Source organism: Hyla sarda, chromosome 7 (assembly GCF_029499605.1).
Source record: "Hyla sarda isolate aHylSar1 chromosome 7, aHylSar1.hap1, whole genome shotgun sequence".
In the NCBI taxonomy this organism is placed as follows: Eukaryota; Metazoa; Chordata; class Amphibia; order Anura; family Hylidae; genus Hyla; species Hyla sarda.
Window position 1 is genome coordinate 32,579,563 of NC_079195.1, and position 115,172 is coordinate 32,694,734.

The 115,172-nt window shown below is 43.7% G+C and overlaps 1 protein-coding gene across 1 annotated transcript; it reads left to right on the forward strand.

The window, feature by feature from the left end:
• Positions 1-4,179: 4,179 nt before the first annotated feature.
• Positions 4,180-101,613, forward strand: LOC130283112 (ovostatin-like). The gene is made up of 38 exons (XM_056532298.1): positions 4,180-4,262; positions 4,398-4,436; positions 10,008-10,209; positions 13,498-13,654; positions 14,320-14,372; positions 15,377-15,397; positions 16,974-17,139; positions 19,108-19,192; positions 23,989-24,118; positions 25,475-25,589; positions 29,447-29,562; positions 30,043-30,201; positions 31,730-31,996; positions 33,672-33,729; positions 33,958-34,100; positions 35,438-35,585; positions 37,717-37,886; positions 47,266-47,362; positions 54,608-54,637; positions 60,031-60,115; positions 66,024-66,255; positions 72,268-72,391; positions 72,499-72,617; positions 75,194-75,245; positions 78,168-78,251; positions 80,655-80,831; positions 85,914-85,992; positions 86,263-86,416; positions 87,718-87,795; positions 90,067-90,226; positions 92,022-92,242; positions 92,595-92,810; positions 94,726-94,850; positions 96,713-96,803; positions 98,442-98,510; positions 98,605-98,710; positions 100,152-100,201; positions 101,277-101,613. The coding sequence occupies exons 1-38, from the start codon at positions 4,180-4,182 to the stop codon at positions 101,280-101,282; spliced, it is 4,467 nt and encodes a 1,488-aa protein (XP_056388273.1). The 3' UTR covers positions 101,283-101,613.
• Positions 101,614-115,172: the final 13,559 nt, after the last annotated feature.

Here is a 115,172-nt window from a genome sequence, read left to right on the forward strand (position 1 = left end):
ATTTTCACAAGTGGGCTGTGCAAATGAAAAATTAAATTTTTCATTTTCACGGACCACTGTTCCAAAAATCTGTCAGACACCTGTGGCGTGTAAATACTCACTGCACCCCATGTTAAATTCCGTGAGGGGTGTAGTTTCCAAAATGGGGTCACATGTGGGGGGGGGGTGTCCACTGTTCTGGCACTATGGGGGCTTTGTAAACACACATGGCCTTCAATTTTGGACACATTCTCTTTCGAAAATCCCAATGGCGCTCCTTCTCTTCTGAGCATTGTAGTTTGCTCGCAGAGCACTTTACATCCACATATGGGGTATGTTCTTACTCAGAAGAAATAGGGTTACAAATTTTGGGGAGCTTTTTTCCTATTCTCTCTTGTGAAAATGAAAAAATATAGGGTAACACCAGCATTTTAGTGAAAAAAAAATATTTTCATTTTCACATCCAACTTTAACGAAAATTTGTCAAACACCTGTGGGGTGTTAAGGCTCACTATACCCCTTGTTACATTTCTTGAGGGGTGTAGTTTCCAAAATGGGGTCACGTGGGTATTTATTGTTTTGCATTTATGTCAGAACTGCTGTAAAATCAGCCACCCCTGTGCAAATCACCAATTTTGACCTCAAATGTACATGGTGCGTCCACAGATCACTTTACACCCACATATGGGGTTGTTCCGAACTCAGGAGAAATTGCATTACAAATTTTGGGGGTCTTTTTTTCCTTTTACCGCTTGTGAAAATTAAAAGTATGGGGCAACACCAGCATGTTAGTGTAAAAAATAAACAAAATTTACACTAACATTCTGGTGTAGACCCCAACTTTACCTTTTCATAGGGGGTAAAAGGAGAAAAAGCCCCCAGAAATTTGTAAAGCAATTTCTCCCGAATACGGAGATACCCCATATGTGGCACTTAACTGTTGCCTTGAAATCCGACAGGGGGACGGGGGACTGTGTAGGGGTATATGTATATCTAGTGTTTTACTTTTTATTTTGTGTAGTGTAGTGTTTTTAGGGTACATTCACACGGGCGGGGATTTACAGTGAGTTTCTTGCTGGGAGTAAGAGCTGCTGGGAAAATTTGCCTCTCAAACTTGCTGCAGAAAACTCGCTGTAAACCAGCCCGTGTGAATGTACCCTGTACATTTACATGGAGGGGGGGGGGGGGGGTGGCAAACCTCCAGCTGTTGCAAAACTACAACTCCCAGCATGCACTGACAGACCATACATGCTTTGAGTTGTAGTTATGCAATAGCTGGAGGCACATTGGTTGCGCAACACAGAGTTTGTTACTTAACTCAGTGTTTCACAACCAGTGTGCCTCCAGCTGCTGCAAAACTATAACTCCCAGCATGTACAGTATCTCGGTGCATGCTGGGAGTTGTAGTTTTGCAACAGCTGGAGGCACACTGGTTGTGAAACACTGAGTTAGGGAACAAATTCTGTTTCACAACCAATGTGTCTCTCCAGCTCTTGCAAAACTGCAACACTCAGCATGATTGACAGTCAAAGGGCATGTTGAGAGTTGTAGTTTTACAACAGCTAGAGGCACACTTCTACAACTCCCAGCATGCCATTTGGTAGTCTGTGCATGCTTGGAGTTGTATTTATGCAACAGCTGGATGCACACTTTTTCATAAAAAAAATGGGCCTCCAGCTGGTGCATAACTACAACCCTCAGCATGCACAGACTACCAAAGGGCATGCTGGGAGTTGTAGTTGGAACTCCAGCTGTTGCTAAACTACAACTCCCAGCATGCCCTTTGGCTTTGCATGCTGAGAGTTGTTGCTAAGCAACAGCAGGAGGTGAACAGGCTACACCTCCTGCTGTATCCTGCCACCCGGACTGCTGTCGCCGATTCTGAGGGGACCACCACAGGCCCTGATTGACACCCCAATCACCACCCAGCAGGGCAGTGATTGGTCGGTTGTTCTGACCCATGCCCCCTCACTCCTGCTGGTAAGGGTGAATGGGTTTGTCTCGGACATCCTCTTTCACCCTTTTTTTTTTTTTCCAGGTCTGAATTGATCAGTGATTTGCTGCGATCGCCGACATGCGGTGGGGGGGTCTCAGGCCCCCCTAAGGGTTTGCATGGGGTGCCTGCTGATAGATATCAGCAGTCATCCTGGTCTGGTCCCTGCCCGACATGCGGTGGGGACTGAAATTCCCACGGGCATACAGGAACACCCTAGGTCCTTAAGTACCAAGGAGCCAGGGTGTACGCATACGCCCTGGGTCCTTTAGGGGTTAAATATACACTGAGAGCTGGGAGATAGTGATGAGCGGCAGGGTCCATATTCGAATTTGCGTTATTTCGCGAATATATTGACAAATATTCGTCCTATGTTCGCAAAATTCGCATATTCGCTAGGTTCGTTCTCTTTTTTTTTCAATGCGAAAATTCGTAATGAAATTTGCATAGTGCGCATGGGCAATTATATCTTTAACTTAAAAGAAGGAAGGGATCAGTGTCCAGTATAGAAGTGCCGATATTTGCATAAATTTGCATGTAATTTGCAAAAAGAATCTGCATTAAAAACTAGTATTCGTCATTACGAATATATATCACTATATTCTACATATTCACGAAATACCGATATTCACGGGAAAAATTTGCATTTAGAATATTTGCGCTCAACACTAACGGGAGATGACACAAAGCATAAACTTCTCCCGGCTCATTCTCATGGTCGGTTAGGGTCTGACTACTCAGACCCCAACCAATCAAAACTTTAAATCTGTTATTTGACAATGCACACACATCCAGCTGGCACCAAATTACCCTGCCCTATAATGACTGGGCCCTCTTAGGCTGGGTTCACATCTGGTTTTTGCCATACTGTTTTCAATCCGTTTTTCTAAAGAAAACCGTATGGCAAAAAAAACGGATGGAACAGTATGGAAAAAAGTAAACCATGTGCTTTTTTCTTTCAATTGGAAACCGTATACGGTTTTTACTTTGCACATGTGCATTTGCATCCTAAAGTCCCCACCCAACACCCCTCCCATTAAAAATGGACAAAATTTTCTAAAACTTATGTTTTTTTTTTAATTTTTTTTATAAAAAAACGGACGGAACTGTATGCACTTTTAAAAACAGTGTACGGTTTAAAAACGCATAAGGTTTACTTTTTCCCATACTGTTCCATCTGTTTTTTTGCCATACGGTTTTCTTTAGAAAAACTGATTGAAAACAGTGACAAAAACGTGATGTGAACCCAGCATTCCTATCCACAATGCACAGCACTATGTAGGTGTTGGAGTAAACCTAGGACTGCACTGACAATTCTTCTTGAAAGCAGCACGAGAAACCACATTAGGCTGGGTTCACACTACGTTTTGTACTTACGGTTCCCGTATACGGCTGGGAGGAGGGGGTGGGCGGGGCTTAATCCCGGGCCCGCACTCAGCCTTATACGGGAACCGTATTTAATGCATGTCTATGAGCCAACCGGAGAGAACCGGCCGTATGCGGTTTCCCGACCGCAGGCAAAAACGTGGTCGACCGCGTTTTTCCCTATGGTCCGGAAACCGCATACGGCCAAAAATGCAGCCGACCAGAGGCACGTGCGGGCGCAGTGATTAAGCCCCGCCCCCCTCCTCCCAGCCGTATATGGGTAAGTACAAAACGTAGTGTGAACCTAGCCTTACCTGGTCCTCAGTTAAAGCAGCCAACCAATCATCCACACACAAGTGCCAATGAGTGCACAACCCTACACAGTACATCCCATACAACAGCAGTGATAATACATTATATATATGACTACCATTGACCTGTTACCCACACAGTGTTAAACCAGTTTTGATCTGACCAGCTTAGTCTGGTTGCTAAGGATACAAAGCATAGCAACTAGTCTGTCAGACATTAGAGTCTAAGGCTATGTTCACATTGAGAATCTCCGTATGGACATTCCCCAAACTGCGATCGCCAGCATAAATCTGCCGGCGCTAGGACCGCACAGAAATGCGCCATCTCATTGACTGCTATGCATTCCGTGGGGACTTCGCACAAAGAATGAACTGGTTTATTCCTTGTGGAGACACCAAAAATAGAATTTCTGAGCCGGAAAAACCTGGCACGGTTCCACCTTGTGCACAGAGCAGCAGAATCCCATTGAATCCAACGGGACTCTGCTGCAGAAGAATCTCCGCGCCAGAGATTGTGAACAAGACGTGAACATGGCCTTAGTAACCCGATTCAGATTCCAAAAAGTTTTCAAAATCCTTTTGATCCATTATTGTCTCATAAAAAAAGCAAATATGTAAGGCAAGTCCTTACATTCGCTTGTTATTTCTTTATTATTTATTATTGTTAATTTTTATTTACAAATAATATTTGCTACATCTGTGATTTATTTTTTGCCCTTATTTTAATATATTATTTTCTTTTTCTCTAGGCTTGTAAAACCTGGGCCCTTTATACCACCAGATATAAGGTACTGGGATAACTGGTTTGGGAAGAGGTGGGGGGGGGGGGGAGGGGTAGGCGGGTACTCTTTCGATAATTTATTTTACGTTTAAATTTTAAGAAAGCAAGCATATTTTTCTATTCTAGTTTTTCTTAGTTCCACTTCTGGTTTTGGCTAAAAAATACTGACCAAGTACTGACTAAAATACAATGGCCCTGATTTACTAAGAGTGGAGGTTTCTTTGTGGATTTTTTGGCCAACAGATATTTTCCCCCGGTATTTACTCAGGTTTCCCTACATTTTGCACTTTTGCCTACATTTTGCTTTTTTAACACCTGCTCTGATCTGTAGGGTATTCCTCAGCTCAAATCCACTACTTTTAATGTGGAAATCTTTGTAAATATGTTGGGATTTTTCAAAAATGTCTGGGACACCCCCCCCTTTTTTGTGGATACACCCCTTTCCCCAATGACCACGCCCCTTATCCTGGTTTTCTCGGTAAAATTGAGAGTTCGGCGGGTTTTTCTTCAATTCTGGTGTAAATTCTCACACAGAATCTGGTGCACAACCCAACAAACCATGTTGGGTTTACAATAGTACATCAGGGCCAATGGGAGCACCAGGCCTTACAAACAGACGACTAGCTTTGTTAGGCTGGGTTCACACCACGTTTTTCAAATACGGTAACCGTATATGGTTTTCCGCAAAAAAACGTATACGACCGTATCCGAAACCGTATGCATAGAGAATGCATTGTAAACCGTATTCCAAATGTTGTGTACGGTTGCATCCGTTTTGCCTCGGATACGGTTTTGCCGATTTTTCAACCGTAGGCAAAAACGCTGTCAACCACGTTTTTGCCTCTGGTTGGAAAACCGTATGCGGTTCTTTTAACATTGTTGTCTATGAGAACCGTACACAGAATTTCAGAATACGGTTGCACACGGTTTTTCTAATCCGTTTTTGGGCAGATTGGAATTTCAATAGAACAATAGTAACTTTATTCAATTGCTGGAAAACTAACTCCAACAAAATAGCAAAACCGTTGGCAAAAAATGATGCAAATGGATAGAACCGTACGGGGAAAAACCGTATACGTTTTAATTTGGAGTCAAACGGTTGTATAAGGTTGCATACGGTTTTTGCCATACGTTTGTTAGCGGAAAACCATATACGGTAACCGTATTTGAAAAACGTGGTGTGAACCCAGCCTTACGCTGGAGCTACATGGCCAATGTCTCATACGGTCCTACAGTCATTATCAGAAGATGTTGTCATACTGCCAGATAATGACCCACCTGTGCCTCAAAAATAGTGTTGAGCACAAATATAAAAAATGCTAATTTTTATCGCAAATATCGACATTTTGCGAATATTTAGAATATAGTGCTATTTATTCCTAATAACGAATGTTTTTTTTTTCTTTTTTTTTCACATGCAAATTTTTAAACGATAATTTCCATGTGAATTTTCCATGTGAATTTTCGCATGGAAAAAAGTGAACAGACATGGCGAATGTGCGAATTTCTCAAATGTAGGACGAATAATCGTCAATAAATTCGCTAAATATCGGAAATCCAAATATGACCCCTGCCGCTCATCACTACTCACAAACATCCAGGGGGCACCTCAGAGTTTAAGAAGCACTGGGTTGTAGCACTGGTCTTTTTACCTTAGGACCCCCTTAGATTCCAGAGCTCAATGGTGACCATAGATTCTGCACCCCCTATAAGAGTGGTCTCAAACTGTGGCATTTTGGATGTTGCAAAACTTCAACTCCCAGCATGCCCGGAGTTGAAGTTTTGCAACATCCAAAGGGCCAGTTTGACACCACTGTCCTATAATAACGTCCTTGTTAAAGGGGTACTCCCGTGGAAAACTTTTTTTTTTTTTTTAAATCAACTGGTGTCAGAAAGTTAAACAGATTTGTAAATTACTTCTATTAAAAAAAAACTTAAACCTTCCAGTACTTTTTAGGGGCTGTATACTACAGAGGAAATGCTTTTCTTTTTGGATTTCTCTTCTGTCACGACCACAGTGGTCTCTGCTGACCTCTGCTGTCCATTTAAGGAACTGTCCAGAGCAGGAAAAAATCCCCATAGCAAACATATGCTGTTCTGCACAGTTCCTAAAATGGACAGCAGAGGTCAGCAGAGAGAACTGTGGTCGTGACAGAAGAGAAATCCAAAAAGAAAAGCATTTCCTCTGTAGTATACAGCCCCTAGTAATTTACAAATCTGTTTAACTTTCTGGCCCCAGTTGATTTAAAAAAAAAAAAAAAGTTTTCCACGGGAGTACCCCTTTAACCCCTTAAGGACATAGGGCGTATCCATACGCCCCCGTTTCCAAGTCCTTAAGGACCGAGGGCGTATGGATACGCCCTGAACATTTCCGGCCCCCACCGCTAGCCGGAGGGGAGCCGGGGCCGGATGCCTGCTGAAATCGTTCAGCAGGCATCCCGGCATATCGCCCAGGGGGGTCATTATGTCCCCCCATGTCGGCGATTGCCGCAGATCGCTGGACAATTCAGTCCAGCGATCTGCGGCGGATTCCGGGTCAATCGGGTCTCCAGTGACCCGATGACCCGGAATTACTGGCTGATCGGGGCCGTCAGAGACACTGGTGCCACCTCACAATCGCCCTGATTCGTCGGCCGGATTACCGGCCGACCAATCAGGGCGCCTGCTGCGGGTGTCACTCCCGCAACCCGCTCCGCCCCTCTTCCGGAGGACGTGAGCGGGTGCGGGAAGACGACCCCGGGTGCTGGGGACCCCGATCCCCGGCGTCCCTGTTGGGATCGGGGCCCCAGGAGCGACGGCGGCGGCGGCGAGAGACAGTCCTGTGTGGATCGTTGGAGGTGAGTGACAGCCTCCTGCTGTTGCTTAGCAACAGCTCCCAGCATGCAACAAGGGCATGCTGGGAGCTGTAGTTATGCAACAGCAGGAGGCAGACCACCACAACTCCCAGCATGCCCTTATGGGCATGCTGGGACTTGTAGTTTTGCAACAGCTGGAGGCACATTCTTTCTATGGAAAAGTGTACCTTCAGCTGTTATGTAACTACAACTCCCAGCTTGCACAAACAGCTCAAGTGCATGCTGGGAGTTGTAGTGGTGCATCTGGTGGTTGCATAACTACAACTCCCAGCATGCCCGTTGGCTGTCGGTGACTGCTGAGAGTTGTGGTTTTGCAACAGCTGAAGGCACACTGAGTTAAGTAGTAAACCAGTGTGTCTCCAGCTGTTGCATAACTACAATCCCCAGAATCCCCAGCCAATGTAGTATGCCTCCGGCTGTTGCATAACTACAAGACCCAGCATGCCCTTCCGCTGTTCGTACATGCTGGGGGTTGTAGCTTTTGCAACAGCTGAAGGCACACTGGTTGCAAAACACTGAGTTTGTTACCAAACTCGGTGTTTCACAACCTGTGTGTCTCCAGCTGTTGCAAAACTACAACTCCCAGCATGCACTGATAGACCGTCCATGCTGGGAGTTGTAGTTTTGCAACAGCTGGATGTTCCCCCCCCCCAATGTGAATGTACAGGGTACACTCACATGGGCGGAGGATTACAGTAAGTATCCGGCTGCAAGTTTGAGCTGCAGCAAATTTTCTGCCGCTGCTCAAACTGCCAGCGAGAAACTACTGTGAACCCCCGCCTGTGTGACTGTACCCTAAAAACACTACACTACCAAAAAATAACATAAAAAGTAAAAAACACTACATATACACATACCCCTACACAGCCCCCCTCCCCTCCCCAATAAAAATGAAAAACGTCTAGTACGCCACTGTTTCCAGAACGGAGCCTCCAGCTGTTGCAAAACAACTACTCCCAGTATTGCCAGATAGCCACTGACTGTCCAGGCATGCTGGGAGTTTTACAACAGCTGGAGGCACCCTGTTTGGGAATCACTGGCGTAGAATACCCCTATGTTCACCCCTATGCAAGTCCCTAATTCAGGCCTCAAATGCGCATGGCGCTCTCACTTTGGAGCCCTGTCGTATTTCAAGGCAACAGTTTAGGGACACATATGGGGTATCGCCGTACTCAGGAGAAATTGGGCTTCAAATTTTGGAAGATATTTTCTGCTATTACCCTTTTTAAAAATGTAAAATTTTTGGGAAAACAGGCATTTTAGGTAAAAAAAATTTTTTTTTTTACATATACAAAAGTCATGAAACACCTGTGGGGTGTAAAGGTTCACTTTACCCCTTGTTACGTTCCCCGAGGGGTCTAGTTTCCAAAATGGTATGCCATGTGTGTATTTTTGCTGTCCTGGCACCATAGGGGCTTCCTAAATGCGGCATGCCCCCAGAGCAAAATTTGCTTTCAAAAAGCCAAATGTGACTCCTTCTCTTCTGAGATCTGTAGTGCGCCAGCAGAGCAATTTTCACCCCCATATGGGGTGTTTTCTGAATCGGAAGAAATTGGGCTTCAAATTTTGGGGGGTATTTTCTGCTATTACACTTTTTAAAAATGTAAAATTTTGGGGAAATCAAGCATTTTAGGTAAAAAAATAAATATTTTTTTTACATATGCAAAAGTCGTGAAACACCTGTGGGGTATTAAGGTTCACTTTACCCCTTGTTACGTTCCCTGAGGGGTCTAGTTTCCAAAATGGTATGCCATGTGTGTTTTTTTTGCTGTCCTGGAACCATAGGGGCTTCCTAAAGGTGACATGCCCCCCAAAAACCATTTGTCGCTCCTTCCCTTCTGAGCCCTCTACTGCGCCCGCCGAACAATTAACATAGACATATGAGGTATGTGCTTACTGGAGAGAAATTGGGTTTCAAATACAAGTAAAAATTTTCTCCTTTTTACCCCTTGCAAAATTTCAAAAATTGGGTCTACAAGAACATGTGAGTGTAAAAAATGAAGATTTTGAATTTTCTCCTTCACTTTGCTGCTATTCCTGTGAAACACCTAAAGGGTTAATACACTTACTGAATGTCATTTTGAATACTTTGGGGGTGCAGTTTTTATAATGGGGTCTTTTATGGGGTATTTCTAATATGAAGACCCTTCAAATCCCCTTCAAACCTGAACTGGTCCATGAAAAATAGCGAGTTTGAAAATTTTGTGAAAAATTTCAAAATTGCTGCTGAACTTTGAAGCCCTCTGGTGTCTTCCAAAAGTAAAAACTCATAAATTTTATGATGCAAACATAAAGTAGACATATTGTATATGTGAACCCAAAAAAAAATTATTTTGAATATCTATTTTCCTTACAAGCAGAGAGCTTCAAAGTTAGAAAAATGCAAAATTTTCATTTTTTTCATCAAATTTTGGGATTTTTCACCAAGAAAGGATGCAAGTTACCATAAAATTTTACCACTAAGTTAAAGTAGAATATGTCACGAAAAAACAATCTCGGAATCAGAATGATAACTAAAAGCATTCCAGAGTTATTAATGTTTAAAGTGACAGTGGTCAGAATTGCAAAAAACGCTCTGGTCCTTAAGGTGAAAAAGGGCTCGGTCCTTAAGGGGTTAACAACCCAATACATGGAGTATGAGCTGATCCTAATTTTAACTTACAGAAGTCAATACATGTATCTGATACTGATGACAAAATATTCTATATATTCCCCATTTGCAGTCCCCCCATCGAACAGGCGAACTGCAAGTACATCCTGGCCACCCCGACCGTGTTGCCAAGTGGGAAGACGGGACAAGTCTGCGTCTTTATTGACTGTGAGGAGACTGTACAGGTGGACGTTAGGTTGGAATACCAATTCACCAGCATATCCCTATTCAACAATCAGATCACGTCTCAGTTTTTTGAATGCAAAGATGTTCCAGTAAGTAATAATAAATTAAGGGGTAATAGTGGAAAAATTAGATTATATTAGAAAAAAAAAAAAAAGATTCACGTTTACAAGTGAATCTCACCCTTTAGGCTAGGTTTCCACTTGGTTTTTTTTCTGGCAGTTTTTGAGCCAAAGTCAGAAGTGGATCCATAACGGAGGAGAAGTGTAAGTCCTTCCTTTATATGTCATATTTCTTTTGAATACACTTCTGGCTTTGGCTCAAAAACTGCAGTGGCAGAAATCCAAAAACTGCCAGAAGAATAACCAAGTGGAAACCTAGCCTCAGGCTAAGTTTCCACTTTGTTTTTTTTTCTGGCAGTTTTTGGAAACTGAGTTTCTGGCAGTTTTTGAGCCAAAGTCAGAAGTGGATCCATAAGGGAGGAGAATTCCTTCCTTTATATGTCCTATTCTTTTTGAATACACTTCTGGCTTTGGCTCAAAAACTGAACTGGCAGTTTTCCAAAACCAAGTGGAAACTTAGCCTTAAAGTATTTCTAAAAAGTGTATTTTTTTGTTTTCCAAAAACAGCCTTCTACTTCTCTTAGGGATGTGGTTGATATTACAGTTCAATTTCTTTAAAGTTGAGAGGAGCAAACTTTCAAAAGTTTGTTTTGGCTGTTTCGTCAAACTTTGGGAAACTTTCATTGGGAAAGGACTAGATTGATTCGAACTCGAACGTTATTAATAGCCCTAAAACTCTAAAAGTACCCTTAAAGGGTACTCTAGTGGAAAACTTTTTTTATCAACTAATGCCAAAAAGTTAAAGGGGTACTCCAGCAGAAAACTTTTTTTTTAAATCAACTGGTGGAAGAAGGCTAAACAGATTTGTAAATTACTTCTATTAAAAAATCCTAATCCTTCCAGTACTTATTAGCCGCTGAATATTACAGAGGAAATTATTTTCTCTGCTGAATTACGAGCACAGTGCTCTCTGCTGACATCTCTGTCCATTTTAAGAACTGTCCAGAGTTGGAGAAAATCCCCATAGCAAACATATGCTGCTCTGGACAGTTCCTAAAATGGACTGAGATGTCAGCAGAGAGCACTGTGCTTGTGATGTCAGCAGAGAGCACTGTGTCCCAAAAAGAAAATAATTTCCTCTGTAGTATTCAGCAGCTAATAAGTACTGGAAGGATTAAGATTTTTTCATAGAAGTAATTTATAAATCTGAAACGCGTCGGCGTTTAGACGTGCTCCAACCTTGCACACATGCACTGTTGTCCTAGTGCTCATTTTTTCTTCTTCTTGTCTATGGACTTTTAACCTGGATTTCAATAAAGGAATGATTTTACACAGTGCTGGCTCCACCTTCTCCTATGCTTTCTTCTAATTTACATATCTGTTTAACTTTCTGCCACCAGTTGATTTAAAAACTGGAGTACCCCTTTAAACAGATTTGTAAATTACTTCTATTTAAAAAAATATGAATCCTTCCAGTACTTATCAGCTGCTGTATGCTCCAGAGGAAGTTGTGTATTTATTTTCTGTCTGACCACAGTGCTTTCTGCTGACACCTCTGTCCATGTCAGGAACCACCCAAAGTAGGAGCAAATCACCATAGCAAACCTATCCTGCTCTGAACAGTTCCTGACATGGACAGAGGTGTCAGCAGAGAGCACTGTGGTCAGACAGAAAAGAACTACACAACTTCCACTGGAGCATACAGCAGCTGTTAAGTTCTGGAAGGATTAATATTTTTAAATAGAAGTAATTTAAAAAAAAAATTTTTTTTGCTTTTTGGCACTAGTTGATTTAAAATAGCTTTCCATTGGCATACCCCTTTAAAGCCCTGTATTACACTGTTAGATCATCTAGGAGAACATATACAGCAAGTACCATTGAGCTGTTTTTAAAGCAAAGTTAATGACATATTTACAGCAACAAGTATGGCTATGAGTAAGAATGAGCGAATCGAATCTAACAAATCCGAATTCGTTACGAATTTCAGGAAAAATTTGATTCACAACGAATGCGAATATCGCCGCAATTCTATTCGATTCACAACGAATGTGAATATCACCGCAATTCTATCATGCAAATCACTTCATTAAACTCCATTTAGTGCGGTCCAGGCTCCACGGCATCTAAAATGGTGGATCCACATGTGAGGACATGGGGCAAGGAATCCTGGGAAGGCGGGAACAAAAGTCAGTGTAATGACCCTGAATCACATGCAGCATAAAGCCTATCAGCAGCCAGTTACCCTTGTTCTAATACAGAGAGAGAGTGACAGACAGCAGTGTGTGTTGCACAGAAAAGCTTTTTTACAGCAGCATTTCACCTCAAGTCCAAATCCAGCCTAGAAGCACTGATAGGGAAGGGAGAGAGATTGAGAGAGAAAGTGCAATTACAGGTGTATTAAAGCAGTGATTCACCTCAAGCCGCGATTTCACCATGGCGGTCCCGAACAGCCCGACTGAGCAGCCGGGTTACTGTCACTTTCGCTGCAGACGCGGCGGTCAGCTTTGATCGCCGTGTCTGAAGGGTTAATACAGGGCATCACCGCGATCGGTATTAGCCGCGGGTCCCGGCCGTTGATGGCCGCAGGGACCAACCCGATAGGTGTGTATTCGCCGTATAAGACGCACCAACTTTACCCCCCCCCCCCCCCCAGTTTTGGGGAAGAAAAAGTGCGTCTTATACGGCAAAAAATACGGTAGTGTATTCAAAAAAATTGCCACATTGAGATAAATAAAAATGCTCAAGAATGACACAATACTCTTTGGGGGAGATTTATCAAAACCTGTCCAGGGGAAAAGTTGCCTAGTTGCCCATAGCAACCAATCAGATTGCTTCTTTCATTTTTAACAAGTGGCTCTTCAATTACCCCTTATACTGCCTCTTGGTTGCCATGGAGAGCTATTTGCAAGGCATTATGGGCTTCCCTGGTGTCATGTGATTTTTCCCTCTTCTCCTTTCTACCATGATGCTGATGCTATTTTATCAGGTTTGGATGGGATGAACCACCTGAGGTTTGAAGCGGCACCAAACCAAACATCCCCTCCCAACAAGACTGTATGTACCTAGGCTTTTATAGTGTCTCTGACATCACCCTATACTGCCTTCTGATTGTCTGGAAGAGCCGTTGGCTGTCTAGGCATGCTGGGATTCAAGTTGTGCAACAGCTGGTGGGCCAACAGCTTGGAGACCACTGGTCTAGGGCAATGAATACAGTGGGGACTGTGCTACAAATGTCTTATAGATAGGTTGTTGGGCACTACATATATTTTGCATTAATATGAGGTAAAATAATATAATTTGACTGTTCTGTCTTCTCAGGTCCCTACGGTCACCACAGTGACACTGGCTTATGTAACCTTTTCAGCTATTGGAAATACAGTAGAAAAAAGGGAACGCAAAGGCGTTGCTATTGACAATATGCCTGCATCTTGCTTTGTTCAAACAGAAAAGAAATTGTACAGACCTGGAGACACAGGTGAGCCAAGTGCCCAGTTAGGGTTGGACGTACTCTACTGGCCAAGTATGTGAGGAAAACATTAATGGGGACACTCCAAACAATGTTTTGGATGAAAAAGTTAAAATCACATTTTAATTTAAAGCTTACCTGGCCTTCCAGGTGACTTAGCTGTCCAGTGTGTGTATATGAGGAGCAGCACTATTTCTGCCCATTATTTAACTTCTATATTGTATTTTTCAGCAGATTTCTGCTCCTCTGGCTTCATCTCTAATTTGTAGTTCTCCCAGAGCTGGTGGACGGTGCTCCCTCCTCCCCCTTTCATAGATTTGTATTGCTTGTCTTGAAAGACACAGGACATTTGCTTGCACTATGGAAAGTTTGTTCAGATGACAGTGTCTATTTAATCAATTCCTGTTATAAGACGTTTGCATACTGGGAGTTGTAGTTTTTCAACAGCTGAAGGCACCGTGGTTGGGAAACATTTAAAAAAACAAACTCAAAACATTTAAGCCCCACCTCAAGATTGCTCAGGCCAACCTCAGAGCATCCCAGAATCCCTCCTTTAGGTGGGATTTATGACCCCCCCCTCCATTTGTGGCCTGGTTGATACGTTTTTCCCAGGACTGTTGGCAAGTATGAGCCTGTCCCCATTAAACTTCTATTTTCCTATGTTTTCATTTCAGTGAGAAGCAGAGCATTTTGTCTGAACTATGACCTGAAGCCAACAGAACAAAAGGTAACTGGAAATTCATCTATAAGGACTTATTCACACTATTGGCTGCGATTCTGTCTGGGGCGGGTGCAGACAAAACTTGCCAGCACTAGGACCGCTCAGAAATGCACCGTCCCCATAGACCGCAATGCCTTTCCAAAGCGCAAAGAGCATTTCATAAGATGATCAGTCTTTCCGGGGGAGTCTGGGGTCCAGGATTTCTGCAACGGAACATCCACTGCGGAAATTCCGTAGTGTGAATGGTGCAGCAGAATCCCACTGAGAACCATTGGAGGCTGCTGCACTGTACATTTCATACACAATTCCATTCAGAAAATCTGTAGTGTAAATTAGCCTTTAGGAATGGGGTAAAAAATTGGGAGTATTTGTGGAGCTCACAGATGTACTCGGCTGATACAGGAATAATTAATATAATTATAATAATTTTTAGGATATGAATGGTTGCAATGATTTTTAGCAACATTCTGGTATTAAAGGGGTATTCCGGGCAAAAATATTTTATGTGGGTGCTGAATCTCCAGTTTAGGAAACCTCCAGCTTTCCGGGACTGGGGACGTGATGTCACGCCACGCCCCCTCCATTCATGTCTATAGGAGGGGGCGTGACGGCCGCCACGCCCCCTCCCATAGACATAAATGGAGGGGGCGTGGCGTGTCTTCACTTCCCCAGTCCCGTAAACCCGGAGGTTTCCAAAACTGGAGATTCAGCACCTACATAGAATGCAGGTGCTGCAGGGAGATCGCGGGGGGTCTCAGCAGCGGGCCCCCCGCGATCAGACATGTTATCCCCATCCTTTGTATAGGGGATAAAATGTTTTTGCCCGGAATACCCCTTTAACCATTAGTCTGAAGGTTTGGATATGATGCTTAGCCGTAAAGCAGATCAAGTAAATCAACTATGAGTGAATTGGGGCTACACCTTGGCCCCTTACAGTTCCTAAAATCAGTTCTTTTTACGTTTCATACCTTGTGTAGGTAACTAATGATGCTTTCTTTTCTATTTTGCAGTTCACCAGAGTTCGCCTTTTGGTAAGAAATGAATCACTGTCTATGATTTTTCAGGGTACATACATATTTTCTTATAGGATAGTCCTAATGTCATTCTGGGGGTTCTTGGGTCCACCAGAAGAGTTAAATCTGTGTCTTTTTACCACCTCCCACCCCCACCCTTTACATCTACACAGAACTTGGACATGTCCACTTTATGGCTATGTCCACACTGTGGATTTTCAGGGATATTTTATTAGAAACAAATATCTGTATAAATAGCTGGTAGTTTGTATCAATATTTTGTTATTACCTAAAAGGGAAGTCCAACCAACTAATTTTTGAAAATATCCCCTATGCACAAGGAAGTCACACAGCTGACCAGATCCAACTGTTCCTATTTGGTCCTACAGACCTTAACAGATCTTTCAGCAAACCTGGCCCTCTAGTGCCACCTATTGGAGATTTTTTTTCAAAAGGAAGACGACTGGCTGATTTGTGGGCAGCTGTTTTAGGGATGGGTCCTCTTTCTTTTTAAAGAGATTCTGGTTTGGCTGTTCGACATTGACCCGGAGACATTGACATGGAAAGCAGTTAATTTACATACCTATCTTTATTCCTGTTGGACCTGCGCCACACCCTATTCGCCAGTTAGTCAGCTGGTGACTCCACTTCGATCACTTTTGGACTATATCCGGTTTTGTTTTTGGATCGAAAACAATGGTCTGCCACAGTTTTAAGTCCGGCAATAAAAGTGATATGGTTCAAAAATGAGCAGGCCAGAATCACAAGCTGACTCCATCCAGCTGCCATATTACTAAAACATGGTGTGAATGCACTTTTACAGGGTTAAGGTTTTTGAAACCTTACAGGAAGAAACATTCATTGATATAAGGCCACTTCCAAACTCTTTAAAGGGGTACTCTGGCACTAAGACATCTTATCCCCATTACCATCAGCCCCCGGAGCATGTTCGCTCCGGGTCTGATGACTGCGATCACCGGGGCCGGAGTATTGTGACGTCACGGCTCCGCCACCGCGTGACGCCCCCTCCCATAGGCTTGCATTGAGGGGGCGGAGCGTGATGTCACACGGAGGCAGAGCTGTGACGTCAGAATACTCCAGCTCCGGTGATTGGCAGTCATCAGACCCGAAGCGAACATGCTCCGGGGGCTGATGGTTACGGGGTGCTGCGTGAAAGATCACGGGGGTCCCCAGCTGTAGGACCCCCGCGATCGGGGATAAGATGTCTTAGCACCAGAGTACCCCTTTAAAAGATTATAACATTATCTAGTTAGTTCCTTTTTGTCACTGGCAACCAATATGGCAATCAAAATTGATCCCACATGGGTTATTACCCAATTTTTTTAAAGGGATTGCCCAGTTTTTACAATAGCCTTTTGCATTCTGTAGGGTAACTCAACAATAAGCATTATATTCCCCTCCAGCACCACCACAGAAGGGACAAAGCATTACATGGCGCCCATTGGAATTGATGAGCTGCCCTTATTACTTATGGGTTTACTTGGTCCTCCAGAGAGACATTCTGTTATTTTACACTGCTATATACATATATTTTTGCTAAGACCATCTCATTGTTGACCTAAATCTTCTCCAGGAACCAACCGGGGCATGTGTGCAAATAATAGACCTGCTGTCAGAGTCTTATGTAGCATCTGCGGAAGTAACCCTAAGTGAAGACGCTTCTCCGGGAGGATACAATCTCATATTCGAGAGGGAATCTGGCAATCCAGTGTCCAAATATGTGACAGTGCAAAGATACAGTAAGTATTATTGATGCTTAGTACCTAGTGCTGAGGTTAGTTATTCTACTACTATCGACTATTTCTCTTACCTCCGAATTAACCCTTCACCATCTCTGTTTTTATCTTTCCTACTGAAATTTGGTTGATAATTTTATAGCCATGAAGTAGAAAAGCGAATGTGTTAAAACAGATAATACGTTTTACCCATTTCAAAGATTATTTGTTTTAAAGCTATACTACGGAGCTGGTGGTATGACTTATCGCTTTGGTTGACATTCAAATTTTATTTTTGCATTTTCATCAATGACCCATAAGGCTAATGCATATGACTAAGCCATGGCCAGAACTAAAAGCACAATGGAGAGTATCTACTAAAAATTGATATACTCCACACAAGTCTTATGATTAAAAATGTTGCAAGAAAATGTATTAGTATTCCGGGCAAAAATATTTTATCCCTTATCCAAAGGATAGGGGATAAGATGTCTGATCGCGGGGGGCCTGCTGCTGAGACCCCCCACGATCTCCCTGTAGCAGCCACATTCTATGCGGGTGCTGAATATCCAGTTTCAGAAACCTCCAGGTTTCCGGAACTGGGGACGTGACATCACGCCACGCCCCCTCCATTCATGTCCATGGGAGGGGGCGTGACGGCCGCCACGCCCGCTCCCATAGACATGAATGGAGGGGGCGAATGTGACGTCACGTCCCCAGTCCCAGAAACCCGGAGGTTTCCGAAACTAGAGACGCAGTCCCCGCATAGAATGCCGGTGCTACAGGGATATCGCGGGGGGTCTCAGCAGCAGGACCCCCGCGATCAGGCATCTTATCCCCTATACTTTGGATAGGGGATAAAATGTTTTTGCCCGGAATACCTCTTTAAGGGGTTAAAGGTGAAATACAGCAAAACTGTATTTATCTCCTTGATGGTCACCATGGGTCCAGCCGCTGGGATACCCCACCCGCATTTCTATAGAAGTGTTGAAAGACCTGATTACAGCACTCGGGCATCATCCAAGCTCCCACAGAAATGAATAAAGCGCATGACGTCTACCAGTAGACTACACATGCTCCTCACTAAGAGAGCTGGGGTCCCACAGATAGGGGAAAGGTTAATTTTTGCTGGAGTTCTCCTTTAAAGGAGGAGTCTCATCCACCAAAATTCTGAAAAACATATCCCCTATCCGAAGCGCGGGGCCGCCATGCCCCCTCCATATATCATTATGGGAGAGACATCTTTGGTTCTCCCATAGTGATATATGTAGAGGACGTGGTGGCTCGGGATAGTGGAGGGCCCATACAGGAGATCGCAGGGGGCCCCAGCGGTCAGACCCTCTGCGATCTAAAACTTGCAGATATGTTTTCAGAATTTTGGAGGATGAGACTTCTCCTTTAACAGCGTTTACATCCAAGAGCCACAAATTGTACAGTAACATGTTCTTTCAGCATCTCGGGCTGTCTTGCCACTATAACAAGAGACTTTCTCCAAAACTGATGGGAGCAGAGGACAAATTTCCAGAAGTCCCCGAGCTTTGAACACGATCCTTTCACCAGAGGTTATTTGTGCCGGGTACAATTTAAGCCATTTTCTGGCATAAAGTTCAGTACTTCCACCAACCCCCCAATCTAGCTTGCTCAAATTATTACAACTTTTGCACAATGCCCTGATAAAATTCCCTTCTTTGTGGGCCATCATATAGTGCCTCTGGAAGGAAGCATGTTTTCCCCTATAGATAATACTTCTAGGAGTAGGAGAGGACATAACACAAATGCACCCAATTCAGCCAGAAGTTCTCGCCATCACTTTGATCAGATTTGGACGCCATTATGTTTTTTTATCTAAAAGTTAAGAATTTGGGTTGTCATTGCCGATTGCTAGTTGCCAACATTACAGATTATTTTCTATCATGTGATCATGTCCTGTCTCTATGAGCATGTCTCTGAACACTGTGTTTTATCTGAACAATATGTCCCATTGTATTGCAGGGTTACCAAGATTTGACTCCACCGTCACCTGTCCAAATACACTTTCAATCCTGGATAAATCAGCCAAAATTGACATATCTGCAAAGTATGTAACATTTATGAAATATTGGCCCTAATTTACTAAGAGTATTGGGTTTTTATTAGTGGCGAAGGATATTTTAGAGTTCCACTATTCCCCTCTATTTATGGGTACACACAGGCTGGGAAAGTTCTGATCAGCTTTTTCCTGGTAAGGATTTCCAGCCATTTATTCACAGGATCTTGTGTGAATTCAATAGTATATAGGTTGGGTTGTGAGAACACGCCTCTTTTCTGGATAAACACTCCCCGCTTCTGATAAACCACACCTCTTTTCTGGATTTGTATGTTTGTGTTGAAGCATTGCACCACAAATTCTGGTGCCTACAGAATTTGTGGCGCACACTGCACCGCATTTTGGCACACGGCCTAACAAAAGCAGGTTGGGTTTACAGTAGTAAACAAGGGCCATTGTGGTTTTTGGGGGTAATTTGGTTGGGAGTAAAGAATCGATAGCTTTAAGGTTTTTTTTTTTTTTTTTTTTTTAAATCCACTGGTGCCAGAAAGTTAAATAGATTTGTAAATGACTTCTATTTAAAACGCTTAACCCTTCCAGCACTTACAGCTGCTATATGCTCCAGAGGAGGTTCTTTTCTTTTTGCATTTCTTTTGTGTCTGACCACAGTGCTCTCTGCTGACACCTCTGTCTGTATCAGGAACTGTCCCGAGCAGGAGAAAATCCCTATAGCAAACATATGCTGCTCTGGACAGTTCCTGACATGGACAGAGGTGTCAGCAGAGAGCACTTTGGTCAGACAGAAAGGAAATTCAAAAAGGAAAGAATTCCTGTGGAGCATATAGCAGCTGATGAATACTGGAAGGATTAAGATTTTTAAATAGAAGTAATTTACAAATCTGTTTAACTTTCTGGCACCAGTTGATTTAAAAAATAAATAAATAAATAAATAAAATTCCACCGGAGTACCCCTTTAACCTCTTCAGGACCCAGGGCATATGGATACGCCCTCACACACTGGGCCTTAAGGACCCAGGGCGTATCCATACGCCCTGGCGTTTTCCGGTCTCCGACGCTCGCCAGGCGGAGATCGGAATGGCATGCCTACTGATATCGTTCAGTAGGCATGCCGTGCAAATGCCGAGGGGGGTCCTGGGACCCCCGCATGCCGGCGATCTGCGATGATTCCGGGTATTCGGGTCACTTGTGACCCGATGACCCGGAAAAGGAAGGTGATCAGCGGTGTACGATACACCGCCAATCACCTCCAGTTGCTGTCACCGCCCCAGCAACGCTGCTATTGGCCAGCGATCGTCGGCCAATAGCACTGCAGCAGAGGAGGGGTTAATGGTCCCCTCACGCAGCTCTGCGCGCTCGCTGAGTTCAATCAGCAGGCAGAGCTGTGTGAAGAGGACCGGGATCCCCCCCTCGGAGTGCCGGAGCCCCCTCAGAAAGAAGAGCCCCTAGATCAGGGTCAGCTTGTTGCAGGGAAAGGTAGGGTAAAACAGTAAAACAAAAGTGAAAGTATAAGTAAAAATAAAAATAAATAAATAACCCCCCCCCCCCCTGACCCCCTAATAGGTCCCCAAGGGTCCGCCGTCACCTGATCCGTGTGACCCCAGGCCCTATTAGGGGTTCAGGGTGCTGCGTGTGCCACCACTTTTTTGGGCGTATCCATACGCCCTGGCGTTTTCCGGTCTCCGCCCCTCGCCGGGCGGAAATCAGAATGGCATGCCTACTGATATCGTTCAGTAGGCATGCCGTGCAAATGCCGAGGGGGGTCCCTGCGTGTGCCACCACTTTTTTTTTTTTGGCTGCAGCTTTTTTTGTTACAGTTACACCAAGCACCACACACTACATACTTCCCTGCCCCCCCCTCCCCCGCACACACACCCTCCCCCCCCCACCGTCCCACCCCCGCCACCGTAGAAAAAAGGCGATGGCCCGCCGGGCTTACGCTTTTTTAGCCTCCGACTCTGAATCTGCCAGTGAGGATGAGGAAGATCCGACTTTTTTGTGTTCTTCCTCGCCCTCCTCATCATCTAGCAGTGATGATGAGTCCGCTGTACGGTGGCGGAGACACCGCCAGGCGAGGCCATGCACCCCCCATGAGAGTGACCCACACTAGTACGGGTGGCAATGCCGCTTGTAATAGGAGTCCGGTCCTCCAGACAAGTGCACCGGAGCCCCCTTCCGATGACCCTGTCTGGAGCCCCCCAGAGAATTATCAGCCATGGATTCCTGAGTATGTTGGCGACTCTGGATTGACCATGCTGGCTTCACTGATCTGGACTTTTTAAAGTTTTTTTTCAGTGACTGCCTGGTCAATCTAATGGAGGAGCAAACGCTCCTTACTCAGAAGAGACGTGGTTACAAATTTTGGGGGCTCTTTTCTGCTATTAACCCTTGCAAAAGTGTGAAATTTGGGGGGGAAACACACATTTTAGTGAAAAAAAATATTTTTTTTACATATGCAAAAGTCGTGAAACCCCTGTGGGGTATTAAGGCTCACTTAATTCCTTGTTACGTTCCAAAAGGGGTCTAGTTTCCAAAATGGTATGCCATGTGTTTTTTTTTTTTTTGCTGTCCTGGCACCATAGGGGCTTCCTAAATGTGACAAAATTTGCTCTCAAAAAGCCAAATATTACTCCTTCTCTTCTGAGCATTGTAGCTCGCCCGTAGTGCACTTCAGGTCAACTTATGGGGTACCGCCATACTCAGAAGAGATGGGGTTACAAATTGTGGGGGTCTTTTCTGCTATTAACCCTTGCAAAAATGTGAAATTTGAGGGGAAACACATTTTAGTGGAAAAAAAATTTGTTTTACATATGCAAAAGTTGTGAAACACCTGTGGAGTATTAAGGCTCACTTTATTCCTTGTTACATTCCTTAAGGGGTCTAGTTTCCAAAATGGTATGCCATATGTTTTTTTTTTGCTGTTCTGGCACCATTGGGGCTTCCTAAATGCACCATGCCCCCGAAAAACCATTTCAGAAAAACGTACTCTCCAAAATCCCCTTGTCGCTCATTCGCTTCTGAGCCCTCTACTGCGCCCGCCGAACACTTTACATAGACATATGAGGTATGTGCTTACTCCAGAGAAATTGGGCTACAAATATAAATATACATTTTCTTCTTTTACCCCTTGTAAAAATGCAAAAATTGGGTCTACAAGAACATGCGAGTGTAAAAAATGAAGATTGTGAATTTTCTCCTTCACTTTGCTGCTATTCCTGTGAAACACCTAAAGGGTTATAAAGGGTTAAAATGCTGACTGAATGTCATTTTGAATACTTTGGGGGGTGCAGTTTTTATAATGAGGTCATTTGTGGGGTACTTCTAATATGAAGACCCTTCAAATCCACTTCAAACCGGAACTGGTCCCTGAAAAATAGTGAGTTTGAAAATTTTGTGAAAAATTGGAAAATTGCTGCTGAACTTTGAAGCCCTCTGGTGTCTTCCAAGTAAAAGCATGTAAATTTTATGATGCAAACATAAAGTAGACATATTGTATATGTGATTAAAAAACTAAATTATTTGGAATATCCATTTTCCTTACAAGCAGAGAGCTTCAAAGTTAGAAAAATGCAAAATTTTAAAATTTTTCATCAAATTTTGGGATTTTTCACCAAGAAAGGATGCAAGTTACCACAAAATTTTACCACTATGTTAAAGTAGAATATGTCACGAAAAAACATTCTCGGAATCAGAATGATAACTAAAAGATGTTCAAAAAATGGCCGGGTCCTAAGGTGTAAAATGGCCGGGTCCTAAGGGCTTAAGGGTATGTTCACACTGAGGAATTCAAGAGGAATTTATTTGAGTAATTCCACTTCCTTTTTCCGCTCCATTTTATTCATCAAGGCCTTTCCAGTTGACTTTAACAGACTTTCTGTTGTCCTGTTCACACTAAGGAATTTCTGCTATTGGAATTCCGACGCTGAATTCTGTTCCGCCTGAATATAGAACAGGTGGAATCCTTGAGTAAAAGCCCATTAAAGTTAATGAGATATTTTTTCTTGACCAAATTCGTTTTGTGCGGAATTCACGCCGAATCCAAAAATGTAGAATTGAATAGCTTCCTTCTTCATTCCTCCTTAAAGGGGTTATCCAGGAAAATATATATATATCAACTGGGTCCAGAAAGTTAAACAGATTTGTAAATTACTTCTCTTAAAAAAATCTTAATCCTTTCAGTACTTATGAGCCACTGAAGTTGAGTTGTTCTTTTCTGTCTAAGTGCTCTCTTATGACACCTGTCTCGGGAACTGTCCAGAGTAAAGGCAAATCTCCATAGCAAACCTCTTCTACTCTGTGCAGTTCCCGAGACAAGCAGAGATGTCAGCAGAGAGCACTGTTGCCAGACAGAAAATAACTCAACTTCAGCAGCTGATAATTATTGGAAGGATTAAGATTTTTTAATAGAAGTAATTTACAAATCTGTTTAACTTTCTGGAGCTAGTTGATTTAAAAAAAAAAAAAAAAGGTTTTTCCCTGGAAAAAAAAAAAAAAAGTTTTTTCTGTGTGGAAATTCCACATGAACAATTTCCTAACCTAAATTATTTCTTGTCAATTCCTGTGAACGTATCCTAACTGCATAAAATAAAATCCCTCACGTCTGTTAAAGTCTATAGGGACTCCACTGGCCCCCATGTAAATCCGGTACACGTAGCTTCACTATATGCAGAGTCCCACTAGAAGACGTAGAGATGGTATCTAAAAATATGTTTTACAGCTGTATGTCAGCCGTCCTTGTCAAACTATTTGGCTCCAGAATTTGAAGTTTACCCCCATTGTTTGATTATTGGATAACATGGCTGTTTTTTTTTTTTTTTTAACTCTTTCAGGTATGTATATGGTAAGCCATTACCGGCCACCGTCATCATAAAGTGCTGCAGAAATAAAGCCTACAATTACGGCAGAGCAGGGAATTGTTACAAAGGCTTGGAAGATATTTGTGAGGAATTTACTGGAGAGGTGATTGTTTTACTTATTCCATCTTTGTTTCCTTACAGTCAAAAGATCCATTAGGAATCCTGAAATTATCAGATTAACTGTGAAGTCTTTATGGCTCTGTGTTGCTGAGCAACAAGCGCAACATGAGCCGCCATATGGCGCCTTGTCACAAATCTATAGAACAGTGTTATTCTACCTTTAAAAAAGGATTCTAGTGAAAAATAACAGGATATGGTCTTAAAGGGGTACTCCACTGGAAAAAAAAATGTTTTAATCAACTGAAGCGACAAAGTTAAACAGATTTGTAAATGACTTCTATTGAGAAATCTTAATCATTCCAATACTTATCAGCTGCTATATGCTCCACAGGAAGTTCTTTTCTTTTTGAATGTCCTTTCTGTCTGACCACAGTGCTCTCTCCATTTTAGGAAGGGTCCAGAGCGGGATAGGTTTGCTATGGGGATTTGTTCCTACTCTGGACAGTTCCTAAAATGGACAGAGGTGTCAGCAGAGAGCACTGTGGTTAGAGATGAAGGAAATTCAAAAAGAAAAGACCTTCCTCTGCAGTATACACCAGCTGATAAGTACCGGAAGGATTAAGACTTTTAAATCCAAGTAATTTACAAAAATGTTTAAAGGAGAACTCCGGAATAGGAAAATTATCGTCCATACTGCCGGCAGTAAAAAAAATAAAGATGTACATACCTTCCTTTGCTCCCCCCCGGTGCCTCCGGTAACCGACTCCGGTCTCTGCCGTGATCCTCTTCCTGGTTGCCGGTGGTCGGCGAGTCATACTGCACTCAGCCAATCATTGGCTGCAGTGATGTCCTGACTCGGCCAGCGATAGGCTGAGCGGTAGTGGGATGTTTTCGGCCTCGGCAGCAGGTGCCGGTGTAGTGAAGAATTGTGTGTCTTGAAGCGTTCTCACTCTGCCGCTCAGCCAATCGCCGGCTGAGTCGGGACTTCACTGCGGCCGGTGATTGGCTGAGTGCAGTATGACTCACCGACCACCAACAACCAGGAAGAGGATCGTGGCAGAGATCGGAGCCGGTTACCGGAGGCACCGGGGGAGCGAAGGCAGGTATGTACCTGTTTATTTTTTTCACTGCTGACAGTATGGACGATGCCTTTAACTTTCTGGCATCAGTTGATTTTTTTTTTTTTTTCCCCCAGTGGAGTATCCCTTTAAAAGAACAAAGAAATGAGTATTGACATAAAAATAGCATGGGTCTGTAAATTCCTATGGATGCCGCATTGCCAAAACTTGCCTATGATGGTCTAATATGATCATGTGCATAAGGCCCTATGTAAAGTTATCTATAGGTACTGAAAATGTTTTTATATTTTATAGACACTTTCCTATTTCTTCCACTACAGCTGGATGACACTGGAGCCTACACTAATGATCTGAGCCTGGATATCTATAAGCTCCAGTTTTCAGAATACAGCAGTAGCCTTCAATGTACAGTCACCATAAAAGAAGCTGGAACAGGTAAGAATGACAAGTGCAAAAACTAAAGGCAAATGATGTGACGCTATTGAAAGCAATAGAGATGCAAAATGCAAAAGGAACACCAGCAGAGTTGTGAACATAGACTACACATAGACTATAGACTAAAATCCCTTCAATATGTGTTGGCAACATGATGGGTTGGATGACAGCTATACATCCTGAATATGGAGCTCATAAAACAATGCATTCTTATGTGCTCTGTTACAAAAAAAAAAAAAAGGGTTAAAATGAATAAAGTCGATCACATAGTGAGAGCAGTGCCATCACCAACATGAGTATCAGAGGGAAAATTACATCCCCTACATCAGTGGTCTTCAACCTGTGGACCTCCAGAGGTTTCAAAACTACAACTCCCAGCGTGCCCGGACAGCCGATGGCTGTCCGGGCATGCTGGGAGTTGTAGTTTTGCAACCTCTGGAGGTCCGCAGGTTGAAGACCACTGCCCTATATTATCTACCATGGACAGTGCAAATGCATGGGATTGGTCTGCAGTGGCAGACACAGCCCTGAATAACTATATGGCGCTGTGCCCCTCTCTGATTGCCAGAGGTGCCAGACATTGTACCCCACTGATCTGATATTGATGCCTTCAGCTGAGGCTAGGCAGTCAATATTGTAGTCCCCCTTAAAACGGAAATTAATTAAAGGTAAAATCAAGGGGGTGTCTGGTTGTATGTTTTTCTTTTTCGTAATAGGGGTTGATTGGTTGAAAACAACAGAGAACCTAAGCCTTACTTACATCCAACCCTCCTGCTGGTGCTGCTCTGACACTGCCTGGTCCCTGCTGATCTCCACTGTCTTGTACCTGGTCTGAACACGCAGGAAATGACTGGGAATACCTGCTCAGCTAATATTTGTTGAAGACTGCAGCCAATGATTGATTAGTACCTATGTGCCAAGTCTAGGTACCAGGTATGATCAGTGAGGACCGGGGCAGTTTCAGAACAGCATCAGCGGGAGAGTAGAGAAGTAAAAATGGCTTTATTTTTTTTCCAACCAGTCTATTATTTAAAAAAAAAAAAAAATATCCATATATATATATATATATATATATATATATATATATATATAGTCAAATCCCTTAAATTAACCCCTTAAGGACCGGAGGTTTTTCCGTTTTTGCATTTTCGTTTTTTGCTCCTTGCCTTTAAAAAATCATAACTCTTTCAAATTTACACCTAAAAATCCATATGATGGCTTATTTTTTGCGCCACCAATTCTACTTTGTAATGACGTCAGTCATTTTGCCCAAAAATCTATGGTGAAGCGGGAAAAAAAATCATTGTGCGACAAAATTGAAAAAAAAATGCTGTTTTGTAACTTTTGGGGGCTTCCGTTTCTACGTAGTACATTTTTCGGTAAAAATGACACCTGATATGTATTCTGTAGGTCCATACGATTAAAATGATACCCTACTTATATAGGTTTGATTTTGTCGGACTTCTGGAAAAAATCATAACTACATGCAGGAAAATTAATACGTTTAAAATTGTAATCTTCTGACCCCTATAACTTTTTTATTTTTCCGTGTATGGGGCGGTATGAGGGCTCATTTTTTGCGCCGTGATCTGAAGTTTTTAACGGTACCATTTTTGCATTGATAGGACTTATTGATCACTTTTTATTCATTTTTAAATGATATAAAAAGTGACCAAAAATGCACTATTTTGGACTTTGGAATTTTTTTGCGCGCACGCCATTGACCGAGCGGTTTAATTAATGATATATTTTTATAATTCGGACATTTCCGCACGCGGTGATACCACATATGTTTATTTTTATTTTTATTTACACTGTGTTTTTTTTTTTATTGGAAAAGGGGGGTGATTCAAACTTTTAATAGGGGAGGAGTTAAATGATGTTTATTCACTTTTTTTTTTCACTTTTTTTTTGCAGTGTTATAGGTCCCATAGGGACCTATAACACTGCACACACTGATCTTCTATGTTGATCACTGGTTTCTCATAAGAAACCAGTGATCAACGATTCTGCCGGATGACTGCTCATGCCTGGATCTCAGGCACTGAGCAGTCATTCGGCGATCGGACAGCGAGGAGGCAGGTAGGGGCCCTCCCGCTGTCCTGTCAGCTGTTCGGGATGCCGCGATTTCACCGCGGCTATCCCGAACAGCCCACTGAGCTAGCCGGGATGCTTTCGGTTTCACTTTAGACGCGGCGTTCAACTTTGAACGCCGCGTCTAAAGGGTTAATAGCGCGCGGCACAGCGATCAATGCCGCGCGCTATTAGCCACGGGTCCCGGCCGTTGTTAGAGGCCGGGCCCGACCCGCTATGACGCGGGGCCACGCCGTGGCCCCGCGTTATAGATCGGGAGTGGACACATGACGTTCCAGTACGTCATGTGTCCTTAAGGGGTTAAAGCCTAAAAAGCTGACCTCTAAAGAAATAATGCATATATATATATATATATACATATATATATATATACAGTACAGACCAAAAGTTTGGACACACCTTCTCATTCAAAGAGTTTTCTTTATTTTCATGACTTTGAAAATTGTAGATTCGCACTGAAGGCATCAAAACTATGAAGTAACACACGTGGAATTATAGACATAAAAAAGCGTGAAACAACTGAAAATATGTCATATTCTAGGTTCTAGCCACCTTTTGCTTTGATTAATGCTTTGCACACTCTTGGCATTCTCTTGATGAGCTTCAAGAGGTAGTCACCTGAAATGGTCTTCCAACAGTCTTGAAGGAGTTCCCAGAGATGCTTAGCACTTGTTGGCCCTTTTTGCCTTCACTCTGCGGTCCAGCTCACCCCAAACCATCTCGATTGTGTTCAGGTCCGGTGACTTTGGAGGCCAGGTCATCTGGCGCAGCACCCCATCACTCTCCTTCTTGGTCAAATAGCCCTTACACAGCCTGGAGGTGGGTTTGGGGTCATTGTCCTGTTGAAAAATAAATGATGGTCCAACTAAACGCAAACCGGATGGAATAGCAGCCGCTGCAAGATGCTGTGGTAGCCATGCTGGGTCAGTATGCCTTCAATTTTGAATAAATCCCAAACAGTGTCATCACTGCAAAGCACCCCCACACCATAACACCTCCTCCTCCACACCATCACACCTCCTCCCCCACACCATCACACCTCCTCCTCCATGCTTCACGGTGGGAACCAGGCATGTAGAGTCCATCCGTTCACCTTTTCTGCGTCACACAAAGACATGGTGGTTGGAACCAAAGATCTCAAATTTGGACTCATCAGACCAAAGCACAGATTTCCACTGGTCTAATGTCCATTCCTTGTGTTCTTTAGCCCAAACAAGTCTCTTCTGCTTGTTGCCTGTCCTTAGCAGTGGTTTCCTAGCAGATATTCTACCATGAAGGCCTCACACAGTCTCCTCTTAACAGTTGTTCTAGAGATGTGTCTGCTGCTAGAACTGGTCTCTAATCTGAGCTGCTGTTAACCTGCGATTTCTGAGGCTGAGAACTTATCCTCCGCAGCAGAGGTGACTCTTGGTCTTCCTTTCCTGGGGCGGTCCGCATGTGAGCCAGTTTCTTTGTAGCTCTTGCTGGTTTTTGTGACTGCACTTGGGGACACTTTCCACCTAGAATATGACATATTTTCAGTTGTTTCACACTTTTTTGTTATGTCTATAATTCCACATGTGTTAATTCATAGTTTTGATGCCTTCAGTGTGAATCTACAATTTTCATAGTCATGAAAATAAAGAAAACTCTGAATGAGAAGGTGTGTCCAAACTTTTGGTCTGTACTATATATATATATATATATATATATATATATATATATATATATATTCAATTCCCTTTAATAAATGCCTAAAAAGCTGACTTATGTTCATTTCACAGGGGTCCTGGACACCAAATACTGTTATATGTACATCTCCAGCCAACCCATTAATCTGCAGATTGACTATTCCTATACTCCTCAGTTTTACAAACGTGGACTGGAGTTTCCATTTGCAGTAAGTATTCATATTTTTGTTCCTTATGTGTCTTGTCCAGAATGTGGTATTCAGATTGGTTTGCATTTAAAGGGTTACTCCGGTGCTCCATCGGTCTGAACATTTAGTTCAGAACGCTTGGAGCCAGAGGCCATGATCATGACATCATGCCACGCCCCTCCATTCATGTCTATGGGAGGGGGCGTGTCAGTCAACACGCCCCCTCCCATAGACATGAATGGAGGGGGTGTGGTCTGACATCACGAGGGGCATGGCCATGACGCCAGAACAACTGCCGTAGGAACCCAGCATTTGTTTAGAACGCCAGGTGCTGCGGGAGATCGTGGGGGGCCCCAGCAGTTGGACCCCCATGATCACACATCTTATTCCCTATGCTTTGGATAGGGAATGAGATGTCTTGCAGCAGAGTACCCCTTTAATACTTCATATTAGTTTATGACATGTTGTTCTTCTCACCTATGGCCCATTTCTGTCTTATAGGTCACACTAACAGATGAAAAAAGCCAACCCTTGGCCTATAAAAGCGTTTCCATAGACGTAGATGGATTAGAAATCAAGACAGTAACAACAGATGCTCAAGGGCGGGCGGAATGTGCAATTGATACATCGCAATACTTTAAAGCAAACTTTACTATCCGCGTACGTATATCAATATAGCAACATCGGTCTGCTTTATGGTAATATCACCAAAAAAACAAGAATGGGTGAAAAGAAATAAAAAACTATGATTTTGTTACGGATACGGATGTTCGGATACCAATGATAGATGTTATATAGATTTTTAAATTAACCTTGGTGGTTTTCTACCACAGGCAAAAAAAAATAAAAGTAGTGCATAAAATACACCGGGATTAACTGAAAAGATACAGAGAAATAAAAAAATAAAGTCAAAACTAGAAAAACAGTCCTCAAAGGATATCTAAGAAAGAAATGAGTTGGTAAGGATAGTAAAAAAGTACAGTAAGTGGGTTTTATTAATAATACAGAGTCTCTGCCACAGGGCTTGTGGTTAGGAGTCACTATAAAAATATAAATCACAAAATAAAAATGCTAAAATAAAGTAATAAAGTGAGTTTATGTCCCATGGATGGAGGATTAGCATAAACAAAAAGTATAAATTAGCACCAAAAATATTTATATGCAAATTAAATGAGTTTAGATATGCATGCCCAGTCTGACTGAGCGCGCATACTGTGTATTATTAATTACAGTTTTCAGTTACTGTAAATTAAACAACTTTTTTTGTAGGTTTTCTACCATACAGTCTATGTGAAGCCATAAAAAAATACCATATGGGTCTAGCTTTGGTGTTTTTATGGCGTTCCCCGCTCTCCCATTGTCCCAATCCCCGCCCCCACTCCAATTGTTCCAATCCTTCAGTCACATGATGAAAGAATCACATGACTTGTCATTTAAAAAAACATACGGACAAATATGCCAAAGAAAAAGATTAAAACACTCTATTTTTTGGAGAAAAAAAAATGCCTCTTAGGAGTGCAAAATGACAGGGCATTTTTTTTTTTGGTGCCATTTTTCTTCCAGGTCAAAAAAATGGCAAAAAATAAATAAAAATAGATATTCAAGATACTTTTGCAATACTGTTTTGTATATGGTTTTGTATTTGAATACCGTATACAACCGTATTGCTTACCATACCCATTGACTTTCCATATAAAAGCTTAAACAAAAAGTATCTGTGTAAGTTTTTGTACTTTTGCGTTTTTTCCATGTTTTTTTCCGTGTACAAACCCGTGGTCAACAAGGTTCCCGGTTCTGTCCCGTTTTAGCGTCTACTGTGGTTAATAAAAACCGTATATAACCGGTACATGGTTTTTATAACATCATAGTCAATGCAAACTGCATTGAGTATACAATTCACACGGTGTTGTCATTAATTTTTTTAGGATTTAGGGGGGAAAAAACTATTACAGAACTGTATTGCAAAATTGTGATGTGAATGTTGCCTTACGCAGCCTCCTACAGGTCATGTGTCATTTGTTGTATTGGTTTCCTCCTATGGGGCATAAGGGTATTGTTAGAGACATTGTTATGCCCCTGCCAGTGCTATATATATACTGGTGATATCTTAATACACTGAGATACACACAAACTGGTGTGGAAGTTAGGGCAGTGTATTTCACATATGCATTTTTCTTCTAATTCTCAGGCCAGCTATTTAGATGAAGACCAATGTTATGTCCCAAGTCAGAGTCCCCGATGGTCCCCAGTGTTTTCTAATAGCTATGATCCTGGGTATCCTCATGCTGAAAGAATTGTCTATCGGTTTTTCGCGGAGACAGACAGCTTCTTACAAATCAAAAAGGAGACACAAGGAGAACTCACCTGTTCCTCGACTTTGCCCATAGAGGTGAAATACAAAGTGACCAAAGACGGAGTCGGGAAAGGTGCAACTAGTACCACTTTCTATTACTTGGTAGGTGCGAAGCATGGAAAGTCTGTCAGGACATAAAATGATAAAATGTTCCACTAGGATATTCCTAAAGGCCATTCAACTCTTAGAATTTCTAAAGCCCTTGGACGTAGATGGTTCAGTGACTGGGCATGGTGGGTCAGTGGTTAGCACTGGGGTCTTAGGTCAAATCCCACCAAGGACAACATTGGCAATGAGTTTGTATGTTCTCCCCATGTTTGTGTGGGTTTCCCCCGTACACTCCCGTTTTCATTCCACGCTCTGAAAACATACTGAATTTAGATTGTGAGCCCCAATTTATCACAAACTTTGTTGGGTGCTATAAAATGTATATGGGTGCTATAAAAATAAAATAATTACTGTCACAAACAGAGAGACCTCTTCAGAAGAGATGACTTTAAGGGCCACTTTCCACCGAGGCACACTTAAGGTACATTTACACATACAAAAAATTGTTCTATTTTGGAAGTGCAAAGCTCACCAATTCCAACGTCTACAATAGCGCATTTTTACGGCCTAATGGGAGCCGGAAAAAACACTAATGACATATCACTTCTTTCCAGCTTGGTTCATCCCTGAAGATCCCAGTGAAGCCCACATGCACAGGCGTGTAAACCACCCGCAAAAGTGTTTTTCGAAAAACATAGCCATGCTGCCTGCTTTAACAAAAAAAAACTGTACTTACCTCCCTAGGCCCCCCGTAGTCCCCAGTGTTGCTCCTCCTGGTCTCTGCCGGGATTCATTTCCTGGTGCTGGGGGTTTATGTGTCACATTGCCAATTACTGGGAGGGCTGCCATGGGACAATCTGATGTATTAACCTCAGCAACAGTAAGTGAATCATTTTGGAGACCGGGAGCAGTGCTATCGGAGGCTACAGGGAACCTAGGGAGGTAAGTACAGGAATTTTTTTGTATGTTTAGGCATGCAGCATGACCATGATTTAAGAAAAAACCTTTCTATGGACAATCCCTTTAAATGGGCACTGTCAGAATCAAAAACTGTTCATATGTTGTACATTTTGGCAAAACATTAATCTTTGTATTTAGAAATCATGGCTTACAAAAAAAACACCACTAGGAGCCCCTATACCATCCAGAACATAAACGTGTCCAGCTGCAGCATCATCTTTGTCCCAGCATCATCTTGTGCCATTTAATCAGTCCCCTGTGGTTTTTCAGAGGTTTGCGGGTATGTGCAGAATTTTTTGGGACCTGCTGTATGTTCTGTGACAGCCAGCTCCCGCCCGCAACATCCTCATTACCGCCCGCACCAGCAAGTTTTTCATTGGGTCCCACTGACCCACAGGATCCCAAACCCAATGCAGGGCTCTACTAACCAAGTGTGTATTTAGTTTCTATAGGGAGAGGAGGTGTCTGGCAGAGGCTTAGCTTCCCTGAGAACAAAAAGTTTGGACATGTTGCATACCAGCTGCCCAGTCTTTCTCTCCCCTGACATTATCGGTCAGCAAAAAGGCAAGATGCCCCATATACCGGCTTGGTTACATGTGAATCCAGACCCTTGTGCTACAAGACAATAAAGCTGACCACTGAACCACCATGACTATATCTAAAAGGGTTACGATATTTTCAGATATCTATTTTCTCTACAATTTAGAAGCCACCGAGGTAACATCTTTTTAATTAATTTCTTATCTTTTTTTTTTTTTGTATCTTTTAGGTCAAAGCAAGGGGACAAATTGTATTACATGGCAAACAAGATGTTGATTTGTCCACCAGTGAGTATTCCATCTACCCTCGGTGTACTTTGCAGTATTTCGTAGTAGTTGTAAACATAACAAATACATTGATGATGTCCCAGTTGTATTATCTACTACATTGTCTGTTTTATACCATGAGACCACTGAATAAGAAGGTGCTATAGAGAATATTACAAACAATGGGTAGACCAATATTTTGTATTGGATTGTATATGGGAAGACAAAATCTGTATTCTACCGTTTTAGGCCTGAAAGGATCTTTCAGTATAAACCTGCTTATAACGCCTAAATATGCAAAAAGTGCTAAAGTCCTGGTTTTTGGAGCAATGAAAACTGAAATCATCTCAGACTATTTAGAATTTTCTGTGGAGAGCTGCTTCGACAATCAGGTGGGTACAATACTATACTATAGGTAGGAATATAGTTATATAAAACATGTAATAGAAACATTTCTATATAATACATTTAGTAGGAACATTTCTATATAATACATATAAGAGAATATTTTTATATAATACATATGATAGAAACATTTGATATAATACATACAATAGAAGCACTGTTATAGAATACATATTAAAGAAACATTGCTATAAAATACATATAATAGAAACATTGTTATAAAATGTATTTAATAGAACATTTTATATCATAGATGTTATAAGAAACATTGTTATATAATACATATACGAGAAACATTTTATATAATACATATACGAGAAACATTTTATATAATACATATAATAGAATCATTGTTACATAATACCTATAATAAAATAATTTTTATGTAATCCATATATAAGAACCATTTTATATCATACTTATAATAAAAAATATTGTTATATAATCCATATACAAGAACCATTTTATATAATACATATAGTAAAAAATTGTTATATGATACCTATAATAGAAACATTTTATGTAATACATATAATAGAAACATTTTATATAATACATATAATAGAATCATTGTTATATAATACATATTATAGAAGCATTGTTATGTGATACATTCAAGTCAACTGATGACAGAAAGTTAAACAGATTTGTAAATTACATCTATTAAAAACTCTTAATCCTTCTAGTACTTATAAGCTTCTGTATGCTCCACAGGGAGTTCTTTTCTTTTAGAATTTCCTTTTTGTCTGACCACAAGTGCTCACTGCTGCCACATCTGTCCATGTCAGGAACTGTACAGAGCAGGAGAGGTTTGCCATGGGGATTTGCTCCTACTGTGGACAGTTCCTAAAATGGACAGAAGTGTCAGCAGAGAGCACTGTGGTCAGACAGAATGTAAATTCAAAAAGAAAAGAACTTCCTGTGGAGCACACAGAAGCTTATAAATACTAGAAGGATTAAGATTTTTTTTATAGAAGTAATTTACAAATCTGTTCATCTTTCTGGAGCCAATTGATTTAAAAACAAATTATGTTTTCCAGTGGAGTACCCCTTTAAGTTTATTGATGACCAATACATACACAGATCCACATATATGTTATACAATAAAGAGGTTGGAGAATGGTGATACCTGTTTAATACATTTTATAACTTTCCTGAAAAATAACCTACCCCTGGAGTGACGTTGTCTCCCACAATTAATCTAATTTAGGATCCATTCTTGGCCCGGAGAGTTACTATTTAGTCTATGATAACACATTCTTACTTCTATAATTGTTTAACAACTTGATTCTGCAGTTGATAATTCTGTTTTTAATCTTTTCAGGTTTCCTTGACCTTCACAGAATCAATCGTAGCACCAGGGTCCGAGGTTGAGCAAGAAATAACAGCAGCTCCGGGTTCACTCTGCGGATTAAGAGCATCCGATGCCAGTTTGGATTTACTTCAGTCATACGATGATTTCAACCGTGATAGTGTAAGTGTCTTTACTTCATCTCTTCTGAAAATATCAGTTATATGCAACTTCACATTAAAGGGATATTACAGCATAATGTTTTACTGGGGGTAGTATACAAAAACAAAACAAAACAAAACACAAGTGATACTTACCTACTCCAGTCGCCCACAGCTCCCGTTCCAGCTCTTTTCAGTCCTCTATTGCTGGTTTCTTCTACCGGCTTCCAAGACAAGATGTCTCAGCAGGAGCTGCTCGATCAGCCAACTACTGGCCAAGATGGGACACTACTGCAGACATTGGCTGAGACGACAGCTCCTGCTCCAACATGTTGTCTCAGAATGAGGGAGAAGCAGTAAACAGAGGTGAATCAGAAGTTACTGGTGGAAGAGGTGCAAGGGACCAGGGTAGGTAAGTATGACTTTTTTTTTCTTGAAGGGCTACTCCACTGTAAACATCTTATCTCTTATTCCCTACCCAAAGGATAGGGGAAAGATGTTAGATCGCGTGGGTCCCGCCGCTTGGTTGGGCAAGAAATAATCTCCAGGCCGGAAGTAGCGGCGTTCAGAACACGGAAGCTTGCAGCTAGTACATAGCCATCATGCCTCCTCCCATAGAGGTGAATAGAGGGGGCATGGCCACCAGCATCCCAGTCATGGGGCGGAGCGGAGTTTACTCCATGCACAGATTGACTGGGGTACTGCAGCAGAGATAGAACATTTTTTCTCCTATACTTTGGATAGGGGATAATATGTTTACAGTGGAGTACCCCTTTAACACCACCTGAAGCAATATATTTAGTCAAGGTTGTCTTATAGTTACCCTTTTCTATACTTTATATCATGTCCTCTATAGGGACCCTGATCCAAGGGCAGTTTTATTATGTTAGATGAAGCCCTGTGCGGGACTTTCTGCGGGTCCCCCATTTCTCCATATGGTATACTCTCATAAAGTGTAAAAATAGCTCAGCCATATAGACTAAATATATGAACACATTTCAGAATGGTGCTAACATAACAGTGCCATACATTTGCCAAATATTCTGCAGGTGGATGTGGAGAGTGACTGAGCATATGTGTCCTCCAGTTTTCAGCTAAGGAGGTGGTTGTGAAGAGTGACTGAGCATGTGTGTCCACTAAGACTCAACTTAGTAGGTAGACATGGAGAGTGACATGTGTGTCCTCCAGCACTCAGCTAGGTTGGTGGATGTGGAGAGTCACTGAGCTTGTGTGTCCACTAGGACTAAGCTCAGTAGGTGGATATGGAGAGTGACTGAGCATGTGTGTCCTCCAGCACTCAGCTCAATTGGTGGACATGGAGAGAAGCTGAGCATATGTGTCCATCTGCGCTGAGCTCAGTAGGTGGGCGCGCACAGTACTATACACCTTGAAAACCAGTTGGTGCCATGCTATGTAAGTGAATGTTATAACGGTATGTACATGACAAACATTGTTAATATTTTATGAATTATGCAATTAATATGATATTAAACGGAGGAACAAACACCTTAAGGCAGTGTTTCTCTAGCGCGGTCCTCAAGGACCCCCAACAGGTCATGTTTTCTGGATTTCCTTAGTCTTTCACAGGTGATATAATTCTGGTCAGTGAATCGGGCATCACCACAGTTATATCACCTGTGAAAGACTAAGGAAATCCTGAAAACATGAACTGTTGGGGGTCCTTGCGGACCGCGCTTAAGAAGCACTCCTTTAAAGGGGTACTCCGGCCCTAAGACATCTTATCCCCTATCCAAAGGATAAGGGATAAGATGTCAGACTACGGGGGTCCCGCCACTGGGGACCCCCGTAATCTTGCATTCTGCCCCCCCCCCCATAGACTTGCATAGTTGGGGTGGAGCGTGACGTCAGACGGGGGCGGTGTCGTGACGTCACGATACTCCGGCCCCGTGGTCAGCACCCGGCAGTTTGTGAGCCGGCAGCACGGCGTGCAGCTCAAAGAGATGGGTGCCGAATGCTTGATTGCGAGGGACCCCTGCGGTCAGATATCTTATCCCCTATTCTTTGGATAGGGGATAAGATTTCTTGGGGCTGGAGTACTCCTTTAAGGAGCTTTACCTTTGTTCAGGCTGAGTATATGTATTTTTATTCCAAAGTTCAACAGAACAGGGCCTTGTAATAGCTTGTACTCCTATCTGCCTTACTCTCTGGAATATTATAATTATGGCCTCCAAGTTCAGAATTATGACTTAGGAGACCCAGAGCCCCCTTGTGAGGATCCAAGCAAAGAGGTGTTTTGTCATGGAAGATATTATCTGCCTTACAGCAGCACAACAGACGGGGATACGTACAGCAACCTTGTGGTGAGTGCAATGTAATAGTGAGCCTGGTGAATAATAAGACGTGGCAAAACTGTCAATTGGACATTTCTCTTAAAGGGGCCAGCATGTGACCTGTTCATATAACTTATTGATTGTGCTTTTACATTTTTTAATTTATGTGCTGTAAAAAATTCCGTTATAGTTTTATTCTCTGGGTAAGTGCATTTACAGTAGTTTTAGTAGTTCGGCACAATAAAAAGAAATAAAAAAAAAATTGTGTTGCCATATTCCAAGACCCATAACTTGGGCTTATTTTTTGTAGAAAAAAATAGGTTTTTATTGGCATCATGTTCAGGTAGATATAAATTTTTGACTTTTGACTTTTTGATCTTTTATTGTTTTTGGGAGGTTGATTAAAAATAATTCTACAATTTTCGCATTTTTAGAGAAAAAAAAAATCAGAATTTTTTATTGTGGTGATACCAAATATTAATAGTTGCAACAAAAAAAAACATATATATAGAAAACATATCCAAAGAATAGGGGATAAGATGTCAGATCGCGGGGTTCCAGCCGCTTGGGACCCCCGTAATCTCCGCTGTGGCACCCCGCTATCATTACTGCACAGAGCAAACTCCCTCTGTGCGTAATGACTGGCAATACCGGGTTCCGGAGCATCGTGATGTCGCGGCTCCGCCCCTCGTGATGTCACGGCCAACCCTCTTAATGCAAGTCTATGGGAGGGGCGTGATGGACGCCACGCCCCCTCCCATAGACTTGTATTGAGGGGGTGGGCAGTGACATCATGAGGGGGCGGGCCGTAACGTCACGGTACTCCGGCCCCTGTATCGCTGGTCATTACGCACTGAAGGAGTTTACTCTGTGCAGTAATGATAGCGGGGTGCCACAGCAGAGATCCCGGGGGTCCCCATCGACTGGACCCCCGTGATCTGACATCTTATCCCCTATCCTTTGGATAGGGGAAAATATGCTAGGGGTGGAGTACCCCTTTAAGGACTCAGCCCTTTTTTGCAATTCTGACCACTGTCACTTTGTGCATTAATAACTCTGGGATGCTTTTACCTTTTATTCTGATTCCAAGATAGTTTTTTCGTGAAATATTCTATGGAAAATTTTCGTTGTCATGAAAAATGGAAAAATTTTCAATTTTTCTAACTTTGAAACTCTCTGCTTGTAAGGAAAATAGACATACCAAATAAATTACCGTATTTATCGGCGTATAACACGCACTGCCATTTTAACAGGGAAATTTAAGTAAAGAAAATAAAATGTAAAATAAATGACTTGGACTAAATGCCACATCATCCCCCCAACTTCATTTTCTTCTGCACCTCAGTTTGGTCCTGTCCCCTCCAGTGCCACATGATTCCTTCCCTTTTATCAGTCCCTGTGCCACATTTACCCCTCTCATCACCACCCCCCATGTCTCATCATCCTCCCCCATGTCTCATAATTTCCCTCTGTCATAGACCACCACTAGCCATACAGACATTAAGCATTTAGTGCCTCCCCCCACCATCATTTCCCCCTGTCTCATCATCCCCCCACCCTGTCTCATCATGTCCCCCATCATTCCCCCCCTCATCATTTCCCCTGTCTCATTATCTCCCCACCCTGTCTCATCATGTCCCCCATAATTCCCCCCACTTTATCATTTCCCCCTGTCTCATCATGTCCCCCCATCATTCCCCCGTCTCATCATCCCCCACCCTGTCTCATCATGTCCCCCCATCATTCCCCCCTCATCATCCCCCACCCTGTTTCATCATGCCCCCCATCATTCCCCCCCTCATCATTTCCCCGTCTCATCATCCCCCACCCTGTCTCATCATGTCCCCATCATTTCCCCCTCATCATCCCCCACCCTGTCTCATTCCCCCCCCTCATCATTTCCCCTGTCTCATCCCCCCCATCATCATTCCCCCCCTCATCATTTACCGTCGCATCATCCCCCCAGTGGTCTTCAAACTGCGGACCCCCAGATGTTGCAAAACAAAAACTCCCAGCATGCCCGAACAGCCAACTGCTGTCCGGGCATGCTGGGAGTTGTAGTTTTGCAACATCTGGAGGTCCGCAGGTTGAAGACCACTCTTCCCCTTTCCTTACCTGTCTGCACTTCGGCAGGTCAGGTCAGGGGGGGGGGGGTCTTGCGGGCTGCGGTCAGTGAAGCTGATGAGTGACTTGCCGGCTTCTCTGCGCGCCATCACGGATCTCACTTTTCGGATCTCACTTCAGGAAATGAAAAGTGACATCCGTGATGCCGCAAAGAGAAGCCGGCAGAGGAAGTCAGTCATCAGCTTCACTGACCCCAGCCCGCAAGACTCCCCCGCTTGACCTGACCTGCCGAAGCGCAGACAGGTAAGGAAATTAAACAAATCTATAAAAAGCAGGAAAAAGGGGGAATGATGAGGGAGGGGGGAGGTAGGGAAAAGGGGGAATGATGAGGGAGGGGGGAGGGGGGGAAAGGGGGAATGATGAGGGAGGGGGGAGGTAGGGAAAAGGGGGAATGATGAGGGAAGGGGGAGGTAGGGAAAAGGGGGAATGATGAGGGATGGGGGAGGAAGGGAAAAGGGGGAATGATGAGGGAGGGGGGAGGGAGGGAAAAGGGGGAATGATGAGGGAGGGGGAGGTAGGGAAAAGGGGGAATGATGAGGGAGGGGAGGGAGGGAAAAGGGGGAATGATGAGGGAGGGGGAGGGAGGGAAAAGGGGGAATGATGAGGGAGGGGGGAGGTAGGGAAAAGGGGGAATGATGAGGGAGGGGGGAGGTAGGGAAAAGGGGGAATGATGAGGGAAGGGGGGAGGTAGGGAAAAGAGGGAATAAAAGTGAAACTCACTTGTTTTTTCCCGCACTATCCACAGGTACTGGTGTGGTGGATAGTGCGGGAGACGCTGATTAAAAGGTAGGGCAGATCCGGACAAGGTTGGGCTCAGAGTCTCCCGCACTATCCACCACACCAGTACCTGTGGATAGTGCGGGAGAAAACAAGTGACAGTGCGGGGAGGAGACGCCGATGGTCACTGATTTAAAGTGGCTGCTGCTGTGGCCCCTTTAAATCAGTGACCAGAAGACTTATCGCGTATAACACGCAGGCAGACTTTTTGCCTTAAATTTAAGTTTTAAAAGTGCGTGTTATACGTCGATAAATACGGTATATATTGATTCACATACACAATATGTCTACTTTATGTTTGCATCATGAAGTTGACAAGTTTTTACTTTTGGGAGACATCAGAGGACTTCAAAGTTCAGCAGCAATTTTCCAAATTTTCACAAAATTATTAAAAATGACATTCAGAAAGTTTGTTAACCCTTTAGGTGTTTCACAGGAATAGCACCAAAGTGAAGGAGAAAATAAAAAATCTTTTTTACACTGGCATGTTCTTGTAGACCCAGTTTTTAATTTTTACAAGGGGTAAAAGGGAAAAAAAGCCCCTTAAAATTTGTAACCCAATTTCTCTCAAGTAAGGAAATATATCATATGTGGATATAAAGTGTTCTGTGGGTGCATTAGAGGGCTCAGAAGGGAAGGAGCGATAATGGGATTTTAGAGAGTGAATTTTGCTGAAATGGTTTTTGGGGGGCATTTAGGAAGCCCTATGGTGCCATAACAGCAAAATATAAAACAAAAAAACAACAAAAAAAAAACAAAAAACAAATGGCATACTATTATGGAAATTACACCCCTCAAGGAACGTAACAAGGGGTATAGTGAGCCTTAAAGGAGTACTCCGGCACTCACTTTTCTCATTTTATCCCATCCGGGCTGCAAAATAAAAGAAAACAAACTCTGGTACCGGTGTTCGGTCCCCGGGCTGTATTCTTCTTACTTCCTGTTAGCCCGGCATGTCACACGGAGCTTCAGCCTATCACAGGCAGCAGCGATGTTCTGCCTCGGCTGGTGATAGGCTGAAGCTCCGTGTGACGTGTCGGGCTAACAGGAAGTAAGAAGAATACAGCCCGGGGACCGAACACCTGTACCGGAGCTCCGGGGGCTCGTTGGCAGGTAAGAGAAAGTTTGTTTTCTTTTATTTTGCAACCCGGACGGGATAAAAGGAAAAAAGTGCGCGCCGGACTACTTCTTTAACACTCCACAGGTGTTTGACAACTTTTCGGTAAAGTCAAGTGTGTAAACAATTTTTTTTTTTCACTAAAATGCTGCTTTTTTCCCCAATTTACCATCTTTACAAGAGGTAATAGGAAAAAATGGCCCCCAAAATTTGTATCCCCATTTCTTCTGAGTATGGAAATACCCCATATATGGACGTCAAATGCTCTGCAGGCGCACTACAATGCTCAGAGTAGAAAGAGCTTGGCTTTTTTAAAGCAAATTTTGCTGAAATGGTTTTTGGGGGGCATGTCGCAATTGGGAAGCCCTTATGGTGCCAGAACAGCAAAGCAAAAAAAAAAACACATGACACACTATTTTGGGAACTACACCCCTCAAGGCACGTAACAAGTGGTACAGTGAGCCGTAACACCCCACAGGTTTTTGACAACTTTCCGTTAAAGTCAGATGTGTAAATGATTTTGTTTTCACAATTTACCATCTTTACAAGAGGTTATAGGAAAAATGGCCCCCAAAATTTGTAACCCCATTTCTTCTGAATATGGAAAAACCCCATGTGTGGACATAAAGTGCTCTATGGGTACACTACAATTCTCAGAAGAGAAGGAGCCACATTTGGCTTTTTGAAATTGTTTTTGGGGGCATGTCACATTTAAGAAGCCCCAATGGTGCAAGAACAGCAAAAAAAAATTAATAAAAAAAAACTCCACATGGCACACTATTTGGGAAACAACACCCCTCAAGGAATGTGACAAGGGGTATAATGAGCCTTAACACCCCACAGGTGTTTGACAAATTTCCTCTAAAATTGGATTTAAAATTGAAAAATTTGATTTTTTCACAAAATTTTTCATTTTCACAAGGGGTAATAGGAGAAAAAGCCTCCCAAAATTTGTAACACCATTTCTTTTGAGTATGTAAATACCCCATACGTGGATGTAAAGTGCTCTGCAGTCGCACTACAATGCTCAGAAGCGTAGGAGCGCCATTGAGCTTTTGGAGAGAATTTGTTTGGAATGGAAACACATCCAAATTTAATGAACATTTTTCAAACACCTGTGGGGTGTTAAAGGGGAACTACCATGGAAAAGTTCTTATTTTATTTTTTATCAACTGGTGCCTGAAAGTTAAACAGATTTGTAAATTACTAACAAAATTTAGTTGGGGTCTACACCAGCATGTTATTTGTAAAAAGAATACATTTTTTACACTAACATGTTGGTGTTGGCCCATACTTTTCATTTTCACAAGAGGTAAAAGGAAAAAAAGACCCCCAAAATTTGTAACACAATTTCTCCTGAGTACAGAAATAGGCACTATGCACAGTTGAGGCCTAAACTGGTGGTTTGCACAGGGGTGGCTGATAGTTACAGTGGTTCTGACATAAATGCAAAAATAATAAATACCCACATCGATAGTTTGGAAACTACACCCCTCACAGAACATAACATAACCGTGGAAAACTTTTTTTTTTTAATCAACTGGTGCCAGAAAGTTAAAGTTAAACAGATTTGTAAAGTACTTCTACTAAAAAATCTTAATCCTTCTAGTACTTTTTAGGGGCTGTATACTAAACAGGAAATGTTTATCTTTTTTTATTTCTCTTATGTCACGAGCACAGTGCTCTCTGCTGACCTCTGCTGTTCATTTTAGGAACTGTTCAGGAGAAAATCCCAATAGCAAACATATGCTGATCTGGACAGTTCCTAAAATGGACAGCAGGTGTCAGCAGAGAGCACTGTGGTCGTGACAGAAAAAAAATCCAAAAAGATAAACATTTCCTCTGTAATATACAGCCCCTAAAAAGTACTAAGATTTTTTAATAGACATAATTTACAAATCTGTTTAACTTTAAAGGGGTGTAAACCCTTTTTTCTTTTAAATCAACTGGTGGCAGAAAGTTAAACATATTTGTAAATTACTTCTATTAAAAAATCTTATTCCTTCCAGTACTTATTGGCTGCTGAATGCTATAGAGTAAATTCCTTTATTTTTGGAACACTGATGACATCACGAGCACAGAGCTCTCTGCTGACATCTCTGTCCATTTTAGCAACCATGCATAGCAGATGTATAGCAGATATATAGCAGATGTATAGCAGATGTATAGCAGATGTATAGCAGATGTATGCTAAGGGCAGCATGGTGGCTCAGTGTTTAGCACTGCTGCCTTGCAGTGCTGGGGACATGGGTTCAAATCCCACAACAATTAATAAAGTGTTATTATTATTATAATAACGTCAGCAGAGAGAACTGTGGTCGTGATGTCATCAGAGAGCATTCCAAAAAGAAAAGAATTTCCTCTGCAGTATTTAGCAGCTAATAAGTACAGGAAGGATTACGAATTTTTAATAGAAGTAATTTACAAATATGCTTAACTTTCTGCCAACAGTAGATTTAAAAGAAAAAAGGTTTTCACCGGAGTACCCCTTTAACTTTCTGGCACCAGTGGATTAAAAAAAAAAAAAGTTTTCCACGGTTATGTTATGCTCCGTGAGGGGTGTAGTTTCCAAACTATCGATGTGGGTATTTATTATTTTTGCATTTTTGTCAGAACCGCTGTAACTATCAGCCACCCCTGTGCAAACCACCAGTTTATGCCTCAACTGTACATAGTGCGCTCTCACTCCTGAGCCTCCTTGTTGTGCGTCCGCAGAGCATTTTATGTCCACATATGGGGTATTTCTGTACTCAGGAGAAATTGCGTTACAAATTTTGGGAAACCTGATTGACCAAGAATCGCCGCTGTTACGCCGAGCGCTCCGGGTCCCCGCTCCTCCCCGGAGCGCTCGCTACACTCTCTCCGCTGCAGCGCTCCGGTCAGACCCACTGACCCGGGGCGCTGCGATTCTGCTTCCAGCCGGGATGCGATTCGCGATGCGGGTAGCGCCCGCTCGCGATGCGCACCCCGGCTCCCGTACCTGACTCGCTCTCCCTCGGTCCTGTCCCGGCGCGCGCGGCCCCGCTCCCTAGGGCGCGCGCGCGCCGGGTCTTTGCGATTTAAAGGGCCACTGCGCCGCTGATTGGCGCAGTGATTCCAATTAGTGTCTTCACCTGTGCACTTCCCTATATCACCTCACTTCCCCTGCACTTCCCTGCCGGATCTTGTTGCCATTGTGCCAGTGAAAGCGTTCCTTGTGTGTTCCTAGCCTGTGTTCCAGACCTCCTGCCGTTGCCCCTGACTACGATCCTTGCTGCCTGCCCCGACCTTCTGCTACGTCCGACCTTGCTTCTGTCTACTCCCTTGTACCGCGCCTATCTTCAGCAGCCAGAGAGGTGAGCCGTTGCTAGTGGATACGACCTGGTCACTACCGCCGCAGCAAGTCCATCCCGCTTTGCGGCGGGCTCTGGTGAAAACCAGTAGTGACTTAGAACCGATCCACTAGCACGGTCCACGCCAATCCCTCTCTGGCACAGAGGATCCACTACCTGCCAGCCGGCATCGTGACAGCCGCTAATCGCCTGTCTGCCCCCCCAGGGCTTTGTACAGGATGCGGCGTGGACCGGAAATCCGCAGGACGTACAGGTATGCCCTGTGTCCTTAAGGAGCGGGGATGCAGGGCATACTCATACACCCTGCGTACCCAAGAGGTTAAGCATTTAGGAGAAATGTATGCATTTTTTTTTTTTAGAGGGTTAGGGGTGTTTTTTTTTTATAATTTTATTTATTTATTTATTTACTAGTCCCATAAGTGGCTTTCACCAGCAATCATCTGATCGCCCATATAATACATTGTTTTACCATTGTACTGTAGTGCATTATGCCTCCGTCACAGCTCTTTGCCAGCACATACATGGCAGGCCCCGGGGCCTTCAAAAGGCTCCCGGCTGCCATATTAACCCATTTCGCCCGACTGCCGAAGAGGTAACAGAGCCCTACATATCGATTTCATGTCCCTTGCAGGGTTTGACTCTTGCATGTGAGGGGTTAAACTGCCAAGATGTGAGGTTTCTCTAGTACAGGCAGTTAGCACGAGGTTCCGACTGTCTTTCTGACAACCGAGACCCATGCCGGTAGGCTAGTCTTCTGCCATAAATAGATGACCTAGCCTAATGCTTCTTAGTAACTGCCAAAAAAAACATGTATGGCTGGTCCATAAGGGGTTAATATCTAAAAAAAAATATTTTAAAAAGACCTCTGAAAAATAAAAGCTGGAATCTGATTGGTTGTTATGCTCCTTACTGACACCAATACAGGACATAGTATGCACTAGAGGCCTTCTAAACATTATATAGGCCCATAAGGCAACCAGGAGGCACCGTATTTAGCTTTATTCAGACCTGTACTTATAGGAATGATTATGAGTATGTTGGAAAATATATAAAACTCCAAATGATTCTTACAGAGCTGTTCCTTCTATAAACAGCGCCACGCCTGATTGTATCTGGTACTGCAGCTCAGCTCCACGGAATTACAGTGATCCCTCAACTTACAATGGCCTCAACATACAATAGTTTCAACATACAATGGTCTTTTCTGGACCATTGTAAGTTGAAACCAGACTCAACATACAATGCTACTGACAGTCCAGATCTGCAAAACATGTCAATAGCTGGAAGAACTGACCAATCAGAATGGACATTTCACTGGTAAAACACCTGTATTACTGAAGCGTATGCACTGACTGGTGTCTGGTAGCGCCCCCTACAGTACAGAGAGGTATTACATGTTCTGAATACTTTACCTGTTCTGTATACTTTACCTGTACCAGGACACCAGGCTCCATGTTACTTTTTTTAGGACACTGTGTACTGTACAGGACCCCGAAGAAGCTCCTGTCCTCTACATAGACCAGTGTTTCCCAAGCAGGGTGCCCCCAGCTGTTGCAAAACTACAACTCCCAGCATGCCCGGACAGCCTTTGGCTGTCCGGGCATGCTGGGAGTTGTAGTTTTGCAACAGCTGGAGGCTCCCTGCTTGGGAAACACTGACATAGACAGTGATTTACAGCTCCCAGCAGATCTTTCTTACTTTTATATGTAAGGATTTGCTTTATCTATATTAGTTATCTACTCATTTTTCTTTAATCCTCACTTTTTCCTTTTTTTTAATGACATTTTGGGGCTTCAGAACCAATTACCAGGTTTCCATAGAGTTATGGTCTCAACACACAATGGTTTCAACATACAATGGTCGTCCTGGAACCTATTAATATTGTAAGTTGAGGGACCACTGTAATGGGGCTGAGCTTCTATATCACAACCAGTCTGTGCACAGGTGTGGCACTGTTTTTTGGAAAAAAGAAAGGGGGGGGGGGGGTTGTTAATTTAAATCTGTACAACTCCTTCAAATATAGTAATAAATACAATATCTTACCGTTTCCTTGTTTCAGTCGATGAGTCTGATTGTTGCCAGTGAACTTAGAGTGAGAAAACCCCAGGTCTGTGGAATGGAGCAAGTCAATACCCCTATCTTTGCAACTATATTCGGTAATTATATGATGTCTATCTTCTTAGTCAAAGCTCCCATTTCAGAATATGTGTGCAAAACCTGTTTCTTATAGCACCTAAGCTTTATATGAGGGGCTTTATATGAGAGACTGCCGAAGGCTGTCCAGGCATGCTGGGAGTTGTAGTTTTGCAACGGCTGGAGGCACTCTGGGTGGGAAACACTGTCTTGTGTCTTACGGTAATAAATCAATTATGAATCAATTATCAAAAATTATCAAAATTATGACCTGGTGAATTGTAGACAAACCTAATCAATACAATTTACACGCAAATCGCTTCATTAAACTCCATTTAGTGCGGTCCAGGCTCCAGGGGCATCTAAAATGGCGGATCCACATGTGAGGACATGGGGCAAGAAAGCCTGGGAAGGCGGTAACAAGGGTCGGTGGGATGACCCTTAATCACATGCAGCATGCAGTCTATCAGCAGCCCGCCACCCCTGTGATGTCACAGCTGTGGTGGTGGGGGTGTGTGGTGCAGGGCAGATGTTGTTACACTAGGGGCAGATGGTATAACACACATCATAATGCATAACATATTTACAATGGGGGAAACACTGCAGGGGGCCCTTGGGACACAAAGGGACATTGCCTGACAGGGCAGGGAAGGTACAGGGTAACACCATCCAGTACTGGGCCACCCCACAGCCCTATATGATCAGCAGCCATCGTGCGGACAGTCACATCAGCGTTCTATTACAGAGAGAGAGGGACAGATAGCAGTGTGTGTTGCACAGAAAAGCATTTTTACAGCAGAGATTCACCTCAAGCCCAAATCTAGCCTAGAAGCACTGATAGGGAAGGGCGTGAAATTAAGAGAGAAAGTGCAATTTTGCGTGTAGTACACAGGGACTGTGTACAACCACTGGAAAGCTAATAGTAGCCAGACAGTTAGGGTGAGCAGAGCACTAAAAGTGTATTGTCCTTTATTAAGTGTAACCTGTGCGTACATCTAAGTGGTGTTCCATTTTGCTCCTCTTAAAGTCTTAAGGGCCTAGATACTGTGAAAGGCCAGGCAAAAGTACACACCTGCTGTTGTTGTAGACAAATATTGTTTTAAGCGTACTGGAGCGCATTGTTTTCCCCTCATAAGTGCATACCACATACGTACATCTAAGTGGTGTACCATTTTGTTCCTGTTAAAGTCTTAAGAGCCTAGATACTGTGAAAGGCTAGGCAAAAGTACACACCTGCTGGTGTTGTAGACAAATACTGTTTTAAGCATAGTGGAGCTTATTGTACTCCCCTCATATACCCACTAAAATGTCAGGCAGAGAAGTGCCAGGACGTGCACAGAGGAGTGGCAGAGGCCTAAATTCATCAGGCAGAGGTTGCAGCAGATTAGGGGTGAGTGGCAGCAGGAGTCACAGCGAGAGGCCTGAGCTCCAGGTATCAGCTGGCAGTCATGTCTCACCCAGCAACGCATCTGCCGTAATCGATTGGTAACACGGTCATCAACTTCATCACAAGTGACATCTGACACCCCCAGTCAACAGTTGGTTCCTCAGACACAACCCTCAGTTGGCATGGCCCGAAAGCAGTCCCTGTCCTCTCATTGCCTCTTTCCTATGCTGTTCCCTCCCCCACAGAAGTATCTTATATTGTGGGTTCAGCTCCACTATTTAGTGAGGACGAAATACTAGAGAACAGTCAGCAGCTACTGCCCAGCCAAGAAGTGGAGGAGACATCCACTGCTTCCTCCGCTAGGCAGGCAAGTAGTGATGAGGAGAGTGGCATGGGAGGTGGTGTTGCAAGCGTTCAGGCTCCTGAGGCAGACACGGTTGAGGAAACTGAGGAGGACATCAGTGACGTGCAGACACAACTCGATGATGATGAAGCCGATCGTACTTGGGAGCCGGGTGCAGAAGGGGCTTCATCATCATCAGGAGAAGAGAATTGCAGGTTGCCGGTGAGGCAACAGCTGAGCCAGCAAGGTGGTGCCATGGTTGGCAGTCAGCATGGTGGGAGAAGAGGAAAGTCTGGAGCCAAATGTGCCCGGCGTAGAACGACTGCTTCGTGGCAGCCTACCGCGGCAGGACGTAGTGGAACAGGGGTTCCTGGAGTCGACGGCAGTAGCAGTCAATTAGTGCAGACTGTTGGTGGCGATAATGAGCTACTCGGCGGTGTGGCAGTTTTTCATCAAGCATCCGTAGGATGTTAACCTGGCCACATGCAAGATGTGTAGGCAGAAGGTGAAGCGTGTCCAGGGTCCCAATGTTGGCACCACGGCCCTGCATCAACATATGCAGTGTCCCCATAAAGCGTCCTGGGAGATCCGTGGCTCCGATGTGGTGATCCAGCCTGCTGCATCACCCAGTGGCACACCACTCCCTGTTTTAGCCAGCCAAGACTCCACCACCTCAGCCGAAGGGAGCTGTGTATCATACCCATCTTCTTTCGCTCCAGATCTTCATTCCACCAGCAATCCTTCGGCGAAGCCATGTCCAAGAGACAACAGTATGCGCCCACTCATCCAACGGCGCAGAAGCTGAACGTGCTCCTGTCCAAGCTGCTGTTGCTGCAGTCCCTCCCTTTTCAAGTGGTGGACTCTGCACCTTTCAGAGAATTGATGGCTTGTGCCGAGCCGAGGTGGAGAGTCCCAAGCCGGCAGTACTAGCTCTGCACAATTTTGTGGAAGAGAAGGTGGGCCAGTCCTTGAGCCTGTCGGTGTGTACTAAAGTGCGTGGCAACGCCAACATCTGAAGCTGTAACTACGGTCAGGGACAATACATGTCCTTTACGGCCCACTGGGTAAATGTGGTTCCTGCACAGCCACAACAGCAACTTGGATAGGTGACGCTGCTTCCGCCTCCACACTCTCAGGCTGTTGGTCCTGTGACAGTGTGCGACTCCTCCTCCTCATCCTCCACCGTGTCCTCAGCCTCCACTGCACGGACAAGTGCCCCTTCAGCATACCATGTGTGCAGGGCACGGCGGTGTCAAACTGTTCTTCAAATTGTTTGCCTTGGCGAACAGAGTCACACATGGGAGGAACTGCTAAGTCATTCATCAAGAAGTTGAATGATGGCTTACTCCACGAAAACTGGAAATGGGAACCATGGTGACCGACGACGGGAAGAACATCTTGTCTGCGCTGCGACAAGGACGCCTGAGACATGCGCTCTGCATGGCACATATGTTCAATCTGGTTGTCAAGTGGTTCCTGAAGTGTTCTCCCCATCTTCAAGACATCCTAACAATGGGAAGGAAACTTTGCATGCACTTCAGCCACTCGTACACTGCAAAGCAAACCCTCCTTGAGCTGCAGCGTCAGAACGGTATCCCCCAACATATTCTGATTTGCAATATTTCCACACGTTGGAATTCCACCCTCCATATGTTGGACCGACTATACGAACAGAGAAAAGTCATAATTTCTTGATGATCCAAAAGGATAGGGGGACTCACCTGTGTAACTTGAATGTCAACCAGTGGCAGCTCATACGTGACACCTGCCGTTTGCTCAGGCCCTTTGAGGAAGCCACATTATTAGTCAGTCGCCAGGATTACGGGATGATCAATGTCATTCCACTGCTTCATTTACTGCAACATGTGTTGGAAACGATGGCTGGTCAGAGCACTGGAGATGTGGTGCATACATCTCAGGACCACATGAGCCCTGTGGGGGCTGAACTGGAGGAGGGGGAGGGGCAAAGTTGAGCACAGTTTAGGTTTCGCGAGATTGGCCATTTTTACATTCATCTGACAGGAGAAGAGGAGCAGGAGCAGCTAGAGGAGCTAGAGGGTTATGAGGAAGGCAAGACAGAGGCTCCAGACTCATTGTGGCAGTATGCAGTGGAGATGGAGGCAGGGAGTCCCTACGAGTCACTTGCACAAATGGCACAATGCATGCTCACTTGCTTGTGTAGTGACCGCCGAATTGTCACCATTCGGCAGCAGGATGACTTCTGGCTCTCGACCTTATTGGACCCTCTCTACCAGCACAAAATGGGGGACTTTTTACATCCACTGAGAGGGAGGACAAGCTGGCCTACTTCAAAGACATCCTACGTAGTCAGTTGGCCAATGCCTATCTGCGCCATCGTCCATCCTCTCGCAGGTCTGACATGGGCGGGGGGGGGGGGCCCTCTGCACTCACCTTCCCCTGCCATGCCTGCTGGGAAGGGGTTGGGTGGCAGGAGCAGTACCAGCTCCATCAGCAGCAGACCCAGTCTACTGTCGCTGATGAGTAGCTTTCTTCACCCGCATAGTGAAGCAACTCATCAGCAGAAGGTAAACCTGGAGCAGGACCTGAACCAGCAGGTGGTGGCATACCTTGACATGACCATGCCAACACACCTTGAAGTGGACTTTTGGGCAGCCAAACTTGATTTGTGGCCGCAAATAGTAGAGTTTGCCCTGGAAAAGTTGTCCTGCCCAGCCAGTAGTGTGCCATCAGAGCGGGTGTTTAGTGCCGCGGGGGCCATAGTCACCCAAAGGAGAACTCGTCTGTCCACGAAAAATGTGGAGAGACTGACCTTTGTGAAGATGAATCAGGCATAGATCCACCAGGATTTCCACCCACCTATGACTGATGCATGAGAGTAGATTGACCATGGTGCCACACCAACACTTCACAAATATGGATGTGCCAAACAGATTTAAGGTGCTGCTCCCCAATTACAGACATTTCTCAGCATCAGACCACAAGAAAGTATTGAGGATATGCATTATCTAAAATGTAACTTTTCTTAGACTAAAATATATGTGTACCCAAATAATTTCTTTTAAATCAAACAAAAGGAAAGGTGTACAAAAAACACCATGCGCCACCAACACCATTAAGTATTGATGTGATGCAAGGACCCATACGTTGGAAGGGAACAACGTATGGTCCATTGTAACCAATGGGGGTAAAAACTTCCCCTGTATGGCCCTACTCTCGCATTATTAATTCCCTTCTTGGCAAGTGTTACTCGCTCTAAAAAGGGCGGCTTCTCCCTATTTCCACCTGCAAATACTGCCACTTCCCAGGGTTTTTAGGAGGAAATAGAGAGAGTTTCCTGTGTGGGGCCGCCCTTTTTAGGTAGCGTAACTCTTGCCAAGAAGGGAATTAATAGGGCGAGAGTAGGGCCTTACAGGGGAATGTTTTACCCCCACCTGCTACAATTAATACGTTGTTCCCTTCCACCTTTTCGAGGAAAGTGTTACGCGTCTTAAAAAGGGCGGCCCCACACAGGAACCTAGCCCTATTTCCACCTAAAAAACCTTGGAAATGGCAGTGTTAGCAGATGGAAAGAGGAAGAGGTTCCCTTCCACCTTTTAGAGGTCTTTGCATCACATCAATACTTGGAGGTGTAGGTGGCACATGATGTTTTTTGCACACCTTTCCTTTTATTTGATTTAAAAAAACTTTTGGGTACATATACTTTATCCTAAGAATATTATGGAAAGTTATGTTTTACATAATGCATATCCTCAATACTTACATGTGCACACTAACACTTTTACAAAACCGGGTCACTTTCAGGACTCCTGATGCTGCTGATGCCACCTCCAGGCTGTCTCGTTCTGTCACCATTTGTTCTCCTCATGCTGATGCCACCACCAGGCTGTCTTATTGTGCAACTATATGTCTTCTCATGCTTCCACTACCTCCAGGCTGTGTCATTCAGCTACTATATGGTCTCCTCATGCTGCCGCCAACTCCAGGCTGTCATTCAGCCACTATATGGTCTCCTCATGCTGCCGCCAACTCCAGGCTGTTTCATTCAGCCACTATATGGTCTCCTCAAGCTTCCACCACCTCCATGCTGTGTACTGTCACGAGGTTTCTTCATGCTGCTCGCACATTAAATAAAAATTTTTAGGTTTATCTATTTGAAATCTTCAATTTAAATGTAAAAAAATATCTTTAATCTTTTCAATTGTGAGGCCCTATGGCCTCCTCAGGCTGTTGCCACCTCCAGGCTGGGTCATTCAGCCACTATATGATCTCCTCATGCTGCCGCCAACTCCAGGCTGGGTCATTCAGCCACTATATGATCTCCTCATGCGGCCGCCACCTCCACGCTGTGTCATTCAGGCACTATATGGTCTCCTCATGCTGCTGCCACCTCCACGTTGTGTCATTCAGCCACCATATGGTCTCCTCATACTGATGCCACTCTGCGACAGTGATTCTAATAGCGACGCCTCTAGCGGCATGTCATACTGAATAACAGTATTATTTCCCTAACCCAGTACACACCCTATGTGTGTTACAGCAAGGCAAAGTGTTCTACACCCCTATTGAGACTCTCTGTAGACCAGAAATAACCATTTTTAATACAGATTCGCCGCATATAAATTTGGACCGAACCGTGTTTTTCTGAAAATTTGGCGAATCGGTCGAAACTAATTTTTAAAAAATGTGTTCATCTCTAACAGCAAGTGACAGATTCAGAGATCCGACTGCAACTACCTTCACATGAAAGACTGAGGCAAGCAGCGTCTCTGTGACCTACAGAACTGGGAGTGTGCACCGGTGCTAACCTGTGGCCAGGCATAGAGCAGGTTTCTTTTGATAGAACCTTGCAGCAACACGGGAATCAGACCATATTAGAGGAGAGTAGCCTGTATTTCTGTGTGTACACTGGCGGGAATGCCCTCTTAAGTATATGGTTCAGTAAGCATTCCCTGTAAACCCATGTGAAATGGTATTACTGTAATCTCATTACCCGGCCATTAAATTCTGTTGTTTAATAAAACCGGTTTCTGCTTCAGCCTCATTGTCTGCTGTACCGTACTTGAATCCTGCACTGCGGTCTCCTACTTCTCTGGCGGCTACATCATGAGGGGGCGGAGTAGTGATGTCACGATACTCTGGCCTCGTGATCGCAAGTCATCAGACATCTTATCCCCTATCCTTTGGAACTTTAAAAAAATCGCCTTTTTATTTCTCAGCCAAGTGTCAAGGAGGTGGAGCTGAGCTGCTCAAGTGCCTCAACCTAACATGCCTCTTCCCTTACCCTCTCTTTCCAGCCCCTTCTTAACTAATAATCAAGATTTTTATTTATTTTTTAACTTACTTACTTACTTATTTAATATATTTATTTACTTTTTTTTTTTAATTAATCATTTATTTACTTATTTATTTACGTATATATTTATTTATTTACTTATTTATAAATTTTATTTTATTTATTTATTCTGAGCATTGATACATTACCTGTATGATTTATGCTTTGAATGTTTTGCTTTTCTCATTGATGATACTCAAACATTTTCTTTCTCTCTTCGGCAGCATCAGACAGTGTTCAGTCCTTTGCAGGAGGTAGGCCTCATTTTCATTATGGTACACTACAGTCTAAGAATTGGAATGCCCGTATAAGCCAATAAAATTGTTAAGTTTATAGTTGATACAAACATAACATTCAATCACTTGACAAATTTCTCTGTTGTCAAAACCTTCAGGGATGTGTTCACACGTTCAGGTTTTTAATCAAAATTACTAAATACAAAGCCAGGAACGGATTTGAAAGAAGAAAAAATCCCAGTCTCTATACACATCCTCCATTTATGATCCATTCTTGGCTTTGTATTTATCCATTAGATTTTACATTTTCTATTTTATTCCATATGATGACTTATTTTTGTAGGTCAAGTTTTACTTTTTACTTTACACTCTTCATTTTACTATATAATGTATTGTGAAAGCAAATAAAAATTATTTGTTGGGTAAAATTTACGCCAAACAATTAGTTTTTTTTTTTTTTCTAGTTTACCGAATGGTATAAATGACGTGTCAACTTTATTCTGTGGGAGTCAGTGTGATTACAATGTTACCACATTTTTATATATTATTTTTGTTTTGCTACGTTCACCATATTCAGACCCCCTATAACTTTTAATTTTTCTTCCTGCAGAGCTGTGTGGGGGGCCATTTTTTGTGGGGCGAGTGCCCCACAAAAAATGACCCCCCACACAGCTCTGCAGGCAGAAAAATAAAAAGTTATAGGGGTCTGAATATGGTAAAAGTAGCAAAACAAAACAAACAAACAAAAAAAATATATATATATAAATTTGATAACATTGTACTTTTTGGCATCTTTTTGAATTGGATGGGACTTTTTTATAACATGTTTTCTGGGATGTGACCACAAAAAACACAATTCTGGCAATATATAATGCAAAAACATTTTAAATTATCTATCTCTCTCTCTCTCTATGTGTGTGTGTGTTCTACAGTTCACTGTAATACTATTGTGTTGTAGAACATTGTCTGATCAAAAGTCTGCTAGTCTAGCCTGCCTATGGCATTCTATACTAGCAGACTTAAAGGGGTACTCCGCCCCTGGCATCTTATCCCCTATCCTCTGTGCGTAATGACGGGTGATACAGGGGCCGGAGCAGCGTGACGTCATGGCTCCGCCCCTCATGACATCACGACCCATCCCCTTAATGACATCCGCCCCTCATGACATCACGGCCCGTCACGAGGGGCGGAGCCATGACATAACGATGCTCCGGCCCCTGTATTGCCCGTCATTACGTGCAGAGCGATCTCGCTCTGCGCAATAATGATAGCGGGGTGCTGCAGCAGCGATCCCCGGGGTCCCCAGCAGCGGGACCCTGGCGATCTGACATCTTATCCCTATCCTTTGGATAGGGGATAAGATGTCTAGGGGCGGAGTACCCCTTTAAAGGGGTACTCCGTCCCAAGACATCTTATCCCCTATCCACAGGACCAAAGGATAGCAATCTCCGGGCCAGCCTTGCGGCGTTCTGAACAAGGAAGCTTGAAACTTCCGTGTTCATGACATCACTCTACGCCCCCCCATCATTCATGTTTATGGGAGGGGGCATGGTGGCTAGTACATAGCTGTCACGGCTACTTCCATAGACGGCTGTGGTCGCCAATCACCCAGCACAAAGCGGAGTTTGCTCCAAGCACCGGATGACTGGGGTGCCACGCCAGAGATCACGATCAGGCATCTTACTCCCTATCCTTTGGATAGGGGATGAGATGTCTAGGGGCAGAGTACCCCTTTAATATAAATGACATTCTAATTTACCAAAGAACCAAGTTGTTTTCCTTGTAGAAATGCATTCACAGGAAAATGAGAAAACTTTTACCGAACTTTCTTCTTTATTAAATACTCTTCACAAAACATCTGCCTAAAGCATTCACCATGCGTCATAGTATTTAATAGTAAAAAGTGTCTGTTCCCAAGAAAAATATCCATTTTCCATAGAAATCCTATTAAACATTTGCATATAACAGAATTCTGATAATGAGGCTTTTAACCACTTAGCTGTTTGTTGTGCACATCACATAGATGCCCAAGGATGAAAACTTATCCCAACTTGTTTCATTATGCAGGGGTAATCATCAGGGGCTAAATACCCACTGCTGTAACTTTGTAAGGCTTCATTTTTCCTGTGGTGATGCTGCAGAGTTATAAAAAAAAAACTTGCTACTAGACATGTGCAATTCGTTTCGTAACGAACACGGAACGAAACGAATTTTCCCGTTTTCGGATGTTCGTTACGAAAAGAATGCACGGAAAAAAAATTACAAAATCCCGAAAAAGCATACAAATATGAATTTACAGTTAACGAATGCATTTGTTAACTAATGCATAACGAATATGCATGTTAACGAACAACGAATGCATTTGTTATCAGTATACCGAATATCGGGGCCATGCATCAACTGCTATCCGGCAGCGCATAATGCTTAAAGGGGTTATCCAGGAAAAAACTTTTTTTTATATATCAACTGGCTCCAGAAAATTAAACAGATTTGTAAATTACTTCTATTTAAAAATCTTAATCCTTTCAGTACTTATGAGCTTCTGAAGTTAAGGTTGTTCTTTTCTGTCTAAGTACTCTCTGATGACATGTGTTTCGGGAACCGCCCAGTTTAGAAGAGGTTTGCTATGGGAATTTGCTTCTAAACTGGGCGGTTCCCGAGACACGTGTCATCAGAGATTACTTAGACAGAAAAGAACAACCTTAACTTCAGAAGCTCATAAGTACTGAAAGGATTAAAAAATTTTTAATAGAAGTAATTTACAAATCTGTTTAACTTTCTGGAGCCAGTTGATATGTAAAAAAAAAAGTTTTTTCCTGAAATACCCCTTTAAGCTGCTGCCGGATAGCAGTTGAAGCAGCCCGGGCAGGTTCACTCACCTTTCCGTGTTGCTCCGGGCCTTCCTCCGGTGGGTCCTGGGCTGGTCTGGGGCCTTCATACGGGTCTCCCTCTGACGTCGTCATGACGCCGTCACGCACGCCATCCCGTCATCCAATAGGAACGGCGTGCGGCAGACAACGAAGGATCGGAGAAGGACTAGGAGAGCCCAGCGGAGGCCCGGGGACACCATCGGGAGCAGCGGGGACAGGTGAGTAGGACTTTACTTTTTTACATTGCACGAATCCCTCAACATACGATGGTAATTCGTATGTTGAGGGATTCGTGCAATGTAAAAAAGTAACATGTGCAGAACCAAAAATCAGAATTAACGAATGCATCCGAAAACGAAAACAAATTTTGCGGATGCATCCGAAAACCGAATATGAGGAATTCACAACATTCTGAATATTTACAGAACCGAAATTTTTTTTTAAACGAGCATAACGGAAAAAATACGAAATTTTTGGTTCTGCACATGTCCACTTGCTACTGGATTCCTTACAGATTACAGCTGATCATTGGTGGAACAAGCAATAGTAGACCCTGGGATCAGCTTTTTACTAATGATTAGCGGCATCGCCCATATTCAAATTTGCAATATTTTGCGGATATATAGAGGAATATTCGTCTTATATTCGCAAATTTCGCGTATTCGTTATATTCAAATTTAGACGTTATATTTGAATACAGATGAATATTCGCATATTCGAGGAAGAAAACAGTGAGGGGGTGGGGGGCAACTTTACTATTGGTTGCTAGGGATGCTGTTATTGGTTGCTAGGGATGTTGTTATTGGTTGCTAGGGATGTTGTTGTTGGTTTCTAGGGATGTTGTTATTGGTTGCTAGGGATGTTGTTATTGGTTGCTAGGGATGTTGTTATTGGTTGCTATGGATGTTGTTAATGGTTGCTAGGGATGTTGCTATTGGTTGCTAGGGATGTTACTGATAACCTCTGACAAGTGTATTTGCATCATTCTAATTGGCCCACAAGTGAAAAGAAGGAATATGCGAATATGCGGAAAAAAGTGAATATTCGTAATTTAGAATATGTAGCGAATATATTCGCAATATTCGTGAATTGGCGAATTTGCGATATTCGTGAAAAAAAAATTGAAATGCGAATATTCGCGCCCAACACTACTGATTACCTAGGGATCCTTCTTACAAAAAGGGAAGGTTTAAAGTGGACAATACCTTTAATAGATGCCTAGAAATGTAAAATAGCCTATAGGCCAGTGGTCTCCAACCTGCGGACCTCCAGATGTTGCAAAACTACAACTCCCAGCATGCCCGGACAGCCGTTGGCTGTCCGGGCATGCTGGGAGTTGTAGTTTTGCAACATCTGGAGGCCCACAGGTTGAAGACCGCGGCTATAGACCAATAATTTTGCACTTCTCTTCATTGTCTTTGCTAAAACCCCCTGATGATTACTAGAGATGAGCGAACTTACAGTAAATTCGATTCGTCACGAACTTCTCGGCTCGGCAGTTGATGACTTTTCCTGCATAAATTAGTTCACCTTTCAGGTGCTCCGGTGGGCTGGAAAAGGTGGATACAGTCCTAAGAAAGAGTCTCCTAGGACTGTATCCACCTTTTCCAGCCCACGGGAGCACCTGAAAGCTGAACTAATTTCTGCAGGAAAAGTCATCAACTGCCGAGCCGAGAAGTTCGTGACGAATCGAATTTACTGTAAGTTCGCTCATCTCTAATCATTACCTCTGCATGTGTCATTTTACAAAAAGGCCGAGACTTATAAAGGGGTCATCATGTGAAGCTTGACCGAGATCACTGCGAGCCGGAGAGCGAAGGGCATACCCACGTGCTTCTCCCTGCTCGTTCTAATGATAGGGATCTCAGCACTGAGACCTCCACTGATCACAACTTTTCACATGTCTCTACGGTATGTCAAAAGTGGCAACAAGTACACTTTATCTTGCCACTATGGACACTTATCCCTTATCCCGAGAATAAGTGTTAAAGGGGTATTCCAGGGAATTTTTATATATATATCAACTGGCTCCAGAAAGTTAAACAGATTTGTAAATTACTTCTATTAAAAAATCTTAATCCTTCCTGTACTTATTAGCTTCTGAAGTTAAGGTTGATTTTTTCTGTCTAAATCCTCTCTGATGACACGTGTCTCGGGAAACTCACATTTTAGAAGCAAATCCCCATAGAAAACCTCTTCTAAACTGGGCGTTTCCCGAGACAGGTGTCATCAGAGAGGATTTAGACAGAAAAGAACAACCTTAACTTCAGAAGCTCATAAGTACTGAAAGGATTAAGATTTTATTTTTAATAGAAGTAATTTACAAATCTGTTTAACTTTCTGGAGCAAGTTGATATATATAAAAAAGTTTTTATTGGTGTTTGACCCTCAAAAATCTCGGTAATGGGATTCCAGAAGCTCGTTACAGCAATTGGCTATAGTTGGCACTCCTGTATACAATGAATGGAGGGGTGGTAGAATGTGCACACATAGCAGGGACACTTTAAGGTCATTTCAATCTACAATTATTTCTCTCTTCAGGGTTCAGTGCGGCTAAAGCTGGAAGCATCGAAACAGTTCGGAGCAATTTTGATGAAGCATTTGGATGGCAGATTGTGATCACAGGGTAAATACTTAAATTCTTCTTTGAGGTGACAAACTTAAAGGGGTACTCCGGTGAAAAATATATATATATTTTTTTTATTAAATCAACTGGTACCAGAAAGTTAAACAGATTTGTAAATTACTTCTATTAAAATTTTTTTATCCTTCCTGTACTTATTAGCTGCTGAATACTACAGCGGAAATTCTTTTCTTTTTGAAACACAGAGCTGTCTGCTGACATCATGAGCACAGTGCTCTCTGCTGACATCTCTGTCCATTTTAGGAACTGTCCAGAACAGCATATGTTTGCTATGGGGATTTCCTTTTACTCTGGACAGTTCCTAAAATGGACAGAGATGTCAGCAGAGAGCACTGTGCTCATGATGTCAGCAGACAGCTCTGTGTTTCAAACGTAATTTCCACTATAGTATTCAGAAGCTAATAAGCACAGGAAGGATTAAGATTTTTTAATAGAAGTAATTTACAAATCTGTTTAACTTTCTTGCACCAGTTGATTTAAAAAAAAAAAAAAAAAAGTTTTGCACCAGAGTACCCCTTTAAATGGTTTGTTAGAATGATGGGTTCTCTCAAAGAAGATATACATTATGTAAAGTATATGCCAGAACTGTAATCTGTAACAGGAAAAGAGGGGGAGGGGGGTAATGTTTTAGAGGTGCCCCTTTTAGGGGTACTCCACTGGAAAACATTTTTTCTTTTTTTAAATCAACTGGTGCCAGAACGTTAAACAGATTTGTAAATTACTTCTATTAAAAAATCTTAATCCTTCCAGTACTTATCAGCTGCTGTATGCTACTTTGGAAGTTCTTTACGTTTTGAATTTTCTTTCAGTCTGACCACAGTGCTCTCTGCTGACACCTCTGTCCATTTTAGTACCTGTCCAGAGTAGGAGCAAATACCCATAGAAAACCTCTCCTGCACTGGACAGTTCCTGACATGGACAAAGGTGTCAGCAGAGAGCACTATGGTCAGACAGAAAGGAAATTCAAAAAGAAAAGATCATACAGCAGCTGATAAGTACTGGAAGAATTAAGAGCACCCCTTTAAGAGTACATAATGTTTGCTTCTTGAATCTTGATGCTATAGTGATATCTGGTTTGTACTTTACCTTCCTGCCTTCCTGTTCTGATCTTCATATTTATGTACTGTATTTTCCCCTTTATGCCATCACTTAACAATTATTGGGTCCGAACGCCAGCCCCCCCCCCCCCCCCAAACTGCTCAGATTCTTATCCCCCAATGAGCCCACCATGTAGAATTCTCAAAGTCCCTTGCTTCTCCAGATGGAGTCACATCAATCATAATGTAGCTGAGTACCTGTTACGCCTAGCGCTCCGGGTCCCCGCTCCTCCCCGGAGCGCTCACGGCGTCCTTCTCCCTGCAGCTCCCCGGTCAGCGCTGACCGGGAGCGCTGCTCTGCCATGGCCGTTGGGGATGCGATTCGCACAGCGGGACGCGCCCGCTTGCGAGTCGCATCCCAGGTCACTTACCCGTTCCCGTCTCCTGCGGTCATGTGCTGGCGCGCGCGGCTCCGCTCTCTAGGGCGCGCGCGCGCCAGCTCCCTGAGACTTAAAGGGCCAGTGCACCAATGATTGGTGCCTGGCCCAATTAGCTTAATTGGTTCCCACCTGTTCCCTGCTTATATCTAGTCTCCTCCCTTGCACTCCCTTGCCGGATCTTGTTGCCTTAGTGCCAGTGAAAGCGTTCTTTGTGTGTTTATACCCTGTGTACCAGAACTATTGCTATCTCCCCTGACTACGAACCTTGCCGCCTGCCCCCGACCTTCTGCTACGTCCGACTTTGCTTCTGCCTACTCCCTTGTACCTCGCCTATCTTCAGCAGCCAGAGAGGTGCCGTTGCTAGTGGATACGACCTGGTCACTACCGCCGCAGCAAGACCATCCCGCTTTGCGGCGGGCTCTGGTGAAAACCAGTAGTGTCTTAGAACCGGTCCACTAGCACGGTCCTCGCCATCCCTCTCTGGCACAGAGGATCCACCTCCTGCCAGCCGGCATCGTGACAGTAGATCCGGCCATGGATCCCGCTGAAGTTCCTCTGCCTGTTGTCGCCGACCTCCCCACACTGGTCGCCCAGCAAGCCCGACAAATTGCCCAACAAGATCACCAGCTGTCGTACTTGACCACCATGACTCAGCAACTCCAGTCGCAGCTACAGCAGATTCAGTCTCAGCTACAGCAGCAGCAACCATCTCCTCCGCCAGCTCCTGCACCCCTTCCGCAGCGAGTGGCCACTCCTAGCCTCCGCCTGTCTTTGCCGGACAAATTTAATGGGGACTCTAAGTTTTGCCGTGGCTTCCTTTCCCAATGTTCCCTGCATCTGGAGATGATGTCGGATCAGTTTCCTACTGAAAGGTCTAAGGTGGCTTTCGTAGTCAGCCTTCTGTCTGGAAAAGCCCTGTCATGGGCCACACCGCTCTGGGACCGCGATGACCCTGTCACTGCCTCTGTACACTCCTTCTTCTCGGAAATTCGAAGTGTCTTTGAGGAACCTGCCCGAGCCTCTTCTGCTGAGACTGCCCTGCTGAACCTGGTCCAGGGTAATTCCTCCGTTGGCGAGTACGCCATACAATTCCGTACTCTTGCTTCTGAACTATCCTGGAATAATGAGGCTCTCTGCGCGACCTTTAAAAAAGGCCTATCCAGCAACATTAAGGATGTTCTGGCCGCACGAGAGACTCCTGCTAACCTGCATGAACTCATTCATCTAGCCACTCGCATTGACATGCGTTTTTCTGAGAGGCATCAAGAGCTCCGCCAGGAAAAGGACTTAGATCTCTGGACACCTCTCCCACAGTCTCCACTGCAATCTGCGCCTAGGCCTCCCGCCGAGGAGGCCATGCAAGTGGATCGGTCTCGCCTGACCCTGGAAGAGAGGAATCGCCGTAAGGAAGAGAATCTTTGTTTGTACTGTGCCAGTACTGAACATTTTCTGGTGGATTGCCCAATCCGTCCTCCACGTCTGGGAAACGCACGCTCGCACTCAGCTCTCGTGGGTGTGGCGTCTCTTGATGCCAAGTCGGCTTCTCCACGTCTCACGGTACCTGTTCGGATTTCCACTTCAGCCAGCTCTCCCCTCTCAGCCGTGGCCTGCCTGGACTCTGGAGCTTCTGGGAATTTTGTTCGGGACTCCTTTGTGAATAAATTCCGGATTCCGGTGACCCGTCTTGTCAAGCCACTCCACATTTCCGCGGTCAACGGAGCCAGGGTGGACTGTACCATACGTTTCCGCACGGAGCCCCTTCTTATGAGCATCGGATCTCACCACGAGAGGATTGAACTTTTGGTCCTCCCCAATTGCACCTCGGAAATTCTCCTTGGACTTCCCTGGCTTCAACTTCATTCCCCAACCCTGGATTGGTCCACTGGGGAGATCAAGAGTTGGGGGTCCTCTTGTTCCAAGAACTGTCTAAAACCGGTTCCCAGTAACCCTTGCCGTAACTCTGTGGTTCCTCCTGTATCTGGTCCCCCTAAGGTCATTAAGGACTCTGCCTGCCACAGGAAATGCCCCTCCCCCCCTCCCAGTTCCATCAGGCAAGCTTCTGTGTCCCCTCATGGCCCTCGTCCTGGTGTCACACTGCCCCGTGCCAGGTCCCGCCCTCTGCCCTCTCTCCCCATTCCTACTCCTGCGGTTCTGCCTGCCGTTGAGGAATCCCTCCATCCTTTCCCGGTGTCCTCATCCCAGGGGAGGCAGTTACCCGATAAAGAGAAGGGGAGACCTAAGGGGGGGGGTACTGTTACGCCTAGCGCTCCGGGTCCCCGCTCCTCCCCGGAGCGCTCACGGCGTCCTTCTCCCTGCAGCTCCCCGGTCAGCGCTGACCGGGAGCGCTGCTCTGCCATGGCCGTTGGGGATGCGATTCGCACAGCGGGACGCGCCCGCTTGCGAGTCGCATCCCAGGTCACTTACCCGTTCCCGTCTCCTGCGGTCATGTGCTGGCGCGCGCGGCTCCGCTCTCTAGGGCGCGCGCGCGCCAGCTCCCTGAGACTTAAAGGGCCAGTGCACCAATGATTGGTGCCTGGCCCAATTAGCTTAATTGGTTCCCACCTGTTCCCTGCTTATATCTAGTCTCCTCCCTTGCACTCCCTTGCCGGATCTTGTTGCCTTAGTGCCAGTGAAAGCGTTCTTTGTGTGTTTATACCCTGTGTACCAGAACTATTGCTATCTCCCCTGACTACGAACCTTGCCGCCTGCCCCCGACCTTCTGCTACGTCCGACTTTGCTTCTGCCTACTCCCTTGTACCTCGCCTATCTTCAGCAGCCAGAGAGGTGCCGTTGCTAGTGGATACGACCTGGTCACTACCGCCGCAGCAAGACCATCCCGCTTTGCGGCGGGCTCTGGTGAAAACCAGTAGTGTCTTAGAACCGGTCCACTAGCGCGGTCCTCGCCATCCCTCTCTGGCACAGAGGATCCACCTCCTGCCAGCCGGCATCGTGACAGTACCCTGCACTGCCCGGTTTTTCTGCCTCAACCTTGTGGAAGAAGAAATGCAAAAACCATATATAAATAATATAAGAGCTCTTCAGGAGATGGGGAAAGCTGGGTGGCTTGCATACTCCATGTTTAAAATTCCTTGGCAATCTCTGCAGTCCAAGAGTAACATGACCAGGAGATTACATGAAGTTCCTTAGACTTGCATTTGGACTTTTGATAACTCTCCAGATCGTGTCACTCTAGGGCTGTGGAGATTGTCCAGGAGTTTTAAACATCCGGCCGCCAGACTCATTTCATGTTAAAGTATGATTTAACTGTCCGGGCTCCGCTGTTTTACTGTCAGGGTTCAGAGATTGTCGGTATTGGGAAATCCCTAAACTCTTATAGTTAAAGGGGTATTCCAGGCCAAAACTATATATCAACTGGCTCCTGTAAGTTAAACAGATTTGTAAATTACTTCTATTAAAAAATCTTAATCCTTCTAGTAGTTATTAGCTTCTGAAGTTGAGTTGATGTTTTCTGTCTAACTGCTCTCTGATGACTCACGTCACGGGAGCTGTGCAGCTCCTATGGGGATATTTTCTCATCATGCACAGCTCCCGTGACGTGACATCATCTTTGAGCAGTTAGACAGAAAACTTCAGAAGCTAATAACTATTGGAAGGATTAAGATTTTTTAATAGAAGTAATTTACAAATCTGTTTAACTTTCCGGAGCCAGTTGATATATATATATAAAAAAAAAAAGGTTTTGCCTGGAATACCCCTTTAAGTGTAATTTTAAAGGGGTACTCCATTGCTAGACATATAATCCCCTATCCAAATGTGAAGGGATAAGATGTCTGATTGCAAAAGTCTGTCCACTGGGACAACCCGCGAGCTCTGTGCAGACAACCGGCATTCAAAACATTATATTCAGAATGATGGGTTCGGGAGACCATGGTCGTGACTTCACGCCATGTCCCCTCCATTCATGTCTATGGGAGGGGGCGTGACGCCTGTCACGCCCCCTCCCATAGACATGAATGGAGGGGGTGTGGCGTGACATCACGAAGGGATGTGGCGTGATGGCGACCGGAGCCCTGCAATCAGACATCTTATAGGATAGGGGATAAGATGTCTAGCAACGGAGTACCCCTTTAACTGTTCGAGCTACGCCATTTAACACTTGGGGTATGGAGATTGTCGGTATCGGAACATAACTAAACTCTACTATATGTGTACCGAGTTTCGTAAAAATATCTCCAGCTGTTCAGAAGTTATGGTAGAACATACATATCTACACATCTACGTTGACTTTTATGATGTTGATGATGTGTTTCCATGGTTACAGACTACAAAAACAACGAGTGTAGTCTGACCCTGCAGTCCTGTATAACTCCCCTCCTTCTGTCTTATCTTTATAATAATGTACAGACAGGACTGACCTGACTGCACTATATTCATTCTTAACGCCTCCCCTAGGACTGACGGTAAAGGAATCGCAACATCCACCATCCCGGACACCATCACCGAGTGGAAGAGCGACATGTTCTGCGTCTCCCAAACAGAAGGCGTGGGCTTCACCAACCAGACTGCAAAGATCACCACATTTTTACCATTCTTCGGGGAACTGACAATGCCGCAATACTGCACCAGAGGCGAAAAACTCATAATAACCACAACCGCGGTGAACTACGAAGACGACTGCAAGAAGGTGATTAACAAGTAACATTGTCTCAACTGTACGGGATCGGCAACTTGTCCTGTGCTCACAGATCCTGTATATTACAACACACAGGACAGATCCTGTATATTACACCACACGGGACAGATCCTGTATATTACACCACACAGGACAGATCCTCTATACTACACCACACAGGAGAGATCCTCTATACTACACCACACAGGAGAGATCCTCTATACTACACCACACAGGAGAGATCCTCTATACTACACCACACAGGACAGATCCTCTATACTACACCACACAGGAGAGATCCTCTATACTACACCACACAGGAGAGATCCTCTATACTACACCACACAGGACAGATCCTCTATACTACACCACACAGGACAGATCCTCTATACTACACCACACAGGACACATCCTCTATACTACACCACACAGGACAGATCCTGTATATTACACCACACGGGACAGATCCTGTATATTACACCACACAGGAGAGATCCTCTATACTACACCACACAGGACAGATCCTGTATATTACACCACACGGGACAGATCCTGTATATTACACCACACAGGAGAGATCCTCTATACTACACCACACAGGAGAGATCCTCTATACTACACCACACAGGACAGATCCTCTATACTACACCACACAGGACAGATCCTCTATACTACACCACACAGGACAGATCCTCTATACTACACCACACAGGAGAGATCCTCTATACTACACCACACAGGAGAGATCCTCTATACTACATCACACAGGAGAGATCCTCTATACTACACCACACAGGAGAGATCCTCTATACTACACCACACAGGAGAGATCCTCTATACTACACCACACAGGACAGATCCTCTATACTACACCACACAGGACAGATCCTCTATACTACACCACACAGGACAGATCCTCTATACTACACCACACAGGAGAGATCCTCTATACTACACCACACAGGAGAGATCCTCTATACTACACCACACAGGAGAGATCCTCTATACTACATCACACAGGAGAGATCCTCTATACTACACCACACAGGACAGATCCTCTATACTACACCACACAGGAGAGATCCTCTATACTACACCACACGGGACATAACCTCTATATTACACCACACAGGAGAGATCCTCTATACTACACCACACAGGACAGATCCTCTATACTACACCACACAGGACAGATCCTCTATACTACACCACACAGGAGAGATCCTCTATACTAAACCACACAGGAGAGATCCTCTATACTACACAACACAGGACAGATCCTGTATATTACACCACACGGGACAGATCCTGTATATTACACCACACAGGACAGATCCTCTATACTACACCACACAGGAGAGATCCTCTATACTACACCACACAGGAGAGATCCTCTATACTACACCACACAGGACAGATCCTCTATACTACACCACAAGGGACAGATCCTCTATACTACACCACACAGGACAGATCCTGTACAGGATGTTAACATAATATTACAGAGGGATCTGGGGAATCTGGAGGCTTGGACACAGACTTTCCAAATTAAGTTCAATGGGGGATATTTATCAAAGTTGTCTATGTCCCGCATCAATATAGATCAAACTACAGAGGGTTAGTCCGGTCTATTGTGCGCCTAATTTATCAATAGGCGCACGGCTCTTGATAAATTCTGTGCACATACTTTGTGATCTATGCTTTAGTCTATATTTAAACCTGCTCCAACATGGTCTGACATTTCGGCGTACTTTCAGCCGATGCGACTTAATAAATTCAGCACCAATGCATTTTCCAATGCATTTCAGTCTAAAATAGACTAGCATGCATCATGTTCTAAAAATCCTCTAGAGCAAAAGTCGCTGAAAAGTCGCACTTATTTAGACTGCGAATTTCTGTGCGACAAATATAGACAGGAAAAACCAGTCTAAATCCTTTGATAAATCTCCCCCAATGTGTATAGATGTAAAATTAGGCACTTGGGCCGTAAAAACAAAATGTACAATTGTGTGCTAAATAATAAGCCATTGGGTAAATCGTCTTCCGAAAAGGACTTTCGGCTACTGGTGGACAGTGAGCTAAACTTTCGTGATCAGTGCCAGGCAGCTGCTGCCAAGGCAAACAAAGTCATAGAATGTATCAATAGAGGCTTTTTGTAGATACATAGTTTTGCCTCTGTATAAATCATTAGTCAGACTGCATATGGAGTATTGTGTGCAATATTAGACATCTGTATATAAGAAGGACTTGGCTGGACTGTAGAGGGTGCAGAGGAGGGGGACAAGGATAATTAATTGTATGTAGGGTTGCCACCTTTCCCTCAGAAAAATACCGGTCATGGGTGTGGCTATGTGGGGGTGGAGCTACAAAAGGGGAGGGGCCAGATTGCACAGGGGCTGAGGGATCAGGGGTTTAAGAAATGGCATGGGGGATGGGAGGGGTGTTTAAGAAATGGCATGGGGGATGGGAGGGGGGTTTAAGAAATGGCATGGGGGATGGGATGGATACAATATATATGCGGGGGGAGTTTTCCTATATCGCACAAAAAAATTTACATTTAGAGAATACCTACCAAAACCCTATTTATGCCGGCGGCGGCGGTAGTGGTGGTGCGCGACAGCAACGCTGGCTCTCTCTGATGACGAGTGACGTCCCCCTGCGCAACGTCAGATAAACAGGCTAATCAGACAGTATCACACATGACAGATTTAGATGCACAGGCTCAGCAGACAGTATCACACATAACAGGATTAGATACACAGGCTCAGCAGACAGTATCACACATGACAGATTTAGATGCACAGGCTCAGCAGACAGTATCGCACATGACAGATTTGGATATACAGGCTCAGCTCACAGTATCACACATGACAGGATTAGATACAGAGCGCAGCAGACAGTATCGCACATGACAGGATTAGATACAGAGCGCAGCAGATAGTTTCACACATTAAATCAGTGTTTCCCAACCAGGGTGCCTCCAGCTATTGCAAAACTACAACTCCCAGCATGCCCGGACAGCCAAAGGCTGTCTGGGCATGCTGGGAGTAATAGTTTTGCAACAGCTGGAGGCACCCTGGTTGGGAAACACTGCATTAAATACACAATTTTGCAGAGAGGTCTCACCAGTCTCTTGTCTTCACTTTCTCCTTTCCCCGGGCGGCTCCAGGTTAAGGAATGTCCGGGGTTGAGGAGGAATGGGGTGGGCAATTATTTATCCCATGGGGCCACATGAGAAACTAAAAATATTGTGGAGGGCCGGGTAGTTTTTCCCCAGATTAGGCAGCATAGTTGTCCCCCAGATTAGGCAGCATAGTTGTCCCCCAGATCAGGCAGCATAGTTGTCCCCCAGATTAGGAGCATAGTTGTCCCCCAGATTAGGAGCATAGTTGTACCCCAGTTGTCCCCCAGATTAGGCAGCATAGTTGTCCCCCAGATCAGGCAGCATAGTTGTCCCCCAGATTAGGAGCATAGTTGTCCCCCAGATCAGGCAGCATAGTTGTCCCCCAGATTAGGAGCATAGTTGTCCCCCAGATTAGGAGCATAGTTGTACCCCAGTTGTCCCCCAGATTAGGAGCATAGTTGTACCCCAGTTGTCCCCCAGATTAGGAGCATAGTTGTACCCCAGTTGTACCCCAGATTAGGAGCATAGTTGTACCCCAGTTGTACCCCAGATTAGGAGCATAGTTGTACCCCAGTTGTCCCGCAGATTAGGAGCATAGTTGTACCCCAGTTGTCCCCCAGATTAGGAGCATAGTTGTACCCCAGTTGTCCCCCAGATTAGGAGCATAGTTGTACCCCAGTTGTCCCCCAGATTAGGAGCATAGTTGTACCCCAGTTGTCCCCCAGATTAGGATCATAGTTGTACCCCAGTTGTCCCCCAGATTAGGAGCATAGTTGTACCCCAGTTGTCCCCCAGATTAGGAGCATAGTTGTACCCCAGTTGTCCCCCAGATTAGGAGCATAGTTGTACCCCAGTTGTCCCCCAGATTAGGCAGCATAGTTGTACCCCAGATTAGGCAGCATAGTTGTACCCCAGATTAGGCAGCATAGTTGTCCCCCAGATTAGGCAGCATAGTTGTCCCCCAGATTAGGCAGCATAGTTGTCCCCCAGATTAGGAGCATAGTTGTCCCCCAGATTAGGAGCATAGTTGTTCCCCAGATTAGGCAGCATAGTTGTCCCCCAGATTAGGCAGCATAGTTGTCCCCCAGATCAGGCAGCATAGTTGTCCCCCAGATCAGGCAGCATAGTTGTCCCCCAGACCCCCCCCCCCCCCCCACACACACACACACACACACACACAAACACATATATACACAGACACATAGAGACACAGACACATATAAACACAGACACATATATACACACAGACACATACACAGACACATATATACACACAGACACATATATACACAGACACATATATACACACAGACACATATATACACACAGACACATACACAGACACATATATACACACAGACACATATATACACAGACACATATATACACAGACACATATATACACACAGACACATACACAGACACATATACACACACACATATATATACACAGACACATATACACAGACACATATATACACACACACACATATATATACACAGACACATATATACAGACACATATATACACACACACACATATATACACACAGACACTCACCCGCCCTGCGCTGCAGAGGGAGACAGAATACACGGCCTCTCCCCTCCCTGCTCTGCCTATGGAGGGTTGTAAGACTGCACGGGGCAGAGAGAAGGCGGGGGAGGGGGAGAGAGGAGACAGGAGGTCACGCCCCCTCCCCAGCACTGTACAGTCTCTTCCTGTCATCGCACGGAGCTCTCCCTGTCACAGGCTGCTGGTGTCAGACCTGGGCATTGTACGGCCGGTCATGAAAGCAGTGTTCTTCTGGGGATGCTGCTCCGTCCGCCCCTGTCAGTGAATGAAAAATACCGGCCATTGCATAGCCGGTATTTTTCATCCAAACTTACCGGCACAGCCCGGAATGTAGATGAAAATACCGGCTGTGCCGGTAAAATACCGGCAGGGTGGCAACCCTAATTGTATGGGGGGGGGATTAGAGGACCAAGACAGGTTTTCAAGCTTGGAGCAATTTAGTTTGGAGAGAATTCGTCTTAGGGGCGATCTGATCACAATAAACACATACAGTATATGAAGGGACAATGCAGAGATCTTTTTAAAAATCTTTTTATTCCTAGGCCGGTAACCATGACAAAGGGGGCATCCTCTACGCCTTGATTAAAAAAGGTTTCACCATCATCACAGATGTAGATTCTTTACTGTAAGAGCAGTGAGACTATGGAACTCTCTGCCCCATGATGTTGTGATGTCTGACTCAATAAACAAGTTCTGGATGTATTTTTGGAAAAATATAGTATTACAGGTTAGGGATAGTAGATTTATGGGGATAGAATGTTGATCCAGGGATTTATTCTGATGCCATATTGGGGTTGGGAAGGAATTTGGCAAATTGGCATCAGCCTTTGGGGGTAGTTTTTTTTTTGCCTTCCTCTGGATCAACATAGTAGGGCTTTTGGTTGAACTCGATGGACTCAATTAGAGATGAGCGAACTTACAGTAAATTCGATTCGTCACGAACTTCTCGGCTCGGCGGTTGCTAACTTTTCCTGCATAAATTAGTTCCGCTTTCCGCTGCTCCGGTGGGCTGGAAAAGGTGGATACAGTCCTAGGAAAGAGTCTCCTAGGACTGTATCCACCTTTTCCAGCCCACCGGAGCACCTGAAAGCTGAACTAATTTATGCAGGAAAAGTCATCAACTGCCGAGCCGAGAAGTTCGTGATGAATCAAATTTACTGTAAGTTCGCTCATCTCTAGACTCGATGTCTTTTTTCAATGTTACTATGTTATACTACACTACACAGGACAGATCTTTTATACAGTTTATGTGAAATATTATATAGAAAATATATCCAAACTTCTATATCGCTGTGTATTAAGGTGAATTACTTTTGTCTTTGTTCAGGTCAGTTTTTCAGTCACAGCTTCTGACGATTCTCAGGCGACCTCCCTGAGTGGCGATGAGGAGATCTGTATATGTAACGGAGAATCTGCCTCAAAACAGTGGAGCATGGATTTTACCTCTTTAGGTGGATTATCTTACAATTTCTTCTATTAAGATCCTTTTAGTACCTTTGACCCAGTAATATTTCTGATTCGTTGATAATTTAGATTATTTTTTTTTTGTAATTTAAAGGTGAAGTAAACCTCTCAGCATCTGTCTCAACAACTCACATATCTGATTCATGTGACGGGCCCAATGACGATTCAAAACCATCCCGTACAGACACAGTCATAAAACCCCTTCAAGTAGAGGTAAAGGCCCATGTGTTCTGCTCCACCTGCAGTATTTGTTATTATTAATATGTTTCTTTTTGTTTGTTTTTTTTATCATGCATAAATACCGTATTTTTTCGCTCTATAGGACGCACCGGCGTATAAGACGCACCCAATTTATAGGTGCAAAATCTAAAAAAATAAAGATTTTTTAACCCAATAGTGGTCTTCAACCTGCGGACCTCCAGATGTTGCAAAACTACAACTCCCAGCATGCCCGGACAGCCGTTGGCTGTCCGGGCATGCTGGGAGTTGTAGTTTTGCAACATCTGGAGGTCCGCAGATTGAAGACCACTGCATAGGAGGTAATACTCACGTGTCCCCGCCGCTCCGGACCCGTCACCGCTGCCCTGGATGTCGCTCCATCGCTGTCGCCGTGTCCCCGTCGCTCCGGAACGTCTCTGCTGCCGGCCGGGTATCCTCGCTCTCCGTCGCCGCCATCACGTCGTTACGCACGCCGACGCACGGACGCGACGACGTGATGACGAGGAAGGAGAGCGCCGGCCATACAGGGGATCCCTGAACGGAGAAGACACCGAGGAGGCAGGTAAGGTCCCTCCCGGTGTCCTGTAAGCACTAACCCGGCTATTCAGTCGGGCTGTTCGGGACCGCCGCGGTGAAATCGCGGCGGTCCCGAACAGCCCGACTGAACAGCCAGGTTAGTGTCACTTTCCCTTCAGACGCGGCGTTCAGCTTTGATCGCCGCGTCTGAAGGGTTAATACAGGGCATCACCGCGATCGGTGATGTCCTGTATTAGCCGCGGGTCCCGGCCTTTGATGGCCGCAGGGACCGCCGCGATAGGGGTGTATTCGCCGTATAAGACGCACCGACTTTTTCCCCCCAATTTTGGGGAAGAAAAAGTGCGTCTTATACGGCGAAAAATACGGTAAGTTAACCCCTTAACGACGCAGGACGTATATTTACGTCCCGCGCCGGCTCCCGCATCATATCGCGTCGGTCCCGGCTCATCAACGGCCGGGACCCGCGGCTAATAAAACACATCGCCGATCGCGGCGATGTGCGGTATTAACCCTTTAGAAGCGGCGGTCAAAGCTGACCGCCGCTTTTAAAGTGAAAGTGACCCGGCTGCTCAGCGGGCTGTTCGGGACCGCCGCAGTGAAATCGCAGTGTCCCGAACAGCTTACAGGACACCGGGAGGGTCCTTACCTGCCTCCTCGGTGTCCGATCGGCGAATGACTGCTCCGTGCCTGAGATCCAGGCAGGAGCAGTCAAGCGCCGATAACACTGATCACAGGCGTGTTAATACACGCCAGTGATCAGCATAGGAGATCAGTGTGTGCAGTGTTATAGGTCCCTATGGGAGATGATGCCATAGCAGATGATGCCGATTTTGGTGTCTGGCGAAAGAATGAAGATGTCAATCCTTTCGGCGGAATCCATTCGGAAATGCATTGACATTTATGAAGACGGCGCATGCCCAATCGGTTCTAGCGCCACTATGTTCCAGTTGGTGCCCACTATTTGCAAAATGTCTGCCTCTGTTTTCTGGGAGGACATTCCTCAAATTTTCTGCCGTGTGAACATAGCCTTATTCTTGTTCATCAATTTTTTGAGTAGGACCCACTGGCTTACACCAGACCTAGACTTACCCTCAGACTACAGATTCCGGTGCAGTCCTAGACATTACTGCTTCACAATAAATACACATAAAGTTGACCCGAAAGCTCTGGCAGGGGTGACAAGTAAAACCACTATTCACAGAAAGTGCCTGGTTGGTTTAAAGGGGTACTCCACCCCTAGACATCTTATCCCTTATCCTTTGGATAGGGGATTAGATGTCTGATCGCGGGACCCCCACAATATAGCATGCGGCACCCACCTGTTTCTGCTCCGAAAGCGCTGGAGGGTCTGGGTCCCAACCACGAAAGTCTGTGACATCGCGACTCCGCCCCCGTGTGACGCCACGCCCTGTCCCCTCAATGCAAGTCTATGGGAGGGGGCGTGACGGCCGTCACGCCCCCTCCCATAGACTTGCATTGAGGGGACGGGGCGTGACGTCACACGGGGGCAGAGTCGTGACGTCACGAAGTTTCGTTCCCGTGGTCGGGACCCAGACCCTCCAGCGCTTCCGGAGCAGAAACAGGTGGGTGCCGCATGCTATATTGCGGGGGTCCCCAGTGGCGGGACCCCCGTGATCAGACATCTTATCCCCTATCTAAAGCATAGGGGATAAGATGTCTAGGGGGTGGAGTACCCCTTTAATTTTAGTGTCTGAAATGAAATAAAAACAACTAACTAGCGGTAATATTTACATACTTTTGGCTAGGAGTAATGTTTAAAGTATATATATATAAGTATTAGTATTATAATAGAATAATATCTGTATTAGTATAATATTAGTATTAATATAAAATCAATATTTGTATACTATTAGTATTAGTATGATATTGGTATTAGTATAATGTTCGGGCAGTATTAGTATTTATTTTTAAAAGGCTTTAGGATTCACATTTCTTTAAGAAAATATTGTAAGGACGTTTTTAGCATGTATTTTATTTCATTCTCTGAGTCTCCTCTTTAATTCTTCTATAAGGCCGAAGGAGTAAAACGAGAAGTAACATTCAGTCACCTGGCCATCGTGAAAGGTAAAAACAAAACTAATATAAGTTCTCTAAATATTCGCGAACAATTGCAGAAGGGCAATATTATGGCTAAGTTTTTACTTATTTTTTTTTCGTGGCTCAAAAAAACGCCAGAAAAAAAAAAGCCAGAAAAAATGCCAAAGCATTTTCCTGTGTTTGGGTTTTTTTTTCTTGTGTTTTTTGCCTTTGAGTGGAAATTGCATTTTAAATAAAAAAATAAATAAAAAAAAAAAGGATGCAGTTAGTAGCAATGGAAAAAATTTTTATTCAACAACATTTTTATTTTTTATAACAAAATTTTAATTAGTTTTTAATAAAGTGTGTTTTCACTTTTTTTCCTCAATAATATAATTTTTTTAAATTTTTTAGGTAGTACTACTGCTTCCAGCATTGAACAGTCTGGGAGTAGTAGTACTACCTAAAAAATGTATAAAAAAAAAAAACATTTGAGGAAAAAAAGTGAATGATTGGAGTAGTAGTACCTGTACTAATTGACATATCGCGCCCGGGTGTCAGTCCTGACACCCGATGTGATCATCCATAATATAGCAGAGATGCGGAGCGGCTCTATACAGCGCTCACATCTCTGCACTATACTCCGGCCAGTGATGGGAATAGAACATCACTCATTCATATTTTCCGCCCAGAGTGGGGATTGGCCGGATGGTTGCAGCCAATTACCGCTCTGAGGGAAATATCAATGAGCGATGTTCTATTCATATCACTGGATGGAGTACAGAGCAGAGATGTATAGAGCCGCTCCACATCTCTGCAATAGATAGGACGATCGCATCGGGTGTCAGGAGTGATACCCGCTGTGATCTGTCCTTAACTGCAGGTACTACTACTCCCAACATGGCGCACACTCTTCTCCATGTAGTACCTGCAATAATAAACAGATCGCAGCAAGTGTAACTTCTGACGACCACTGCGATCTGTCTATTAATGCAGGTACTACAGCCTCAGCATGGAGCAGAGTGTGCAGTAGTACCTGCAGTGTGATCCTCCTGTATAATGTATAGATGTGGCCGGCCGCTCTTCTATGGTCCCCTGCACCGACATATATATACACCTATTCATATTTCCCGCAGAGAGTTGTGATTGGCCAGATGGTTCCAGCCAATCACAGCTCTCTGGGGGAAATATGAATACGTGGAGATATATGTTAGTGCAGGGGACCATAGAAGAGCGGCCGGCCGGATCTATACATTATAAAGGAGGATCACAGTGGACCCAGGGCGATCTGTCAATTAGTACAGGTACTACTACTCCCATCATGGAACAGTGTGTTCCATGCTTGGAGTAGTAGTACTAGCTAAAAAAAATGTAAAGAAAAAAGAAAAAAAAAGTGAAAAACACACACACACACTACATTTTTGTTATTGTTGGCTACATTTTTAGGTCCCTGCCGCCCACATAAATTGATCCCTGTTTTAAAAATTTATAAATATTTAGTTATATTTAAAAGATAAATGTTGTTATTTTTTCCATCACTACTGTGTCTTTTTTTTTTTTTTTTTTTGATACCCTACAAAATTTTATTTAAAAAAAAGGTATCTCTATCACTTTTTTGGATCGTTAAAGTCTTTTTCTTGAAGTTTTTTTATTCCCATTGACTTCTATGGGAGAAAAACACCCCAATTTCAGGGGGAAAAAATGCCATAGGCTCAACATGCTGCGACTTTGCAAAACCGTCAAAGAGCTAAAAAAAAAAAAAGCGAAAAAACACCAAAAGGATTTTAAAAAAAACGCCAAACTGAAAAACGCAAATTGGAAAAATAATTTAGTGATTTCTCATTGATTTACAACTAACATCTGGCCGCAGAAACTTAGCCTATATCTGGTTGATGTTGTTTAACTCTTCTTTTAGGTGCTATAAAATGGTATTTGCTTTTACAACTGCTGCTTCAATTGAGTGTTGTTGTATATTATACTCTAAGGGTAAAGTCACGCGTAGCGTATTTCACACTGTAGATGCGCCAACAAGGGCGAGCTCCCTGTTGCAGCCAGGTATCCGTGTGTCAGTTCATAGTGTCAGTTCAGAGCCTGTTCGTAGCAGAAGCACAGTGGGAAATACTCCGTTACGAGTGGACGCACAGAGCTACCCGGCTGCAGCAGGGAGTTCGCCCTTGTGACTGCTGTTGGCGTATCCACAGTGTGAAATACGCTGCAGTTGCACTGTGTGTGACCCTGCCCCTAGGATGGATTCACTCGTACAGTACCCTGCGCATATGTTATGCGCATGATTTGAAGCTGCAGATTTATAGCTGTGTTCAGTCATTTAGTTTACATTGAAATCTGAAGAAGAAAATCTGCAGCTTCAAATCCTGTGCATCAACTATGCACAGGATACTGTATGTGTGAATTTACCATTAAAGGAGTACTCAGTTGTCAGTGGTCGTGAGTCATGCTGCGCTCAGCTAATCACTGGTCATAGCGAAGTCCCGCCTCGGCCGGCGATAGGCTTAACAGCAGTGTGACATTTTCGGCCCTGGCACTGGGTTCTTCCTGGTGTCGGGGCCGAAAACTTCACACTGCTTCTCATCACTGGCCGAGGCAGGACTTCGCTGCAGCCGGTGATTGGCTGAGAGCAGTTTGACTCACCTACCACCGGCAACCAGGAATTGGATCGCGGTGGAGGCTGGAGCGCGTTACCAGAGGCACCGGAGGCATGGTGGCATATATGTATCCCTTTTTTTTTTTTTGTACTGCCGGCAACATTTTTACATCTCGGAGTACTCCTTTAACCAGAATACTGAGCTATTCCCATTTTACATTCATATGGCCCATGCTAGGATATACCATGCTATTAACAACTAGGATATTTTATATTATTATGATGTAGGATATTCCATCACATTATGATATTGTCCAATCTCTGGGACAATATTGATTTATTGATCTACGGTATTTATTTATTTTTAGATACAACCTCTGATATTGAAGTCACGATTGAGAGTCCAGATAACTTGGTGGAAGGTTCATTTCAGATATACTTCACTGTCGTAGGTGAGTACCGTTTCACTGTTCTCTTCATCTATTTTCCTTCTCTTTGGATAATATTATAAATAAATGTGTTTAATTGTTATTATTATTATTATTATTAATAATCATTTTTATTATTCTGTTTACTGATTACTGTCACTTGTATAGCACTATAATACAATATTCCAGAAACCCAAATGGACTGAAACATATAAGGGAAATTTATCAAAACCTGTCTGGAGGAAAAGTTGCTACAGTTCCCATAGCAACCAATCAGATTGCTTCTTTCATTTTTCAGAGGCCTTTTCAAAAATGAAAGAAGCGATCTGATTGGTTGTTATAGGCAACTCAGCAACTTTTCCTCCAGATAGATTTTGATAAATCTCCCCCTAACTTGAATCTCTCCCTTTGATACAATATAATTTCAACTTCTCCAGAATTTGACAAAAGCCATGGGAGGGTGTGTGCAGTCCCGTGCAGTCCCGCTCCAAAATCCTAATCTCTCATGTGCCCAGCTTTTCCCGATTCCTGCAAAACAAACCTATGCTCTCAGCTTTTCCCGATTCCTGCAAAACCTACAGTTATGTACTCAGTTTTTCCGGATTCCTGCAAAACCTACAGTTATGTACCCAGCTTTTCCAGATTCCTTCAAATCGTACACTCATGTACCCAGCTTTTCCAGATTCCTGTAAATTACACTCATGTACCCAGCTTTTCCAGATTTCTGCAAATCCTACACTCTCATGTACTCAGCTTTTCCCGATTTGCAGGAATCTGGAAAAGCTGGGTGCATGATTGTAATTTGCTGGATTCTGGAAAAGCTGGGTACATGAGTGTATGATTTGCAGGAATCTGGAAAAGCTGGGTACATGAGTGTAAGACTTGCACAAATCTGGAAAAGCTGGGTAAATGAGTGTAAGATTTGCAGGAATCGGGAAAAGCTGAGTACATAACTGTAGGTTTTGCAGGAATTGGGAAAAGCTGAGTACATAACTGTAGGTTTTACAGGAATCGGGAAAAGCTGAGAGCGTAGGTTTGTTTTGCAGGAATTGGGAAAAGTTAGGTACATGAGAGATTAGGGATTGTAAAGTAAAGTGTGTCGAAACAGTGGAGCGGGACTGCACGGGACTGCACACACCCTCCCATCAACCAATCACAGTGTCTGTGCTGGCAGCCAATCACACAGTGTCTGTGGAGCTGCCGAAGCTGTGCTGACTCAGCACTTTCATTTTCGTCTGAGGCTTGAAAGAGTTTAGGATGACAAAGCTTTTGGCTGATGCCTGACAGAGGAGGGATGAGGCAGGATGCCGTTTTGGCTGAAGGAGGAGGGAGGTACAGCTGACGGCTGATGCTGTCCTAAAATGGACACTGTACATCTAAGCCAGGACATTAGAGTACTCTGACAAAATCCATATACATTGACATATACATCCATATACATATACATGTACGCCTCTACGTGAATCAGCATGCCTGTGAACTGGCGGGGGATGCTGGGAGTTGTAGTTTTGCAACAGCTGCAGGCACACTGGTTGGAAAACACTGGTCTAGTGTGAAACATTTTAATTTTAATTTTTTAATTTATTTTAATTTTTAATTATTTGTTTATTTATTATTTTACTTAATTTTTCATTTAATTATTATAATTTTTTTTATATATGGAAAGTCACATAACAACAGCAAATAGCAACATAACAACAGAATAGTAAGTTTCTGAAGACCAGTACCTAGAGCAGTGATGCCCAACCAGTCTGTGGCTGTCCGGGCATGCTGGGAGTTTTGGTTCTGCAACAGCTGGAGGCAGGCACTAGAGATAAGCGAACTTACAGCAAATTCGATTCGTCACGAACTTCTCGGCTCGGCAGTTGATGACTTATCCTGCATAAATTAGTTCAGCTTTCAGGTGCTCCAGTGGGCTGGAAAAGGTGGATACATTCCTAGGAGACTCTTTCCTAGGACTGTATCCACCTTTTACAGCCCACCGGAGCACCTGAAGGCTGAACTAATTTATGCAGGATAAGCCATCAACTGCCGAGCCGAGAAGTTCGTGACGAATCAAATTTACTGTAAGTTCACTCATCTCTAGCAGGCACACTGGTTGGGAAAAACGGGTCTAGTGTGAAAACCTAATTATTTTCTAGATTATTCTCTATGGAAACTAATGGCTGATAATCTCATCAATTAAATTCCCCATCCACTGATGATTACGAGAGGACTGTTCTGACCCGGTCAACACAGCAAAGCTAAACAGTGTGAATATATAATTATTTTTCCGATTTTCCTTTTTTTTTTACTTTTTTAAATATGGATAGTCACCTAATAAAACAAAACACAACAAAAACAAAAAAAGAAGAATGTAATGGGAGATGAAACATCTTACGAATTGTTCCTTATTTTTTTTATTTTTATTTTTTTAACCATATGCAGGTGACACTGTAGGACTCATGGCTGCTAATCTCATCAATTTGCTGAGTCAGCCAGACGGATGCTGTGAGCAGAACCTGGCCAGGATTCTTCCCGTCGCCTTTTTGCTAAACTATCTCAATTCTACCAACCAATTAGACGACGACCTTCGTGAAAAGGCACAGAGTTATCTCAGCTCTGGTAAGTAGGACCTTCTAAAAGACATAGATCAGTGGTCTCAAAGTGTGGCCCTCCAGATGTTGCAAAACTTTAACTCCCAGCATGCCCGGACAGCCAACGGCTGTCCGGGCATGCTGGGAGTTAAAGTTTTGCAACATCTGGAGGGACACACTTTGAGACCACTGACCTAGATGGAATGAACTGACGGCAATGAACTATTAGCTGAATCCCTCAACTTATCAAGTCGAACGTTCCATAAGTGATCACCGGTGGTCAAAAGTAGTGTTGAGCGGCATAGGCCATATTCGAATTTGCGAATGTTCGCGAATATATGGACGAATATCCGTCATATATTCGCTAAATTTGCTTATTCGTAATATTCTCGTTTTAGTTTCGCATATGCGAAAATTCGCGCATGCAAAAATTAACATATGCGAAAATTAGCATATGCAAAAATTAGCATAAGCAATATGCGACAAATTCGCACACGCCAGTCTCACACAGTAGTATTAGAGCCTTCTTTACACCACACAAGCTGGAAGCAGAGAGGGGTGATCACTGTGATGTGTACTGTGAAAAATAAATAAAAAATTAAACAAAATATTCGTAATTACGAATATATAGTGCTATATTGGCGAATAAAATTCGCATTGCGAATATTCCCGAGCAACACTAGTCAAAAGAACTCGCAACTCATCGGAAGAGTTCACTAGAATGAGGATCCAGGACACTAGTGGGGGAGATTTATCAAAACCCGTCCAGAGGAAAAGTTGCTGAGTTGCCCATAGCAACCAATCAGATCGCTGCTTTCATTTTGCAGAGGCCTTGTTAAAAATGAAAGAAGCGATCTGATTGGTTGCTATGGGCAACTGGGCCACTTTTTCTTAGCACAGGTTTTGATAAATCTCCCCCAATATACACAAGGATGAAAACATTGGTTTATATACAGTGGTCTCTCAAGTTACAATATTAATTGGTTCCAGGACGACCATTGTATGTTGAAACCCAATGTATTTTGAGACCATAAGTCTATGGAAACCTGGTAATTGGTCCTGAAGCCCCCAAAATGTCATCCAAAATAGGAAAAAGTGAGGATTGAAGAAAAATAACTAGATAACTAATATAGATAAAGCAAATCCTTACATATAAAAGTAAGAAAGATCTGCTGGGAGCTGTAAATCACTGTCTATGTAGAGGACAGAAGCTTCTTCAGGGTCCTGTACAGTACACAGTGTCCTAAAAATGTAACATGGGGTCGCCTCCACCTGGTGTCCAAAGGAGCAGCTAACCCTGGGACAGGTACAGAGTAGTACAGAACATGTAATACCTCCCTGATCTGTAGGGGGCGCTACCAGACACCAGTCAGTGCATACGCTTCAGTAAGGCTGGGTTAACACCACTTTTTTGCAATACAGTTCCCATATCAGGTTTTTGATGAAAAAACTGACTCCTCAAAACCTGACTAAACTGTATCAAAATGTGTGTACAAATTTTAATACGAATAAGGTTTTAAAAATGATATCCGGTTGCATCCGTTTTTTAAGAAAAAAAAACCTATATGTTTTTAACTTTTCAATCCATTTTTTAACCCCTTAAGGACCAAGGACGTACCGGTACGTCCTTGGTCCTGCTCTGCTGATATAACGCGGGGTTACACAGTAACCCCGCATCATATCACGGTGGGCCCGGCGTCATAGTGAAGCCTGGACCCGCCTCTAATAGCGCGCAGCGTCGATCAGAGCTGAGCCGCGCGGCTAAAACCGAAAGCGAAAGTTGCCGGCTAGCTCAGTGGGCTGTTCGGGATAGCCGCGGCGAAATCGCGGCATCCCAAACAGCTCACAGGACAGCGGGAGGGCCCCTACCTGCCTCCTCGCTGTCCGATCGCCGAATGACTGCTCAGTGCCTGAGATCCAGGCATGAGCAGTCATGCGGCAGAATCATCGATCACTGGTTTCCTATGAGAAACCAGTGGTCAATGATGAAGATCAGTGTGTGCAGTGTTATAGGTCCCTATGGGATAACAATGATCAGTATAAGAGATCAGTGTGTGCAGTGTTATAGGTCCCTATGGGAGCATAAGAGATCAGTGTGTGCAGTGTTATAGGTCCCTATGGGATAACAATGATCAGTGTGTGCAGTGTTATAGGTCCCTATGGGATAACAATGATCAGTATAAGAGATCAGTGTGTGCAATGTTATAGGTCCCTATGGGACCTATAACACTGCAAAAAAAAGTGAAAAAAAAAAGGTGAATAAAGATCATTTAACTCCTCCCCTATTAAAGTTTGAATCACCCCCCTTTTCCAATAAAAAAAAAACACAGTGTAAATAAAAATAAACATATATGGTATCACCGCGTGCGGAAATGTCAGAATTATAAAAATATATCATTAATTAAACCGCTCGGTCAATGGCGTGCGCGCAAAAAAATTCCAAAGTCCAAAATAGTGCATTTTTGGTCACTTTTTATATCATTTAAAAATCAATAAGTCCTATCAATGCAAAAATGATACCGTTAAAAACTTCAGATCACGGCGCAAAAAATGAGCCCTCATACCGCCCCATACACGGCAAAATAAAAAAGTTATAGGGGTCAGAAGATGACAATTTTAAACGTATTAATTTTCCTGCATGTAGTTATGATTTTTTCCAGAAGTCCGACAAAATCAAACCTATATAAGTAGGATATCATTTTAATTGTATGGACCTACAGAATAAAGATAAGGTGTCATTTTTACCGAAAAATGTACTACGTAGAAACGGAAGCCCCCAAAAGTTACAAAACGGCGTTTTTTTTTTTTTCAATTTTGTCGCACAATGATTTTTTTTCCATTTCACCATAGATTTTTGGGCAAAATGACTGAGGTCATTACAAAGTAGAATTGGTGGCGCAAAAAATAAGCCATCATATGGATTTTTAGGTGCAAAATTGAAAGAGTTATGATTTTTTAAAGGCAAGGAGCAAAAAACGAAAATGCAAAAACGGAAAACGGAAGATCCTTAAGGGGTTAATAAAGTTTCACTTGTTTGATTGGAATTCCAAGAAAAAAACTGTGTAAAGTCAAAAATTGTATGGTGAAAACTGGATGGAACCGTACGCACATACGGTTCTGTACGGTTCCCATTGACTAACATGTTAAAAAAAAGTACAAGTTTCAATACTGTTTTTAACACGGACCAAAAAACGTGGTAGGCTACTGTTTTGGGTACGGGGAAAAACTGACACAACTGTACAGGATGCAAAAAGGACACAACCTGATGCATCTTTTGCCATACGGTTTTCAATGGAGAGTCAATGGATACGGTTTTCAATACGGTTCCGTACGGTTTTCAAATTGAACTGTATTGCAAAAATGTGGTGTGAACCCAGCCTAATATAGGTGTTTTACCAGTGAATGCCCATTCTGATTGGTCGGTTCTTCCAGACATTGACATGTTTCACAGATCTGGACTGTCCGTACATTGTATGTTGAGTCTGGTTTTAAGTTACAATGGTCCAGAAAAGGCCATTGTAAGCTCAGGGATCACTGTACAGGTACAGACAATCTTGCTACTATATGTATTGAGTGCACAGATGAGGATCCATACACAATGCTTTCACATACAGTGTTGCTTGAAGTGTCAAAATACACATTTAATTCAAAATAACCCAGAAAGGGTTAATATAGCGGGGTAGTGTGTGATCAGCAAGGACAAACATGCATACAATAAAGCAACAATGGTACTCGTATATAGTCTTTGTATATACAGCAGTGATCACTATCAACGGTAGGTGCACTACTGCATGGTCCCCACCATGAGCGTACACGTTCTGAATCAGTAAGTGCTACTACTTAGGTTACCTTGAAAATATCTGCATATGTTGTTCTTATGTATGTACAGGTGTATCAACTGGCTCCAGAAAGTTAAAAAAAATTGTAAATTACTTCTATTTTAATCCTTCCAATAATTATCAGCTGCTGAAGTTGAGTTGTTGTTTTCTGTCTGGATACAGTGCTCTCTGCTGACATCTCTGCTTGTCTCGGGAACTGTACAGAGTAGAAGAGGTTTGCTATGGGGATTTGCTTCTACTTTGGACAGTTCCCGAGACAAGTGTCATCAGAGAGCACCTAGACAGAAAAGAACAACTCAACTTCAGCAGCTCATAAGTACTTAAAGGATCAATACTTTTTAATAGAAGTAATTTACAAATCTGTTTAACTTTCTGGAGCCAGTTGAAAAAAAAAAAAGTTTTTTCCTGGATAACCCCTTTACCTACTTGTCATTTCAGGTGACTTTTCATAATAAGCTGCCGTATGTGTGTCCATGAGGAGCAGCACTATTTCTGGCTATTTTATAACTTGTATATGGAATCTTTCAGCAGATTTCTGCTCTGCAGGCTTCATCCATAATTTGCACTTTTCCCAAAGCTGGTGGGATGTTCTCCCTCCTCACCTTCCATAGACTTGTATTGCTTGTCTTGAGCATCCACCTCCACCTCCATAGACTTGTATTGCTTGTCTTGAGCTCCCACCTCCACCTCCATAGACTTGTATTGAGCTCCCATCTCCACCTCCATAGACTTGTATTGCTTGTCTTGAGCATCCACCTCCACCTCCATAGACTTGCATTGCTTGTATTGAGCTCCCATCTCCACCTCCATAGACTTGTATTGCTTGTATTGAGCTCCCACCTCCACCTCCATAGACTTGTATTGCTTGTATTGAGCTCCCATCTCCACCTCCATAGACTTGTATTGCTTGTATTGAGCTCCCACCTCCACCTCCATAGACTTGTATTGCTTGTATTGAGCTCCCATCTCCACCTCCATAGACTTGTATTGCTTGTATTGAGCTCCCACCTCTACCTCCATAGACTTGTATTACTTGACTTGCAGACACAGGACAAAGCTGAGATGATTTTAAGAATGAAATATAGTCTCACAGGAGAGAGGGGGGCTTGAGAACAGGAGAAAATAATTTATGTCTAATAAAAAGATTTATTATAAAGTTTCTTATATCCGCTTGTACTATTGATCTATGCAAAATTTGTTCAAATAACACATCGCCTACCTAAATAAGTAATGGAGCTCTGTTTTATTCAATCGTGTTCTTCTCTTTGTAGGTTATGCTCGACAACTTGCATGCCGGAGCTGGGATGGCCAATATTCTGTCTTCCGCAATTCGCATGTTCCAAATTCTTGGTAAGGGCCAAATGATACATCTACCCTAATGTCAGTGTACTGCATCAATAGGGTCAGAGTCACGGTGATGAAAAATATTAAAGACCAAAGGTTATGGCCAATTAGAGGCAACAATCTGATAGATTCCTGTGGGGATAGCTCTGCTCATTTTCCGCATTGTTTTTATTTATTTTTTCATTTATTTATTTATTTATTTATTTATATTTTGTGAATTAAAAAAAGAAAAATTGAGTTTTGTAGTAAACAGTGATGTTGTTTTTATTGTTTCAGGTTGAGTATAAACACATTCTTTGCCTTTGAGCAAACAAAGCCTTGGGCCTATATAGATGAGAGCGTCCAACAACAGACATTGCTACAACTGGGGAGGACACAGGACCTGAGTACCGGCTGCTTCAGTCCCACTGGGTCACTATTCACCGTCCAGGTAACTGGTAATATTTTACATATTCTCAACATAACATGTGACCAACTCTGGTATACTGTATGTTCCCCAGCACCCAACAGGTATTTATTACTTATGATGACCATAAGTCATTGCAGCCAGTTGCCTATGCATTTACTTCAGCTACTTTAACGTGGCGCTATGTATAACATATAAGGGTCCATATGGTCTCCAAACTGTGGACCTTCAGATGTTACAAAACCACAACATACAGCATGCCTCAGGACACATTTCATAAAAAAATATTACTGTGGGGCTCACCTACCATGACTCCCCCATGAAGATGCCATTTTTCCCTCTCGGTAGGACCACCTGCAGGTAATTGGCCCCTGTATATAAGACCTTCTGTAGGTAGTTTGTCCCCATGTGTAAGTCTCCCTGTGGGTAGTTTGCCCCTGTATATAGGACCCCTGTGTAGGTAGTAAATCCCTCCTATAGGTAGGATCCTTATGTAGGTAGTTTTCCCCCATATGTAAGACCCCATCCCCCACCCCGTAGGTGGGTTCTTTCTATAGGTAGTTTCCCCCCATGTGTAGGTAGGACCCTTCTACATGTAGTTTGCCCACTGTATGTGAAAAAAAAACATACTTACTTCTCAGCTTCCCAGCAGGCACTGGCGACTTCTCCTGCTTCTATTCTGCAGGCAGCTCCTCCTTGCGGCTACTGGGGCCGAAAACTATTCTACCTATCACTTGTGCACGTCCCAGAAGTTTCCGGCTTTTAGTCACCGCAGACATTAAGGGGGCACGGCATGACATCATGGGGGCGGAGCCGTGACATCACAATGCTCCGTCCCCTGCATCGCCTGTCATCATGCACAGAGACAGTTTGCTCTGTAGTCATGATGGTGGGGTGCCACTGCAGAAACCATGGGGGTCCCCAGCAGCAGGACCCCTGGGATAAGATGTCTGGGGTGGAGTACCCCTTTTATATATTTAATTGATCATTTATTTTACTATTTAAGTCGGATTTGTATATTTTGGATGTATTATGGAAAATAGTTTTTCGTTTCTGTGCACAATTTTATGGTAAAATAAAATGTTATTGAAAAAACAAAAAACAAAGGTGTTATCCAGAAAAAGTGCTCCTATTCCCCTCAGGTTGTGTGTGGTATTGCAGCTACGTTCCATTGAAGTGAATGGAACAGAGTGGTAATAACACACAAGAGCCTGAGGACAGGCGTGCCGCTGTTTTTGTAAGAATGCCACTATGTTATTCTAACCCTGGTTAACCCCTTCCATATATGTAGTCAATGGTTTATAATAATGTTCTTCTTCTCCTAGGATGATTATAATAATACGCTCCGCTATACAGCGTATGTGGCAAAGCGGTTACTGAAATCTAATTTATACGGAATTGGGGTGAGTAAATATTAATACTCTGATACACATAGCAGTGTATTAAGGCCTAAAGACAGAGCTTTACATTTTCCCGTTAGGTCTTGTTCACACAGCGGAATTTCCAAGCGGAATCCAGCGGCAAAATGACACTAGGAAATTCTGTTACAGCAGAGTGCCATTGGATTCTGCTGCATCCAGATTCCGGCCTCTGTAGAAAGAACTAACATGTCCATTCTTTCTGCAGAATCTGCTCTGAAACGCATTTCCGACTATAGTAACAGCGCATTTCTGAGCGGTCCTAACACCAGCATGTTCTGCCGACACCCGCTGTTTGTAGAATGTCTGCCAGAAATTTTCAAGATGGACATTCCGCAAAAATTCTGCATTGTGAACATAGCCTTGAAGTTATTCCTCTCCACCTGATAAGGGAGAACTATGTGAACTGGAGGGGGAGGGGGTCCGACTTCTGTAGCTCTCCCACAATCTCAAGAACAGAGACCAGATTCTCCTATTCAAATGGAGCGGTGGGTTGGGCATGCAGGCCTCACTCTATTCATTCTCTATGGAAGCTCCTGGAGATAGCGTTCGGCTCCCATAGAGAATGAATGGAATGTTGGCGTACATGTATGACCTAGCAATCCATTCTGATGGGAGACCTGGGTCCCTGTACAAAGAATAGGGCATAAGATGTCTGATCGTGGGGGTCCCGCCACTGGGGACCCCTGCGATCTCTGATGCGGCACCACAGACATCCAGTGCACAGAGTGAACTTCGTTCCAATGGCGGATGACTGGCGATGTGGGGCGGAGGCTCATGACATCATGGCCATGCCCCTCAATGCAAGTATATGGGAGGGGGCGTGGCGTCACGAGCCTCTGGCGCTTAGCCCAACTCTCTAATCGAACGCCGGGTGCAGCAGGGAGATCCTGGGAGTCCCCAGTGACGGGACCCCCGCGATCAGACAACTTATCCCCTATCCTTTGTATAGGGGATAAGATGTCTATGGGCTGAGTACCCCTTTAAGACCACAGATCAGGTCATCCGTTCACCCGCACTATAACCCGATATACCGTGTTACAGTGCGGGTGAACAGGAGACCGATGTGGGGTCTCAGACTGCTCAGTACAGAGCCCCGATCCTCCGAAGGTCCCCCTCTTCCAGCGCTGACTTGCGATTTGAAACGGGCCCGCCGGCTAGATTTAAATATTCATAAGTGGCGGTCACGTGAGCGCTCAGTAGGCACAAGTGCTCACGTGACCGGCGATTATGAATATTTAAATCTAACCGGCAGGCCCGTCTCAAAGCACAAGTCTCTGCGTATGGTGATCGCCCCCTGTTCCGGAGATATAGGGCTCTTAAGCCCATCTGACGGTCTGACTACTCCAGTAGGCGGGGACGGCAAACTACAGTGTGTGGCGTGTATGCGCTGTACATGGACAGGGTGTGTGCATACTTAATGGCCATGGTGCACCTGTTCACTGATAGTCCCCAGTCATGTTTCAAGGCTCTTTACAGGTCACACATTGAGTGGAAGACGAGCTACCTCCAGTAGGTAGCACTGTAGAGCAAGTTCTTTTCCTTCTAGAAACCTGGAAACCTTTTTTTTTTTTTTTTTTTTTTTTTTTATTAACTGGTGCCAGAAAATTAAACAGATCTGTAAATTACTTCTATTTAAAAAATCTTAACCCTTCCAGTACTTATCAGCTGCTGTATGCTCCAGAGGAAGTTCTTCTCTTTTTGAATCTACTTTCCAGTCTGACCACAGTGCTCTCTGCTGACACCTCTGTCCATTTTAGGAACTGTCCAGAGTAGGAGCGAATCCCTATAGCAAACTTATCCTGCTCTGGACAGTTCCTGACATGAACAGAGCTGTCAGCAGAGAGCACTGTGGTCAGACAGGAAAGAAATTCAGCAGCTGATAAGTACTGGAAGGGTTCACATTTTTAAATAGAAGTAATTTACATATCTGTTTAACTTTCTGGCATCAGTTGATTTAAAAAAAAAAAAATACTAATAAAAAAATTCCAGTGGAGTACCCCTTTAACTACTACACAAACTGTAAATATACTGAATTGTGCATTGTGTGCATTACAAGGACGCATGTTTGTCTAATGCAGTGTTTCCCAACCAGGGTGCCTCCAGCTGTTGCAAAACCACAACTCCCAGCATGCTCGGACAGCCTTCGGCTGTCCGGGCATGCTGGGAGTTGTAGTTTTGCAACAGTAAAATCCATTGCTTAGAACATATGGACTGTCCGGCTGTATCTCATACTACGTCTTACATTTCCTATAGGAAACATTGTTGGAAGGTTGCCTAAGGTGTATCCAAGCAGCGGATTACGAGACCCTGGATATATATACTCTCGCCTATGTATTCGAAGTTATAGCTCTGGCTAAACTAGACAGATGGGAAGAGGTGTACGCCATTGTGCAAGCACGGGCCATAACCGAAGGTATTGTAAACTTTTTCCTAAATGAAACCCCATGACCCTTATGCACATTATACCATCAGTCTTCATATGACATTGAGTTTATAGTGTCCTGATGAATGATGAATCTTGAAAGACCCGTTGGCTCCCCTGCCATTTCCGTATCAGTAAAAACCTCTGTCCTAAGTAAAATAACAATTATAGAAAATCTATTTTCAGAACTATTCATTGTACAGGTCCTCTGTTCCCCCCCCCCCCCCCCCCCGGGAAATAGATGAATAGATTGACAACTGGGTGTGGCCACTGTGAGACTCAAAAGTCTTGCAGGGGGGGCAACTCGAGGCTCTTAAATGCCAGAACAGTGATGAGGAGGCTGCAAAGGGTTTTGATGGAATGGGTTCCCCTGGGGCACAGTGTCCTTGCTGCTATCAGTTGGGGTACTTATGTTTTAGGATGGGGTGCAAAACCAAGACACAGGTAAATGGAATGAATGGAGACAAAGGATAGTGCAGTTTAACAGGAGACTTTTTGAGGATGGGGATATGAGGGCAAGATATAATTACAGGATATAAAGTGGGGTTATCGTCGGGATGAGATATGAGGATGGGAAATGAGGTCGGCATATGAGGTCAGGATATGAGGATGAGATATAAACACAGGATATGAGGACGAGATATGAAGACGGGATTTGAGGACGGGATATGAGGACAGGATATGAGGATGAGATGTGGGGTTGGGTTATGAGGACAGGATATGAAAACAAGATGAGGACGGGATATGGGGTTGCGATATGAGGAAAAGATATAAACACAAGATATGAGGACGGGATATGAGGACAGGATAGGAGGATGGGATAGGAGGACGGGATAGGGGGACGGGATATGGGGACAGGATATGAGGACGAGATATGAGAACGAGATAGAAGAATGAGATGAGGATGGGATATGAGGACGGGCTATGAGGACGGGCTATGAGGACGGGCTATGAGGACGGGCTATGAGGACGGGCTATGGGGACGGGCTATGAGGACGGGATATGAGGACAAGATATGAGAACGAGATATAAGAATGAGATGAGGATGGGATATGAGGACGGGATATGAGGACGAGATATGAGAACGAGATGAGGATGGGATATGAGGATGGGATATGAGGTCAGGATATCAGGACGGGATATGCTAAAGAGATATGAGGTTGGGATATAAGGATGACGTATGAGGATGATAATTTTTTTGATTTTACTATGTATCTTTTAAAATATTCATAAAATCTTGCAGTTTCCATTTTGGCCAATAGACCTAAAACTATGTACTGTACAGATAATTTCCTTTCTTCTCTGTACAGACAGGAATACAGTGTAAGGTGACACCAGTGTATAGATAACACTGGATTCACCACCATTTACAGCAGAGATCAGCCTCTATGTAGAATGACCTCTGAAAAGGTCACAGAGAATGCATAGTAGCGTCTCCAATTCATGTGAATGGGACAGCTCCTGTCTATTGTTGTGTATGGTCCATGGGTCCTGCTGTAAAGCATATCACTAAATGCAAACAAACAGTTGACGCAAGATGGAATTTACAATCAGAAAATACACTAAATATACAAAAATTTTCAGTGTTTGTTAATAAGGGAGAGAAAAAAATATATATATACACACACACACACACACATATATATATCTATTTATATTTAAGGGATACATATTGTTTGGGCCCATTATGAGAATTCCATACACATAAGAACATTTCTTAATAGAAGTCAATGTTGAATGGTTAAGATATCTTGTTTATGTACATAACACACTGTCTTACCTATAGGTGGTACAATATACTGGAGGCGTGAAAACATACTTTCAGGAAGGCCATATTATTTCTTGCCCATTGTGTACGCCTCAGCAGAGGTGGACATCACAGCAACCATGATGTTGGGTATTTTGCACGGCCCTGTTGTGAATCAAGAGAAACTCGATGAACTCGCCCAAATAGCAACGTGGCTGTCTCAGCGTCAGAACGCATATGGTGGTTACATATCCTCACAGGTATGCAGGGGATGACCGGAATACTATCGGTATATATTTTCACCTTACTTATAGGGGTACTCAACTGTTCCGAACGCTGGAGCCGGGATCTCGTGATGTCATAGCCCCACCCCCTCATGATGTAACACCCCGCCCCCTCAATGCAAGTTTATGGGAGGGGGCATGACATCCGTCACGCCCCCTCCCATGGACTTGCATTTAGGGGGCAGGGTGGGATGTCATGAGGGGGCGGGGCTATGACATCACGAGCTCCCGTCGCCGGCTCCAGTGTTCGGAACAGTTTGTTCCAAACGCTGAGCAGCGGAGTACCCCTTTAAGATCCATATTCAAACAATCATTGTCTTCTCTTTAGGACACAGTAACGTCGGTTGAAGCCATTACGGAGTATGGTCTACGGGTCTACGTTGACGACACCGATGTTAACATTTTTGTGGCTCTAGGAGATATTCAAGTTGCCCAAGCAAGTGTTACCAAAGATAACAAGATGCTGGTTCAGAGAATCCCCTTACCTGTTGAATTTGGAATTTACACAGTGACCACCTCTGGAAAAGGCAACCCCCTAATACAGGTGAGAATACAATCCAAGCCGGAGGCTGTCCGGGCGTTGAAGTTTTGAAACAGCTAAAGGTACCCTGGTTGGGAAACACTGCCCTATGCTGCGGATAGGGAATAGGTTTCTTAAATGTACAGTTCTTTGGTCTACCCCTTTCATTATTTTGTGGATCATGGGAAAACAGGAGTTCAAAAAATAATAATTATTAACACTTGTGAACACTTCCCAATCTTTCAGAAGCACAGTGCTTATGCAGATATGCCCCACAGTGAAGGTTTATGGGAAGTATTTTTTGGACTTTCCTATGAGGACTAAAGGCAAAGCTTAAAGAGTACCTGTTACTAAATAAACTTTTCTAAACTAACTCAGGCTATGTTCCTTAACTACTCCTAACACCCCTCCCGCTCTGTATCTTACCTTTCTTCTTGTTCACATTGTAAAACTACTCAGCTGGAGAAAGTGGGCGATTCCCAGCAGGCATGACATCACTGAAGCCTACTGGGGACCACTTCTGCCCTCACATCGATGCAGCGCTATGATGAATAGAAGACCTCAAGCTCTGTGAAGCAACTTTTAGTGTGTTTATCTTTCAGTGAGGTTCTGTTCAGCTTTCAGTTTGTGGAGCTTTTAGTCTGTACAGCTGCTTTCAGTGAGGCTCTATGCAGCTTTCAGTGAGGCTCTATGCAGCTTTCAGTGAGGCTCTATGCAGCTTTCAGTGAGGCTCTTTGCAGCTTTCATTGAGGCTCTTTGCAGCTTTCAGTGAGGCTCTATGCAGATTTCATTGAGGCTCTTTGCAGCTTTCATTGAGGCTCTTTGCAGCTTTCAGTGAGGCTCTATGCAGCCTTCAGTGAGGCTCTATGCAGCCTTCAGTGAGGCTCTATGCAGCCTTCAGTGAGGCTCTTTGCAGCTTTCAGTGAGGCTCTTTGCAGCTATCAATCAAGCTCAGTGCAGAGAAACACTTCCTGAGTTTGGTCTCCTGCCATTACAAGCAGGAGACCAAAATCTGTGATTTTGACCAGACGGAATGTGTTCTGGCCAAGAAGGGAGACCCCCTGGTGGCCAGAAGCATACAGCAGCAAAACTAACATAAAACTTTTTTTATGTGTGTGGAAGTCAATTACAAAAGTTATTAAAAAAAATCAGGTTTTATGACAGTGCCCATTTAAATTGCCCTTGGAATAGGGATTTGCATTTGAGTGATATGAACGTGTCAATCAACAATAACCTTTCATAGACCTCTGAGGCCATGTTCACACTACGGAATTTCCACTGGGAAATTCTGTGCAGATTCCACTTGCAGGAGAATTCTATTGATCTTAAGGACGCGTTCACACATGACGTAAATTCCACACAGAATTCCGCATGAACTTTCCGTGCTGAATTCCATCAAAATTTATTTCCCATTAACTTTAATAGGATTCCGCAATTTCATTCACACAGCTGAATTTCCGCATGTGGAATTCTGCTGCTGAAATTCTGATTTCCGTGGTCTGGAAAAATATAAGTCTGGTCTTATATCTTTCTGTATCTCGGCTGCAGAATCCCACACAGTGAAAAATCTGCACATCTGCATGAATTCTGCATCCGCATTGGTTCGGTGCGGAATTCTGCAGATGTTAAACAGATGCAGAATTAATGCGGAATCCGTGCGAAAATGTTGTGTTGCAATGCTGGTGCTGGCTGGGCAGGTGCTTCAGATGAGCTGCGGGTGCTTTGGATTCTGGCTGGCTACTAACTTTCTTGCAGTGGGCAGAGCGGCGCCCCCATCAAGAGGGCACTCTAGGCAGCTGCCTATTTTGCCTATAGGCAGAACCGGCCCTGTTCATGAAGGCTTCTCTAACTGAATCCACACAGAATATCTGTATTGTGAACAGTGCCAAAATCTGACAAGGAGTTCTGACAAACATTCACCATCTGTTTCCCCCTTTAGATCACAGCTAAATTCAACACCAAGGTAACAAATGAAGGAAGCGAATTCTCCCTGACCGTTACTACACGGACTGAATCCTGTACTGAAGGTGTAGCGCCAGTCATTTATACTGATATCTGTGCCAGGTAAGTCTCTGCGGGCACAATACTTTTTCTATTCTGAATTATTGCTTTTAAAGGGGTTGTCCAACATGAACAATGCTGTTTTGTTACAAGGTGTCCTGCTGCAAGAACACCCAGCAAATCAGCTTTAAAGAGGTTATCCAGGAATTAAAAAAACAGAGCAAATTTATTTCATAAACTGCTCCCCGTCTGTCTCCAGGTTGGGTGTGGTTCTGCAACTCAGTTCCATTGAAGTTAACAGAGCCAAGTTGTAATACCGCACACAACCTGGGGACAGACGTGGAGCTATTTTTGAAAGAAATTTGCTCTGTTTTTTTTTTAATTCCTGGATCACCCCTTTAATATGTGGGAAGACCTGGCAAGAAGTTATTAGCTCCACCACAGGAGGAAAAAAGCATTACACTAACACCAATTGGTGTCTATATAATGCAGTGGTCTCAAACTGCCGTTGGCTGTTCAGGTATGCTGGGAGTTGAAGTTTTGCAATATCTGGAGGGCCACAGTTTGAGACCACTTATCTAATGTACGGATGTGCTAGGTCCTCCAGAGCAAGAGATGCTCTTTGTAGCTGCTCTCGGTTCTGCTAAAGGATGAGGGACCTAAATAATAATTATCCTTAAAGGAGGAGTGCAGTGAAAAATAACGTATTCCCTATTCAAAGCATAGGGGATAAGTTATAGATTGTGGTGGGGTCCGACTGCTGGGACCCCTCACGATCTCTGGAACGGGGCCCTGGCAGTCTGCTGAAAGGGGCCGTTCCAACCCCTGCAGGAAGCCGCGGCTGACACCCCCCCTCCATTTATCTCTATGGGATACATGGAGGGGGTGTGACGGCCACTGCTGCATTCGGATGTTGGCACTCCCCCTTCTTCCAGCAGACTGCAGAGGCCTCGTTCAGGAGATCGCGGGAGTCCCAGCGGTCGGACCCCCCACAATCTATAACTTAACCCCTTTCTTGAGAGTCCTTTGGATAGGGTATAAGTTATCTTTTACTACAGAACTCCTTAAGTTATATTTTTGGTATTTCTTCCTTGATCTCGGCCTTCCCCAGGACATGAGTTTGATGGTTCAACTAGATTACTTTAAAAAGGTCACTATGGAGGTCTTGTTGATTTAGTTAGTTTTGTCTCATGGAAAGGCGTAAGTACTACTAAGGCTGACCTTATAGCTACTGTGGGGCCCATGGAGAAGAGAGCCCCAATCCTACTGGCTCCCATCACTTTCACAGGTCTCTCCTGACCAAATGATTGGGTGACAAATTTAGGAATTTCTGGAGGCTCTCCTGTCCTGGATGGTAAAATCCAGAATCAAAATGGGAACCCATTTTGATGTTTGTATATATATAATCTTTGTCGTAAAGACTTTACTTTGGTTACGTGAAAATCACATTGATAAAAAAAAGGTAATTGTATTTGCCAAAACCAAGTGTGTCTCATGGGAGAGGGGATGGAGGCAGGGGGGGGGGGGGGGGTGGAAGAGAGAAGATTTAGGGAGGGGGAGGGAGAAAATAAAAGGATAACAGGGGAATAGGGAGTGCATGGCAGCTCTGCTGCAGTTAGGACTGCAGAGAGGACAAACTTTTCTAGTCTTCTGAAGAGCTCCAATAAGGCTGCTTTACCAGCAGATATTTTCTTCAGAAGATCGGAGAAGCTGGGTGGCGGACAGTACACAGTGCAGAGCTCACAGTACTTCCCCAGCTTTCCCAGTCATCTGAAGAGATTATCTGTCTGGTGAAGCAGGAATATTGAAGACATGAAGAGAAGTAGCAGATGTCACTTACCGGACAACGAAGGTTGCTTAGCTAGTATTGGCTTCCAGTAATGGATAATTATCATCCCATTTCATAACACCATTTTCTTTTTTAGTTACAATGGTGACCAACAGGAAACCAACATGATCTTAATTGACATCAAGGAACTGACTGGTTATTCGACTGATCGTGGATCATTCTACAATGTGAGTGTCAGTTAATAGCGGGAACCGAGGTTAAAGGGGTTGTGCAGCGAAAAGCCAATCCACAGGAGAGGGGATAGGAGTCGGATCGTGGGGGTTCCAACAATCTCCTGAACGGGCTCTGGGTCTCTCAGAGGAGCACATGCTGGGGACGGCGCACTCTCCTTTCATTCTGTATGGGAGCCCCGAAGAGACCCGAGTGCTGCAATTCCGGTGTTCCCATAGAAATGTATGGGCCCAGGCTCTCTGAGAGGAGCACCTACTGGGGATGGCACATGCTCCTCTTAGAGAGCCGGGGCCTGTTCAGGAGATAACTGAGTATAGGGGATAAGTTATTTTTCGCTGCACAACCCCATTAATGGATGCCTCAAGGTTTGCTAATACATATTTAACTGTAAATCAACATAAAATTCATATATTTTTTAAAAGCGATTGTTAGGCTGTGTTCACACATGTGTTTGAAGCCTCCATCAGCAATGACATTAGGTTCGATGACAAGAACAATGCAGCATTCAGCGTTGCGTTCCCTACCTAAACTATGGAAACCCCAACATATCTAGTTCCCCAAAAGACTCCATTATTAGTCACTGGCACCTATGGCTGCTGTTGGCATCTATTATATCATGGATTTCACACAGTGTTGTAGATTCTGTTAATACAACCAAGGCCTTAAAGCATATCTGTCAGATCCCACAAAAAATACAAAAAAAAAACTGTGATACGTTTTTATTGTCTCTATCACCTATAGTTAACAAAAATATATCATATCATAGCTGCTCGATGTCTTTTCCATCTTGTCAAAGGGAGGGGGCATGTTCTTCTCTTGCCTGCACTATGATGACTCCTCCCCCTTTCTTACTCGTCTGACTCACTGCTCTTGGGAGCGAGCCTGGCAGCCCTCCTCTGTGACCCTTTCCTCTCTGGTTTTATGCTGTACACACACACACAAACACACACACGCAATGATTATTGGAGATTGCCGGTACTCTACCACCAGAGACAATATGGTGAGTGTATAACTTACATCTTCCTATGTCATTCATGTGTGTCCTTCAGGCAGTCCTGAAATGCTGGGACTTGTAGTTTTGGAATAGTTGGAGGTATAGTGTTTTGATAACTCTTGTATAACATTAGAGTTGCCTTCAGCTGTGTGCCTACAGCTTTTGCAAAACTACAACTCCCAGCATGCCCAGACATCCTTTGGCTGTCTGGGCATGCTTGGAGTTGTAGTTTTGTAACAGCTGGAGGCACATGTTTGGTAAAACTTTGTGTTACAGCAGTGTTGCTGCAGGCTGTGTTCCTCCTGCAGCCTTGTCAATCAGCCATCTCGTGTCCATGACTCTTGGACACACTCATGCTGCTGTGGGAATGATCAGTGTCCCAGGAGGTATGGGGAGCCCTAGGTGGGATTTTCAAAGGCAGTTTTCTTTAATAAAATGTGAAAAAAAAATTAAGAAGTATGTTAGAAATACTATTGTTTTGAAAAGATGTACAACAAATTAAAAAGTATTTTATCTCGGACAGTGCCCATTTAAACTTTGCCGCCAAGGCCTGTGCTACAATTGTGATCCATTGATTGTTTTTTTGAGAAGTTAAAGGGAATGTGTCATCAAACTCCATCTTGCTTTCTTCTCCTTCTAGATTTTGTCTGCAGATAAGATATCTGACGTTGTTTTTAAAGACAATCATGTTTACTTATACCTGAATTCCGTGAGTATCCAACATTTGCTTCTTGCCTCTTCCTTTTCTATCTCTGTAATAAATCCCAACTCCTAATACCATGTGTAACCATTACCTTATACAGCTGAAAGCTGGCATCGAGGTCTGCCACACCATAACATCGTATTTGGACATGCGGGCTCTACTCTATCAGAGCAGCACTATTATCTTACAGGACTATTATAATCCAGGTAAAGTGTCTAACTTTATATTTATGTTAAAAATGAAATATCTATATGGTTACTGCAGGTCACCATATGGAGATATAGACATTTTTGGTTACTTTCCTTACACTTTGTTGGATTATTTAGGAACCAAGTTATCGACTGTACTGAATAGTGGCTTTGTTGGATTATTTAGGAACCAGATTATCGACTGTACTGAATAGTGGCTTTCTTGGATTATTTAGGAACCAAGGTATCCACTGTACTGAATAGTGGCTTTGGTGGATTATTTAGGAACCAAGTTATTGACTATATTGAATAGTGGCTTTGTTGGATTATTTAGGAACCAAGTTATCGACTGAACTGAATAGTGGCAGTCAGGGTGGCAATGGACACCAGCGTAGTAGAGGATCCTTTGACGGGCCTAGGCTCTGCAGTTAGGAGTGTAGATAGGGCAAGCAACCTATGTTTTCTGCGGCTTCAGAAGACTGGGAATGCTGGGTGGCACGCAGTATGCGTGCCACCTAGCTTTCCCAGTCTTCTGAAGAGCCCCAATAAGGCTGCTTTACCAGCAGATATTTTCTTCAGGAGAACGGAAAAGCTGGGTGGCTGGCAGTACACAGTACAGGGCTCACAGTACTTCCCCAGCGTACACCCCCAAGACGTGTTCTGTCTGGATGTAGGTGACCCTCAAAATAATACCCCCTGATAGGCCCTATAAATCCTAGCCCAACAATTTTGGAAGTCATGTATCGATATGTAGGAACATCAATTTCTAGTCTCTGTGACTTGGAGAAACCAGAAGGGGATAGGTTGTCTTCAGAATCTTTCAGTACTGGAGCCCTAGGCTTTGGGCCTAGAACTTAAAGGGGTACTCTGGTGGAAAACATTTTTTTTTTTTTTTTTTTTTTTTTATCAACTGATGCCAGAAAGTTAAACAGATTTGTAAATTACTTCTATTATAAAATCTTTACACTTCCAGTAATTTTTACAGAGGAAATTCTTTTCTTTTTGAATTTCTTTTTTGTCTTGTTCACAGTGCTCTCTGCTGAAACCTCTGTCCGTGTCAGGAACTGTCCAGAGCAGCATAGGTTTGCAATGGGGATTTTCTCCTGCTCTGGACAGTTCCTGATATGGGCATCAGGTGTCAGCAGAGAGCACTGTGGACAAGACAAAAAAGAAATTCAAAAAGAAAAGAATTTCCTGCTAAAAAGTACTAGAAGGGTAAAGATTTTTTAATAGAAGTAATTTACAAATCTGTTTAACTTTCTTGCACCAGTTGATTTAAAAAAATAATGTTTTCCACCGGAGTACCCCTTTAAAGTAATTTTATGTCAACATAAAGATTATTACTAATGTTTTTTTCACATTTTAATAGATAGTACATTTAGTTTTTGTGGTTAGTATGAGACAATTGTGCAGTACTTCACACTGATTGATGAAATGTTTTTCTTGTTTTTATCTACAGATAAATCGGCTTATGCAGATTACTCCTACCCCTGCTCACCTTTAGTTGTGGTAAGAAAATACAGAATTTCTCCACAGTCCCTTTCCTACCTTTATAGATCCCGAAGTTCTGTAAATGATATTCAATAAAACATCTATAGGAGGGTTGGACACCTTCTGGAGGTGTCAATGTCAGTAGGCTGCCTCCATAAGCCTTGTCATTTTTGTTGTGTAGCCCAGCTTGATGGTTGGATTTACCCATAGTATTTTTTGTCAGTATTTGTAACCAAAACTAGGAGTAGAACTAACAAATAGAAAAGCAATAATGGAAAGTTCTTTGGGGGGTTCTGGACCCACTCCTGGTTTTGGCTAAATATACCGACCAATACTTTGTGTGACCCAGCTTTAGAATGACAAAAAAAAAGTCTTAAAAGGAGTAGTGCAGTGAAAAATAACTTATCACCTATCGAAAGTTAGCTGTCCGGGCATGCTGGGAGTTGAAGTTTTGCAACATGTGGAGGGTCACAGTTTGAAGCCACTGGTATAACATAGTCATCAATGCATTAATATGCAACGAAAGTGTCACAAAAGAGTACCTGTCATGATCTTGTTAAATTTTATAATCCTCCCAGTTCACTGCCTCCATCATGATAAACCACCCCTACCTTTATTTTTATTATTTTTTAGTTTTCTACCTTGATATTGCCCTGTATTTGCTGTGCAGTCTCAGTCAGATTCACAGACTGGGAAGGGGTGTTCCCCAGCAGGTGGGACATCATCTGAAACCATACAGGGGAGAACTTCCTCCCTCACACACAGCCCAGAGCAGTTCACTGTGTGAGATGAGCTATGATTGGCTAAGGCTGCACCCCCCCCCCCCCTCAGCACTCCAGACTGCATTTCCTGATTTTGAGCTCAGGAGTCCAAAGTCTGTGCAATGAAATATGCTCTAGACAAGTAGGGAGGCACCTAGTGGCAGTTTTTTTAAACACAAATAAAACATAGTAAACTATATATTCCATTTTTTTTTTTAAACAAAGTACATTAGAAAGATTTTTTATTTACCATAAAGGAGTGCAATATCAAAAATTTGTTTTAACCACAGTGCCCATTTAAAATGTCTGCCTGGTGATATTCTTTTCTCTAGGAGTAATCTTGGTGGCTACAGGATCACGTTTCAGGATATTAGACATTCTGAAACCTGTCGACTTAGTGTAGATCTAAATCCGAACTTTACAAGACCGAAAGACCATCAACAAAAACTGAGATGAACCCGGGAATATCAATACAAGAAGTCTGGAGAACTCCCAGAACGGAAGAATGATTTGCAGCATTGAGCATTGCCTATGGGTCATCTATATTAGAGAAATTGATTTAATTCAACTTTTATGGTCAAACTTTCTCCTGATAATTCTTCTGTGATCATTCTTCTGAAATAAAAGTATAGTACTTTCAGTCCACAGCATACTGTCTAACTAATCGTATGCTCCAATTATGGGCAGGAAAAAAAAAATCTGGAAATATGACATGTCTATTAGTCAGGCATGGACTGGACCTATGAGTCTTTTGGTTAGTTTTAGAATTTGGGAAAGTACACTGCTTTAAAAAATAAAGGGAACACTTAAACAACACAATGTAACTCCAAGTCAATGACACTTCTGTGAAATCACACTGTCCACTCAGGAAGCAACACTGATTGACAATCAATGTCACATGCTGTTGTGCAAATGGAACAGACAACAGGTGCAAATTATAGGCAATTAGCAAGACACCCCCAATAAAGGAGTGGTTCTGCAGGTGGTGACCAAAGACCACTTCTCAGTTCCTATGTTTCCTGGCTGATGTTTTGGTTACTTTTGAATGCTGGTGGTGCTTAGTGGTAGCATGAGGCAGAGTTTACAACCCATACAAGTGGCTCAGGTAGTGCAGCTCATCCAGGATGGCCCATCAATGCGAGCTGTGACAAGAAGGTTTGCTGTGTCTGTCAGCGTAGTGTCCAGACCATGGAGGCTCTACCAGGAGACAGGCCAGTACATCAGGAGACGTGGAGGAGGCCATAGGAGGGCAACAAACCAGCAGCAGAACCGCTACCTCCACCATTGTGCAAAGAGGAGCAGGAGGAGCACTGCCAGAGCCCTGCAAAATGACCTCCAGCAGGCCACAAATGTGCATGTGTCCACTCAAACGGTCAGAAGCAGACTCCATGAGGGTGATATGAGGGCCCGACGTCCACAGGTGGGGATTGTGCTTACAGCCCAACACCATGGTGGACGTTTGGCATTTGCCAAGATTGGCAAATTTGCCACTGGTGCCCTGTGCTCTTCACAGATGAAAGCAGGTTCACACTGAACACATGTGACAGAGTTTGGAAACGCTGTGGAGAACATTCAGCTGCCTGCAACATCCTCCAGCATGACCGGTTTGGCGGTGGGTCAGTAATGGTGTGGGGTGGCATTTCTTTGGGAGGCCGCACAGCCCTCCATGTCCTTGCCAGAGGTAGCCTGACTGCCATTAGGTACCGAGATGAGATAATCAGACCCCTTGTGAGACCATATGTTGGTGTGGTTGGCCCTGATTTCCTCCTAATGCAAGACAATGCTAGACCTCATGTGGCTGGAGTGTGTCCGCAGTTCCTGCAAGAGGAAGGCATTGATGCTATGGACTGGCCCACCCGTTCCCCAGACCTGAATCCGATTCAGCACTTCTGGAACATCGTGTCTCACTCCATCCACCACGTTGCACCACAGACTGTCCAGGAGTTGGCTGATGCTTTAGTCCAGGAGGACATCCCTCAGGAGACCATCCACCACCTCATCAGGAGCATGCCCAGGTGTTGTAGGGAGGTCATACGGGCACGTGGAGGCCACACACACTACTGAGCATCATTGTGACTTGTTTTAAGGACATTACATAAAGTTGGATCAGCCTGTACTGTGGTTTTTCCACTTTGATTTTGAGTGTGACTCCATATCATTTATATATTTGACAGTGCTACAGAGGCTGTAATTTAGTGATGGGCCAAAGATCCCACGAATTGCAAAACCAACATTTATTTTTAACAGCATACAAAAGGTGTCATCTCAGGTTTTCCCATGTTGCAGTGCAGCCTGAGACATCACAGATTTTCAAAGGAGCCCTTCTGCTGCAATGAGTGAAGCGACTGCTGGGTGGGAGAGTGATTATTCTGCAGGGAATTGTAGTTTTGCAACAGTTGGAGGCACCCTGGTTAGAAAACACTGGTCTATTGTTTACAGCACAGCATGGAAGGGAGCTCAGCTGTGCTTCCATAGGTGGAGCTGCTGATGTGTGGGAGGGAGAAAAATGATCTCAAACTTACAACCAAGGAATCATGGGACTTGTAGTTGGAGGGAAGAAACTCCAACAGGAAATAGCCTTTTTACAAAAACATAGCAATGTCATGGCTGTCTCAAGACAAGCACGGATTCCTCCTCAGCATGCCCATTACTGTCTGATTGGTAAGTACTAAAATCACCTTATGGTGGGATAACCCCTTTTTAGCTTATAGTTTAAGCTAAGTCCTCTCCACCCAAAAAAAGCACCATCCATGTGATGACATACATGAAGAAGCATCTTCTTTCCAGCCAACAGGTGGCGGCACACTTAGTAGATACTGATGCATATGCAAATATCTTCACTGTTATGTCACTGGAAAAGCCTTATGAGCATTCAGCTCAGAAAGCACAGGGAGCCAGGGATGCTCGGTATGCCGACTGCCCGCCTCTATTGTGCAGAGAAATTTAAATGGTAGAGTATTTTCAGAGTTATGGCAGTTTCATCCCTCTTTGCTATTGCATAAGTGAACACTCCTGATCCTGTTCACCCGCACTATAACCTAGGATATTGGGTTTCGTGCAGGTGAACAGCCTGTCCGTTTCAAATTTTAACAACTCACTGAATTAGCTCTCGTCCCCAGACCTGATATACAGTCTAAAATGTCCAGTACTGTTCTATAATGTCCACCATGCTGTTGATACTTAGGGTGTACTATAAAGATAAGGGAGTGTATAGGGGACAGGGGCTAGGCTCCACCCATTATCTCAGGAACAACTAAAAATTTCAGCTAAAGCCTGCGGAGAAGAAATCTGTTGGAGGCCATATAAAAGTTAATCGTCATATTTGAACATGGAGGAGCAACACTGTATCTAACAACTTCTCCAGCAAAGTGACCTGAAATCACAGGTAAACATTGAACTTGCTTTGAGCGATTAATAATTAGTTTAGTACAATTAATCTGCCAGTTATGTAATTCCAGAATTATTGGGCAAGGACAGTAATGTTTACAGAACTTGTGTAAGAGTTTTGCTCTGCGTGGGACAAACACACGGCTATTGAATTACAAAAAAAAATAAGGGATTGATACCTATATCTGTGCTTGTAAATATTGTTGCAACACATGGTGCTCTAGTTACAAGTAAAGGAACAAACCTTCATCTGAATGTTCTAGTAGGGCTTTATAGAGGGGTTTACAGTGCAAGAGATTAATTTATTGCATCCCTTTAGTACTAACAGTGGGCATGAAGTGTAGTCACCAATTATTAGAGCTAGGACACTCTTCTTCCACCATCTCATTATATAATATTATATAATAATATATTATAATTTTGTGCCAACCAACTTTACACCAGTAAAATCATCCAATAGAGTTTAGTTTGGCTTTGTGTCTCATGATAGCTCTATAAGGAAATAAACTAAATTATGTTTTAAATCTTTCTCTCAAGGGAATGAAGAATAGTAAACAGTTTTTGGAAATTAAATTCAGTTTTTTGAAAGAAGAATTTAAACTAGGAAGGTGGCAGGCAAGAGTGTGAGAATCCATCAGTACAATTGCCCTGCCAAAACATCCAACATGCCAGCAGTGCATAGGTTAAGAAATGAAACGCTTAGCATCTTTTGTACAAAATGGTTGCAGTTCAGGGAAAGATCAATGAACTTAGGTCAATAATGCCATCTAAGAATGAAGATTCAGGACAGCATTTATCATTGTAGGTGTAAGTGAAGCATTTTTCTACACCTTTTGTGTGCTGGTAATGTTGTGGTGGATTAATTCAGCGTTCTTGTCTCTATCTTACTCCTGGCCAAATCCATATACAGAATGTATATACCGAAGCATAGAGAAATAAATCAGACAGAGCCATTGTGCTTTAGCGTTCCCTGTGTGCTGTCCACTGGGCTTTATTTTAAATCGTTCAAGCTTATATCACCTTTGTCATTAACATAAGTTCCCACCCCCTGCTAGGGGGAAAGGCATGCCACTCTTCAGTCTTTCCCGGGCTCTCTTTGTTCAAAATCTTCAGACGATGGGAGGGGTGATATGAGAGAGAGCAGATAGGGGAAGAGTAGACAAATAACAGGAATGTGGAGTCTTCACCCTAAATGGGCATTTTACATATACAGTATATAAGATTTATATATACACACATATAAATCTATATAAATCTATCACAGTCCCCCCTTAAATGACCAATTTTCCCTTTCCCTAATTTCCATCATCCTTACTCATCTGCCCCAATGTGTTTTCTCGAACGTTTCATTGTACTTTAGACGACCCATTGCTTATCCATGGACCCCCTTAGCTTCAGACTTTACACATATGGAGTCAGATGCTGTCCCTATTGGTCACTGGTGTTATAGATGGCATTGAAGCTCTGTAATGGGGTATAGGCTTCATCTGTAATCTCAAAGTCCTCATTTGTCATCACTGGCGTGGCATTCTCAACGGTCGTCTCATACTACTTCTTCTTTAGGCAAGGCAAAACACAACACACAACAAAGCAAGATTATTAGAATTATGAGTATGATTATTTTACTGGTCCTATACTGGCTGAGATATACGTCCATCAAGTTTCTCAAACATCTTGTATACCCCCCTTTTTCCTTTTACACCATACATCATATCTAATGCCGTACTATTTTGGAATATTATAGCGAATGTGACTCTTAGTTGTTCGGTCTAACCTTGAAGAGCATTTACAAAGAAATGTATTAATCTTAGTTGGTTATAATAGATATAATTAATTTTACTCATGGCAATCTGGGATATTATTGACTCAACTCTGTCTTTTTATTTGACCTCTAGCTATAAAACTCATCTGGGGCCCCCCTTGGGACTCCTTTAATATACACAAAGGAATCAAAACTCCCAGCAGGGGCTGTTCGTTTTCCTCTAAATTGTGGTTTAGATTTCTTTGTAGGTTTGTTAATGGAAGTGTGTATAGGCAGACCTGTCTTGACTAATGTGTATTCCCCAGCTTAATTCCTTTCTAATTTAACTCGAAACTTCATATCCCCAAGTATACCATGCTTTACGATAGTTACCACGTACTCATCCGGCTAGCTACGTCTATCCTTTCTATAATCTTACACCAAGTATTCCTTTCCTTTATAACATTATTAGTCACTGAAATACTTGTTGCACCCCGCTATTTGTACATGTTCACCTACTGTTTCTCCTCATACAATTTTACATCCTAATAATCCGTTGTGATTATCTTTACCTTTGGAACAACCATGGTTATGCACAGACATAGATTTAACAGTTATCAGAGATACATCTATACGGGATCATCATATGCAATCTTCTCTTTCCTCACTTATTTCCTGCAAAGGTTTTGAAGAAATGGGTGACAATCAACAGAATCTGAACTAGGTACAGTTTCATAAAAGGTTCTTAATTGTATACTTTACTATATCTATGGTTAGGGATCAGTACAATTAGACTAGGAGATACTGATATTTACCTACCCCAGGCAGTTAGATGAAGTCTACTCATATTCTCTGAAACAGGTAAGATGTTTATGGAGCATGTTGGTCAGGTACCTTTATTATTTTTTACCTAGGTCATATGTAAATGATGACGTCTGTACATACCTTCTTTATGCATTGTTGAATCCTGAGGCGACCCAATGTACTGACATTACTATGCACATAGCTCCCCTCTGCTTAGTGTATGGGGTCATATATGTTACCATGGGGTACAAGACTGCTGGCACATACATTTTCTTACCAACTCTTTCCGGATGCAGTCTTTGCCCTGTACCACCTCTTTCTTCTTCCATTGGTCTCTCTCAGCATGCATAGCTGGTTCCTGCAAGAGACCTAAGCAGAAAATTCCACATTGCCCATCCACCTGTACACTTTGTACCATCATTGTGGGGGAACAGGAGTGCTGCAGCCTCCTTCACCATTTAATCCCCTTGGCTTCTGGGGCTGTTTCCTTCATGTGTCTCTGATCTCTACAATGGCCATTTTCTCTGCCAAGACTTTGAACACTTGAATTACAAATTTACAGATTGGTTCGCTCAAGGATTCAACAACACTCTTACGTCAATAGGCCCATACTTGTGGGTGGTAATTAAAGTGTACCCGTACTCATTGTGTCATACCTTTAGATATCTTACACATCTCAGTGAATACCTTCAACTCTACTTCTCTGAACCACCAGCTCAGATCGAGTGGTTTATTGCAGTAGAACTTCATTCTGCATGTGGTCACCATATATCCTGTCTTATGTATTACATCACTTAGAACAAACTTACATTTATGACTCAGCATTAACCATGGATTCTCTGATATCCTATCATGGCTCTTGAATTTTTTATTTAATTATTATATTTTTATTTTAGTTCAATTTTTTTTTTTAATCTTATAAGTTCAAGACAATCAGCATCTTCATATTACACTAAATATCATTATAAAGTTATCCACTTAAAATTGATGTTATTCAAATAAATACAATGTAGAATGTATAGGTATATCACATTGTGTATGCAGGTACATCCAAGTTTAAACAGTAGATTTGTAGTTCCTTCAATTTAATTTGACTGTGTTTCCTTAGACCAAGGCTGTTCTGTCAATCTTCCTATAAGCCCTGACTTTCTCCTCCCACTCCTCTATGTCACTGGTCATCACCCCTTTGAGTCTGGCTTTTTTCCTCATTTTGGTTTGGTCCTTTCTCAAAAAATTCTTGAGCAATCAGTGCCTACATGGAGACACACCATACACATGTAACATGTAACAATACCAACATTTACAAACCCTCAACATACAACACACACAGACAGGGCCCGCATTCTCACCAAAAACAAAATGTAAAAGAATAAAAAAATATATACAGAGCTCTTTAAAAAATTGGGAAAAAATCATCTTCAATGCGCATTATTTTTAATCAATAAACCATTAGCTGATTTTAAATGCTTAAAGTAATATTCATTAATTAAACAGTGATCACTTTTTCATTTATTTTATGTTATTTTTATTCTCCTTGGCCAAACTTCTCTCGTTACTCCTATAATATAATCAGACAGTTAATTGCATTTCCTTATAAATTTCCCTTTTTTTTAATCCATCTTACACTCCTGCGAAAACAAACTTATCAAAGCAAGAGATTAATAAAATATTATCAAGTAGTTTCAATATGACAATCATGTACATATACAGTTTCACCTAAATCCATTCACTGGTCATACTTCGTGTATTCCTAATTTATCATATATGTTTCAATTGACTAGGTGTGTTAAAATGACTGCAGGGGAGTGGTAACATGGCTGCCCCCATACGGAGTAAGCATGTGGCAGATAATATTATACAGACAGTTCAATTTTCACACTCCCTCCCCCCCCCCCCCCCCTTCTTAATTGAAGATATGATAATTCTCATCATCCTATCACCAGTTTATAAACAAATGTATGTCTGTACATTGGTGTTAACTTCAATATATATATATATATATATATATATATATATATATATATATATATATACCGTATTTATCGGCGTATAACACGCACTTTTTAGGCTAAAATTTTTAGCCTAAAGTCTATGTGCGTGTTATACGCCGATACACCCCCAGGAAAGGCAGGGGGAGAGAGACCATCGCTGCCCGCTTCTCTGGGGTCTAGAGCCCTGCTGCCGGCCCATCTCTCCCCCTGGCTATCGGCGCCACTGCCCGTTCTCTCCCCCTGACTATCGGTGTCGGCGCCCCATTGCCGGCGCCGATAGCCAGGGGGAGAGAAGGGGCAGCGGCACCCATTGCCGGCGCCGCTGCCCCGTTGCCTCCCTCCATCCCCGGTGGCATAATTACCTGTTGCCGGGGTCGGGTCTGCGCTGCTTCAGGCGTCCCCTGCGTCGTTGCTATGCGCTGCACCGATAGTCAGGGGGACAGAACGGGCAGCGGCGCCGATAGCCAGCGGGAGAGAAGGGCCGGCAGCAGGGCTCTAGACCTCAGGAAAGGCAGGGGGAGAGAAGCGGGCAACGACGGCCTCTCTCCCCCTGCCTTTCCTGGGGGTGTATCGGGGTATACACGCGCACACATGCACCCTCATTTTACCATGGATATTTGGGTAAAAAACTTTTTTTACCCAAATATCCTTGGTAAAATGAGGGTGCGTGTTATAGGCCGGTGCGTGGTATACCCCGATAAATATTGTATATATATATATATATATATATATATATGTATGTATACACACATACATACACCTTATCCCTTCAACCATCAATATATTTCAAACTTGCAACTGCCTTAATATCTACAATTTATCAATTCCATTTTGAACTCACCACATGCTTTGCATCAAACTGCATTTTCCTTAACTCCATACAACTCTGTGTAATTCCCTTCCTCCACTTTCTCTCCATATGCAATTCTATCAATGAGATCAAATTACTTCTGCACTTTCCAAAACCCTGCATTTCTCTTCAGCCCCCTCTGTCTCCTACAAACAGCCCAGGGTGTCCCCAGCTGTTGCAAACTAAAACCCTCTAAAAAAAATCCTTACTTTTAGGAGATATCTTTAAAACACTAATACATTAGATCTAGTATTAGAAGGGAAGTTATTTCCCCCTCTTCGTCTGAATTAGCTAATTTCCATGGACACATTAAGACAAGACGACACATATCACATATTCAATCAGTTATAATGGGACAAGTTCCAGAAGTCTGCTATTGACGGGAAAAAAAAATCCCTTGTACCCCCAGTCCTAGGCAAGCTCTAATTATGACGTTATACCAGGCGACCAGCACCATATCCGTCCTAGATCACTTATCTATTTATGACTCTTCTGTCCTAACCATTCTGATGATGCCTTAACATCCCAATGATTAATTAAGAAAACTGTTACGCCGAGCGCTCCGGGTCCCCACTCCTCCCCAGAGGGCTCACGGCGTTCCCCTCTTCGTAGCGCCCCGGTCAGACCCGCTGACCGGGTGCGCTGCGATAATGTCCCCAGCCGGGATGCGATTCGCGATGCGGGACGCGCCCGCTCGCCGTGCGCATCCCGACCCGCTTACCAGACTCGTCCCCAGTCTGTGCTGTCCCGGCGCGCGGCCCCGCTCCCTAGGGCGCGCCAGGTCTTTGCGATTTAAAGGGCCGGTGCGCCACTGATTGGCGCATGGGTTTTAATTAGTGTCTTCACCTGTGCACTTCCCTATATTACCTCACTTCCCCTGCACTTCCTTGCCGGATCTTGTTGCCATTGTGCCAGTGAAAGCGTTCCTTGTGTGTTCCTAGCCTGTGTTCCAGACCTCTTGCCGTTGCCCCCGACTACGATCCTTGCTGCCTGCCCCGACCTTCTGCTACGTCCGACCCTGCTCTTGTCTAATCCCTTGTACCGCGCCTATCTCAGCAGTCAGAGAGGTTGAGCCGTTGCCGGTGGATACGACCTGGTTGCTACCGCCGCTGCAAGTCCATCCCGCTTTGCGGCGGGCTCTGGTGAAAACCAGTAGCAACTTAGAACCGGTCCACCGACACGGTCCACGCCAATCCCTCTCTGACACAGAGGATCCACCTCCAGCCTGCCGAATCCTGACAGTAGATCCGGCCATGGATCCCGCTGAGGTCCCACTGCCAGTTGTCGCTGACCTTACCACGGTGGTCGCCCAGCAGTCACAACAGATAGCGCAACAAGGCCACCAGCTGTCTCAACTGACTGTGATGCTACAGCAGCTTCTACCACAGCTTCAGCAACCTCCGCCAGCTCCTGCACCTCCTCCGCAGTGAGTGGCCGCATCCAGCCTCCGTTTATCATTGCCGGACAAGTTTGATGGGGACTCTAAACTTTGCCGTGGTTTTCTCTCACAATGTTCCCTGCATTTGGGGATGATGTTGGACCAATTTCCAACTGAAAGGTAAAAGGTGGCTTTCGTGGTCAGCCTTCTGTCTGGGAAAGCCCTGTCATGGGCCACACCACTCTGGGACCGCAATGATCCTGTCACTGCCTCAGTACACTCTTTCTTTGCGGAGATTCGAAGTGTCTTCGAGGAACCAGCCCAAACCTCTTCTGCCGAGACTGCCCTGCTGAACCTGGTCCAGGGTAATTCTTCTGTGGGCGAGTACGCCATCCAATTCCGTACTCTGGCCTCCGAATTGTCCTGGAATAACGAGGCCCTCTGCGTGACCTTCAAAAAAGGCCTATCCAGTAACATCAAAGATGTGCTGGCCGCACGAGAAATCCCTGCTAACCTGCATGAACTTATTCATCTGGCCACCTGCTTTGACATGCATTTTTCCGAAAGGCGTCAGGAGCTCCGCCAGGATATGGACTTTGTTCGCACGAGGTGGTTTCTCTCCCCGGCTCCTCTCTTCTCTGGTCCGCTGCAATCTGTTCCTGTGCCTTCCGCCGGGGAGGCTATGCAAGTAGACCGGTCTCGCCTGACACCTCAAGAGAGGACACGCCGCCGCAATGAGAACCTATGCCTGTACTGTGCCAGTACCGAAAACTTCTTGAAGGATTGTCCTATCCGACCTCCATGTCAGGAAAGACGCACTCCGACTCCGCACAAAGGTGAGACAGCTCTAGGTGTGAACTCTGCTTCTCCACGTCTTACTGTGCCTGTGCGGATTTCTTCCTCTAACTTCTCCTTCTCAGCTGTGGCCTTCTTGGATTCCAAATCTGCAGGAAATTGTATTTTGGCCTCTTTCGTTAACAGGTTCAACATCCCAGTGACCAGTCTCGCCAGACCCCTCTACATCGCCTCTGTTAATGGTGAAAGATTGGACTGTACTGTGCGTTACCGCACAGAACCCCTCTTAATGTGCATTGGACCCCATCATGAAAAGATTGAATTTCTGGTCCTCTCTAACTGCACTTCTGAAATTCTTCTTGGACTACCTTGGCTTCAACGCCATTCCCCTACCCTCGATTTGACCACCGGGGAAATCAAGAACTGGGGTAATACTTGCCACAAAAAGTGTCTTATGTCTGCTCCCAGTCCTGTCAGTCAAAACCCTATGGCTCCTCCGATACCTGGTCTCCCCAAGGCCTATCTGGACTATGCTGATGTTTTTTGCAAAAAAACAAGCAGAGACTTTGCCTCCTCACAGGCCTTATGACTGTCCTATTGATCTCCTCCCTGGTACTACTCCACCCCGGGGCAGAATCTATCTACTGTCTGCTCCGGAAACACAAGCCATGACGGAGTACATCCAAGAAAATTTAAAAAGGGGATTTATCCGCAAGTCTTCCTCCCCTGCTGGAGCTAGATTCTTCTTCGTCTCCAAAAAAGACAGCTCCTTACGACCATGCATTGATTACCGCGGTCTTAATAAAATCACTATAAAAAAAAGCTATCCCCTACCTCTTATCTCGGAACTCTTTGACCGCCTACGTGGCGCCAACATCTTTACCAAATTGGATTTAAGAGGTGCATATAATCTCATCCGCATCAGGGAGGGGGACGAGTGGAAGACCGCATTTAACACCATAGATGGACACTTTGAATATTTGGTTATGCCTTTTGGGCTTTGCAACGCCCCTGCCGTCTTCCAGGACTTTGTAAATGAAATTTTTCGTGATCTTTTATATACCTGTGTTGCGGTCTACCTGGACGATATTTTGATTTTTTTTCCAACCTAGAAGAACACCGCCGGCATGTCCGCATGGTTCTTCAGAGACTTCGGGACAATCAGTTATATGCCAAAATGGAAAAATGTCTCTTTGAATGTCAATCTCTTCCCTTCCTAGGATATTTAGTCTCTGGCCAGGGACTCCAAATGGACCCGGACAAACTATCAGCCGTATTGGATTGGCCACGCCCCTCCGGACTCCGAGCTATCCAACATTTCTTGGGGTTTGCCAATTACTACAGACAGTTTATTCCACATTTTTCCACTATTGTGGCCCCAATTGTGTCCCTAACCAAGAAAAACGCCAACCCTAAGTCCTGGCCTCCTCAAGCGGAAGAGGCGTTCAACCGTCTCAAAACTGCCTTTTCTTCTGCTCCCGTACTCTCCAGACCTGATCCATCTAAACCCTTCTCACTGGAGGTAGACGCCTCCTCGGTGGGAGCTGGAGCTGTACTCCTACAGAAAAATTCTTCCGGATATGCTGTTACTTGTGGTTTCTTTTCTAGGACCTTCTCTCCGGCATAAAAAAAAATACTCCATTGGAGATCGAGAACTACTAGCCATAAAACTGGCTCTCGAGGAATGGAGGCACCTGCTGGAGGGGTCCAAATACCCAGTTATTATATACACCGATCACAAGAATCTCTCTTATCTTCAGTCTGCCCAACGGCTGAACCCTCGCCAGGCTAGGTGGTCGTTGTTCTTTGCCCGTTTTAACTTTGAGATTCATTTTCGCCCCGCTGACAAGAACATTAGGGCTGACGCTCTGTCTCGTTCCTCCTCTGAAATGGAAGCCTCCCCGCAACACATTATTCCTCCTGACTGTCTGATCTCCGCTTCTCCAGCTCCCATCAGACAAACTCCTCCAGGAAAGACCTTCGTCCCTCCACGCCAGCGCCTCAGGATTCTAAGGTGGGGACACTCCTCACACCTCGCCGGCCATGCTGGCATCAAGAAATCCGTCCAGCTCCTCTCGTTTTTATTGGTGGCCTACCCTGGAAACAGATGTTGCTGATTTTGTTCGGGCTTGTACAGTCAGGGACAGAGAACCACAAATAACACATGATATAAATGAGTGTACCTATTAGGTACACATTTATATCATGTGTTATTTGTGGTTCTCTTATCCCTGATGAGCCCCACTACTAAGGAAGGCGAAACGCGTAGGCAAAAGAGACCTACCACAATTTTAAGATTACATTGTATTACCCCCCCATTTATTGTTTTTTTCTTTCTATTTCCACACGTATAGTTAGAATTTATTAGGGACTTTAAGATTAGGGCTTCACCTGTACCCCTTTTTTCCTTATGCCCACAATTTATGTGTACCCCCCCTTTTTCATTACCTTCTATTAATATCAGTAAAAGTTATGTTTTAATCTAACTCGAATGGTGTCTATATTAAGTGGTGTTTGAACTTTAACTCTTATCACCAAGAGTTGCATATCGACTAGATTATGAATGAAATAGCCCAGCCCCACGTTGGGCGCCATCTGTGGTGGATTAATTCAGCGTTCTTGTCTCTATCTTACTCCCGGCCAAACCCGTATACACCGAAGCATAGAGAAATAAATCAGACAGCCATTGTGCTTTAGTGTTTCCTGTGTGCTGTCCACTGGGCTTTATTTCAAATCGTTCAAGCTTCTATCACCTTTGTCATTAACATAAGTTCCCACCCCCTGCTATGGGGAAAGGCATGCCACTCAGCCTTTCCCAGGCTCTTTGTTCAAAATCTTCAGACAATGGGAGGGGTGATATGAGAGAGAGCAGATAGGGGAGGAGTGGACAAACAGGAATGTTGAGTCTTCACCCTAAATGGGCATTTTATATATACAGTATATAAGATTTATATTTACACACATAAATCTATCACAATGTGTAGGAGAACCAGATTAAAATGTCAGAGCATTTGATAAATGTTGTGCAGGTCACATTCAGAAATTTCTCTTTACATACACCAAAAAGCTAAGTCTGGGCTGATGTAGTTTTAGAGTTTTCAGTGGCTTTGCGCCTTTTCACAAAAAGGCACAGTTCATCCCTTCCATATATCGTGTATTGCCAAAAGCCATGGATTGCAACTGAAAGTCAGCAGAAATATGTAAACCAAAAAAAAGGTGCAAATCAACCCTGCTTGCACCTTTTCTAGACAAAAAAAAAAAAAGTCTAAAGACCATGAGTGT

Bases quoted from the DNA above. Each gene is read 5' to 3' on its own strand.
- LOC130283112 (XM_056532298.1), top strand. From the start codon at position 4,180: ATGGCCTTAGTAACCCGATTCAGATTCCAAAAAGTTTTCAAAATCCTT. The intron at 4,437-10,007 runs GTACTGGGATAA...CCCCATTTGCAG, and splicing joins TTTATACCACCAGATATAAG to TCCCCCCATCGAACAGGCGA. The intron at 33,730-33,957 runs GTGAGTATTCCA...CTACCGTTTTAG, and splicing joins AGATGTTGATTTGTCCACCA to GCCTGAAAGGATCTTTCAGT.